Source organism: Orcinus orca, chromosome 7 (genome assembly GCF_937001465.1).
Source record: "Orcinus orca chromosome 7, mOrcOrc1.1, whole genome shotgun sequence".
Lineage (NCBI taxonomy): Eukaryota > Metazoa > Chordata > Mammalia > Artiodactyla > Delphinidae > Orcinus > Orcinus orca.
The window spans coordinates 63,902,748-64,046,926 of NC_064565.1; the positions used below are offsets into that span (position 1 = coordinate 63,902,748).

The 144,179-nt window shown below is 36.4% G+C and overlaps 1 protein-coding gene and 1 long non-coding RNA gene across 5 annotated transcripts; both read left to right on the forward strand.

Annotated features, from left to right (window-relative positions):
* Positions 1-13,190: 13,190 nt before the first annotated feature.
* Positions 13,191-76,800, forward strand: MTX2 (metaxin 2). 4 transcript variants are annotated; one of them, XM_004267352.3, is made up of 10 exons: positions 13,191-13,441; positions 36,579-36,626; positions 37,674-37,720; positions 59,691-59,763; positions 64,775-64,851; positions 66,118-66,210; positions 66,718-66,756; positions 67,140-67,265; positions 68,484-68,560; positions 76,336-76,800. In XM_004267352.3, the coding sequence occupies exons 1-10, from the start codon at positions 13,402-13,404 to the stop codon at positions 76,508-76,510; spliced, it is 795 nt and encodes a 264-aa protein (XP_004267400.1). In that variant the 5' UTR covers positions 13,191-13,401; the 3' UTR covers positions 76,511-76,800. The 4 variants fall into 4 exon arrangements, with proteins under 4 accessions (XP_004267400.1, XP_033279520.1, XP_033279519.1 ...); XM_033423629.2 differs by lacking the exon at positions 13,191-13,441 and adding an exon at positions 51,354-51,500; XM_033423628.2 differs by lacking the exon at positions 13,191-13,441 and adding an exon at positions 57,594-57,672.
* An 8,427-nt stretch (positions 76,801-85,227) lies between these two features.
* LOC125964953 (uncharacterized) lies at positions 85,228-103,447 on the forward strand. Its single transcript, XR_007478300.1, has 2 exons — positions 85,228-91,716; positions 93,918-103,447. It is a non-coding gene; the product is annotated as an uncharacterized LOC125964953 (long non-coding RNA).
* Positions 103,448-144,179: the final 40,732 nt, after the last annotated feature.

The following is a 144,179-nucleotide window of genomic DNA, read 5'->3' on the forward strand; positions in this document are numbered from 1 at the left end:
CTGAAGAAGATAAGTTACTTCATGTAAAAAGGAAGGAGGTTTTAAGAAAAGAAACATTTATCTGCTAACTTCTACAAAAGAAATGCAGGAACAATAAACCAGAAATAATGAGATTGGTTACTTATAGAGAGTGGATGAGAATGGGTAGAAAGAATGTGTACTATGAATGAGGGAGACTGACATTTCTCTGTGACCGTCTTTTTATATTGCTTTGACTCTTAGAACCATGGTAGTGTTTCACTTGCTCCCCCCTCCCCAAAACAAATGATTGAAATAAGCCAGGACTTGGGGGTAACCTCAACTAGAACATGAAGAGCCATAAATGAACCTAAATATATTAAATGAATAACATAGTCACACTGAAATGTGTGGGGAAGAAAAGAACTAACTTAACTAACCTTGGAAAAATAGTTTTTTAGCTATAAACTATAAGGCTAAAGCCAAAAATCCTGCACAGAAATATTGTACTCTACTTAGTAAATTTGTTTCCCATGGGGATATGGCTTTGCAATTCTGAAACTACTTTATGTGTACACTATGATTGAACAAATAAGAAAATATATTGTGGATAATGCGAGCCAGGCTTCTCACTGTCAGAGAAAGAAGTTACAAATAAGGAAAGGGGGGAAGGCTAAAATGAATTTTGTGGTGTTGGATTAAAATTGAAGGTATCAGTATGAACTCATGGTTTTATATATTTATAATGTATATTTTATATAATGTATAATATATGTATTGTGAAAATAAAGGAAACCTCATTTGAACTGGAGTGGGGAAGTCCTGAAGGAGGAGCTCTCATATACTACCCCTCGCCACTCCTTGCAGACTCCAGCAGGAAGAAGCTTGCTTTATACCTCTGCAGAAGGTGGAAAGATTTTTCTCCTTCCCTAGCCAATGAGAAACCACTACACTCAGCCAACCAGAAGCTACCACCACCCTGAACTCCTGCTCCCCTCCAATAAACTTTTGTGGCAGACAGCCCCTCCTAACCTCCTCCTTTTCTCCGTAAAAGAAGATGGCTTCTCCTCTGTTCTCTAGATTTGTCTATGTATGGTTCACCATGGTTTGCATGTCCCGAACTGCAATTCCTCTGCTATTCCTGAATAAACTTAATTTTGCTAGCTAAACCACTTACCCTTTTGTTTTATGTATGTTGATATATATATATATACATACATACATATATATGTGTTGATATATTCACACACACGGATGAATAGTTTTAGAAATAAATATAGGTGTGTGCGTGCATGCGTTACCATACACACATTTATTTCCTACCTTTGTTCACTGAGTGGGTCTGAAAGCAATAAAAACCCAGTAGCATTGGGCATACCTAGCAACCAGATCTTGGTTTCTAACTACCACTCCACTAAAAGAAATCAGGCTTCCTTCGAAAATGATTGATTCCATGGCTGGAGCAGGGAAAATACAAAATGAGCCTGGAACATCTTCTAGTGCTAGAAAATAAGGAAATGCTCAAAAAATGATAGAGCCATTTTGAAAAGACACAGGAATCAACTTGAAAGATCTACCAATAGCCAAATCTGGGGAAATTTGAGCAACAAAATAAACTATGATAGCTTTGGTTTATAACCAATAGAATAAAATTAATATTCATGAATCCATACTGCTATAAATGAAAAATCAAATGAATAAATAAATAAATTTAAAAAAGAGGAGAAAGTACAGCCCTTTCTCGAAGTAGGATTCTATTTATAAATGTGAGAGGAAAGACAAAAGTAGAAAATCACCATTAGGCAAACATCAAAGTAGTAATTGTTGCAGGCAAGAACCATCAATGGATATCAAAATTAGTGGACAGAAGTATGATCAGAGACAGGATTTTGTGTAGTCTCAAAGTATCTTCCACAATGTACTTATCAATTACAAAATAAAATGTAACTGTGCAATGGAGAAAACTCAGTATCTTAACCAATGATCAGATTGAACATGACCAGTAATAAGATGTATTGATGTCTACCCCTCATATGATGTATTGAAAAAGACACAACATCACTTCTGGGGGACTCTTGCCAAAAACTCATAACCTCAATTTATCATGGAAATATCAGAGAAATTTAAATTGAGAGACATTCTACAAGATAACTGAGCAGTATTTTTCAAAAGTGTCAATGTCATGGAAAACAAAGAAAAAGAAAACCGGAGAAACTGTCGCATATTGGAGGAGACTAGAGACATGACAACTAAATGCATGTGAGAGCCTGGACCAGAAAAAGTAAGTTAGTAGGAAAACTGGAGAAATTAGTATAGGTCTGTAGATTCGCTAATGGTATTATATCACCGTTAATTTCCTGGTTTCAGTAATTTTATCATGTTTTATTTTACATTTACAAATGCACATACATTTTACAAATACATTACATTTACAAATACAATTTTGTATTTACATAAAATATAAAATTATATTTTTCTCTAAGATATTAACATTAGATAGAGCTGAATAAAGTTTATATGGGAACTCTGTACAATTTTTGTCACTTTTCTATAAGTCTAAAATTATTCAAGACAATAGTTAAAAACAATTAGATAAAAGGACTTAACTACAGCTACTAGGAAGATATACTTCAATACTCAGGAATGGAAATTTTAAAAAATACTGGGAAGGCTATGATACTAATTTTAATTTTAGGCTTGTTATTGTGTGTTTTAATCCAACTTACACTTTCCTTAATATGCTTTCTTACCACAAAATGATCAGGCAGTGCTGGTAAGCTTAAAGTGTTTTCCAGTGTGCCATTCTTTTTCTAAAAGCCTTATATCTTGCTGTTAACATACACTTCAACATGATGGACATTAAAGAAAAGTTGAAAGATATATTTTTAGCTTATCATAGGAATATATTGGCTACTTATATGACCTTTAAGTTGTTAGATACCAAAGTAAATTTATTATTATTAAAAAAATTTCTCTTAGGTATCATCTTTTTTCATTCTGTCTTCATCGCATCTTAAGATACTGAGATTCGTTGTTTTTCACACTTGTGTTTATGTATGTGTGAAACTACATCTTTCTAGATACATTATATATGCAGGTTCTCTTTCTCAGATATGGGGGAGTTTAGCTACAAATCCTCTGGAGAAAACTGGATGAGGGAGTCCTGTGCAAAGAAACAAAATTCTCTTATCCCTCCTTAGTTAGTGAAAGGCCTTCCTATTTGAGTTTTTAATACTTCAGCTTTAGATTACAGTTGAGATGCAACTAATGTGCTTTGAGTGCTCCTCATACAGTACTTTTTCTCATGATTTTGGAGTAGTAGCCTAACAACACTGCTGGTGTTATAAATACGACTTTAAACAAAGCAAAGGCAGTTATTCTTTGTGATTTTATAGTTGGAATTAGGTTCTTTACTGACAGTAATATACAGACAAAACTAAATAGAAGATCTCAGTAAAGTTCATGTGGGCTCATGCGAATGACCGGGTTCAACAGCAAAGAGAGGAATAGTCAGTCACTTATTAAAAACTTTCCAGGAAGAAAATGGGAAACATTGCTGTGATTGGTGAGAAGTGCTGCTTTCCAATATTAGTTGCTTCTATTCCTTTTGAGTTCCTGTGTTTTATTTCTGGGATACTGTTTTAAAAAAAGGGAAGCTGTTAAGATACCAAATGTTTCATGCTGAAATTTGAGCTGACCAACAGCTTAAAATCGTTGCTTTTAATTTTGAGGAGTATATGGTGAGATGTTTTCATTTTATCTAGAAAGGAAAAAAATAATGAATTGCCATGAACAGAAGCATGTTGTGCCCCTGAGAGACTGTGAGGTTCACACATGTGCCAAAATAAGGTTGCTCATTACCCCTGTGAAGGCTAAGATATTTGATGAGTTTTCAGGTTACTGAAGGTGCACTACGTACCAGCCTAAGGAGTTAATTTTCAGGCATCTAATTTCAGAAAGGCATTTGGTGTCCTGGCAAGGGCATTTCACTTACCCTGAAGAGTTTTGGTAGCTATGGCAACACAGCAACTTAAAATATTTCTTACGTCACATTGCCTGTGACTTTGAATGGGTTTGGACACTCATAACGCTTGTTACACTGTTGAAATGGCTTGTTTGCTTGTGCATCTTCTCAACTGGGTCCATCTCAATTAGATGGTAATTCAGAGCAGACACTGAATTTTGTTCACCATAGTATCTCCATGATCATGTTAAGGGCCTAGCATTACAAAAGGGGGTCCAATAATTACCTGATGAATGAATGAATGAGTGAATAAATCTCATGCTCTAATACAGATTCTGATTTGAAAAAAGGGCAAAGGAAAACAGTGGTGGCCATGTTGATGGACATAATCTTATAGATGCCAACTTTATATCAGAGGTGACCTATTTTTCCATAATGAGAACCTTTTCCTCCACGTGTCTCCAAGTGTTCAGGGGTCCTTTCAAATTTCTGCTGTCTTAGCCCCATTCTTTACCAGTTGTTGGTGACACACATGTTGTAGACACTCTTGCTTCAGGTTCCTTAACCACTTTCCTCTTCAGCTTTGTTTAAGGTTTATAAGGTAAAATATGAAAACTCAGACAAAGTTTAAAGTCAATGCCAAACCATCATCAAAAGCAAGAGTCTCTATAGCTAGTCTACAAAGTTTGCTAGTTTCTCCCTATTCAATGCACCAATCAGTATTTGACGATAGGAGTCACGCTTTGAGATATATCTCGTCCAGGTGTGTGCAGCATTGACTAAGGACATGCAATCAAGCAGTAATGTATTTTGGATGTTGTTCTGTCTGCACGTGTTCTTCTCTCGTTACCGTAGCAGTGAATTTCTGCTATGGAACATGCAACTTGTTAAGGCAGGTTCTCAAGAGTATAATTAAGGCCGTGGAGACCTGTACTGTGAGGCCTGCATGTAGACAGGCCAGCGTGCTTGTCCTCCTAGTCACCTTCTAAAAAGTTCTACTCAGTGTGATAAAAACACTTTTTTCCTAAGTTGTAAAAGTGGTAGAAAATATGACAGAAAGTTTAGAAGACAGCCAAAAGAAAAAAGATCAAAATCCCATCCCTATGTTGCGACAGTTTTACCACATATGAGAAATCCCACCCAGTTTTTTTTGTGCATATTTTTACATCCTGGTATTCACAATAAAATACATTTCACATTCTGCTCTTATTACTTAACATTGCATCATTCATATTTTCCATGTTTCCATGTTGTTATATTCACACATATTATTTATAGCTTCAGAAAGCGTATATCCTTGTTAGCCCGCTCTGGAAGGATAATATATACACCAAGGGATGAGACAATTGTGTGTGGGTTTTTCGTTTTGTTTTGCAAACCTGTAAGTTTACTGCTCTAGTGATTTAGGACTGAGTTAACTTATTACATTTATGTAAAAGTAATTACTTTTCCGTAAGTATAATAATGTCATAATAAATATATATAAAAATAAATATAACTTGTTGAAGGTATCCTCAGCTCTTCCTTTTAGTTAACACAATCATCAGAATCTCTCTCTCTTTCCCCCACCTCGGAGACTGTAGTTAAGACGTCATTGCATTTTATTATCCCCTTTGTAGAAATAAAAAATACCAAAGAGCTTAAATGGCTTTTCTAGTTTTAAAACAAGTGGCAGCCACAGTGTAGCACTCTTGAGTCTTACTTAGACTGTGGTACTATGGTTTTGGCTCCTAGCATCTTTTCTTCCATTTTTACTTCTTATAACACGTCCCATTTCTCCCTGGCCTGGTTGATCACTGAACCCATTCACTTGGACAAAATATTAATCCAGAGGTGAGAACATCCAAGCAATTATCATTCTTCCCTGGGATTGATTTAAGGAAGTTGGGGTTGCCCAACTAGGAAGGTGTTAAGTCGGTGCTGCTGGCAGCTATCTTTCCTGCCATCTGGGAGAAGGTGTGCCTTCAATTTAAAAAAAAAAAAAAGCTGAACAGAGATGAGAGGTGGTGAGACAGAGAGCTGAAGCACTAAGGTCCTGGTTCCTAGAGCTCTTCATTCAGTTCTGGGAATTACTCTCGTGTCTTTTCTGCCACTATGAGGCAAAAAACTTAAACTTTCTTATGTTAGGTTTAATTGTGTTTATAACTTGCAACCAGAGAAGTCCTAACTCATTCAGTTCCTGTAACTGTAGATAAGACATTTATCCACCACCAGTGAAGAGCACCCTCAGTAGATACGGTTAAGAGACTCAGCTCCCAATAATAATGTAAAGCTGTGAAAATGAGGTAACATACATATTCTGCAGAATATTTTGGAAATTAAGCATTTTCACTTCTTTTGATAACCAGTTAATGTTTGAAGAATCTAGGCCCACTAGAATCGATAATGTAGATAGTTCCCAAAGTGTAGGCCAATAGACTTGCAGTTCATATGAGGGTGCGCTAACCTAAAATGCAGGAGGGTGGGATCAGAAAGTGAGAAAGAGGTAAGAACCTAATAGTCCTGGATTGACCATGATTTCTTAGGAATTAAACAAAATGCGGGAAAGAGGGGTTGAGAGAGATAAGAACCAACGGCTGTCACATTTCTGTACCCTTTAAAAAGAAAATCTCTGTAATATATTAGATTACTTATAGTTGCCTACAGTTCCATTGTTTTTAAAGAAGTAAAAACTGTTAACAGATGAACAGAAAAGCTCTGGTGCATAACATGGTTACCTTAGTGTTTTAAACTATATTAGCACTCTATTTGGATTGATTGAATTAATCATAGTTAATTCTGTTGATGGGAGTTGGGGGGGAACTAATTTGACAAAAAAGACCTGAATTTATTATATCATTGTTAAGTAAATAGTATAATTTTGAAGAAATCTCAGCCTCAAATTTTCTCTTGCAGGCATTTTTGAAAAAAGAAAATATTTACATTTAAAATATTAACATTCTGCTACAGAAAAACGAAATGAAGATAAAATGCCTTAGTACTTTAAGCTTAATAAAGCACATATTCATCATGATCACTATATATTTTTAATTTAACATAGTAATATAAAATCCAGATTAAGACTTGAAAATGACATTGACAGAACAGTTTTGCAAGAAAAGTGATTTTGTTAGGGCAAACAGTAAGGCTGTTAGCGTCATGCATTAATATTTTATTTTAAATAATTGTGTGATTATCCTTTTAGTAACATATGAATTCCCTAGCACTTTTGTTTTATGACCTCATTCTTAGAAATTCCAGTGGCTTGTTTTCTTGTATGTTCCCTAATTGTGGTGATCTTAAACAGATCTTCAGTTTTAAATCTGCCAGTTGTTCTAATACAGATGCATAAATATATTTTCTCCAGTTGGCTATTTATTACAAAGACAGCTTGTTTGTGGGCACTGTCAGGACATCTGCATTTTATTGGATTTAATTTTTAGTAATAAAGACCTCCCACATTTATAGATTCTTTCCAGCACAAATTAGCCTGTGTGGGAAGCAAAGAACTATCAGTCAGGGAGAAAAAGTGAATCCATATGGTGCCAATGATTGTTTCCCTGGCTACAATGAAGAAAGAGTTGAGCGTAGACGGTTTCCCCTAGCAGATCTTTGTTTTTTTCTCAAAAGCTTGCTAGAACAGGATTGGTGTCAGTCCCAACGCAGTACCTTTCAGCCAGCCCAGCTCATCCATGTACCACGCATCAAGTCATAGACGCTCAACTGAAATATCGAGGGTGAATTCTCCTTTTCTTCTAATCTTGTTCTGTTTCTCTTACATGTGTGCCCAGTCCCTGGCTCTTGCCATTCTCTTCCATTTTGGGGCTCACCTCTGCCCTTTGGACTTGTTTTGTTTTTGCCAGTCCAAATCCTCAGCACTTTCTCAGGGCTTTGGTTCAGGTTCCCACACAGGGTCTATGATATGGAAAAATCTTTAAAAAAAACCTGCTTGTGTCAAAAAGCAGTCAAAACATTCTATCTTCAGCTTTTTAAAGGTGACAAACTATACTTGGTAATAGAACTTGAACAGATGATGGCTATTCTTCACTTTTAAAAGTTATATATAATTCCCTGTTGTGAGAGAACAGACAGGAACTGAAAGTTTTTCTTTCAGTTGACACCAAAGTACCAGGAACAGTTCATTTCCCTTGGTCAATGTCATCCATGGGATGAAGAGGAAACTGGGCATAGCATGCATACACTTTACTATCAGTGTTAAGTCCTTCAGCACAAGAAAAAACCTATTATCTCTGCCTCTCGGCAACTCTTAATCTCAGCCAGAGAGAAGATGCTGCTTTTTTTTTTTTTCTGGTGCGCGGGCCTCTCACTGTCGTGGCCTCTCCCATTGCGGAGCACAGGCTCCGGACGCGCAGGCTCAGCGGCCATGGCTCACGGGCCCAGCCGCTCCGTGGCATGTGGGATCTTCCCGGACCGGGGCAGGAACCCGTTTCCCCTGCCTCGGCAGGCGGACTCTCAACCACTGCGCCACCAGGGAAGCCCGATGCTGCTTCTTAAACACTACTATGTTTATGTCTCCGTGAGATTTTGGTAAATTTAAATTTAGTTTAACAAGTTTCCTAGCTGTAGAAGGTGATACAAATATTGATGACTTATCCTTAAAAATTTATTATCTAGTACAGTGGGTAGAACTGTGTTCCCTACCCCCCACCCCCAATAAGATATGTACACATTTCTAAATGCTGGTACCTGTGCATGTGACCTTAGTTGGAAATAGGGTCATTGCAGATGAAACCAGTTTAAGATGAGGTCATACTGAATTAGGGTGGGCCCTAAGCCAATGACTGGTGCCTTATAAGAAGAGGGAAATGTGCCCACATAGACACAGAGGGAGAACACCGTGTGATGACGGAGGCAGAGATTTGAGTGATGTGTCTATAAGCCAAAGAAGGCCAAGGACCGATTGCTGGCAACCCCCAAAAGCTACAAAGAGGAATTCCCCAAGAATTCTTCCCTGCAGCTTGGAGAGAAAGCATGGCTCTGTTGACACCTTGATTTCAGACTTTTAGCTTCCACATTTTTGAGAGAATAAATTTCTACTGTTTTTAGCCACTCAGTTTGTGGTTATCTGTTATGAAACTACTGCACTAGTTAAGGAGGCAGAAATGTGAACAATAAACTGTCACACAGTTTTAGAGACCTATGGAAGCATAAAGAAAGGAGACATTGCTTTCTAAATGTCATGGGCAATAATTTTTGGAACATCAGGTTTCTTTGCAGAAACTTAGTAAGCTATCTGACTTTTAAATGTACTGTGTGATTCTTTTTTTATTGAGGTATGATTGACATACAACATTGTATGAGTTTCAGATGTACAGCTAAATGATTCCATGTTTGTATGTACAGTTGCAAAATGATCACCACAATAAGTCTAGTTAACAGTCTGTCACTATACATAGTTACAGAAGTTTTTTCTTGTGATGAGAACTTTTAAGATTTAGCAATTTTTAAATATGCAATACATTATTGTTAACTATGGTCACCACGATGTACATTATATCCCCTTGACGTATTTTATAACTGGAAGTTTGTACCTTTTGACTCCCTTCAGCCATTTCACCCAATACTTACACGCCACCTCTGGCAACCACCAATCTGTTCTCTGTATCTATAAGCTTTTTTTCTTTTCTTTCTTTCTTTTTTTGAGATTTCACTTATAAATGAGATCATATGTTGTCTTTCTCTGACTTATTTCAGTTAGCATAATGCCCTCAAGGTCCATCCATGTTGTTGCAAATGGCAAGATTTCATTATTTTGTATGGCTGAATAATACCCCATTGCATGTATAAACGAATACCACATTTTCTTTATCCATTCATCTGTTGATGGACACAGGTTGCTTCCAAATCTTGGCTATTGTAAATAATGCTGTGAACATGGGGGTGCATATATCTTTTCGAGTTAGCATTTTCCTTTCTTCAAATGAACATCCAGGATTGGAATTGCTGGTTTGTATGGTAGTTCGATTTTTAATTATTTTGAGGAAACTTTATACTGTTTTCCATAGTGGCTACACTAACTTACATTCTTATCTACAGTGCACAAGTTTCCCTTTTCTCCATATCCTCACCAACAATGTTATTTCTTGACTTTTTGATGATAGCTGTTCCAACAGGTGTGAGGTGTATCTCATTGTGATTTCGAATTGCATTGCCCTGATGATTTGTGATGTTGAACATCTTTTCATGTTGGCCATCTGTATGTCTTCTTTGGAAAAAAGCCTGTTCAAGTTGTCTGACCATTTCTATTTTACTTTATTTTATTTTATTTTGGCTGCACTGCACAACCTGTGGGATCTTAGTTCCCTGACCAGGGATTGAGGCCGGGCCCTGAGCAGTGAAAGCACAGAGCCCTAAACACTGGACTGCCAGGGAATTCCCTCTGCCCATTTTTAAATCATATTTTAAAAAATATTGAGTTGTATGAGTTCTTTATGTATTATAGATATTAACCCCTTAACAGCTATATGATTTGCAAATATTTTATCCCATTCAATAGGTTGCCTTTTCATTTTGTTGATTGTTTCCTTTGCTGTGCAGAGCTTCTTAGTTTGATGTAGTCTCACTTGTTTATTTTCACTTTTTTTTTTTTTTTTTTTTTTGTGGTATGGAGGCCTCTCACTGTTGTGGCCTCTCCCGTTGCGGAGCACAGGCTCCGGACGCGCAGGCTCAGCGGCCATGGCTCACGGGCCCAGCCGCTTCGCGGCATGTGGGATCTTCCCCGACCGGGGCACGAACCCACATTCTCTGCATCAGCAGGCGGACTCTCAACCACTGCGCCACCAGGGAAGCCCTATTTTCACTTTTGTTGCCTTTGCTTTTGGTATCAAATCCAAAAAAATCATCACCAAGATCGATGTCAAGTTGCTTACTGCCCATGTTTTCTTCTAGGAGATTTATGGTTTTAGGTCTTATATTCAAGTCTTTAATCCATTTTGAGTTAATTTTGGTGTATGGTGTAAGGTAGCGGTCCAGTTTTATCCTTTGCATGCAGCTGTCCAATTTTCCCAGTATCATTTATTGAAGAGATTGTCCTTTCCCCACTGTATATCCTTGGCTCCTTTGTCATAAATTAACTGACATATACATTGGTTTATTTCTGAGCTTTCTATTCTGTTTTATTAATCCTTGTGCCTGTTTTTATGCTAATACCATTCTCTTTAGATTACTACTGCTTTGTAATATAAATAGTTTGAAACCAGGAAGCATGATGCCTCCAGCTTTTTCTTTCTCAAGATTACTTTTGCTATTTGGAGTTTTTTGTGGTTCCATACAAATTTTAGAATTGTTTCTTCTATTTCTGTGAAAAATGCCATTGGAATTTTTATAGGGATTGCATTGAGTCTGTATATTGCTTTGGGCATTATGGACATTTTAAAAATATTAATTCTTCCAGTCCATAGCACAGAATATTTTCCATTTATTTGTGTCTTCTTCAATTTTTTAAAATCAATTATTATTATTTTTTATAAGTTTATTTATTTATTTTTGGCTGCGTTGGGTCTTCGTTGCTGCGCACGGGCTTTCTCTAGTTGTGGCGAGTGGGGGCTACTCTTCGTTGTGGTGCGTGCGCTTTTCATTGCGGTGGCTTCTCTTGTTGCGGAGCATGGGCTCTAGATGAGTGGGCTTCAGTAGCTGTGGCATGCGGGCTTAGTTGCTCCGCAGCAGGTGGGATCTTCCTGGTCCAGGGCTCGAACCTGTGTCTCTTGCATTGGCAGGCCGATTCTTAACTACTGTGCCACCAGGGAAGTCCCTATTGTATTATTTTTGATGGAATTGTAAATGGGATTGTTTTCTTAATTTTTCTTTATGACATTTTGTTGTTAATGTATGGAAACAACAGATTTCTATGTATTTATTTTGTATCCTGAAACTTCACTGAATTCATTTATTAGTTTAAAATGTTTTTGGTGGTCTTTAGGGTTTTCTACATTTAATATCATAGCATCTGCAAATAGTGACAGTTTTTCTTCTTCATTTCCAAACTGAATTTCTATTATTTCCTTTTCTTGCCTAATTGCTATGGCTTGGATTTCCAATTACTGTGTGATTTAAAATGAGTCACCTCATCACTCTGAACCTGTTTATCATCAGTTAAAGAGGGGCTTTGGCCCTCCAGATGATCTCTGAAGTCTGTTTCACTTGTAATATTTCATTCCTCTAAATCTGTAATATAGTCTGAGTTTTCTTGAATTGTTTATGTATAATTTAAAAAGTTATTAGGTTAAGGGGTAAAAAGTCATCTATGGGATTTAGGTGTCTCCACTTCCTGCCCCTTTTACCCCTGAAAGGGATGAACTGAAGTGTGTGACTAGAGTATTTTATTCTCCAAGATGAGCTTCATTTCAGGTGCACAGAGCTTCATTTCAGGTGCACAGAGATGAAGGGCAAACTTTTAGCTTAGGTGCTGCTCAAGCCGCCTTCTCTCTGGCAAGCATGTTTGAATAAAGAAATAAACACTAACGTCTGTCCATGGACTAATCAACCTAACAGTATAGTTGAACAGAGGAAATTAATGTGGGTTTGAATCTGGGCTTGAGTGGACTCCCTGCGCAGGCAGTTTAAAATCCCTAAGCCTGTTTCTTTATCTGTAAAATGGCAATAACATCATCTTATTGGTCATCTAGAGGATGACATGAAATAGAATACTGTACATATTTTTTAAGTGCCTAGTATCCAGTGGACACTTAAAACTGTTACTTGCCTTGATGATACCCCTTATTTGTGGAATCTAAAAAATACAACAAATATTGTATTTGTGAATATAACAAAAAGGAAACAGACTCACGGATATAGAGAACAAATTAATGGTTACCAGTGGCGGGGGGTAGAGGCAATACAGGGGTGGCGGAGTGGGAGGTACAAACTACGGGGTGTAAGATTAGCTACAGGGATGTACTGTATCAATACAACACGGGGAATATAGCCAATATTTCGTAATAACTGTAAATAGAGTTTAACCTTTAAAACTTATATAAAAAATAGAATTAAAAAAATCACCAACCTATACAAATAAGAGCAAACAAATGCTTGTTGTTTGAAACGACTTTAAAAAAAAGTTACTTGCTTACAAAATCCTCGCTTAGAAAGGAAACTGAAAACCTCTGGGGTACCCCCGCCTTCCGGGTAGGCTGGAGTCGGGAATCACACACCCTTCTCCCCTCTCCCTCCCCTCCCCCCGCCCACCGGCGGCCCCCAGCGGCCGTGAGCCCGGAACAGCACCGCCGGGAGGAGTCAGAGGCGGGGCCGGCGGAAGTGCTTGCTCGCCGCTGTCAGCTGCGCCGGAAGTTCCTGGCCTGGCCTGGAGGTAACCTTAGGGTCTTCGCCGCACGAGCAGGCACGGCCGCCGCGGGGGTGGGCTTTGCTAGTCCGAGCCTCAGCCGGTGCCAGGTCTGTTAGGTGCCAGGAATCGCCGGGGTGCGCAGGAGTTCGCTGAGGTTCCCGGGGAGTAGGAACCGCGGGCGCAGGGCCGCCCAGCCGACATGTCTCTAGTGGCAGAAGCCTTCGTCTCGCAGATTGCAGGTAGCGTGCATGGCCGCGGACCCGGACGGAGGCGGGGACCGGCGTGGGGCAGTCGTGGGGAGCACTGTGGGCTTTAGGACTGCAGGTTTCCTCCAGCCTTGCAGCATTGGACGCTGAACCCAGGCCTGGGGATGGAGGTGGGCACTGACTACCAGCCTCATCTCATAGATGAGAAAACGGAGGGGGAGAAATTTGGCCAAGGTCACCCGGTAGGACTGGGAGTTCCATCTATCTTTCCTGGGCACTGCTTTGTCCAGCTGCCCACTGGGTCTGGACGTGTTGGGGTGCGTGGAGAACGCCGTGGGTTGGAATTAAGGTAGGGGCGTGGCCACAGGGGCAGGGCTTCCGAAGGCTTCAGTGATTAAGTATGGGGGCAACCTCGGTGTGGGACCTGAAGTTTAAGGTGATTGTCACTAGTGAGTCGCCATTGTCATTTGAGTGGCCACCGAAGTTTCCTCTCCGAGCAGCACAGTATTATCATTTGCTCCGTCTCTAGGATTCGTTGACACATTTTAAGTCTACATGAATTTTTTGAAACACCTTTGGCTTGACGGACTGAACATGACTGATGTAAATAGATTTATAATGTATTTCTGTTATCGAGGTTCTTATTTACTGTAGTGAAAGAAATTACATATTGTTGAGAAAGTGAGGAGACTATTGTAGGTGTAGGTTGATGGGTCATAGTTAATCTTTAAATGGAGTTAATCTTAAACAGCCTAGCAGTATTCTCACGGTGAGTATGGTAAATATTCAGTCATGAGGATAAATAGGTACATTTACAATAAGGTAGTATTTTTGAAATGGAAAGTACTGAATGTGTTACAGAATTTGCCAAAATGTTTTTCATTGCATTTGTGTGAACATACACTTCTTTTTTTCCTTTTTTCACTTAAAGACTGTTTTCTAAAAGAGAGGGAAGCTCCCACTAGATTGCAAGCTTCATGAAAGCTGGGATAATACTTACTTTGTCTCTAGTTTCCTTTTTTCTTTTTAAAATTTATTTATTTATTTTTGGCTGCCTTGGGTCTTCATTGCTGCGTGAGGGCTTCTCTCTAGTTGCGGTGAGCAGGGCCTACTCTTTGTAGCGGTGCGCAGGCTTCTCATTGCAGTGGCTTCTCTTGTTGCAGAGCACGGGCTCTAGGCATGTGAGCTTCAGTAGTTGTGGTACGTGGGCTCAGTAGTTGTGGCTCGTGGGCTCTAGAGCGCAGGCTCAGTAGTTGTGGCGCACGGGCTTCGTTGCTCTGCAGCATGTGGCATCTTCCCGGACCAGGGCTAGAACCCCTGTCCCCTGCATTGGCAGGTGGATTCTTAACCACTGCACCACCAGGAAAGTCCCTGTCTGTAGTATCTTGAGGACCTGTCAGTTGGTGCTCAGTAAATATTCGTGACCTGAATCAATGAATAATCTTGAGATTTCAAACAACGATTATTTCTATTTATACCATTTATGTTTAAAACAAATTAGATCATTAATTTAATTTAGATTGCTGCTATGTTAAAATATTTCAGTGTATGCTGATATTAGTATACTGTATTCCCTAATGTGTGATTTCTTTTTTTTTTTTTGTGTGTGTGTGATTTCTTTTAAAGAAAAAATGATGAATATCTTTTAGTATGCTTTTAATAAGTTTGGAACTTTGCTTCCATTAGTGAAATTTAAGAATTTCTAGGAATTTTATCAGTCTGTCATCTTAGCTTTTTGGAGTGGTCACTCTAGGAGGAGGCGTTTATAGATGGATAATTCAATACATGGTGTTGGGACAACTCGTAAGTCATAACATTGCTAGAATAAATTTCAGATGAATTAAAGATTTAAGTGTAAAATAAGAACAAAAACCAAATTGTAATAAAATAATTAGGAAAAAATATAGGCGATATAGCGTAGGAGGCCCAAGCAAGACACAGAATTCAGAGTTCATGGAAGAAAAAAATTATGGATTTTATTGCACATAAATTTAAAAACCTTTGTACAGTGAGAGACATAAGTTTCTACAAATTAAGAAAAAGACAGTCCAACAGAATCAAAGATAAAGGACAGGAACAGGCAGTTCACAAAAGGGGAAGTGCAAATCAGCAGTGAAGGTATGAAAAGATGCTCTCCACTAATTTCCACTCAGTTGGACCCTCAAAGTATTGGTGAGTCTGTAAGAAATCACTGCCTTTTGGGAACTTAACATAGCAATATTTATTTAAATGCTGTTACTTGACCCAGAAATTCTTCTTAATGAGATTTATCTGATAGAAATAGAAGGACCAGTATTTAAAGAAATATACAACAGTAATAATTGTAGTATTATTTGTAATAGCAAAAACCCAGAAATGTCCTAAGTTACGGCATGCCCACATTATTACAGATACTAAAAATGAAGAGGTATATCTGTTAAATGTATTGGCTTGAAAACTCTGATTATCTTAAGTAAAAACAAGTTATAGAATAGTGTATGTGTGTATATGTATATAGTATGAACCCACTGTTGTTAAATAAATGAACCCTGTATAAACATGTATATGTAAGCAAATAAAAATGTAGAAGGATATTCAACTAATTTTAACTAGTAATGTCAGGGTAATAAGGTTAGGATGTTGGTGGAGTGAGAATATTTTACTTTTGAATTTAAATGGTTCTAATTTAAAAAATTTGAAAGATTATATTTTGGCAACAGCGAAAAAAGGGTGGCTATACCAATAATTTATATGAAACCTTGTATTTGACTTGTAAGTGTGACTCAAATCTAACAACTAATCACAGCAGTCTGCTTCTGGCAGTAATAACGGTTTTCTTGGAAGAGATCAACCTCAAGAGATTAGAGATATATATCTACATAGTCCCGTTATAACTTAATAAGTAAATGTGAATCTGTTTTTGTAGTTGAGAGCTCTGTTTTTTAATGTGTTTAACACTTTGCTTATTATTCTTTCTTTCAGTGGGCCAACAAACTGGTATTTCTTTTGGAAACATTTAACGACATCTTACATCTATCTGTGCTATTCATGAAGGCCTTCCTTGAGAACCTCATTCATAAGGACATCTTTTTGAAAGCCTTCTCTGAACTCCCCCATTTAAATGAACCTTCTGTCTCTTTACCACTAGTGTATCCCTCACCGAGTCCTCTCAGTTCTTACTCCTTATTATGACTCAGTAGCTATTCTCTCCATCTCCACTGCTATATTATTACCTTAGTTTACAGCTTTGTTATTTCTTGCTTGGATTACTGTAGTAGTGTCTGAATAGGTTTTCCTGCTTTCAGTCTGTTCTTTTTCTAGTACAGCCTCTACACTGCAAAGCCTCTGTGGGTTTTTGTCTGTTTGTGTTGTTTTATTTTTATTTTCCTAAAATGCAGATTTAACTCCTCTCGTTTTAACACCTCATTGGTTCCCCACTGTCAGTAGACTGGAGTGAGGCATACAAGAGCCTCCGTGAGTTATTCCAAGTCTGTCTCTCCAGCCTCATCTCTCATCACCCCTTTCCTTGAACTCTTGCCTTTCTAAACTATTAGTAAATAAATAAACTATTAGTAGTGTCCATTTTTGGCAAATGTTGCCTTTTCCCTGAACTGTCCACTTTGCTTGGATAACTCCTGTCTGTCCTTTAAGACTCTGAGCACATTTTAGCCTGTAAGTCTACCTGACATTTTTTTCCTATGTAATAAGAAAGGTTTATTATTTTTTTTCTTTTTTTCTCATAATAAAAATGATACATTACTACTGTAGAAAATGAAAACAATCCAAAAGAATACAAAGTAAAAATCACCTAAAATCATAAATTTAAAATCTCATCCTCATCATTAAAACTTTGGTGAACAAAGCTACCTCATTTACTCTCCCTACAAATAAAAAAAATGAACATAAATAATATATAATATGATTACTTTTTTGTAATCTATTTAGTCATGTAGCATATCGAGATCTCCTTCCATGTCTATGAATGGACTGACATATATATCATCATTGTTAAATGGTTGCATTAGTATTTCATGGTAATGAAGAAATCATAATTAGCTTGAGAAGCAGAAGTGGTAGGAGCTCTAGCGCTACTTCTAGCTCTGTACACACACACACACACACACACACACACACACACACACACACACACACACACACACACACACACACACACACACACGTCCGAAGGCAGACAACCCTGACGGGGGTCCAGGAAGAGGAGGGAGCACCTGCCGCAGGTGCTGCTTGCAGGGCCCGAGCTCAGGGAGGACTTAGGTCCTCTGTTGGTAAGTTGGGCCCACCCAGGATAATCTCCCTTTTGATTAACACAAGGTCAGCTGATCCTGGACTTTAATTATATCAGCAAAATCCCTTCACAGCAACGCCTAGATTAGTATTTGAATAACTGGGAGGTGTTTGCTACAAAATGGCTGTTGCCTCCCTTCTGTCTTCCCAACACCTGCTGGAGGATAGCCCTTGTAGCTCACCCTAATAAACAGTAGAAAGGGTATTCTGGCAGATGTAGTTCAGTCTAGCCAGTTTCATGTACCTCAAAACCATCACAGGTGTATATGACTTTGTAAACAGTGCTTATAAATACATATTTGTGTATCTGAGTAGTTTCTTTGGATAAATTTCTTAAAGTGGGAGAGAATTTTGAATTTTTCTTTTAACTCAGTGACATGGAAATAAATGGTAACTTATGATTTTGAATTAATAGCTTGGATCTCTAGATAATGATATGCTAGATTAAGAACTTTAAAAAGAGGATGAAAATAGTCCTGGATATTGAGTGGTTTTCAAAATCTTTTGTAATAGCCTATGTATTTTAAATTTTAACTTGTTTTTTTGACTGGCAAAATTTTCCAATACATTAGTTGAGTTTCAGGTTAAAAAAAATTATTTTTTTCAGATAGTTGGGTAGGCACATATCCCAGGGAAGGATTGAGTATTCCCATTTGGGTTGTATGACCATATTTGGAGTAGTCACTGTAGCCGAAAGGACAGAGTACTGTGATGGACAGGCCTGACTCACTTGCCCATCTCTTTACCAGGAGTGACTCCAGTTTTTAGGGCCCCACAGTGCCACCAGATACACGCAAAAAGCTAGAGAGGTGCTGAGCGCTAAACTGCAGGAATCTCCTACAGTGTTGATCACTTCCTTCACCTTGCTTTCTTCCTGTGGACTTGGAAGTGAGAGTCAGACCTGGGTTCTTACTCAGCTACTTGCTATATGTGTGACCTTGGGCAAATTACTTGCCTTTTTAAGCCTCAGGTTTCTTATTTGCAAAGTGGTAAAGGTAATTATAGATTATTTAAGGAATAGATGACAAGGGATAGAAAATGCTTGGCATTGTGTCTGGGACATAGTAAGCACTCAATAAGTGTTCATTAATATTATTTTTAGCTCATTTACCTATCAGTTTTTCTCTTTTACTGGACTTTGCTTCTGTCTTCCTGTGTGAAGATATAAGTTTGGTAAAGCTTTTAAAATTACCTATAAATAGAATACATAATTTATTTCAATAATATAAAACATCTGTAAACAGTTACTTTTATTAAAATTACTCCTGTAATAAATTATTCTAAGATATTTGTTTCAAGATTATACCTTTGATAAGTTCCAGCCATATTTATCTTCATTATATAATGGATCTTCAGTATAGGTCATAGGTATAAATACTCTGAGACTTTTTCAGTGGTGATTTGTTTGTTAGCATTGCCAAAAGGTTTTAGCCTTAAAAACTTAGCTGCTAAGTATCTGGTTGATGATAAGAGTAAGCGTCCTTTTTTTTTTTCCTTTTCTGCGGTACGCAGGCCTCTCACTGCTGTGGCCTCTCCAGTTGCGGAGCCCAGGCTCCGGACGCGCAGGCCCAGCGGCCATGGCTCCCGGGCCCAGCCACTCTGCGGCATGTGGGATCCTCCTAGACCGGGGCACGAATTCGTGCCCCCTGCATCGGCAGGCGGACTCTCAACCACTGCGCCGCCACCAGGGAAGCCCCTAAGCGTCCATTTTTGACCCACTGTGCTAGATGATATATTGATACATAGTTGCTAGTATTAACAATTTGATCATGTTAGGCATTTTTCTTGTTTTATGGATGAGGAAATTGAAACTCTGTTAGGTAATAGAGTATAAAGGTTAGGAACAAGGCCATTGGAGTGAGACAACTGAATTCTAAGCTCAGTTCTGCTTTCTGTTTTATGATCTTGGGCAGAGCTTTCTAGGCCACAGTTTCCTTATTTGTGAAAAGGGGATAGTATATTTTATAATGTATTCTAATCACCTAGGGTAGTACATGGTATGTTCAGTATGTGGTAGTTTGTTACTGCTTTTGTTCCCTAGGTGCCTCTGAGGATGTTACCTTTGTACTGTTATCCCTTTACCATTTTGGTCAGCAAAATATCCAAAGTGTCTTTATTTTTATTAATTTCTATACCATCGTTTCTGAATGATCTTATTACTTCACTAATGTGTTGATATAGTTTAAGCATATTAGTTAATTTCATCATACTATGATAATCTTTTGAAATCAGGACAATATCTGTTCTGTTCTTTATTTAGAAGCTCTGTAAACTATGTAAAGGATGAAAAAGACTTGGAATATTTCATTTATCTCACTGTGGGCATGCAGGTGCTTAATTATTTAAATTTATTATTAATTTCATTCTCGCAGTTGCATTAATTTATGGTATGATCTAGGAAAGTAGTTTTATAGGTTCCATGGCACCGATATGTAAGCATTTTGAAAGTAAGTATAATCAATATAGGCATGTTTAAAAAATTTTGTTTTTATATCAATAATAAAGTGCTTTTTATTCCATCTTTCTTCCACATGAATACTGGGAAATTTGGACTTTGAAAGCATCTCAGAAGCGTCTTAGAGGCCCAAAGTGGAAACTATGGGTTAAAGGTCCTTTGTAAGATAGAAGTGATGCTATTGCTCACAAGATTTATTAAGAGTGAAGAAAATGATAGTCAAGGCTCTTACATCTGTATATCTAATATCTAATAATTGCAACAGATATTTGAAAAAATACAATGCATTCAATTCTTTTGCTCTTGAAAATAAAGATATTTTGTTAGTTATTTGTAGTCCACATTCTGAGGATTCTCCAGTATTGAGGGAGGCACGGAGGAATTATTGAGAAGTTATTGAAGTGGCCATTACATTTCAGAGAATCTTTTTTCATTTGTATTAGTTGTATGAATAGACTCATACCGTAGTGCTTATCACCTTGGCACATGTAAAGTTGATATTGAAGGGGCAGATGGAGAAGCAAAACAAAGACAAAATAGGTTATACTTTAGATTAGAGGCAAAATACAGTTTATTGACAGCAGTGTGACCTATTTTCTTTTATCATATGAACAGGTTGAAAACCAAATTCTTAAAGACAATGTTTATTTCCTTTTAGAAAACTTTGGTATGCTGTTAAGATCACTTGGAAAGCTTGTTTTTGATCTCGTATAATAGTCCATATTAAGTATAATGTGAGTTTTGATTTTCTTGTGTGCTTCATTAACATTCTGTACTCTGAAATTACATGATTTTTCATTTTTAACTTAAAAGATTTTGGTGATGTATGCCCCATAAAATTTGTCAGTCTTTCTTCCGTGAAGACTTTTTTTTTTTTTTTTTTGCGGTACGCAGGCCTCTCACTGCTGTGGCCTCTCCCATTGCGGAGCACAGGCTCCGGACGCGTAGGTTCAGCGGCCATGGCTCACGGGCCCAGCCGCTACGCAGCATGTGGGCTCTTCCCCGACCGGGGCACGAACCCATGTCCCCTGAATCGGCAGGCGGACTCTCAACCACTGCGCCACCAGGGAAGCCCCTTCTGTGAAGACTTCTGAGTTATTAATGTTAGCTCAAGCCTTTCATATATGAGTGAAAATTGAAAGAAAACATCAAACTTCTTAACATTTTTCAAACATTTTTGATATTTCTTGATAAGCAGTTTTCAGATGGGCTGAAGATGTCACATGAAGATGAGATATTAAATTCAGGCTTCTCATTTTTTGTTCAAAGACAGAAGTTATAATATTCAGCAAATCCAGCCACAGACATTTATGTGTAGAAGTTTCTGCCTTGCCAGTAAGAGAAATGCACATTTTAATTTTTTATTGCTTTGTAAATGATCCTGTACTCTATTCTTGAACACTTCTTATTTTTGTACGCTCTATAAATGAATCATGATTTTGAACTTTCCTACATCAGTAATAAAAATGAAATTTGATTGGTTAGTAATAAAGAAGGTTCTTTTCATAAAAACAATCATTTTGTCATGGCAATTCCCATTAACTGTAACTGCATTAGCAAAATAGAAACCATAAAAAGCATTTCATTATGCTTGTACACTTAGCTATGTTTTTGTACTGATTATATATATATATATATATTTTAAACATCTTTATTGGGGTATAATTGCTTTACAATGGTGTGTTAGTTTCTGCTTTATAACAAAGTGAATCAGTTATACATATACATTGATTATATATTTTTATCTCTAAGAACTTTTATAAACCAGAGAAGTTTCTTCATGGCTTAACCTGAGATGTTATCATTCCTAATTTGGTTAGATGGTTTTATTTCCAGACTTACAGCAATTTTTTGCTGTCAGATGTCTTTTAGGCTTTAGATAGCAAAAGACCTGCTTGTATTTTCCACAGAATATGTTTTTAGGTTGCGTATCTAATTTGCATTAGGTGCTCTGCTAAGTGCTGGAGTACAAAAATGAGTAACAGTTGTTGCCTTTGGTGAACTTATATTCTTGTGTTGGTCAGATCCATTGAAACAAATACAAAGTGGTGTATCCTGTAATAGAAATGCTAATTTACTGAGCCTTTTACCTCTCTTCTCTCAAACTGAATTAGGGGTGTTAGATATTTAGTGAACATCTCAACTCCTCTCCCTGCCCCTCACCTTCTATCTAGCGCACTTGTGATTATTTTTTTTTACCCTGTTCATATTTCGTCTTCTCTTGTGAATTCTTTCCTGTCTTCCTCAAGCTGATTGTTATTTCTTCAAGAGGATTCCTGTAGTGCTTTATACATCCCTCTGGTCTGATGCTTATATTAATAACTGTTACTGAGTACATTCTGTGAGCTTAGAGACTGTATATGGCATTTACGTAGTTTATCTAATTTTATTCTTCCAAGAACCTTACAAGGTAGATGATATTTCTGGTTTTTACAGATGAAGTAAATGAGGCAAGAAGAGGCTATGCAACTTGGCTAAGGTCACTTAGGCAATAAGTTGTAGAGTTGGGAGGGGAACCTGGGCATGTCTCACTTCAAGACTTATGTTTTTTCCCTACACCACCTGTATTCATTTATTGTATTGTAAATGGTTATGTGCATCTCAGTCACCTCTTCTCACTCCCTCTGCTCTGTGCCCCCCACCCGCTCAACAAAATTAGATCTTAGAGAGCAATGGCAGTTTTATATTCATCTTTGTCCATTTATCATAGTCCCTGGTACATTTTCCAAGTTTAATAACCTATGGTTGTTTAGTTAAGTGCTTTAATATATTTTTTTCAGCCTCTCTGAGGATTTTCTATCCCTGTGCTTCTGTTCATGAAGGGATTCTGTGATGGTTAGTCTATGTTATCTTATTTCTTGTTTGTTTTCCTTTCCTTGTTTTCCTTTTTTTTATTGTTGTTGTTCTTGGGGAATCTGGCAATTCTGCCAAGACTTCTGCAGGTATAACAACAGATCAAATCCTCTGTAGGGAGTCATCTGTTTCACGGCTAGCTGAGAGGAGTGAGGGAGGAGGAATAGAGAGTTCTTTGGTTACCTAGCTTGATATGAGAGAGTGAGTACATGTCACGTACTACAAAAGGGCAGATACTTAAAATAATAGGTACTATTGTTACAGTGATTGTAATTGGTTTAGAGTAGTGGAGAGGATTGTTTCTTAGTTGGAGGGACATTTATTTTCCATTTTCTAGGATTAGATTTAGAGAACCATTAAATCTTGAAGGTTAACACTGTTAACAATGTTGAGGTCTGATACTTGTGTGGGACTCTTTGTCTTCTCTCTGTTTTTTGGCCAGATACTGCACTTTTAATCTTAACCAGCTGTTTTTGCATAGTTCTGCTATCGATCTCATATTCATCTCTATTTCTGAGAAAAGTTCAGACACAGTGTCAGTGTTTCCTCTTTTATGAATTACAGATTACCATTTTTAAAAAGAGAATTCAAATTTTGAGCCCTAGCTACAAGGTTCATATCTGTTCATAGTCACCTGGAGTTGGCCTGCTGTTTATTGGAAATTAATGAAAAATGGTGGATCTTTTTTCTAATGGGGTGAAGTCTAAATATAACCATTTGAGAGGATGACACATGAATCCTTACTAAGAATGGAAGGTTTTCAGTTTAACTTGTATTCATTTTAGCCTGAGTTATTGGCTTGCTGATGCTGTGAATTTGTTTTCTTCACCCTTGTTAACCTCCAGAAGTTTGTCAGTTTTATGAAATTGATCCTTGAATACCATTTTGAAATTGATCTCTAGTGTCACATAGATAGGTTCAGATGGCTCACGTTCAAGTCTCATAACTACTAACTTAATTTTACTTTCCTTATTGATTACATCTAATGGAAAAACTATCATTTAACCACTTTTTGGTTCCAAAGCAAGTGCAGCCTCAGTTCATTAGTCTTAAAAGCTTATTCTGGAACACTATTAAATTGCAACATGTTACTGAAGCATGTTTTAAAACATGGCTTTAAGCCATATCCACAAATACTTAAGTAGAATAAGATGGGTAAAAATCTTCTTGAATAAAATTAATCTACATAGATCCTTACTGCCACATTCTATGAGGCAAATGAATAAAAGGGGTGAAAAGAACTTAATCTTATTTGAAGTGTACTCCATGTCCTGTGGACAGTACTTTTTTTTTTTTGTGATGGTGGTCGCAGACGATCTGCATCAGATTTACTGGGAGTGTGTGTGGCAAGTTTGGATTCTTGGCCCTCATTTCTACAGTATCAGAATATCTGAGTTTAGGGTTTGGTGGAAATATGCAATTTTACAGAGTTCCTTAGTGGATTCATATACATTAATGGTTGAGAACCATTGTTGTAGGATGATTGTAATTTCTTTAATTATAATTAATTAATTATTATAATTATTACCTAAGAACGTTTATTTGTGGGCTTTGTAAGAAGTTAGCTAATATAGTTCTGTGTTTATTGAATCTGGAGCCAGACTACCTGGGTTCAAACCCTGGCTCTTGTCACTTATTAGTCACTGTGACTTTGGCAAATTACTTATGGTTGTTCCTTAATTTTCTTATTGTAAAATAGGGATAATAATAGTAGTGTCTACCTCATAAAGTTGTTGTGAGGTAGTTACTATGTCAGGCACTTAAGTGCACAATAAATGCAATAAGTCTTTTAAAATCTATTTCAGTTTTACTGAGGTATAATTTATATACCCTTTTAAAGTGTACAATTAATTTTTAAAATATATTTGCAGAGTTGTGATTATTACCACAATCCAGTTGTAGAAGAAACATTTTCATCACCCCCAAAAGAAATTTCTTGCCTGTTTACAGTCATTCCCATTCCCATCCCAGCCTGAATCAACCACTAACCTACTTTCTGTTTCTGTAGATTTGCCTATTCTGAACATTTCATATAAATGGAATCATACAATGTGTTTTCTTTAGTGACTGGCTTTTTTCACTGGGAATAATGCTTTTGAAGTTAATCTGTGTTGTAACAGGTATTAATGCTTGGCTCTTTTTTTATTGCCAAATAGTATTCTATGGTATGGATATACCGCATTTAGTTTATCGACTCATCAGTTGATGGTCATTTAGGTTGTTTCCACCTTTTGTTTACTGTGAATAACACTGCTGTGAACGTTCTTGTAAAATCTTTGTGTGGATATGTTTTTCCATTTCTCCTGGGTGAATACCTAGGAGTGGAATTGCTGAGTCATAATGGCAATTCTGTGTTTAACATTTTGCGAAACCTCCAAACATTTTATACTCCCACCAGCAATGTGTGAGAGTTCCAAATGCTGTACATCCTGTAAACATTTGTTATTGTCTGTCTTGTTGATTAAAGCCATTCTAGTGGGTGTGAGGTGGTGGCATCTCATTGTGGTTTTGATTTGCATTTCTCTAACGACTCATGATACTGAGTATCTTTTCATGTGCTTTTTTGGCCATTCATGTATCTCCTTTGGAGAAATATCTATTCATATCCTATGCCCACTGAAAGGATTGAGTTATTTGTCATCTTTGTTGTTGAGTTGTAAGTTTTTTATATATTCTAGATACTAGCTATAAGGGTCTTAAGGGACTCTTAACTGCTGTCACCATCCCCCTCGCCCCCCACCATTATCATCTGCCTCAGTAGCAGTCTAGTAGTTTTTGACCAGAAAGAGGTAGATTCTCATTATTCTCTGGTTTCATTTGGGCACAGGCTTTGGTTGTAAGAGAGAAGTTCTGCCCTTTACAAGTTTTCCTAAATTTTCAATCTGTTTTGCTTTCCTCCTTCTGCCTCCTGAATGGCAGGATATTAGAACCCATTTGCCTTCGATATTAATTCTAATGTATCATTCATTCATGTGCCCTCACTTTGAATCATTTTAGTCCTTTGTTTACCACGTTGTTACAAATGAATAGGTGGTTGGAGATATTGATGAGGGATTTGTGGGGTTGATTTGTCTGCCATGGGCTCAGTAAATTGGCATTCATTTGGCATTCTGGAGATTGTGTGCTGTTTTATGTAATTTTTTTTCTTAGCTCTGTGTAACATGTAGACAGAATTAAGCCTTGTTATGGGTGTATCAGATGATCTTTATTGTTATTTTCAGATAGGCTCCAGTATTCGTCAGAGTTTTAAACTTGAAACATTATAAAGATAACAGATAGGGAGATGGGCCATGTGGTACCACTAAAGTCTAAGTGCCTTAAAGGCAGTTACTTGATTTTCTTTATAATTTTATCCCTAGTGCTTAGAATGGTACCTGGCACATTATATTCAGGGTGTGTGTGTGTGTGTGTTCTGTGAATATTTATTGAACGACTGATAAAACGGATTTGTAGAATGTGGCTTAATTTACTTTCTAAAATGAGAGCTATGTACAGTTTACTACACATACTTATATGCAACAAGCAATAAAGAATATGCAGTGGATTCTGATGTCAATCAACAAGTTTTTAAGGACTGATGATAACTTGTAGCCAAGGGAATGGTTCTAGTGTGAATCGTCTTCCAAAGTTTGGCAATCCCTTTGTATTTTTGTCTTATACTTCTCTAGTCTGTCTTAGAATGTCTGCTCCTTGCTTCAGGACCCTTATTTCAATCTAAGGTGTTTTTTTTTTCTTTTTGGTGGTACGCGGGCCTCTCACTGTTGCGGCCTCTCCCATTGCGGAGCACAGGCTCCGGACGTGCAGGCTCAGCGGCCATGGCTCACGGGCCCAGCTGCTCCGCGGCATGTGGGATCTTTCTGGACCAGGGCACGAACCCATGTCCCCTGCATTGGCAGGCAGATTCCTAACCACTGCGCCACCAGGGAAGCCCTAAGGTATTCTTTAATCTTTCTATCTGCACTTCCTTGCAGTATATATTTTAAGTGGCTCCTGTGATCTGAATGTTTGTGTCCCCTCCAAATTTATGCATTGAAACCCTAATCCCAAGGTGATGGTATTAGAAGGTGGGGACCGTTGGGAGGTGATTGGGTAATGAGGGCAGAACCCTCATGATTGGAATTAGTGCCAAGAGATCCCAGAGAGCTCCCTAGCCCCTTCCACCATGTGAGGACCCAGCAAGAAGTCGCAGTCAGTGACCTGGAAGAGGTCTCCTACCAGAACCCAACCATGCTGGCACCCTGATGTTGGACTTTGAGCTTCCAGAACTGTGAGAAACAAATTTCTGTTGTTTATAAGCCACCCAATCTGTGGTATTTCGTTATAGTAGCCCAAGTGGACTAAGACAGAGAGTAGCCTTACCACTGTGTTACAAAATACTACCTGTCAGTATTTTAAATATTGGAACTATTTTAAGTTTATGGAAATGACAGCATGGCACTACACCTCTCCATTCTCTAACATGAGCCACTTTCTTTAAAATTTTTAAAAATTGAAGTATAGTTGATGTACAATATTGTATAAGTTATGAGTGTACAATATAGTGATTCACAATTTTTAAAGGTTATATTCCATTTATAGTTATTATGAAATATTGGGTATATTCCCTGGGTTGTACGATACATGAGCCACTTTCTGACGTGAACATTGATCTCCAACTGTTGAGGTGATGGGAGAATGTTTTTGTTTTTTTTTAAAATAAATTTATTTATTTATTTTTGGCTGAGTTGGGTCTTCGTTGCTGTGCACGATCTTTCTCTAGTTGCAGCCAGCAGGGGCTACTCTTCGATGCGTTGCTCGGGCTTCTCACTGTGTTGGCTTCTCTTTGTTGCAGAGCACGGACTTTAGGTGTGTGGGCTTCAGTAGTTGTGTCACGTGGGCTCAGTTGTTGTGGCTCACGGGCTCTAGAGCGCAGGCTCAGTAGTTGTGGAGCACGGGCTTAGTTGCTCCGCGGCATGTGGGATCTTCCCGGACCAGGGCTCGAACCCATGTTCCCTGCATTGGCAGGTGGATTCTTAATCACTGCACCACCAGGGAAGTCTGAGAATGATTTTAAACTCTTATTGTGTGAAGAGTCATGTCCTGCTTACACATCTTTGAATTGTACTATAGTTTGCAGGCTGAATTGTTGAATCTAATATATAGCTCTTAAAATTCTAGCTTTGATAAAGTCACATGTCATCATATTTTAACTCTGAACATCTTAAAAATCTACTTTAAATGAAGGCTTCATATCATAACTGCCTAAAACTTGACAGGTGTTGAACTTAGTGTCTATGTTGATATCACTGAGATCATCAGTATAGTATTTATGTCAAACAGTAAATTTATTTCCTTCCTTTCTCTGTGTGTCTTGCAGTAACTTGTCCATGTTTAAGAGCTGTCAAATGTTCTTTGAGCATTTTGTTATATTAGTCGTATTTGCATTTACACCTTTGGCAGAACGACATCCAAATTTGGAGATAGGTTGCATGCATTTCTTATTCCTTTAGACTGTCTAAATAGTCTTTGGAAGCGGAAGAGATGACATCAATGAGCTTTTGGAATCTAGTTGCCTAAGGATAAACTGGGTTTGACTTCATTAGTGCACAAATGATAGTTTTGTGTACAGTTATTATAGCATTAATCTACTTGATGGATTGGAAATATGACAGTACTGAAGCAGCATGTAATATTAGTGCCTATTATCCTACAAATTATGTCTTCACCTACATTCATATGCCAGAGGAGTCATGTTGTACATTAAGAATGAAGAATTAAAAAAAAAAAACCCCGACAACAGAGGGCATCTCTTTTTATGACCCTTCTCTTGTCCTTTTAGATTAGATCATCAGGAGGTGGACTTTAGAATTAGACTTGTTTATTAGGTCATAGCACTTTCATACTGTGAAATACCCTGAATTGAATGGAATAGATAGATCATTTGCCACCAGAATGACTTATCACCCAACTTGGTACTATAGAGAATACTGCAGGTAAAATGAAGTCTTTAAGAAACCTAGGTATATACATATGTGAATTTGTTGGCCAGTAGTCATTTCTTTAAAAATTGTAATGGATTTGTAGTAAAGAATATTGATGTTTTTGTTATATTGGTTGATAAAGCTTAAAAATAATAGGTACCTGGGGCTTCCCTGGTGGAGCAGTGGTTGAGAGTCTGCCTGTTGATGCAGGGGACATGGATTCGTGCCCCGGTCCGGGAAGATACCACATGCCACGGAGCGGCTGGGCCCGTGGGCCATGGCCGCTGAGCCTGTGCGTCCGGAGCCTGTGCTCCACAACAGGAGAGGCCGCAACAGTGAGAGGCCCGCGTACCACAAAAAAAAAAAAAAAAAATAGGTACCTTAAAGATAATTAAATGAGAATCAAGTATGTATTTCTGGGGGCTGTGGGTTTTGCTTTATCATGTGTGTATTTCTAGCACAAATTCATTTATTTATGTATTGTTTATTTTATTTATTTATTTATTTATTTTTTGCGGTACGCGGGCCTCTCACCGCTGTGGCCTCTCCCGCTGCGGAGCAACAGGCTCCGGACGCGCAGGCTCAGCGGCCATGGCCCATGGGCCCAGCCGCTGCGCGGCATGTGGGACCCTCCCGGACCGGGGCACGAACCCGTGTCCCCTGCATCGGCAGGCGGACTCTCAACCACTGCGCCACCAGGGAAGCCCTGTATTGTTTGTTTTATATTAGGGCTTTCAAAAGTCCAAAAGTATGTGTTCTCTCTCTTTCTAAGCTTTTTCCTCCTCCAACATAAATACTTGTGGGAGGTAGAAAATATCTTTGAAAAATTTAAAAACATTCCTTTGCATAAAAAAAGCTATCACTAAAGGCTGAGACTTTAAGAGGAATCACCTTTGCTCCTGGTAAAAGAGACACTAGTGTAAAATACTCAGGGCAGTTTTACCTGGGCAAAATTGGAAAGAAAGTAAAGGATAAAGGGGTTAAAAGACCTTTAATAATGTTATTTGGATAGAAAGTTATGCGGTGTTCTGATATTTGCTTTATTTCTAGATGTTTTTTATTTATACCTGTAAAATAGGAATATATTTCTTCTTTATAAAAATGATAAACGCTTTCATGGACCTTTTGCTAGGGAATAAGAAGTCATTCTAATTTTCAAGAATGAATGTAGGTCACTAAGAGTATCTTGGAGTAAGTTATTGCTTCGGTATGAAAATGATATAGTAGTTTCTGATTGTGAAAGAATTAATTTCTGAAAGGTGGGTAGTTTTACTTTGGAACTCTTGTGGTAAAGATTAGTTTTAAATGATACTTAGACCAAAAAAATTTAAATATTGCTTAATTTGAATTTCATATTTTGGCATGTATTGTACATATTATTATAAATGCCATATTCAAGTTTGGAGCAATTGAGAAGCCTAGTCTTTAATAAATAATCTCAGGACCATAGGAATTTTCACATTCTAGGAACTTAACTGCCTAGAAACGGAGATAAGATATTGACATAATAATAGAATAGAGAAGAAAGCAATATATGATATAAGACAAGTACAAACTGCTATGAGCAGTATAGATAAAGGAGAAATTAGATTTGTTTAGTTACAAAAGCCTTCTTGATAGAGGTAGCATTTTAAGCTTGGTCTTGAAAAAGGTGTAGGATTTGGGTATGTGGTAGGGAAGGAATATTCTGGACAGAGGGGAACAATTTGAGCAAAGTCACTAAGGTGAGGAAGTATGAAGTATATGGGGGAAATTTTAAGTACTCTGGTAGGATACAAGGGTACTATTATTAGGTAGATGGGTAGGCAGGTATTCTCCCCCCCCCCCACCCCGCCATTAATTTGTGTGTGTTTGTTCCAAGCTTTTCTCGTGGTCAAAAAAGGTGATTTCACTAGAATAGAGGAGGACTCTTCTTTGTTCAAGGGTACGTGAATGGCTGGGTTCCCTGTTGAAACTTCAAATAAGTAGTTATTTAATTAGAACAATGTTTTCCAAGGTGGGGTGAGGTATATATACACCCTGTTTTATGCAGAACAATCCTTTGAAGTACAGGAAGAAAATATTGGAACTTAGGTTTCAGTTTATTTTTAACTGTTTTTTTTTTTAGTGTATGTTTTATAATGTGCATGATTTATTAGCTTAGGAATACCAGCCATATGATTTCCAAATCTATTTGGGTCTGCATACTCAAGTATTTCTTTTTTTTTTTTGGCTGCGTTGGGTCTTCCTTGCTGCGCATGGGCCCTCTCTAGCGCAGCGAGCTGGTGCTACCCGTTGTGGTGGTGGGCGGGCTTCTCATTGGGTGGCCTCTCCCGTTGTCAAGCACAGGCTCCAGCAGCCGCAGCACGCAGGCTCAGTAGTTGTGGCTTGCGGGCTCCAGAGTGCAGGCTCAGCAGCTGTGGCACATGGGCCCAGCTGCTCCGCAGCATGTGGGATCCGCCCCGACCAGGGCTTGAACCCGTGTCCCCTGCATCGGCAGGCAGATTCCCAAACACTGCGCCACCGGAGAAGCCCCCTCAAGTATTTTATTGATGGGGACATGAGATTTTAAAAAGTGATATGTTTAGAGTTAAAGAATATGGAAAGGGGAATAGTGAGATGACTTGTCAGATGGTTGAGGGCCTTGTGTTGGTCTTAGGAGCATTTCAACAGTAATATCCAGTGAAAATTGTATATTTGGTATAAAACATAGAAACAGATTTCCAGTTTTAGGGTCAGTGCATAGGTAAGTTTATAGGATTAGATTCTGCCAACTATTTCAGGCAGCTGTTTAATATTTTCATAGTTGTGCGATTGGTTGTAGTATTGGAGTTCTCTGGGTAAAAGTTTCCCTTTTTTTGGCCAGGTTGTGTAGTTTTCTTATCTTCCCTGATTCATTCTTAGCCTAAACAGTACAGAATCATAATAATGATAGTAGTAATAGTAAACACAAACATTTATTCAACCAGCATTTACTGATTGCCTGTTTGGTGCTAGGTTCTAGGAATTAGGTGGTAAGCAAAAATCAGACATGAACACTGGATTCATGTGCTTATTTTCTAGTGGGGGAGGTAAACAAGTAGTCCTCAAATCCCTGTAAAAATGTTGACTGTGATAAGTGGTTCAAAGAAGTGTGCATCTTATTCAAGCTTGAAACAGAGAGGGTTTGAACTATTCCGGAGGTCACTGAAGTCTTCCCTGAGGATAGGGCCAGCTACATAATTTGTAGGGCCCAGTGCAAAATGAAAATATGAGGCCCCTGTTTAAAAGAACAGGGGCCTCAAGACTGGCACAGCAGAACATAAAAGCACCCGTGGAGCCCTTCTAAGTACGGGCTCTGTGCAGCTGTTCAGGTTGTAAGTCCATGAAGCTGGCCCAACCTGAGGAAGTGATGTTTTTGCTAAGATGTAAGGACACTAAAGGAGGGGAAGATAGCTCCAGGGTAGAGGAAACAGCTTAAATGAATCTCTGGGGCAGGAAGGAACGTGATGCATTCAGAAACTGGGTGAAGGCCATTGTGGCTGGTGTATAGAGTGGGTGGAGAGGAATGATGAGGCCAGAGAGGGAGAGAGGGTGATGTGTAAGGCGAAGCTGATCTTTATTCCAAGAGCCACACAAGCTACTGATGTGTATGAAGCATAAAAATTACTTTTGATATGCAAATAATACCAGTAATTGACACCTTGACAGTGTTGGACAACGTTGTCTCTCAGTCCTCATTTTCTATCAGTCTCCTTTTCAGAAACATTTATCCTCACCTTCTACATTTATTCTAAGCCTGGCCCTTCCCTAAGGCAGGTTTAAAAAGGCTCTTCACATCAGGGAGAGATTTTGGTGGTAGAAATTGAAAATAGGATAGGTGAGTCATGAAATTTTATTCACTATTGAATTAGTCTGTGGTCTAAAACATTTTAGGTTGGCTAAAGTAAAACTAGTAAGAGATGAAAATGTTTTATTATTTATTTTTAAAGATTTTTCTTTTTAAATGAGGCAGATTTTTAAGGTCTGTTGTCAGTACTATTATTTTGAATTCTTGATCTCCCTCTCTTTCACACGTGATCAGGGACAAGGGTGGATATTAACTTCCCTAACCTTGGGAAAGAGGAGTGGGGAAGAAATTGTATTTTTGGACTTTGTCTTTCACATAACAGGCATTCTCAGTGAAAAGGCTTTAATTAATATTACCCAAACCAAGAAATAGGCTTTGTACTTTGTTATGTGTAGATAATGTTCATGATTCATGGACTTACTTATGAAAGCTCATTTCCTAGAAAGAAACCTACATGGTTGATTTGTAGATCCATTGCCATGCCACACAACTTAGTATTTTCACTATTGTCTCTCTGTTGAATAACACACCAGCCATTTCTTCTCCCATGTCATTCATTCCCTGATCATTCCCTGCATACTCTGCTATTTCTTGCCTCCTGGACTATGGATATACTGGAATTCCAAGCTGCTAAAATAGCATGGTTATATAGGTTTATATCCGCCTACTTGCCTTCTCTTTTTAAATGATAGGTTCTGTTTGTGAAGATAACATCAAATGTTTTGGCAGAGTTACTTTCTGAGAATTTACTTTCAATAATAATTCCTGAGTTGGAACATAGTCTGTATATTGGAGCAAGGAAAATATACTCCGTCATCCCCATTTCCAGCTTTAGGTTCTTAATAACAGAGCTTTTAGTATTTGTAGATAACTCCTTTGTTCTTACTTGCAGTCGGGTAATATGTTGCAAGATTTCTGTTACTTTTACATATGTCGGTTGTATTATATCAGGAGAAAGGGGGTGATGATAAATGAACTTTTAACTGGAATTACTGAACACAGAAGTTCCTATTCATATGAGAACTCTGATACTGCAGAGTAGTGATGTAGCTTCTGATTTATCAAAGAACACTTAAATTATATTCAGCATATATTTAATGCTAAATGTATGTTTTTCCATTGTTTTGAAAATTTGTAATTCATGTCTAATATGTACACAAAATAGCTAACCGAAAGTTAAAATTACCAGAATATTTAATTAGAGCACCCTATTACTTTAACATAGTTGATAATTAAGTTCAGTAAAACTTTGATTAGCCAGAATGTTTAGGAGATTGACTGGTAGGTTTCTTTCCATGCACAATTAATGATCACCAACTGTACGCAAAACATGGCACAGTGTGGCATACACAGATGCATATGACATATTTGTGTCCTCAAGGAACTTAATTTCAATGTCTTTGGAACTTCTGTAAATTTTATTCCTCTGCCTTAGTGCTTTCTTTAATAAGATTAATATAATGCATATAATTGAGTCTTTGATGATGTAGACTCTTATAATGAATGAACCTCATTGTATTGTTTCTTATATAGATGTAAACAGTGTAGGTGTGCTGATCATACAGTTTATCCTAAAAGGTTATTTTTTAGTAAATTGCTGATGTCAGCTTGTTTTTGTTTCCCTGACTTTTATTTTTAAAACTGTTACACAGGTTAATTGGGTTCTTATTGAAATTTTACTTTGTTAAAAAGTTTACAGTAACATATAGTAATATTTAGTTGCACTGCCTTTTTGGTATGTGAGTTGAAATTCAGTAGCCTTTACGTATATGTATACAGACAGTCCCTAACTTACAATGGTTTGACTTACGATTTTTCGACTTTACGATAGAGCAAAAGCAATACGCATTCAGTAGAAACTGTATTTCAAGTTGTGAATTTTGATCTTTGCTTGGGCTAGCGATATGTAACTAGATACTCTTGATGCTGGGCAGCAGCAGGGAGTCACAGCTCCCAGTCAGCCACGAAATCACAAAATCAAACGCGTGAACAACTGATATGCTTACCACCATTCTGTACCCATAAAACCATCCTGTTTTTCACTTTCAGTACAGTATTCCATAAATTACATGGGGTATTCAACACTTTATTATAAAACAGGCTTTGTGTTAGATGATTTTGCCCAACTGTAAGCTAATGTAAGTGTTTTGAGCACGTTTAATGTGGGCTAGGCTAGGCTATGATGTTTGGTAGGTGAGGTATATTAAATGCATTTTCAACTTACAGTGGGTTTATCGGGATGTAAACCCATGGTAGGTCAAGGAAGGTTTGTAATACTGTGGATAACAGTGTGTAAAACTGTGTATGGTCCATTATTTGCTTGGTGACTTCATGTATTATCCCTAAGTATGAGTTTAATTTTGTGTAGCCCAGACCAAACCAAAATTTATAATTTACAATAATACAATGTTTTTCTTTTCATTCTAAAGTGGAAGTAAAAGGAAATTAAGGTGTCCACCCCTCCCTCCCACTCCTAAGACTGTTTTAGTGCATCTTTTTTTTTTTTTTTTTTTTTTTTTGCCGTACGTGGGCCTCTCACTGTTGTGGCCTCTCCCGTTGCGGAGCACAGGCTCCGGAAGCACAGGCTCAGCGGCCATGGCTCACGGGCCCAGCCGCTCCGCGGCATGTGGGATCTTCCCGGACCGGGGCACGAACCCGTGTCCCCTGCATTGGCAGGTGGACTCTCAACCACTGCGCCACGAGGGAAGCCCGTTTTAGTGCATCTTAAATGATCAGTCTTAAGAAAAAAATGCTTCATGTGTATAAATTTCTTTTTTAAAAAACCAGCTGGAAGTATATATTAAAAAAAATAATTTGTTACTGTGTCACAGAGATTGTATTAATTTAAACACAGTAAGAAAAATACCAATTATTATCAAATTTCATATCTGACTTTCTTGCTGACAGCAAATATAGTTAGAATGTTAGAATTGGTGATTCTGATGTTTTATGGCTTTTACAAAGAAGAATTCAACAAATGATATACTGTATATTCTGTCAGTAGAGGCATTGCTTCTTAAGTGCAGTTGATTAGACAAATTCAATCCTAGTGCTTTTTCCAAGCACTGGTAGGTTGCTAATAGTCTCTTTGTAGTTGGAGTCTTCTCTGGATGAGAGATTGAGTCAAGGTCAAGCCTGGCTTCAGGCCTAAAATTAGCTTTACTAGCTCTATTTCACATTGTAGGTACTTAACTGCTTCATCATGTTACTTCCCTTTGTTTTTGTGAGATTGTATTGGTGAGGTCAAGGCAATGAAATGTAGACAACAACAGGATTCCTCTGTCTGTTTAAATACTACCAGCTTATGAGGAAAGATGCACAGCCTGATACAGATGTATTTGATTCTTTCATACAGTGTTGTCTTTTGAAAATTTACTTTGTTAAAAGTTTACAGTAAAATATTATAAATATTGCTTCACTACTTTTCTTTTTGATAGTGAACTGAAATTCAGTATCTTTTTATATGCATGAGTAACATTTTGGATATGTCTGTGTTTCAAGGAGGCTAAAGGAATAGTAGCATTTAGGCTGTTTTATTTTTTTAATTTTCCCTTTTGATTGGGCAAGATGTCTTCCACCTCCTCCCCATAAAAAATGAAACTGCCACCAAACATTCACTTAAAAGAAATTATCTAACCTGCTTATATAGGTTCCCATAGAATCTAAATTAGTGTGACTAGTTGCCATATTTAAGGTGTCCTTGGCAATTGACTTTAAATGCTCTAGGCAAATGTATGTGATTATTAATTTGGTTGGTCATTGATATGTTTTTACCCTATGTGCCTAATTATCACTGCTGTGTTTCCACAGCTGCAGAACCTTGGCCTGAAAATGCTACATTATATCAGCAGCTGAAAGGTAGGTACTTGTTCTCAGTTAAAAATGGCTTTGTATCAAAATATATTTATTACCAAAAACACCCTTCAATAATAGAATCCTTTGCAAAGAGAACATGAAATATAAAGAAGGGATTCCCTTGTATAATTTGTCTAGGAGATTTTACCTAAATTTATATCTGCCAGTGTAAACCAACTATTCATGGCCTATAAGGTCCTTAGTTTATTATTGACTCATTATATTGGCTGCTGTAGGCAGTGTAAAATGATGTGGTTGCAGGAGCAGTTGGCAGATTTACTGTGCCAATAGCTGACACAGCAGATTTTTGAAGTCCTGTGGTAAAGTGGACTCTCAGTAAAAAGGAACTGTTAAAATGTATAGGCTAGGATGGTTCAGGCTCCCTTTAGCAGCTCTTCATATATCATCAGGTCACATTATGGACCCCATTTGGGGCTCAGCAGCCTGCTACAGTTGTCAGAAGACTGCAAAGTAATGAAGACTAATAGGCAGCAGCCCTAGTCTTCTAAGCATGGAATTTTTATTGCAGCGAACTTGTCATCTTTCTTTTGTGTGACAGACCTAGACACACTGTGTAATATTAACTGTAAGCTGGTTTTATATGATTTTGAATGCTTTTACTTTTAACTAGAGAGGTTTGAGTAGAGATACTATTTTACTTAATTTTAATGAAAAGAAGAGGAGTTTCTTGAAAACTTGGAAAATGAATTTGTTTTTAAGTGAGCGATTTTCATTATATATTGTTGATAAAATACAGTAAGTGATCAATTAGTTTTAGAGGAAATTGTTGATAATATACAATAAGTGATCAAATAGTTTCAGAGTAAATAGTTTTGTTTCATTGTTATTTACATACTATGATAATTTAATCAAAATTATAACCACACATTGATATAGACATATAGACACAACAGCATTGATATAGAACTTCATGATTACATTTTCTTTTTAGAAATAGGAATAGTTTTTAAAAATAAAAACACTTATAAATGTATTTTACTTGTTTAGCAGTTATGCTTTTGACTCAGACCTTTCATTGTATTTCCACAGGGGAGCAAATTTTGCTTTCTGACAATGCAGCTTCTCTTGCTGTGCAGGTAAGTATGTAAATAATGTAATTTTTTAAATTTTGAGTTGCAAATTTTTTTCCTCTCCAGTCTGATACTGTATGTTTACAATTTTTTATGATTTATCATTATCAATATAACATCTCTTTGTGAAGTATAATTTTATTATGTAATATTATTCAGGTAATTGTTGCCAGTATGTAAAGTGAACATGAAAATCTTCATTATTCATTCTTTTTATAAACATCACTTATGTTGTGGGTGCATTTTCTTTATTTGCTGTTTTGCTTTTGGCTAGATATGATGGTATTGATTAGTTGGGGTGATATGTTCATTTATAGGCACAAAACTATTTTCTAACTTATTTGTAAAGTTTTATTCACTACATATTTTTAAGCATCATTCTCTCATTCTAGCCTTAATCCATTTGGTAATCATGAAGCAAACATATTCTTCTCCAGCCATTCCTTATATATTTATCGATTACATTAGTGTCTGTTATCCCCAGACCACTTACTGAATATAATAACTCTTCAAGTTGTATATCACAGTTGTGTAATCCAAAAGATTAGTGGCCCTGTAAACTTTAAACTGCACTATAGGAAGAATAGGATACTTGGGAATTGTTTGCCTTAAAAAAAAAGAGAAATGTTTATGTAGATTATGGAATTATAATTATTGAAACATTTTACATATTTAGTTGCTGTTTGGTTAGCTTACATAGTTTGAATCACAAAGAGGATTTTATTGTGTAGCACTTAAAAGAGAAGTCTAAGACGTGACATTTGTTGGAGATGAGACTGTGAGCTTCTTGAGGACAGAAAGAAAAGGAAGAAGAGGGACTGCTTTTGCTGCGTTCTAGGCATGATGCTAGGCACTTGGTCATCTTGTTTTTTTTAAATTCAACTTGATAATCATCTGGGCTTAATAACTATGTCTGATACATAGTTTGTCATTCAGTACATTTTAGTTTTGTTTAAGGCAGGGAAAGAAAGAAAAGACAGAAAGAAATGTGTTTGGACAATAATTTATTTGTATGAGTATGAGCTTTTTTAAGTTTCTTTCTTTTAGAAGATTTATATATTTTTACCAAGAATATAAATTTTGTTTATTTTATTTACTTACCTTTATTTTATCTTTAGGCACTAGTACTATAACTAGTGTATTTTCTTTCTTACGGTAATCTTTGAGAGGCAGAACTTCTTAGTTGGTTATATTTAATAAATATGGACTTTATACTGCCTTTTTGGCAGGGGGGATAAAGAAGTTGAAATTTAAGTTTAGTTTTCAAATACTAATGACACAGTGTCTAGCTTATAAAATGTACTCAATAAATATTTGTTGAATGAAGGGTTTATAAGTGTGGTAGAAGCAATCTTGCTTGATAACTGATAGCACAAGTAAATTATTTGCTGTGTGTGAAATAGTGTCTTCAATCTTTATGCTTTTGAAAAGATAGCTTCAGGGCACAGTGAAATTTTTTTTTTTAACATCTTTATTGGAGTATAATTGCTTTACAGTGGTGTGTTAGTTTCTGCTTTATAACAAAGTGAATCAGCTATACATATACATATATCCCCATATCTCTTCCCTCTTGTGTCTCCCTCTCTCCCACCCTCCCTATCCCACCACTCTAGGTGGTCACAAAGTACCGAACTGATCTCCCTGTGCTATGCGGCTGCTTCCCACCAGCTATCGATTTTACATTTGGTAGTGTATATATGTCCATGCCACTCTCTCACTTTGTCCTAGCTTACCTTTCCCCCTCCCTGTGTCCTCAAGTCCATTCTCTAGTAGGTCTGCATCTTTATTCCCGTCCTGCTTCTAGGTTCTTCATGACCATTTCTTTTTTTTTTAGATTCCATATATATGTGTTAGCATACTGTATTTGTTTTTCTCTTTCTGACTTACTTCACTCTGTATGACAGACTCTAGGTCCATCCACCTCATTACAAATAACTCAATTTCGTTTCTTTTTATGGCTGAGTAATATTCCATTGTATATATGTGCCACATCTTCTTTATCCATTCATCTGTCGATGGACACTTAGGTTGCTTCCATGTCCTGGCTATTGTAAATAGAGCTGCAATGAACATTGTGGTACATGACTCTTTTTGAATTATGGTTTTCTCAGAGTATATGCCCAGTAGTGGGATTGCTGGGTCGTATGGTAATTCCATTTTTAGTTTTTTAAGGAACCTCCATCCTGTTCTCCATAGTGGCTGTATCAATTTACATTCCCACCAACAGTGCAGGAGGGTTCCCTTTTCTCCACACCCTCTCCAGCATTTATGGTTTGTAGATTTTTTGATGATGGCCATTCTGACTGGTGTCAGGTGATACCTCATTGTAGTATTGATTTGCATTTTTCTAATGATTAGTGATGTTGAGCATCCTTTCATGTGTTTGTTGGCAATCTGTATATCTTCTTTGGAGAAATGTCTGTTTAGGTCTTCTGCCCATTTTTGGATTGGGTTGTTTGTTTTTTTGATATTGAGCTGCATGAGCTGCTTGTAAATTTTGGAGATGAATCTTTTGTCAGTTGCTTCATTTGCAAATATTTTCTCCCATTCTGAGGGTTGTCTTTTCGTCTTGTTTATGGTTTCCTTTGCTGCACAAAAGCTTTTGAGTTTCATTAGGTCCCATTTGTTTATTTTTGTTTTTATTTCCATTTCTTTAGGAAGTGGGTCAAAAAGGATCTTGCTGTGATTTATGTCATAGAGTGTTCTGCCTATGTTTTCCTCTAAGTTTTATAGTTTCTGGCCTTACATTTAGGTCTTTAATCCATTTTGAGTTTATTTTTGTGTATGGTGTTAGGGAGTGTTCTAATTTCATTCTTTTACATGTAGCTGTCCAGTTTTCTCAGCACCACTTATTGAAGAGGCTGTCTTTTCTCCATTGTATATTCTTGCCTCCTTTATCAAAAATCAGGTGACCATATGAGGGCACAGTGAATATTTTAGCTCAAGCACTAATTCTTAACCCTTTTTTAAAAAAAATATTTATTTATTTATTTTTGGCTGTGTTGAGTCTTCGTTTCTGTGCGAGGGCTTTCTCTAGTTGTGGCAAGCGGGGGCCACTCTTCATCACGGTGCGTAGGCCTCTCACTATTGCGGCCTCTCTTGTTGCAGAGCACAGGCTCCAGACGTGCAGGCTCAGTAGTTGTGGCTCACGGGCCAAGTTGCTCCGCGGCATGTGGGATCTTCCCAGACCAGGGCTCGAACCCGTGTCCCCTGCATTAGCAGGCAGATTCTCAACCACTGCGCCACCAGGAAAGCCCCCTCTTAACCCTTTTTTAGTTGCCATTTTTGGGATAACTCTTTCAGGATCTCATGAAAGCTACTATGGAATGTTTCTCTAGGAAACATTCCAGTGCGTATAGAAGTATAAACATACCCAGGCAATTCTGCATGTGGTTTCAGGAGGCTTACTGATATCCCTGCTGAAGGTATCTGGGGGTCCCTTGTTAAGAGCCTCTAAAACTAAAGAATAGTAGTTTAGGAAGTACTGAAGTAATTTTCACCAATAGGAAGGTTATTTTGGGTAGGAATAGACCAGTAGTTCTTAACTGAGGGAGGATTACTACCCCACAGAGGACATTTGACAGTGTTTAGACATTTATTTTTTTTTTTAACATCTTTATTGGAGTATAATTGCTTTACAAACTTGTGTTAGTTTCTGCTGTATAACAAAGTGAATCAGCTATATGCATACATATATCCCCATATCCCCTCCCTCTTGCATCTCCCTCCCACCCTCCCTATCCCACCCCTCTAGGTGGTCACAAAGCACCAAGCTGATCTCCCTGTGCTATGCGGCTGCTTCCCACTAGCCATCCATTTTACATTTGGTACTGTATATGTCAATGTTACTCTCTCACTTCATCCCAGTTTACCCTTCCCCGTCCCCGTGTACTCAAGTCCATTCTCTACATCTGCATCTTTATTCCTGTCCTGCCCCTAGTTTCATGAGAACCATGCTTTTTTTTTCTTTTTTTAGATTCCATATATATGTGTTAGCATACAGTATTTGTTTTTCTCTTTCTGACTTACTTCACCCTGTATGACAGATTCTAGGTCCATCCACCTCACTACAAATAACTCAATTTCGTTTCTTTATGGCCAAGTAATATTCCATTGTATATACGTGCCACATCTTCTTTATCCATTCATCTGTCAGTGGACACTTAGGTTACTTCCGTGTCCTGGCTATTGTAAATAGAGCTGCAATGAACATTGTGGTACATGACTCTTTTTTGATTATGATTTTCTCAGGGTATATGCCCAGTAGTGGGATCGCTGGGTCATATGGTAGTTCTGTATCAATTTACATTCCCACCAACAGTGCAAGAGGGTTCCCTTTTCCCCACACCCTCTCTAGCATTTATGGTTTGTAGATTTTTTGATGATGGCCATTCTGACTGGTGTGAGGTGATACCTCATTGTAGTTTTTTTTTTTTTCTCATTGTAGTTTTGGTTTGCATTTCTCTAATGATTAGCGATGCTGAGCATCTTTTCATGTATTTGTTGGCAATCTGTATGCCTTCTCTGGAGAAATGTCTATTTAGGTCTTCTGCCCATCATTGGTTTGGGTTGTTTGTTTTTTTGATCTGGAGCTGCATGAGCTGTTTGCGTATTTTGGAGATTAATCCTTTGTCTGTTGCTTCATTTGCATATATTTTCTCCCATTCTGAGGGTTGTCTTTCCGTCTTGTTTATGGTTTCCTTTGCTGTGCAAAAGTTTTTAAGTTTCATTAGGTCCCATTTGTATTTTGGGTAGGAATAGACCAGTAGTTCTTAACTGAGGGAGGATTACTACCCCAAAGAGGACACTTGACAGTGTTTAGACATTTTTGATTTTCACAACTGCTAGGGAGGCTGCTTTTGGCATCTATTGGGTAGACACCAGGGATGCTGTGAAACAGTGCATGAGATAGTCCCTCCACAGAAAGAATTATCCAGCCCCAAATGTAAATGGTGTCAATGTTGAGAAACCCTAGAATAGATGGTTTAACTAGTTTTCAGCCCAAACCAAGATATCGTTATATTACTGTTAAAAAAAATTAACATTTTAAATAATCGGGGGAAGGAAAGAATAAAGAAATCTTAGTGTGTACCTTATCTAGTAATTCTGTTTTTATGGTTCTTATTAATTTCCTTTCTCACCATGGCATCTCAAATCACAGTTGCAATTAAAACCAGAAAATAAGAACCTTTTAAAATGCAGAATTTTGCATAACTGTTTTAATTTTTTTTGTTATCCTACGTATGTCACTTAGATGATAAATTAACCAGCATATATTAAAAATTCTTGGTTTTCTTCAATATTCTTTGACTTGACAGCTGATAGTAGCCATGACTATAAATGTGACTTTTCCAGATATCTGATGTAAACTTTATGGAGTAATTTTCTTCTATATAGTGGACCAGTATCCGTTTAGAAGAATCAGTTAAATGTATAAAATTGATCAAAACAATGTGATGGGTATCCATAAACTGGTTATTTTCTAGAAGATATCAGATATCAAGCATCGGATATTTTAGTAGTCTGCCAGTTAAGCCATCAGGAAATTTAAATTTTACTTACCACATAGAATTGGCATTTATTATATTCTTGGAACTAAGTGGTTAGAATTTTTTTTTTTTTTGTTAAAGGAACTTTTATGATTTCAGTTTAAAAGAAAATAAATTTTTTTCCCCCCATGGCTGTTATTTCCTCTTAGATTTGCTTTCCTTCTTTCATCCACAAAGTATTGGTATTACCTGAAGTGTTTGCCTAGTCGTAAAATAATCTTGTATGTTGAATATTTTGAAGTATTAGAGTAGCGTGTTCCTCTGGTTCTCATGAGCAGTGTGTGTGTGTATAAATATATATACACACACACATATATATGGCAAGGTGCACATACACAGTATTACATACACAAACATGGGGGAGAGAAATCTTCTATTTCATAATATTACTTCCACTTTGAAGCTTGTAATGGTTGGTAAAAGAATTTTGATAACAATTCTCTGTTGCTATTCTCTCATCCCCTAAACCTAAATCAACTGTCCAGTAAATATATAATGTATATAATGTTGCCCATATATGTAATTTAAAATTTTGAAGTAGCCCCACTAAAAGAAGTAAAAAGAAACAGGTGAAATTAATTTTAATAATATATTTTATTTAATATTATCAAATATTATCATTTTAACATGTAATCAGTACATAATTTATTAACGTGATGTTTTTTGGTTTTTTTATATTAAGTTCAAAATCTGTTGTGTATTTCACACTTACAGCACATCTCAATTTCTGCCAACCACATTTCAAGTACTCTGTATGTAGCTGGTGGCTCTTGTATTGGGCAGTACGTGTCCAGAAATACTGTATGAGCAAATGCATATGGACTTCAAAGTTTTCTGCAGAAAATGTTTCATTTGATTTTTCTTCAAGAAGTTTATGTCTTTACTGATTCAGTATATGTTGTTTTTTATAGCAGATTCCACAAATGAAAATGGGTGGTTGGTCTCTGTTGCAAATACCTTAAACATTACTCTTTGTTTCAAGTTTCCTCATCTGTAAAATGGAGATATAATAGAAGCTATCCTACTGGGTGTCATGAAGACTGAATGTGTTAAAAAATATGTAAAATGTATATAAAAATTAAAGCATTTAGAAAAGCACCTGGCATATTGTAAACATGCAATGAATATTGGTTATTATTTCCTTCTTTCCTGATTCTTTGACAGAAATATACATAATCAGTGTCAGCATCAGGAATGGAAGCTTGCAGGCTTTGTAATGCCTAAAGTAATTAAAATAAATGTTAGGTGTAAGAATTATTTTTGGACATATTTAAAGCTGTATGAACATTAATAATTTTTATATTCATTGTTTCATTCCGTAACTAAAAGTTGTTAATATAGAGTGCTTGAATTCAAACAAACCATTATTTTAATAATACTAAATAAGGTTTGTTTTACAGTTGAGTATTTATTGAATGCTTTTATTGTCTAAGGCACCTTATTGAGAGCTTTTATGTGCGTTATCTCATTCAATCTTTACCATAACCCTAGTGTAGGGCACTATTATTAAGCTCATTTTAAAGATGTGGAAATTGAAGCTCAGGAAAGCTCTGACCAAGGTCATAGAGCCCACAAATTGAGGAGGTAAACAGACACCAACAGCATTGGTGGAGTGCCTACTATGTACTCATCACTGTGCTGAGCACTTAATTCTTATGAACTCATTTAATCCTTATAATAACTCTATGAGGTCAGTGCTGTTATAATCCCCATTCTGCAGATAATATTAATAAGAACAACAGTAATAACTGAACCTAAAATTTACACAGCACTTACTCCATGCGCCAGGTCTTGTTCTGTGTACTTTAGGTATCATAGATAATGTTTACACACAGGCACCATATGAGGTAGGTAGCATTGTTATTTCCATTTTGCAGATTAGGAAGTTGAGGCAGAGAGGTTAAGCAATTGGCCCAAACTTATATAATTAGTAGTTGACAGAGTTGGAATGCAAATCCAGGGAGTCTGGGTCTAGAGTCCACCCTTGTAACACTTTGCTGCATACCAGTCCAGTCCAGTGATACAGACCTTTGGAGTTTTATCCAAAAATAAGTAGACACTTAATTCAAAAATCATTTCTGACATTTCCTAGCAAATTATATCTTACAATTTATGGATTACATTAAGATGTGAGAGATAGATATGTTGCAGCTTTTGGATCTCTGAGATGTGATAAAGGTAGTATTACCTATGTTATGGGTTATTAGGAAGTTCAAGCTAGGTAATAAATGGGAAATTTCTTTTGAAAAAAGTGAAAGCAATAGAACTACAAGATGATGTTGAATGCTGAGTTAGTGCCTATTTTTGCTTCAAAGATTTATATACATATTTTGTGAATGTCTTTATATAATAAAATGTTACTTCTAGTAAGTTTTAGAAAGGATTTTTGTTTATTATATATGAAGCCAATTTAAAAAGAAACCTGTTTTCCTTTTTTGTATGGCTTAATCTAAATATTGTAAAAGTTTAGTTATTGAATTTATTTTTTAGAGAGTGTCTCAAACTGATGATTATTAGAATGCTGAATGAAAAAGTAGTCTTACTTTTTACTTCTTCATTTTTTAGTTACTTCAAGTAAGAATAACATTAAAGCTCAGGTTAAGGGAAATAATATTCTTATTTTTTCCTATCCTTTGTGAATAAATACTTAATCTCTAAAAATGAAAGGGAACACACAGAAAAAAACTATATTCTTTCTGTTGAATATGTTGTTTTTTTTCCTTCAGGTTTTATGGTTTTTATTAACACAGGCTGTTACAAAAAAAAATTTGTTTTGCTTTTTTAAAATTATATCTAGTCATATAGATAGACTAGAAAGAATTATTTACTGTTGGTACAAAAGGAAATAAATTGGGAGACCGAAGTCCTATTTTAACAGTAGGAAAATATAGTTTAAGCTATTCCATGGAGAGCCTGCCTCTCTGTATGCTCCCCCAAGTTTAATCATGAAAAATGTCAGCATTTTTATAGGCCCCATTAATACTGGGCCATGAACACTAACATGTCAGATCTGCTGATAAGCAGTTAGCTGACCCTTGCTTTTTCCTTCTCACAATTGATGCTTTTTAGGTGGACGTATTAATTTGAAGTTAAATGATAACATCCTAATGTAGTGATTGGGGAAGAACAGGAAATAGGAGTATCTCTCTTTCCTTCAGGACTGCAGGTCAATTGTTGCATTGGAGAAAGAACTGTGATTATGAAATTACAGCTGTTGTAAACTTGTTGTGTCATTCAGATGGTCACAGTGGACAACTTACCTATAGAACTTTAGAGGAAATGATTTTGAATTTTCAGTTTGGTTTAATACATTTTCTACTTTAAACAGCTTGTTTATGGTTGTATGTAGTTTCTAAGTGTCAGTTTAAACCTGATATAAATACAATAGGTGGGAATGCAGTGATACATTCATTTTAATAGAGAATTAATAGAATACTATTTTATGTAAAACATTTTTAAATTGATATAACTTTCTTAAAGTTTTATAAAGTATAAAATTTTAGTTTTTTAAAGTATGTTTATCCCTTCCACTTGATCATTTTCTGCAAGATGAGGCTTCTGTGTTCACTTTCAGGATTTGGAGAAGGAAAGCTAAGGGATAGAGAGAATTTAGTGGATCCTTTTCAGTGTTCTAAAATGAGCAAAATAAAGGCTGCAGATGTTTCCTTGATATCAGTGAATTTAAATTCTTCAGATTGAATGTGTTACATTACATTACCTTTTTTATATCAGAAGTATTATAAAGCATTTTGGTGATATATGCATATAACACCTGGAATGATTTAAATGTATAAAATGTGACCTTTAGGAGGGATGATTGTGAACTTAAAGTGCAAATAGAATTTAGCAGATTAAAAAAATTCTGTGTTAATATTAATCCCTCAACACATAAATGGTATGGTGTATATAAAACATTTAAATTAATCTTACAGATTTGTGAAAGTGAAGTATATTCAAAATAGAATTAGGTGGCTATTAGAGTTGTCATTTTTAGTAATTAGTGAAATAATGTAAAATGGTTATACAGGATAATGGTTTGCTAATATAAATATCTATTTAACTTAGCAGAAATTTACATTTCTGTAGTTCTGAGAGTTTGCAAGTTAGAGTATCAACCGTATACTTTTCTGTTTAAAAAGTAAATAGCAAGCAGGATTTTAAAATTTGTTGCTGTTAAACAGAACAATAAAGACATAGCAGTAAGATGAAAAAAATGACAGTCTATTTTTTAAACAGAAAAAGGCTAGAATTCTTCATGATTAGATATACAGTATCAACGTAATCGATCTAGCAGCATTATATTTGAGCTGAAAATGCACTTAAATTTGAGACCATACACTACCCCGTGTGAGTGAAACATCTTTCATATAGTTCTAAGATGAAATTACCCTTGAATGAATAGCATCTTCATTTATCTTCACACCTCTTCTGTGCTTTTAGTGAATCTACTCTTTCAACATTCTACAACAAGAATTACATTACACCATTATACCAGAGTATTTCTGCAGTGTGAAATAGATTGGTTTGGAAAATGAACCTGGCTTTGATATAAATTACATTGCCAGGTACAAAGGAATTTGTTATTTTGTTTAAAATAGTCACAAATATAATTAAGGTCTTAATTTATGTTAAACTACAAATATGGCTATTACTTTGGATTAGGAACTTAATCTGTCACTTCAAGAACGATACCTAACACTCTTCATTTGTAACCTTAGATACATTATTTCAATTACAGGGTCTGCAGCTGTTTGATATAAAAAGTGAATTATTTTGTAGATAGATTTGTTCATGGTTTTTAATTTTAAAACATGTCTCTTCAGTAAGGTGGAAAATAATCCTTCAGTTGTTGTCACAGATTTTCCTTTGTGTTTGGTAAAACAAGATATGAATTAAAATTCAGAACCATTTTTATTTTGTGCCCTGAAAATGGTATTGCGTGCTTTAGAATAGTTCTTAGTGAGTTCTTACCTAAAATATTTCAAATTTAATTATGAAATGAATAGAAGCTTTGTCCTAAAGAAGAAAACCTGAGGCCTGCTGTCTAAGGATAACTGGTAATGGTTGGACTGAAAATGGATTTTTTTCTATTTAGAATTTGGATAATTTTGTTAATGTTAAGTTTACATACATTTAGAAACTATGTTTATAATCCCTTAAATTCTACAGTGTTAATCAATTTAAAGCACTCAATCTTTTAAAAGGTTATTGAGGACAATTCTTTAAAATTTTGAGTTCTTTTAATATTTTTATTGGCAAGCAATGTTGATTTTATTGCTTAAGTGCAATTAAAGAGTATTGTTATGTATTTAACTTATAAGATAAATGTTCATTTTATTTTTGGAATAAAGAAAAGAAGTTAATTGGTGTTGTTCATTGGTAAATGATTCAGTATCGAGTTACCATTAGGTTATTAAAATGAAATGAATACATTTTATATTGCTGCCATCTACTATTTAACTTATACTAAGAATTTTAAATTTAGTGGGTTTTGTTGTTGTTATTGTTATTTTTCTCAGTTGGGAATATTTAATCTGTAAATCACAAAACTTTACAACATTCATTATAGGAACTCAGAAAAAAAGTAGTTTCCTGTCATTACTCCCAAATTGTTCATTGAGTGCCAGCTCTGTGACTGGTACTATATTAGGTTCTTGGGTTACAAGAATTATTCTTTCTGTCTCTTTGACTATTTTGTAACTCTTTTACTTAATTTTGACCCTATGATTTACTTTTATTTATATTCAATTCTAACAGGGAAAGCTTATATCTTTTCCTATTCTGGTTATCTTTTTTGTTGCTTTCTTTCTGCACTTGATTTTTTTCTACAGCTGTCAGATATTGATATATTTAAACTTGAGTCATATATTCCAAGAGTGGTTTTCAGGTGAGAGTTGTGTTAATTAGGAAGGTCCTATTTTCTGATGTGATGTTTCGTATGTGCTCCCAATAGCATTTCATGTTTTTGGTAACAAACTTGCTCTATTTAGAGCTTTTTGTGAATATTGAATTGTGGTTTCTGATGATTTCTGCATAGCTAATTTTTTAAGAAGTTGAATTCCTGTTATTGTTTTTCTAAAACATACCTACTTAAAAAAAAAAAAAAACATACCTACTTAAATACCTCTGAATTTAACAGGAGTTACATTGATCTTTTTAATGCAGTGAGCTTTGGTAACATAAAATAACGAAATGCTAATCTTTGTTGTAGCTTACTTGTTTTCTATGAACTTAGGTATGTTTGTATTTATTATTGTGAATATCTGTGTCTTATTCATTAAGCAATTGTTGAGAACCTGTGGTGTGCTGAGGATAAAGTAGTGAACAAGATAGGCGTGGTCACCATGTACTAATGGAACTTATGTTCTGTAGGGGGAGGCCTTTTATCAGTTTCATCAGTGTGTATGACTTTGAAAAATTATTTGTAAAGTAAAAGTTTATGTCAATATCAAAATGTCTTCAGTTGTTTTTGCCTTGTTGAGAAGATTTTATATTGTATAAGCTTTTGGTTATGTTCCCTTATTCTTTTAATATCTACTTAGAGATTTCTGTCTTAGTGCACAATTTTTCTATTTTGATTATAAATAAATATAACTAAGTTACAGTATATAATTATTATTTGCCCTTTTCTCTTAAGGAGGTGTTTAATAGGTAATAAAATAAGTGAAGTTTTCTTGTGAAATCACCAAGGTTAAATAGTCTTTCTTCTTTTGCAGATAGCTTTATGAGTATTTATTATTACTAATATTATTACTACTAATTTTAATAACAATACCTTATATTTATTGAAATACTATGTGCCAGACAGTATGTAAAGTGTTTTACATACAACACTTCAGTTAATTTGCATAATAAGGTGTCTTCATTTTAGAAATGGGAAAGCTTACAAGGTAAAGAAACTTTCTCAGATTAACACAGTCATCACCAAGATTCCACCCAGAGCTGTCTTACTGCTCTATTAACTTTTTTTGTTCTATATTGACTTTTAAGACTGATGCAGGGGATTCCCATTTTTCAAAAGACACTATAGTCTCCCACTTAAACAGTTTGCTTCTTAAATCTCTACTCTGTTAGGATCCATTAGGTTCTGCTAGGGCACTTAACCAGTGACAAATAAGGAGTGAGAGTGTGCTAATAGTAGCCCAGTCATAAGAGTGGTATGGCTTATGAGTCAGCAACAGAAAGTCAAATTACTCTAAATGATGGTAAGGACAGCATCTCAATGAGGCAGCATCTTCCATGTGCAAATGCAGTGACCAGGGTGGGCCTGTTGTTGGCTGGCTGTGTTTCCATTTAACCAGGGTTGAGCCCTTTACACCATTTCATGAACTGAATATTTTTAATTACCTTTTTGGTTGTTGTTAACATAATGCAATTAAAACAAAGGATATTTGATATTTTAAGGTTTTTAAGGTTGTAGATTCTATTTCCTTACTTCTGTCAGGGACCATCATAATTATTGTTTTCTGTAAAAGAAATTGATGACTTTTTGGCTTAAATTTAATTCCACTGATTTCCCTCTAGATTTTTTCTGGAACACTATTTGAGATGTTTTGTTTTGTTTGATTTGCTCATTAATGTTATTCTGCTTACCTGCTTATATTAATTGTGAGACTTGCATGCTTATTTTAAATTTTCTGACAACTGGGACATAGTTGCTGAGATTTTAAAGGACTCCGGCTGACAGTGGCTCCTTCATGTGTTACTTCTCAGTAAATTTTCAGAAGATAATACTATTCTTATCAGATGGTTTCTTAGCTTCTTAAAGCTTCTTGTTTAACCAGGTGTTAAATTGACTTTTCAGTTTTTAAGCGTGGTGGGCTATAGATGCAGAAAAGATCAAAGATTAAAGCTGTCCTTGATTGTGTGTTTATTCTGCATAATATCTGTAGCTCTACCCATTTCTTAACACCTTGATATTACCATACTTGCAGGAAAGTGTTGACAAAGATGATACTGATTTGTAGGTATTTCTGTCACCTTTGTTCATAAAAGAGATGGGGTGGCCTTTGAGATTGGGCTTCTTGATGTTTCATTAGAATCTGTTTATCTGGTTTCAAAGCATATAACTGTGCCATTTGCAACTCCAGGCCTTTGAAAAGAGAGCAGAGTTTTCTGCTGTTCATTGCCTGTCAGAAGTCTAACGGAGAAGCGGTAATTAGAGAAGACCACCTAAAGACCCCTGAATCCTCCTCCTCCCACTAAAACCTGCTCATCCCACAGTTTTTCCTATTTTGGTAAATGGCAATTCCGTCTTTCTTATTGTTTATGTGAGAAACTTTGAGTCATCTTTGGAGTCCTCTCTTTTTTTGCTATGTCCACATCCAGTTACCAGCAAATCTTTTTGGCCCTACCTTGAAAACATAGCCAGAATCTGACTTCTTACCACCTCCAGCTCTCCTATCCTGGCCTGGGCTGCCATCATTTCTTGCCTGGATTAGTGCAAAATTTTCTTAACTAGTTCTTGTGTTTCCACCCTTCTACTCTTTACAATCTAATCTCTGTATAGTGGTTTGTAATCCTTTAAAATGTCAGTCAGATTCCAGCAATCCTCAGCTCAAGCCCCTGTAATGATTGTTCGTCTCACTCAGATTAAAAGCCACAATCCTTACAATTATCTATATGTCCTACATGATCTCCTGGTTGTCTCTCTGAGCTCGTCTCTTACCACTCACTTCCTTAGTTTGCATTGTCACACAGGTCTTGTTGCTGTTCCTCAAACACTCCAGTTGAATCACAGAACTGCTTTGAACTTGGACTGCTCTTCTCCTAGAAACCTACATGGCTTGCTCCCTAACTTTCTTCAGGTTTATGCTCAGATGTTATGTTACCGGTGAACCCTTATCTGACCATCCTACATATAGTGGCAATACCCTCACACTGCTTTGTATTTCTAAGTAGCAGGAATCACAGTGGATCTATTCTTGTTTATTTGCTTATCATCCGTCTCCATTAGAATGTAAACTCCATGAGGTCTGGGACCACTCTATTCCCAGTGTCAAGAACAGTTTCTGATATTATAGCACGTGCTCAATAATATTGAGTGAGTGAGTGAATGAGTGAATAATTGCTTTCCATTCATTCTTCTAGATATTCAAAATTATATCCTCCTACCAAGTTAGTTCCCAGGAAGCTATGCAATGGACCAAATAAATTAGCTTTTTGCAGGCCTTATTAAGCTATGGTTTAAGTGATTTGCTCCAGGCCTTTAGAAGAAAAATAATACAAAAAGGAATTCTGCATTTGGTGTATACTGTCTTATGTCATTCAGTAGCCCAGATGAGAAATGTCTTTGGAGTTTAGTGTGAGAAGTTCAGTTGAGGGGCAACCTCATTCTCCTTTGAAGGCTACAAATATTCCATTAATAGATTCACCACAGTTTATTGAACCAGTCTCTTATTGATGGATATTAGGCTATTGTTATAATTATTACTTTGCTACTATAAATAGGGCTTAGGTGTGAATATCCTTATATATATCTTATATAATCTTATGTAAATATGCCCATATGATATATTTCTAGCAATACAATTACTGGGTCAAAGGCTATGTGTATTTAGAATTTTGGTAGATGTTACCAATGTGCCCTTTAAAAAGATTACATTGATTTATACCCCGACCAGTGGTTGAGTATAAATTTTGTTTTGAATTTTGACAAAAGCAGCCTATTTTTCCCCCTGTGTTTTTATTATCAGAAGTTTCTGTTGTTTCATTTAGAAAAGTTCATGTATGACTAGAACTAGGTGTACTGAGTTTTGGATTCTCTACTCTTTGTTTATTTTGTGGTTTACGTATTGTTCAGATTTTTGTGTGTTTGTTCATTTATTCATTGAGCTGATAATTATTATCTGTTATGTACCAGGCACGTAACTGGGAATTACAGCAGTAAAAGCTAGTTTTAGAAGACAGAGGGTTCTGAAATGAGAAGAAAGAGGAATCAGAAGCCTTGCCACTGTGTTACTGAAGGATTGCTGTTACAGGATCCCTGTCTATATTTCTGACATTCTTTTTTTAAAAATTTATTTTATTGACATATAGTTGATTGACAATGTTGTGTTAATTTCTACTATACAGGAAAGTGATTCAGTTATACATATATATACATTCTTTCTCATATTCTTTCCCATTCTGGTCTATCACAGGATACCGAATGTAGTTCCCTGTGCTCTACAGTAGGACCTTGTTGTTTATCCATCCTATATATAGTAGTTTGTTTCTGCTAACCCCGCACTCCCAGTTCATTCATCCCTCCCACTGCTGCCACCCCCACCCCACCTGACCCCAGCAATCACAAGACGTTCCTTTATCTGCAACATGTGTTAGGTTTTCCCCCAACATTTAAGATGCTAGTTTTATGATCTAATAAAAGGAGTGGCACTGTTATCTAAAATAACTTTAGCATATAGGATTTAAAGTATTTGTAAGGGTCAAATTGATTGGTAACAGATTGTTCTTATTTCTTTAGACTCCTGGCCTTAGTTTCAATTATATGTAAATGAAATATATTCTGTTTCTCAAAACTAGTTTTTACAAAATATTTGAGCTGTAGTTCCCAGAAGATATGATTCAGAAGTAATTACTGAAGAAATAGAATTTAGAATCTTCATGGATTATCATAGGTGTTACCTTCTGGGATTGTTTCTAGAATTTCTCTGATTTAAAAGTTGTCCAAGTATGCTATTTCTAAAGAATTTAGAGTTAAGAAAAATGTGTAATCTTTTTATATTTTTTGCTTTTTTATAATAGCAATTGGTAACATTATATATCCTTTTTAGCTTGGAATTAGGAATTTTAGAGTTGCTGCTCATGTTAACGGACATTTGAGTTCCTTTATTTGATTATATGGACGAAGTTGCTAGGAGCATTCTTGTATGTTAGTGGCTATATGCCTCGTTTCTTTTTGGTGTATTTCTGGGAGCGGAATTGTTGGCTGACAGAGTAGGCATCTGCTTAATAGTCAATATTACCAAACAGTTCAAAGTGGTTGGCTCGTTTACCACTCCCACCATCAATATATGGGAGTCTTATCACACACAGAAAACAGTCGACTGTCCCACCCTTACCTCACCCCAAATCCTGATACCCAGAAACAACCACTTTCTGTTCTTTCAGCTGTATTTTTTTTCCCTTGGTATTTACCTCTATATTTCTAAGTAAGATGCTTGTGTTGCCATTTCATTTTTTAATTTAAATATATCTATTGAATTCCACTATGAAATTTACCATTTGCAGCTCTCTTCCGCTTCTCCTTCTCCATCTTCCCAATAGTTCTTTAACTTTGTTAAATTAATATTCAGTGTTTATCTTATAATTAGAATGTAAATATTGACCCCAGCTGAGTGGCTTAGTGTACAATGAACATATTCTTTCTATATGATTTTTTTTCCATTGAGTAAATAATTGCTTTATTTAATTCATTTGGGTAGTTTTCTCTCCTAAACTCTTTGACTGAACTGTAAAACTCCCCCTCACAATGGTCAAATGCGTCAGGTTCTTTATTTATTTATTTATTTCTTGGAACTATTACCTTTGAAAGCCCTGTTCCTTCTACTTTAATTGGGACAGTTTCTTACTTGGTTGGCGTCATAGCTCGTTGTTAAGACTGCTGTTCATCATCATTCAGGGAATTCTTCTTGCCTTCCTTTTATGTTGGATTCCCTAATTTTCTGCATCCTATGTTCTTTTTTTCTTGGTTTATTATTTTTATTTTAGGCTTTTAAAAAAGACCTTGCTTGTGTTATGTTTTTTTAAAATTCTATCTTCACACCTGATTGATTCCTTGGCCACATGTAGAATTTTAGGTTGGCAAGATTTTTCGTTAGAATTTTGAAAGCCTTTTGTCATCCTTTAGCTTTTGGAGCTTCTTTTGAGACATTCAGTGTCATCTCAGTCCTTTGTATGCTTTGCTTCTTTTCATTTTCCTTTTTTCCCTTTTTCTTTCTTTCTTTTTTTCCTTTCTTTCCCTTTTTCTCTCCTTTCTTCCCTCCCTCCTTTCCTTTCTTCCTATATGCCTTGAATAGATTCCTTGACCTCCCTGTACTTCTGTTTTCTCATCTTAAAATAGGGATTTTTTTTTGTACCTACCTCATAGAGTTAAGCTCTTATGCAAGTACCTGGCACATAGTAAGTGCTCAATGAATATTAGCCATTATAATTTTTCTTTGAAGTTGCTGTCTGCATTTTCTGTTTCCTCTCAACTACTTTTTTTTGTAGTTTGTTTTGGCTCTGTATGTTTGAGGCTTTCCTCAAATATCTGTTGACCTCTGCTAACAATTTATATTTAAGATTGAGGCACTAAAAAGCTGATGGGGCATTGAGGAACTTTTTGACATGCGGGCTTCACTATAGACTGATTGCACAGTGGCCATTTTTTGGCCACTGTCCCTACCCCTCACTAAAATCATCAGTATTGGTAGATGTTTTCTATGGAGGGGTACTCTGGAGGACTTACTGTGGCTGCCAGTGTTTGGGAGCTGAGAGGGAGAGGGTGCTGTGGCTCTCTACAGTGTACATACTTTCCCTTAACCTTCCTTCCAGTGTGACCCTCTACCCAGGGCCCTCTGCTGTGCTTGGGTCCTGAGTCAGGAGCCTCTCTGGTTGGGTTTCTCCAGAGAATGAACCCCTGTCTCCTGCCAGATTGGGGGCGGGCTAGTTGTCTGATGCTTTTACAGACTTTCATCCAATTCTCCTATTTTTAGTCCTTTACCTCACCTCTGCCTTCTGTGGTACTTGGTGCCTCCAGTTTCGGAATCTTCCCAGTTTCTGTGTTGCAAATGTATTGATTTTCTCCTCTGCATGCCCTTAGGTTTCAGCTTGCTCTGCCCTGCTAAGTCTGCTTTTTATCTTTAAAAATGGGTTGACATCTCTGGTCTGCTTTGGTCTCCTCTTCCATTCTTTGTGTTTTTCTGGGTTTACACATTTTCTGCTTCTTCACTGTTACTTCATTGGATTTTTTGAAAGGTTGCAGAGGTAAATGTGTAAGTTCAATCCTTCAAGTTTAACTGGTTCTAGATGATCTAGTATTACTTTTTTCCTTTGAATTTTTTTGTGGAAATAAAAAAATATACAGACATACCCTTCAATGAATTTTTTTGACGCTGTGAACTCAATTAATTCACTCAATATGTTGAAACTACATGAAGCTGATTAAATTTCAGGGTCTTAGACTTTAGGTACTGGGTATTATGTTCTGTGTGCATGTGTGTGTGTGTGTGTTTAAAAAAGTCCTACTATGTCATATGTTTAGGTACTCAGTAAATTTATATTCAAAGAATATATTGATTGGCTGTGCTTTAATTTATTCATTCTAAAGTTCTTAGTTTTCACATTTTAATAAACTTACCTGACCCATTTTGTCAATTGGGGTTGCTCAGCAAATGAGTAAACCCTATATTAGTTCTTTCTGAAAATTGAAAATATTATGGTGTTTAATGTCTCACAGTCATCACTGTAATACTATGCAGGTTGTTTTTATAATATTTAGCCTAATCTCTTTCAGATGATGTCAGCCTGTTTTGCTGAGGTATCTTTTATGCACTGATTACCATTGCTATTGCTATTGCTATTACCATTGCTATTGCAATAGACCCACAGTGTCCAGTAGAACTTTCTGTGATGATGGAAATGTTCTGTTATTTGTACTGGCCAATAAATATGGTAGCCACTAGCCACATATGGCTATTGAGCATGTGAAATGGCTAGTGTGACTGGGGAACTGAATTAAAAATTTTATTCAAATTTAATCAATTTAAATTTAAGTTAAATAGCCACAGGTGACTGGTGGCTACCATACTAGACAGCACAGTTATAAATCATTGTTCTCATAGGATGTGCTAAATTTTTTATTTAAATTATTTTATGTTGTCAATCACTTGAATTAGTTTGGAATAATGTATCCAACAGAGGAATAGGAGTTGGCTGAATTTTCCTAACTTTCCTTATGATGATTAGAACTACATTTTTGTTTGTATTTACATAAGAATAAAAGTATGCAGATTGCTATTCAGAATTGAAAATAAAATGTGTTTTAGGTTGGTGTATCATACCTGTTTTAATTAGAGTATTTGAGGTGCTGATAAGAGATTGAAAATGCAAGTGAAAGGTGAAAGTCCTATTCTGGAGCCTCAGAGATTTTTCTCCTGTGCTACAAGAGAAAGGAGAAATACTGTTGAATCAAAGTCTGTTTTGGATTTGGAATTTTTATATTCTTGAAGACATAATGGTAATGTTTTGGTTTGCATTTTTAATGTTTGGATGAAAATACTGTGTTTGTGACATCAGACTTCTTTGTGATTAATTCAGATTAATTCAGAAAATTTCTTTTGAATCAGGGATGAAGAATAATTGCAGTAAATGCCATAAAATTAATCTTTTGGCTAAGTAGAATTGTGCCATCAATTGAGGTCTGTGGTAAGTTGAATGTTGTTAAATTGGTTAAAATTAAGCCAGTTATTTTTTAGTAAAGAAGTAAAAAATTCACAGGACTGGAAACACGGCTTCAATTGTAGAACGTTTCAATTTTGCTTAATCTCTTTTAGTGAAACACAGCTTTTTGGAACAATGATTAGTACAGTTACCAATATACATGGAGGTTAGCAAAATATACCATATTTGCTATTTTATATAGTACTATGATTGTTAACTAACAACTGAGTATTATTCTGACCTTTGAGAAGATGCATTAAGCAGTTCTTTCAAATTCTTTTTGTTCTTCTGAAGGCCTAAACCCCCTCTTGGTCCTACATTCTCGGCAGACGGTTTTTTCTCCCATTTCACAGAATATGAGCACTCCCTCATTTTCTTGTCCTTCTCACTTATCAGCTTGCAGTCATCATCACTGATGCTGACCACCCCTTGCAAGTACAGTGGAAAAAGTGTCCTGTTTCCTGAAAAAAACAGATGCTTCCACCTGTGCTCTTATTTCATTCCTTTTTATCTTCTCATGGATCTTGTATGTCAGTTATTCTGCCTGGTTCTTGTCATTTCAGCCTATTTCCTATATATGTTTTAACGAGCTCAACCTTTTTCCATCATTGGGTACAGATACATATATAATAGAAGGGAGCTGACCCTTCTTAATTCACTTCTTCCTTCTCAGTCTTCTTGAAAGGTCTCTTTATACTTATGCTAATTCTTCCCTTCTTAGCAATCCGTGTTTTAACAAGCCTTCCACATGACTTTGATGGTACGCTGAAGCTTGAGAACCACTACCTGGAGTCCATACTTGTGGGCCAACCAAGAAGCTCACTATTATTGTTATAAATTGGGAGCATAGGTTATAGTATTTAGAGGACTGTTAGTTATACTTACATAGACATAGAGGAGTCAACTTTTGTTTGGGTGAGGTGCTGTTTAAACTTAGAAACAGTAATTGTTGGTAAATTAGTCAGGATTAGGTTTGGCTGTGAGTTATGGAAAACCCAAAATAGCAGTGGCTTAAAAGGATAGAAGTTTCTTTCTTTCTTTTTTTTAATACAAGTAATCCAGGTTTGGGACTGAATGATTATCAAAAACTTAGGCTTCCTGCCTCTTCTTGTTGCTCTACCATCTTCAACACTCAGCTTTTACTGTGATTCAGTTTGGCTACGGTGGCTGTAAGTCATCTTTTTCACATTCTAGTCAGCAAGAAGGAAAAAGAGAGGTCATATCTCTTCTTTTTAAAGAAACTTCCCGAGCAGTTGCCCGGAACTTTGAGTCCCGTTGGCCAGAATTTAGACATTGGTCACACCCAGTTGGAAGGAAGCTTTGGAAATAAAGTTCTTATTTCAGGCAGTCATGTGTGAAGATATAATTAATGATTTTAAAAAATTGTTGTATAAAATTATATGGTTTGCATTTACCATAAATAATTTAACAGTTCCCTATTGTTAGACAATTAAGTCACTTATAAAATTTTTGTTGCTCTAAACAAAGTAAAAATAAACAATTCTATATCTTTAAAAAGTGAGTTAATAAGCATGAAAGCTACACATTAGGATGTTGAGTATTATTGGAGAGAACTTTGAAGTAGTAAAATTAACATTTTGAGAGTTTTCCCCTAAGACAGGAAAGATAAGGATTCTGTAAAGAGTAGTGGAAGTTAGTAATAGCTTATAAAGTTTGGACTTTAGTCATCTGTTAAAGAAAATTAAATAAATACACAGTATTGCTGACTTACATAAACTAATGCAGTAAAATAAGTGGATAATTTACATTTTTGTGTATAAATGCTTTAAGTTTTATACATTTACTGGTGTCTAAGTCATATTGATTTTTAGTATTGAAATGACATTTTATTTTTGTTTTAGAGTACAAATCTTTCACTTTAAGTTGATTCATTCTTTTTCTTTTCCTGAGCTATTAAGTTTGGAAAAGAAATAAATAAAAAGTTGTGTTCGAATATGCATATACTTTCACTAGACTTACTGTAGACTTCTCTTGGTTGACAGGCCTTTTTGCAGATGTGTAATCTGCCCGTCAAAGTGGTTTGCAGGGCAAATGCAGAATATATGTCTCCATCTGGTAAGTGTTTTTTAGTTTTGTTTTTCTTCTCTGTTAATATCCTGCATTGATAAAATTGCAGTGATAGTCCAGTTTGTACCTAGATTTTTTAAATGCCTATATTTTTTGTTTACCCTTTGAAGAATTTTCCCATTCTATAAAGTAACAGTTGCAAACTTGACAGTCTTGGGGTGACATGTCTACTCATTTCAACTCTGTGGTCAGAGATGATTACTGGAAAGTTAGGGGAATTGTTTCAAATAGTAAATGTTAAGAAAATGCATAATCTCAGATTTCCCCCAGTCTTATTTACATAAGACTGTTCCTTCTTCAGAAAACAAATTTTAATATGTGAATCCATTTATTATTAAATACACTTCTTTAAATTGTATTCTCCCATTATGCCAATGGAAGAAGAGAGATTGTGGAATAATTAAATTAACATGTCATAGATCTGTCTTTGAATGTCTTTGGTCTTTGGTTTCTGATTCTTTTTGTTTCATTTTAAGTTTTTAAGTTACTTTTTCTTACTAAGGTTTTAGCCTTTCTGTTATTTTTTATAATCAGTATTGCCTTTTCTGTGTATCATGTATTAGTAGATTAAGGTACAGTTTTAAATAAATATGATTCAGGTAATTTTTAATATAAAAATATAGTGCCACCAAATCTGATAAATAAATAGAATTGGTATGGGTTATTATACTTATGGTTTTGCTGGAGCAATAATAACACATAGAACCACTGCTTTATGAATAAATTCGTTGAATATAACCGATTGGTACAAGTGTATTACGTTGCTTTTTAGGGAGACATTTATCGATCTTTTTATTGTGGTGATAATTTAGGAATGACTTGGATCGTTAGGAATGACATTTTTTTCATCATAAACTCTTAAGGGTGGTAATAATTGTCAACAGTTGTGAAGACACCCTCTCTATACACACTGAAAATTCTATATGAATATCTCTACATTTATAGGTTTATGAATATACATTTTAAAAACGTTTCAATAGAAGAATTTTTAGACTTATAAACATATACATCTTTTAGATTCTTGAAGGCTATTAATTGAATCATTTTGTTTTAAGTTTATACATAGGTTTTATAAACTTTATTGAATTCTGGTGAAATGAATTATATTGGGTTCTGTCCATCTTTTTCCTCTGTGTAGTCATACAAAGAGTGTAGATATACATATAAAAAGGTTAGTAATCTAATACTAAAGTTAATATCTTTGACAAATCAAGGAGAAGCCATATAGCTTATCCACCTATTTCCTAAAATGACTGTACTATATGTAGTATTACCTAGGTAGTTATCCATCTTTATAGATTCTAGGAAAGACAAACATAAATAGTATAGAGACTACAATACATGCATATATACATATATGCATAGGAGAAGTCTCCTATAGGTAGATGAAAATGACACTTTCTATTAAGGTATTTAAATTTCATCATCTCTAGTGTTTCTTTCATCATACGATTTGGGTGACCATGGGAATGTGTTATATTTTATTTGCTTGTTTGATCTGGTTGTTGGTAGATTTTTAGAGCAGAGAACACCATGGAATAGTCAGAAGACCACTTGGCTAAGAGTTAGGAAATTTTTAGTCTAACCCTTCTGTGACTTTGTCACATGTTAACAGTTTTCTTGGGAAGTTTCACTTCTTTTCTTTGAGTCTCAGTGGCTTCATCTGTAATATGAGGTGGTTGCATTAGATGACATCCAAGGTCCTTTCTATTTCTAATATTCTCTGAATAAATAAACTTGCTTGGCAACATCTTGCTTTCTTTAAATATAAAAGTTCCAAAAATGATTATTCTGCCTAAAATGAGAAGCAGGGCCTTTGGGGTTTTTTTTATGACCTTTGATTGGTGCCAGAGAATAACTGTCTCACTCTGCTTTTGCCTGATCACCTCCAATAATAAGGATATAACACTGGCTCCACCTTAAGTCAGGCTAGTGACAGAAAACATTATTTACTTCTAACTTGTTGCCTTGATTTTTTTAAAAAAATTAATTAATTAATTTTTTGGCTGCGTGGGTCTTCGTTGCTGTGCATGGGCTTTCTCTAGTTGTGGCGAGCAGGGGCTACTCTTCATTGTGGTGCGCGGGCTTCTCATTGTGGTGGCTTCTCTTGTTGCGGAGCATGGGCTTTAGGCGCCTGAGCTTCAGTAGTTGTGGCACGTGGGCTCAGTATTTGTGGTTCGCGGGCTCTAGAGCGCAAGCTCAGTAGTTGTGGAATGCGGGCTTAGTTGCTCCATGGTATGTGAGATCTTCCTGGACCAGGGCTCAAACCCGTGTCCCCTGCATTGGCAGGTGGATTCTTATCCACTGCACCACCAGGTAAGTCCCTTGTTGCCTTGATTTTTATTTATTGCTTTGTATTTAGAGATATATGAGTATTCAGTTGGCTACCCACACTGCTTCCCTGCTTCAGAATCTACAATGCTCGGAGTATTTTTAAGAAAAGAAACAAAATACAGGCATACCTTGAGATACTGTGGGGTTTGGTTCCAGACCACCACAGTAAAGCGAATATCGCAATAAAGTGAGTCACATGGATATTTTTGGTTTCCCGATGCATATAAAAGTTATGTTTACACTGTACTGTAGTCTGTTAAGTGTGAAATAACATTGTGGCTAAAAAAACACTATACATATCTCCATTAGGAATATTTTATTGCTAAAAAATGCTAACCATCATCTGAGCCTTCAGTGAGTCAAAACCTTTTTGCTGGCGGAGGGTCTTACCTCCATATTGATGGCTGCTGGCTGATCAGGGTGGTGGTTGCTGAAGGTTGGGATGGCTCTGGCCATTTCTTATTGTTTCTTTCATTCATTAATTCATTCACTCATTGATTGATTGATTGCTGCGTTGGGTCTTCGTTGCTGTGCGCGGGCCCCCTCCAGTTGCGGTCAGTGGGGGCCACTCTTCGTTGTGGTGTGTGGGCTTCTCATTGCAGTGGCTTCCCTTGTTGCGGAGCACGGGCTCTAGGTGCGTGGGCTTCAGTAGTTGTGGCACATGGCATCAGTAGTTGTGGCTCGCGGGCTGTAGAGTGTAGGCTCAGTAGCTGTGGCGCACGGGCTCAGTTGCTCCGCAGTACGTGGGATCTTCCCGGACCAGGTCTCGAACCTGTGTCCCGTGCATTGGCAGGCGGATTCTCAACCACTGTGCCACCAGGGAAGTCCCTGGACATTTCTTAAAATAAGACAACATTGAAGTTTGCCTTTTCGATTGACTCTTCCTTTCACAAATGATTTCTCTGTAGCATGGAATGCTGTTTGATAGCATTTTACCCACAGTAGAACGTCTTTCAGAATTGCAGTCAATCCTCTCAAGCCCTGGTGCTGTTTTATAAACTAAGTTTATGTAATATTCTAAATCCTTTGTTGTCATTTCAACAGTCTTCACAGCATCTTCACTAAGAGTAGATTTTATTTCAAGAAACCACTTTCTTTGCTCATCCATAAGAAGCAACTCCTCATCCTTTAAAGTTTTATATTTATAACAAATATAATAATAATGAAAATGTTTGAAGTATTGTGAAAATTACCAAAATGTGATACAGAGACATAAAGTAAGCAAATGCTGTTGGAAAAATGGCACCAATACACTTACTCAATTCGGGGTTGCCACATAACCTTCAGTTTGTAAAAACACGCAATATCTGCAAAGCACAATAAAGCAAAGTACAATAAGACAAGGTATGCCAGTATAAACTCTGTCTTCCAAGAACTCCAAACTGGATAATGAAAATGAGAAATATACTTTGATCTCAAAATGTACCACCACAAAATACTCTTCAGTCTAGACATTCATTCACAAATCGTTTTCATTCTCTGGTCATATTATCTCAGAGGACCTGCACTATTTCTATCAGTATAGTAGTTACAAAGATATTATCCCAAGTTTAAAAAGAGTATGATCTAATTCTTAATGCAGATAAGAAATTTTTTTCTCTTTTGAAAGATTTATAAAGCGGTAGAAAAAAGGAATGCAGAATTCAGTGTTTTTATATTGGTAAATGGAAATGTCTTCTAAATACCTCTGTTGAGTTGTATTCCAAAAGGCCTGCCTTTCCTTTGTAATGTCCTGTGGACGCAGATGAAGCTTTTGTTGGTGCTGTGCACCTCATCCATTACCCTCAGGCTGTCTAAGCCAGAGAGGAGTGAATCTCTTGAAAAGGACCGCGAAGAAGCCAGCTGTTAGTGTGAACTCTATTTGAACTAGGTCTGACAAAGTTTCATCCTCTAGCATTTGAGGTAGACTTTATTGCTATTTGGAGATCATCATCTCTGATAATTTCATCTATTATTAGTATTTAAAAAAATGAAGTATTACTTTTTTAATGTGGCATTTATTTAGGGAAACCAGTTTTTGTAAGCATACTAATTCTTTTTTCCCCACATGTGTTGGGAGCATACTTTGTATTATAATTCATAAGCTAGCATACCTTCAAAGATTGTTATTGTCTTAATTCCTGAAATTTTTGAGTCAGATAACATTTATTAATGCACCATTATGTGCTTAAACAATTGATCTGAATGGGTACCTGAGATTTGAAAGTAGTAGATGTAAAAAAAAAGAAAAATAAGCTTCATAAATGTAACTTAAATATAGATTGATTCATTGTACTCTGAAGAGAAGGCCCAGTTTAATTTTTTCGGATCTATCAGTGGTCATGAACCAATGACTAGGCTTGGTTCATATAATTTGAATAATTAGTATTTACTGCTATATAGTGATTTATTAGTGTTAGCTCTGAAAAGGGAATATTTTGATCTGTTATTACATATAAGAACTCTAGAAATGAATCTCCTTTTTTTTCTTTTGTTTTAAAATTAGTAATTAATGTTTAAAAATTTTTAGAATTTAACATACGCATTTAACTATAATTTTCAAAAGTCATAGTGTTAGGAAACTGTGTGTATTAATAAAACATATCCCAGTTTTGTGTTGATTTCCTTTTTAGCACAAACTTTAATTTATGAAGAGTGTTTTCACATTTTTTTTCCCCCTCAACAGGTAAAGTACCTTTTATTCACGTAGGAAATCAAGTAGTATCGGAACTTGGTCCAATAGTCCAATTCGTTAAAGCCAAGGTAATAAAAAAGATACTAAATATATTAAATACATTTGATCACAGTTACTTTTAAATAAGTCATTCATCATTCTTTAGGGTGTTGTAACATTTACGTTGATTTTAACCTAGTTTTACAAAATGCTGATATAAACTACCAGAGAAATATTTCTAAAGAGTAAGTTTTTTTCCCCCCATAATGTAAGTCAGTGGCAGAAGAGGCCATTTGACCTTTACAAAGTGATAGATAATTTTCTAACTCATGCTTAAGAGAATTTTGGTCACAAATGAAAACTCTTCATTGTTGTAAAATATCAGGTTACCTTTGAGAAGGGAGTTATAGAATATGTTTAAAAGTTGAATGTATCAATGCTAATTTACCCATTTGAATTATTATTCAGTTTAGATTTTAATAGTTATCAAAGAACAACCTCCATTAACATTTTGGGGAACATGCTTCCAGAATTTTTTTTTGCATATGTAGAAAAATACAGGTCATACTATTATGTATTATTTTGCAACCTGCCTTTTAAAATCATCAGTGTGTTTTGAAATTCTTCCATTTAATGACTATAGATATATGTTATCCTTTTAAATTGTTGTATAATATTCTATCATATGGATGTATTATGATTTATTTAAGTCTTTATTGATGGACACTGAAGTTGTTGCCAATTTTCTGCTGTTATTGAGTGCTAATACAAATATTCTTGTACGTACACCTTTGTACACTTGTTAAGTTATCTCCTTAGGATAAATTCCTAAGAGTGATAATACAGTGTTATAGGGTATGCATTTTAAAAATCTTACAACTAAAGCTTATACTATTTTATGCATCTACTCATTACTATACTGTATTAGAATTTAAAAATTAGTGTCTATTTCCCTATCCTTTACTAATAACATTTAAGAAAATCTTTGACCACTTTATAAGTAACACATGTCAATCTTTGGAATTTATTTTATTACTAAAAAGGTTAGTCTCTTAAAAAAAACAAGGTTTACTGACCATCGCTCTTTTCTTCTTTTGTGAAATAATAATGTAATTTTGTCTCTTGAAAGATACATTTTTATAATGACAAGTAAATACTTCTTATTAATATTTTGTAGTGATAGCAAAGTATTATTTTTTCACATAAAATAATTATGTTTTAGGGGGCATTTTGGAAATGAATCCATTGGACATTTACAGTAAAACATTGATGTTGTATTACTTGGTAGTAAGATAACTGAAAGTTTTTGTATATTTAATATGATGCTCTTTTAAAGTTTTTTAAATTCCCTTTAGGGCCATTCTCTTAGTGATGGGCTGGATGAAGTCCAGAAAGCAGAAATGAAAGCCTACATGGAATTAGTCAACAACATGCTGTTGACTGCAGAGGTATAATAGAAGATAATAGGCCTTGAAAATAAGCTTTTTCTCTCATAAAAGATCATCTTTCTTATGGGTTATGTTAAAGTTACTGAAAAATAGGAAAACAGTCAAGCCACTTCTAGGGCTAGTGTCGTTACCCAAATTATTTGATCATTATCATTGAACAAGTTGCCTGATATTATCATTTCTAGTTTTTCTGTTTGTAAACAGGAGTGACTCTTGCCCACTCATTATTTTATTTTGGTCTTGTGAAATTCACTTAAATGGTATCTGTAAAATACTTTAATGGCATTTAGAGATGTATTCTATGAATAAGAAATATTTTTATAGGTACCACCATTAAGTTTAATAATTCTATGTAGCAACATTAGCCAAGAAAAAACAAAAACAACCCTCACATATGTGACTTTTATGACATTGGCTTATAAAAAATTACCCTGGCAAGAAGTAACTTTCTTTATCCATTTTCTCTTTGATACTTTAAAGTTTTGGTGACTGTTTTTTTTTTCCTAGTTGTATCTTCAGTGGTGTGATGAAGCTACTGTAGGGGAGGTGAGTGGTTCTGCAACATTTATCTTAATTAAAATTTAATGAAAAAACACTTTTGCTCAGAATCATAAGTCCCTGCTCATAAATGAAACATTGTGGTTTATACCATTAGTGATATAGTTTTTCACTTTAATTTTGCTTGCACATACATTTTAGGGAAGCTGTGTGTCATTGTTTGATATAACTGGTTGCAGAGTATGTGAAAGTTTATATATTTTTAAAGAGAATGGTTTAAAATTTTAATTTTTAGATTGCAAGCTATGTTTTGTTTTATTTTTTCAGATTGCTGTTTGTGGTCTCTGGAAATATATTTCCCTTAGAATTTTATTTGTGAAAACAGGCTATGTCTTTAGAATCACGTTTTTAACATAATCTTTTTGCTTTAGATCACTCATGCTAGGTATGGATCTCCTTACCCTTGGCCTCTGAATCATATTTTGGCCTATCAGAAACAGTGGGAAGTCAAACGTAAGATGAAAGCTATTGGATGGGGTAACAAGACTCTGGACCAGGTCAGTTCAGATTGAAGTTGGTAAAACCCTCAACTTTAATACATAAAGAAAAAAGATTTTTAATTGTTGGTCCTTTAAAAAAAATCCCAGGGGACTTCCTGGCGGTCCAGTGGTTAAGACTCTGCACTTCCAATGCAGGGGGTGCCAGTTCCATCCCAGGTCGGGGAGCTAAGATCCCACATGCTGCGCGGCGCAGCCAAAAAAACACACAAACTCCCAACATAATAAAAAAAATTAACAAAACATTTGCTCTTATTTTCTCTGACATGAAGTACTTTTTTGTTTTATAAAAATCACACATGCTTATTGTAAAACAAATTATGTAATACCGAAAACTTCAAAAACGGAATAAAAGTTGGCTGGAATCCTACCATCTAGAAATTGCCACTGTTAACTATATGGAGAACACTCTTCTAGGTGTCTCTTAATAACATTTTCTTTAAATGGGGTCATAGTATAACTGCCACTCTATAACCTAATTTTTTTTATCCATTCAGCAATACATTGTGGACATTTTTTTATGCCAATAAATATAGATCTGCAGCATCAGGGCTTAAAAAGAAAAACCCAACCCTGTTAGATGCAGTGCTTAATATACCTGCTTTTCTTTGGTCTTAAATTTACTGAAGTAGCAAAATTATAAAAATATGTATCTTGTCAAGGTCATGCGTTTGAGCATCATTAAGCTAATTAATGTCTCATTTTCAAGGATACCCCTAGTCCTAGTCAGCCAACTCATTGATGTGTGCCATTGGCCACAAGGGGGATTGGGTAAATGAATAGGGATGGAGTAAATAAAATCTGTTTCCACTAGTGGGAAAACAATTCAAATGATTTTTACTCATGGTAGGTCAGCAGTGTCATCTTTATGAAGCAGATTTTTTAATATATGTGAAGTCATTTGATTATATGGATTCAGGAAAACATTTTTGTAGGGAGTAGAGTTTTGAGATAAAAACTTTCTTGATCATAATCCTTATAAGTAACTTAAATGTACTTGTATTTAAAGGAAATTTGCTCTCAAATTTTCTTCCGGTTTCTTGTATAGAAATTATTACGTATGTTCTCTATGTGGTCTATAGTCTGATTTAAATATACTAAAAATGGTTACCTAAATTTATATTTTTATTATAAACTATGATACATATTAAGTTTTAGACACATTTTATTGCTTTGCTAATTTAAATATTTTTCTCTGGGGTCTGTTGCTTGTGTTAGGTCTTAGAAGATGTAGACCAGTGCTGTCAAGCTCTTTCTCAAAGACTGGGAACACAACCGTATTTCTTCAATAAGCAGTAAGAATTTATTCTTTTTAGTTAGTTTCTTTTCTGTATTATTATTTTATCATACATGTCGTATCAAACATTTTATCATAGAGGAATTGTTTTATCAAGAAATATTTACGAAAAGATTTAGTTATATTAAAGTTCATTTTTGCATTCATTAACCATTTAATTTCTTGGGTGTCAGGCATAGCACTAGCTTCTGGGAGACCAAGATTTCTAAAATGCAGTGCTAGCTATTAAGAATTTTCTCCTGAGGGTAGACAATGTAAACCAGTCATTATTGTATGATATGATAGAGGTTCTACTAGAGGTAGTTCAAGGTGCTTTGTATGGAACTATGACATGTTAACAAAATCTGAGCTTGCAAACTACTATTAAAACGTGAAGTGTAGCCATACTTGTCTGTAAAGGATGATACCCTGAGGACTAGAAAAGTGAATAAAACTAAACTGTAAACAATATTGTTGGATGGACAAGCATTATGATGAACTTTTCTTTTAAAATTTAATGAAAATATTTGTAAAGCATAGAAATAATTGTGAAGGATATAGATTAAATATATGTATGTATATATATGTAAATTGAGTAATTCATGTTTTATTAAGACAGAATTTTTTTGTAATTTGGAAAATAATATCTAACATAGGCAAAGAATGAATTTTCCTTTTTTTTTTAAAGTTACAATTTTAGTATATCAGAATCAGCTATCCTGTGATCCAGTTTAAGATGGGTTTAAATTAGCATTTTAACCTCATTGGTTTGCTTAGAATTCTAATCTTTTCTTGGCTTTTTAATAAAAATCTCTTGACTTTTAGATTGATAATTTTTTTTTAATTTTTTTAATTTTTTATTTTTTGGGGTACACGGGCCTCTCACTGCTGTGGCCTCTCCCGTTGCGGAGCACAGGCTCTGGACGCGCAGACTCAGCGGCCATGGCTCACGGGCCCAGCCGCTCCGCGGCATGTGGGATCTTCCCGGACCGGGGCACGAACCCGTGTCCCCTGCATCGGCAGGTGGACTCTCAACCACTGCGCCACCAGGGAAGCCCTAGATTGATAATTTTTAAAAAGGTTTATTTGTTATTATTTACATCTTCATAGGCATTCATCTATAGCTATATCAAACATCTTTTGGTAGAGATGTTAATATTTGTAGCAAAAATGGCTATGGTGATAGCTTGGAAATATTAAAGTTATATTAATGTATGTGCTATACAACTGATATTAAAATAAAATTGGGCTCTGTTGATCTTTGAAGCAGAAAGGTCATAGAGTTCAAACCATGAAATCCTGGTAGGTAAAGTTTCTACAGCTATGTTCTTATTTCTAGTGATGTTTGCTATGCTGATTCTAGTTGTTTCGTCTCTAATACAAAAGAAAGGTATCAAAATGTTAGTATTATGTAGTCCCCTTTCTTTCTGATATAGGAATTCTTAGGAGCTGAAAAGCTCAGAAGGGGTGCATTTTATTGTTTGAAGTGCATCACTCTGTTTTAGGAGATAGTTTTGTTATGCACCCTGTCTCCATGGGAAGCCAGGATAATAGATCTAACTTATTTTTCTCCTCATTGAAACTCAGTGTCAAAGAGTTAGTAACCAGGTATCATTTGGCATGTGATTCAGTGGAAATATCAAAAAATATTTTTCTTCATAAGGGTATAATTATTATTATTTTTAACAACCTTATTGGAGTATAATTGCTTTACAATGGTGTGTTAGTTTCTGCTTTATAACAAAGTGAATCAGCTATACATATATCCCCATATCTCCTCGCTATTGCATCTCCCTCGCATCTTCCCTATCCCACCCCTCTAGGTGGTCACAAAGCACCGAGCTATTTTACACTACCAAATGTAAAATAGATAGCTAGTAGGAAGCAGCTGCATAGCCCAGGGAGATCAGCTCGGGTATAATTATTTTTAAACTTGTAATGAAAAATTCAAAATTTAGAATAGGTACAAAAACAATTGAGAAACTGTTTAACTGGTATTAAGATGTAGGTTTTTGAAATAATTTTACCTTATATGAGACTTAGATAAACATTTTTATGATTGAAGTATAGAATAGTTTTAATTTTTAGTTTTAATTTTTAGTTTTAATTGTTTAATATTAAAATTTATTTCCCTGTGTATCCTCTCCTTACCCTCTAAAATTAGAATCAGTTTTTTTTCTAGCTTACCTACTAGACATGTTGAGAGGCCTCATGAAAGAAACTCAGTAGCTTTACTTGATGTGAGAAAGGGAAAGATAGTTGAGGGAGATCTTGCAGCAAGAATAGTAATTGGGAAAAGAGGACAAAGAAGCTAAATGGTGGAAAGGAAAAAGGAAAGCGAATTTGAAAAACATTAGAAATAATACAAAGTAGATACTAACAATTGTCCTTTTTATCTTTCATAATATATAGTTGGTAGCTTTTAAATATTTAAATCATATTTCTAAAATGCAGCTCAAACAAAATCTGTGTTATCTGTTGAATCTGTGATCTTGCTGATGTGATATCTGTTAACACACCTACACAAAGACTGGGTAATTTATTCCCTTTCACCTGGTGAGTGCATTTGGAATAAAAAACCAGAACTGTTCTTGAAGTGATATTTTCATGTTACCTTTTTAATAAAGGGGAAGAAGAAGAAAAAAATAATTTTTCTAAATGTAATCAGAATAGAAAGAGTTAATACTACTCCAAAGCATTTATGAGCTCCTTGAGGGTTTTTGTTTTCCAAACAAAACCTATTAGAGGAAGCTCAGTAAATGTTGGTTAAGACTAGATTAAATTGAATGAGAAATTGGAAAAGGAGTTAGGTTTGAAAAAGAAAAAGTACTGCTATTAACCATTAAGTAAATGGTAAAATTTGAAAATATACCTTCATATACTGATAGGAAGGTATTTTGAAGAAATGATGCAAAAATTATACTTGGGAACCTTAAGAAAAATTTCAGGGGGTAATGGGATTTCATTGAAGTTTATTCAACTGAGAAATCACTAGTTAAGAAAATTAAGGGGAAATTGCTCAAAAATATCCAAAAGCAAAATATAGCAAAGTTGATGGCAAGGGGCTTGATTTACAAATTTGAATGATAGTCCTAAAGATCAGTGATTGATACATAAAGAAAGGATATGTAGATTATTTCTGTTAGTATGAAGAAATGACAAGTTAATAGTATAATGGGAAAGAAAAATTGGGGAACATTCAGACAAAATTAATGTTTTTGAAACTAGACTGTGAAACGTATCAGAAAGAGAGAAAGAAATATGGAACCATAATAATTGAAGAAAAAGATAAGTACAAAAAAATTTTTAGTGGGAAAGGTTAGGAAAACATTCGCATTTTATGGTACTGTTTTTATTTTGATATTCAAATGAAAGAATAGTAGATAATCGGTGGATGTTAGCTGAACCTGTTGTGGCAGCGATTTTACAATATATTTATGTAAATCAAACCATCATGTTGTACACCTTAAACTTATACAGTGATGTATGTTAATTATTTGCCAATAAAACTGGGAAAAAAAAGAATAGTAGGTAACCAACAGAAATGTGGAAAGAATGATAATGCAAGATGAGAAGGCAACAATGTGAAAGTTGTTGAAGGTCTTAGGAGGAGAGTTGCTATCTATATCCAAATTACAATCTACAAACTACTTAGTAAGCAGAAGGGTGGAAATGTTATGTTTTCTCTCCATATTGTATAGAAAAGGTAATTAAAACTGGAGGTACATGAAATCTTGGCTTGATTAAACAATTCAGTGGAAGTATTGGCTAAAGTGTAATTTTTTGTCCTTGTCTCTCATAGGAGTTGCAAATATTTTTCTGAGCTTATTGCTTTTTTTAAAAGTCAGGTTTATCGTGGCATAATTTACAAAAAGTAAAATTGACGCTTTTATGTGTATAGTTCTGTGAGTTTTAGCAGTGGTATACAGTTGTGTCCCCATTACCACAGTGTACTTTTTTTTTTTTTTTAAAATATATTTTTGGCTGTGATGGGTCTTTGTTGCTGCGCACAGGCTTTCTCTAGTTGGGGCGATCAGGGGGCTACTCTTTGTTGCGGTGTGTGGGCTTCTCATTGCAGTGGTTTCTCGTTGTGGAGCACGGGCTCTAGGCGCGTGGGCTTCAGTAGTTGTGGCACGCGGGCTCAGTAGTTGTGCCTCATGGGCTCTAGAGCGCAGGCTCAGTAGTTCTGGCTCATGGGCTTAGTTGCTTTGCGGCATGTGGGATCCTCCCGGACCAGGGCTCGAACCCGTGTCCCCTGCATTGGCAGGCGGATTCTTAACCACTGTGCCACCAGGGAAGCCCACAGTGTACTTTTTAAAAAGAAAGAATTGTGGGAATTGATAACATATATGTCAGAGTCAACTAATATAAGTAGTTGCTGAAATTTGTAAGGATTACAAAAAATATGCATTAAGTTATGTGTGTGTTTTGTTTGATTTAGTATGGTGTATTCTACTTCCTGTTAGATGTTCTAAAAGTAATTTGTCACGAAGTTACTATCTTTAGGTAACATCAGATCAGTTTTTGTATGCTCATTACCCTACATAATTCAGCACCTTTTGAGTTATGTGGATGTATATTTGAAGCAAATAATATTTTGACCACTTCAGGGGTACTTCTAGACTACTCTGGTTTGAACATACCTTCATTCCTGAGCTCATTCAGAGCCTTCCCTTATTGATAAAAGATGCCCATCTACCCTACTGGAAGTTGCATCAGAGAATATATTCACCTTTTCTTAGGCTCTTGTACAAGAAGCAGAGGGTAGTTAATCCTAAATAAGGATTAGGAAAATAAATCCTAAATTGGTAAGATACACGTTTTAAGAAATATGTTTAGGGATCTGGAAGAGTTGGTGTTTATATTACTTCTCACAAAGTGCCTCAGCTCAATATTTATCCACCTTCTACATCCTTGGTTTTTCTCAGGTATCCATTTGTTATTGATTCTTCATCTGTAATGCTAGGATCATGGTGCTATTAAGTCCCAGGACACTTGTGAGTTTTTAAAACTATCCTATTGACTACCCTCTTAAACATGGCCATAAATTGCACATTTGACTTTGATTAATACTTCATGAATGTGTCAAAAGAGGGAAGGCTTTGGAAGAATGTGAATAACTACTATTGAAAAATTAAATATCCTATACAACTTAGGCAGGATGCTTTCTTTCTCTTTCGTGTATTCATTCAGCAAATAACCATTCAGTTCCTTAGATACTTTGCTAAGAACTGGGGTTATAAAGATATATGCAGTGTTATCTTTAGAGAACTTAGAGTATAATGGGGGAAACATTAAGTAAACAGTTATAGTATGGTATGAGAAGTACTTCACCTTTTTATCGATTCATTAAACAAATATTTATTGAGAACCTACTTTGGGCCAGGCATTGTTGCAGGTGTTGGGGACACAGCAGGAAACAAGTAGACTATGTCCTGGTAGAAAGAGATAGACAGTTAATTAAAAACAAATATTAGATAGTTTTAAGTGCCATATAGAGAATTAAAATAGAATCACATCACAATAAGCGGCTATATGTCCACTTTAGTTTGAGTGGTCAGGGGACGCTGACCACTCAAACTAAGATGTGATATTTAAGTTGTATTCTGAAAAACAAGGAGGAGCCAGCAGTATGAAGTCAAGGGCAGGGTGTTCCAGGCAGCAGGAATAGTTGGGTCAAGGCCCTAAGATTGGCTAGAGTTTATGTTCAAATGGAAGAAGCAAAACCATTTATGGTTGTGTGTAGAGAATGGTAGGAGATGAGGCTGAAGAGGTAAACAGGAGCCAGATCTTCTAAGATTTGTATGTTTTGGATAAGGAGTTTGGCATGTTAGTGTAAGTGGAGTGGAAATTCATTCCAATGTTTTATGCTTGGAGGAGATATAGATAAGTGGTGGCATTCAGGACATATTTTGGTGGTTGTGTCTCACCAGGCTTGCTAATGGATATGGGAGGGTAAGAGAAAGAGAGGACTGAAGAGTAACTCAGATTTTTGGCTTGAACAGGTGGTGGGTAGTGGTGACTTTTATTTTGGGAAGATGAGGGGACAAGCAGGTTTGAGATGCTTATTCAGCATTCAAGTGGAATTGTTATATAGGCCTTTGAATGTATGATTCTGGACTTCAGGGGAGAGATTCAGATTGGAGATAAATATTTTAGGAATTAGTGGCATGAAGAGATACAAAGCCATGCAACTATTAAAAGAAGTCATTCATCAGTGGCGATCAAGGCCACATAGCTAGTAAGTGACAGAATTAGGATTTGACGGACCCCCAAATCTGTTTTGCCAAACCAGATTACTGCAACATATTTTTACAGTTTAGGTCGACTAATATGTTTTCTCAGTAACTTTTTCACTGTAGGGCTGACAGCAATAATTAGTTCATAATAATGATGATATTTTCTCCTTTTAGTAATATTGTACTAGTACAGTACAATGAGGGGGCTCAGGGTGCTGACCCTTTGCTGCAGCTGAAAATCCATGTATAACTTTACAGTCAGACCTCTGCATCTGTGGTTCTACATCTGCAGATTCAGTCAACCCTGGATTGTGTAGTATTGTAGTACGTATTTATTGAAAAAAAACCTGCGTGTAAGTGGACCTTCACAGTTCAAACCAGTATTTTTTTAAAATTAATTAATTAATTAATTATTGGCTGCGTTGGGTCTTTGTCGCTACGCACGGGCTTTCTCTAGTTGCAGCGAGTGGGGGCTACTCTTTGTTGCAGTGCACGGGCTTCTCATTGCAGTGGCTTCTCTTGCTGCGGAGCACGGGCTCAGTAGTTGTGGCTCAGGGCTCTAGAGCACAGGCTCAGAGAGGTGTGGTACATGGGCTTAGTTGTGGCGCACGGGCTTAGTTGCTCCGCGGCATGTGAGATCCTCCCAGACAAGGGCTCGAACCCTTGTCCCCTGCATTGGCAGGTGGATTCTTAACCGCTGCGCCACCAGGGAAGCCCTCAAACCAGTGTTGTTCAAGGGTCTACTGTAATTATTTTAATGTAATATAGATTGGTGATGTCCCATTTATAGACCGTTAGTAGCAAGGTAGATAAATTTCATCTTTTTGTTAGTAATATATAATTAAAGGGAAAGAAAACATAGAAAAAATTTTGTTGAAGCCATTCTTACATCTCCTTCAGAAATCTAAGTTTACTTTTAAAATGGTAAAATTAAAATTAAATCATGTTGTAATATGATGATCAGGTAATCAGGTATCATTCTGTTTTCCTAGCACCACAGTGAAATTCTCTGCTTTGACAGCATTTTGGTTATGCATCTACAAAAGCACTTACTAAATTGTGTTGTGGTAATTTATGTTTTGTGTCCATGTCTTAGAATATCTTTCTTGCTTTTATATATTTAGCATCTGGCATAGTTCCTGGCACACTGGAGACCTGTTGTATATATTTAGTGAATAAATTAATGAATAAAATGAATATGATCATTTACACCAATATTATTATTATTTTAAGGTTACACACTATATAATTCCATTTGTGTGACATTCTTTTTTCTTTTACACCAATATTATTTTAACACATTTAAATGATGCTATTTAAAAAAGCAAGTCACACAACTAGCAAATCGTAGTTTAAAAGATCTTTTTTTCTTTCATATCTTATAACAGAAACTCCAATAAAATAGAATAAATTCTATCAAGTTGGGGTAGGATTTATTGCTTACATGACTTCTTTTCTTTTAAATAGATGAATAAAGTGTTTAAAAAAATAGTATATAGTCTACCATACAAGTTAAACGCTGTTCATGTTACTCTCATTTCTGCTTTTGTCTTAGGCCTACTGAACTAGATGCACTGGTATTTGGCCATCTGTACACCATTCTTACCACACAGTTGACCAATGATGAACTTTCTGAGAAGGTGAAAAACTATAGCAACCTCCTTGCTTTCTGTAGAAGAATCGAACAACACTATTTTGGTAAAGTCAGCTCATCCATCAGATTGTCTTAGAGTTATGTGTTAATTTAGTTATTATTTTTAAAAAGTTTGACTTTTGAAATATATGTTACTTGAATGATGTAATAGATAATAGTATCAGAATTTTACAACCAAAAATACTGCTTTTCACAACCTCAAAACAAATTACGTAATGTATCGTATACGTGTACCTTATACTGCTATTTGTGTATACATTAAAATAATTTTGAATGATTTCATTTGATATGTTGTACTCTATATCTTGAAATTTTTGGTTTCTTTGACACATGTATGCATATAAAAATAAAGCTCAAACAACTGTGTGGCCGGTGTATTTACTTTCTTTCCATCTTTCTGAAAGCTACTCTCTGAGCTTTATACATGGAATAAACAGTGTCTTTTCTAAGGCAATAATTTGTATTCCATACTCCCAAGATTACTTTGTAGATGTAATGCATGGTAAACCTGGTCACGGGAAGAATGTTCTTAACGGTGAGCACTTAGAAAATGCACATGATTACAAAGTGATTAAATCCTGGAACAGATTACCATTTAAGAGCATTTTTCTTATCTAAACTTTATTGAACTTAAAAACATTTTATCAGAGCAGCTATTATTTACATTTGATAAAGGGATAAGTTTCAAGGACCTTATTTTTTTGAAACTTCTTTTTGGAGAAAATAATATTTTAATAATGCTGTTTTATTCCTTTTGTGGGAAAGGGAGGATAGATTTCACAGAAGTATCAATTTATACGTAAGCATAAAAGATAATATGCTGTATTTCTTTCAGTTTTTCTAATATTTTATGTAAAGCCAGAGATGCTATAAAAGAGTCAGATGTACAAATAATTTCTTGAAAATGTCTAGAATAGTAGTACTTCTATATTCCTTTTTATGTACCAGACATTTTAACTCATTTAATCCTTACAAAAACTATGAAGGTTATTATTCCCAGTTCACAGAAGAGGAAATGGAGACACAAAATGGGTAATACCTTGCCCAAGGTCATAGAGTTAGTAAGTGGTAGAGTTGGAATTCAAACCTAGGCGTCTGGCATCTGTTTGGCTTTTAAAGAAAACTACATTTTTTTTTTTAAGATTATAGATTTATACCTTATAAGGGATGTATTAGGTTCTCCTTAGCCCAAGTCCCACATAAACTTTGGGTGCTCCCTTTTGACTATGGTGCTATTTATTATTTTCCTGAACTAATTTTGTAATTTGTTTTATTATTAAAATAAAAATTTCCAAGTTATCTGTGCTTTTGTACAATTTTTATGACAGTTTTTTTTGGTATGTATTTTTGTATGCTTGTTTTATACTGAATGATGCTCTTTTAATAATGCCATAGGGCTTCCCTGGTGGCACAGTGGTTGAGAGTCCACCTGCCGGTGCAGGGGACGCGGGTTCGTGTCCCGGTCCGGGAAGATCCCACATGCTGCGGAGTGGCTGGGCCCGTGAGCCATGGCCGCTGAGCCTGCGCGTCTGGAGCCTGTGCTCCGCAATGGGAGAGGTCACGACAGTGAGAGGCCCGCGTACCGCAAAAGAAAAAAAAAAATAATAATGCCATAACGTTCATTTCATAGAACAAGTACCTTCTGTACTCAGTATATAAAATCTAGACTTTTTTCTTCGAGCTTTTTGGATATAAAGATATTACAACAACATGGGCTCTGATATTTTAATCTTAATCATTACAACTGGCTGGCTGTATTATCTTAATATGAGAAACTTTGGCAGACAATGGTTGTTTATTCCAAGTTGAGATATTTACTCTTATTTAAGACTTACTGACTATGGATCACTTTGATAGAGGTCTTGTTTTTCTCTAGTGTTGAGTGAATCACCCTCAAAACAGAATGTCTTAAAAAGTAGAAAACTTGACATTCAGTTATGGTTATTTAATACCTGCTTTTATCTTTTAAATTTGGGTCCATCAAACCAAGTCACAGTAGCTAAAAATTACCACTGAAAAGCTAGTTTGCTGACCAAAGAGTTAAAGGTTTTGCTGCCAAAACACTTAGGTGTGTACTGAATTTTAAAGTAAGTAGCATGATTCCTTATTTAAATTAAAATTTAAGTCATAAGTAGTGAGAAACTTTAAATCAAGATGGGTATAGTCTACCCTGTCATTTGATGACTTCTGAATGATGTACATTGTTGGGTTTAAAATAACTACAGTCATCCAGGACCTCCCACAAATATCAAGATCTTTGGATGCTTAAGTCCCTCATATAAAATGGTACAGTATTTGCAATAACCTACACACATTCTCCCATATACTTTAAATCATCTCTAGATGACTTGTAAATGCCATGTAAATTGTTGTAAACACAATGTAAATAGTTGCTGGTGCGAGGCAAATTCAAGTTTTGCTTTTTTGGAACTTCCTGGTTTTTTTTTTTTTTTAATATTTTAGGTACGCAGTTGGTTGAATCTGCTGATGTGGAAATTGCAGATATGGAGGGCCAACTGTATCTTCTATCAAACCCTTTAGAAGCCCAACTTGTTACTTTTTTAATTGATTTGAATGTTGGATGAGTAGATATTGTATTAATTCATTTGGAACCCTAAATCCAGGAAAAGGAGAAATTATAAAATATGTCAATCTAAGAGACTAATATATTTTGATACTTTTTTGATGAATAGATAACAAGTAGTTTTCTTACTGTTGTTTATGATTGTCGTTTAGTGAGAATGGGTAAAAAGCAGTTGTACATTGAGATATTTCAAGATACTACATTCTAAAGTAAAATTTAAGATACAAATTTTTGCACTTATTTTACTTTCTTGTTTTAAAGTATTACAACCAGTTGCTTCTTATGAGATAATTTGTAAATTTCATTGAGTCAAAAGGAAATATTGAAAAGTTTGATTATATCTAGATCGATAGAAATATTTTCCTAATCTATTTTTAAGTTCCTAAGAATTGGGATCGGATTTCTATTTTTCATTTTTTTTTACATTTTTATCAAATTATGGTAATTGAAATTTGTCATAAGACTGTAGTAGAATCTCTGGGTATTTCTCCGTTTTTTTGGCCATGCTGGCTTGTGAGATCTTAGTTCCCTGACCAGAGATTGAACCTGGGCCCTCAGCAGTGAAAGCACAGAGTCCTAACCACTGACCGCCAGGGAATTCCCAGTCTGAGTATTTCTACTTAGTCTTGTTTTCTGTGAATAGAAATAATTTTATTTAATACTTTATAATCGGTATGCCTTTTGCTTGTTTTGCCATATTGCAGTAGGACTTCCAGTACAGTGTTGAACAGGAGTAGTGAGAATGGACGTCTTTGCCTTATTTATGATCTTAGGAGGAAAGTATTCAGTCTTTCACCATTAAGTATAATTGTAGGTTTTTGTAGTTAGCTGCCCTTTATCAGGTTGAGAAAATTTCTGTTTCTAGTTTGCTCAGAGTTTGTGTGTGTGTGTGTTTCAATCATGAATGAATGGTGTATTTTATCAGAAGCTTTTTCCATATCTGTTGAGGTGATTATATATATTTTTTCCTTTAGACTATAGAAATGGTGAGTTATGTAATTGATTTTCAAATGTTGAATCAACATTAGTTTCCTGGGATAAACCCCATATGGTCAAGATGTATTACTCTTTTTATATATTGTTGGATTTGATTTCCTAGTATTTTGTTAACGAGTTTTGTTTCCATATTCATGTGGCATGTTGGTCTCTGGCTGTCTTGTAATGCTTTTTTCTGGGTTTGGTATCAGGTTATTGCTGGTCTCATTAAATGAGTTAGGAAGTATTCCTTCCTCTTCTATACTTTGGAGTTTAGATTTCGGTACTACTTTTTCCTTGAATGTTTGGTAGAATTTACCAGTGCAGCTAACTAGGCCTGAAGGTTTCTTTGTTGGAAGATTTTAAGCTTAACATTTTTATTTACTTAATAAATTTAGGACTACTCAGATCATCTGTTTCTTCTTGAGTGAGCTTTGGCATGTGCCTTTCAAAGAATTTATTTTCTCTAAGTTGTTGAATTTATGGGCATAGAGTTGTTCTTGGTATTCCATTTTTATCCTTTCTGTGGTACCTGTAGTGATGTCCTTTCTTTTATTCTTCATATTTGTAATTTTTATCTTCTCTTTTTCTTGGTCAGTCTGTGCTAGGTTTATCAATTTTTATTGATCAGCCCCCTCCCCAATCCAGCTTGTGGTTTCATTGATTTTTCTCTGTAGTTTTGTTATTCTCATTTTCTTGTCTACCCTTATTATTATTTCCTTCCTTCTTGCTTTGAGTTTAACTTGCTCTACATTTTATAGTTTTTAAATATAGAAGCATAGACTGATTCAAAGCCTTCCTTTCTAATGTAAGCATCAATGCTAAAAATTTCCCTCAAAGCACTGCTTGGAAGGAATTTTGAAATGCCATGGTTTTATTTTCATTTGGTTCAAAATATTTTCTAATTCCCTTGTGATTTCTTCTTTGACCCATGGGCTATTTGTAAGTGTATTCTTTAATTTGAAAATACTTGAGGATTTCCCAGGTATCTATTATTGATTTCTAGTTTAATTCTGTTGTATTTCTAGAACATATTTTATATTTCAGTTCGTTTAAATTTGTTAATATTTGCATTATGGTCCAGTGTATGGTTTATCTTGATGAATGTTCCATGTGTAATTGAAAAGAGTGTGCATTTTTCTGTTATAGTATGGAGAATTCTATATGTGTTAAGCTCATCTAATTGGTAGTGTTGCTCAGGTCTTTTATATCCTTATTAATTTTCTGCCTACTTGTTCTACATTGCTGAGAGAGGAGTGTTGAATTATGGCTTTTTTCCCCCTCCTTTTATTTCTATCAGTTTGCTTCATGCATTTTGAAGATCTTTTGTTAGGTATATATATATTTGGGATTATTATTTCTTCTTGAAAAATTGATCCCTTCATTGATATTTACTGTCCTTCTTTATTCCTGGTAATATTTCTTGCTCTGAAGTTATTTGTCTGATATTAATTTAGTTATTTCAGTTAATTTAGTTATTTGATATAGCTACTCAGTTTTTCTTTAAAGTTTGCAAGGTCTATATATATCTTATCATTTTTCTTTTAGCCTTCTTACATACTTAAAAAAATTTTTTTTTATAAACAGCTTAGAATTGGATCTTGGATTACCTGACAATTTCTCTTTTAATTGTTTAAGGTGTTAACATTTAATGTAATTATTGATGAAAATGGGTTAAAATATATCGTCATGCCAGATATTTTCTATTTGCTTTTATTCTATGTTTCTTTTAATGATTTCTTCTTTCTTTTGGATTGATTGAGGTATTTTTTAAAATGAGGCCATTTTATCCCCACTATTGGCTTATTATTTATACCTTAATTTTTTTTTTGTAGTGATTACCCATGGTTTACAATATATATCTTTAATCAGAGCCTGTGTTCAAATAGTATATACTGCTTTACTCCCAGTCTGTGGCTTGTCTTTTCGTTTTCTCAATGGTGTCTTTGGGAGAGCAGAAATTTTTAATTTTGATGAAGTCGGTTTATCAAGTCTTTCTGGATTATGCGTTTGTTATTATATCTAAGAAATCTTTGCCTAATCCAAAGTCCTAAAGATTTTCTTCCATGTTTTCTTTTAGAAGTTATATTGTTTTAGCTCTTATATCATTTAAGTCTATGATCCATATTGAGTTAATTTTAATGAGGTGAGGTAAGAGTCTTAAGTGTTTTCTGGAGGTTTTTTGCATGTGGATATACAACTGATTTGTTGATATATTTGTTTCATGTGAGAAATAGGGAAGAAGGATCTAGGTGGGGGTTTTGTGCCTTTCCTGTAATTGCTGCTATTCTCCTCTCCAGGGAACCACACGGGACACTTTCTCAGATTCCCACCATGTCTCCCGTTTGGGGTTTTTTTTTTTTTTTTTTGGTGAACTTCCTGTGAGTTCCTTCGAGAAGACCCTGTGAGTAAATGTGAGTTCCTCTTTTCGTTTGTGGCCTCCAGGGTTTTGATAGGCTTTTGTTAGCTCACACTCAGCCTTTAGCCATTAGTTTAAAATATTAGCTAAGTTCTTGCTGTTGTCCAGTAGTGTCTGTCTCAGGTAAGCAAGTGCTTATGTCCCTTTTCTCCTTAGATTTTGGGTTAGTTGGCCCTGCAACCTCAGCTCTCTGCTGCTGGGTTCAAGAACCAGGGTGAATTTGCAGATTGTATGGTGTTCGTCATTACTGTAAGGGGGGGGAGCAATGCTCTTTTTAGCGTTCTACATTCTAAAATGGGAAATCTGAGTTGCTTTTTATTTTTTGAATTTTATTTATTTTTTATATAGCAGATGCTTATTATCTATTTTATACATATTAGTGTATATATGTCAATCCCAATCTCCCAATTCATCCCACCACCCCTCCCCCTGCTTTCCCCCCTTCCTGTCCATACGTTTGTTCTCTACATCTGTGTCTCTATTTCTGCTTTGCAAATGGGTTCTGCATCTGTACCATTTTTCTAGATTCCACATATATGCGTTAATATATGATATTTGTATTTCTCTTTCTGACTTCACTCCCTATGAGTCTCTAGGTCCATCCATGTCTCTACAAATGACCCAGTTTTGTTCTTATTTATGGCTGAGTAATATTCCATTTTATATATGTGCCACATCTTCTTTATCCATTCGTCTGTCGATGGGTATTTAGGTTGCTTCCATGTCCTGGCTGTTGTAAATAGTGCTGCAATGAACATTGGGGTGCATGTGTCTTTTTGAATTATGGTTTTCTCTGGGTATATGCCCAGTAGTGGGATTGCTGGGTCATATGGTAATTTTATTTTTAGTTTTTTAAGGAACCTTCATCCTGTTCTCCATAGTGGCTGTATCAATTTACATTCCCACCAACAGTGCAAGAGGGTTCCCTTTTCTCCACACCCTCTCCAGCATTTGTTGTTTGTAGATTTTCTGATGATGCCCATTCTAACTGGTGTGAGGTGATACCTCATTGTAGTTTTGATTTGCATTTCTCTAATAATTAGTGATGTTGAGCAGCTTTTCATGTGCCTCTTGACCATCTGTATCTCTTTTTTGGATAGATGTCTATTTAGGTCTTCTGACCATTTTTTGATTGGGTTGTTTGTTTTTTTTTAATATTGAGCTGCGTCAGCCATTTATATATTTTGGAGATTAATCCTTTGTCCATTGATTTGTTTGCGAATATTTTCTCCCATTCTGAGGGTTGTCTTTTCGTCTTGGTTATAGTTTCCTTTGCTGTGCAAAAGCTTTTAAGTTTCATTAGGTCCCATTTGTTTATTTTTGTTTTTATTTCCATTACTCTAGGAGGTGGGTCAAAAAAGATCTTGCTGTGATTTATGTCGAAGAGTGTTCTTCCTATGTTTTCCACTAAGAGTTTTATGGTGTCCGGTCTTACATTTAGGTCTTTATAATCCATTTTGAGTTTATTTTTGTGTTATGGTGTTAGGGAGTGTTCTAATTTTATTCTTTTTTATGTAGCTGTCCAGTTTTCCCAGTTATTGAAGGGGCTGTCTTCATTGTATATCCTTGCCTCCTTTGTCATACATTAGTTGACTGTGCGTATGTGGGTTTATCTCTGGGCTTTCTATCCTGTTCCATTTATCTGTATTTCTGTTTTTGTGCCAGTACCATATTGTCTTGATTACTGTAGCTTTGTAGTAAGTCTGAAGTCAGGGAGTCTGATTCATCCAGTTCCGTTTTTTTCCCCTCAAGATTGCTTTGGATATTCAGGGTCTTTTGTGTCTCCATACAAATTTTAAGATTTTTTGTTCTAGTTCTGTAAAAAATGCCATTGGTAATTTGATAGGGATTGCATTGAATCTGTAGATTGCTTTGGGTAGTATAGTCATTTTCAGAATATTGATTCTTCCAATCCGTGAACATGGTATATCTCTCCATCTGTTCATGTCATCTTTGATTTCTTTCATCAGTGTCTTATAGTTTTCTGAGTATAGGTCTTTTACCTCCTTAGGTAGGTCTATTCCTAGGTTTTTTATTCTTTTTGTTGCAATGGCGAATGGGATTGTTTCCTTAATTTCTCTTTTCGATCTTTCGTTGTTAGTGTATAGGAATGCAAGAGATTTCTGTGCATTAATTTTGTATCCTGCAACTTTACCAAATTCATTGATTAGCTCTAGTAGTTTTCTGGTGGCATCTTTAGGATTATCTATGTATAGTATCATGTCATCTGCACAAGTGACAGTTTTACTTCTTCTTTTCCAGTTTGTATTCCTTTTATTTCTGTTTCTTCTCTGATTGCCGTGGCTAGGACTTCCAAAACTATGTTGAATAATAGTGGTGAGAGTGGACAACCTTATCTTGTTCCTGATCTTAGAGGAAATGATTTCAGTTTTTAACCATTGAGAATGATGTTTTCGTGGGTTTGTCATATATGGCCTTTATTATGTTGAGGTAGCTTCCCTCTCTGCCCACTTTCTGGAGAGTTTTTATCATAAATGGGTGTTGAATTTTGTCAAAAGCTTTTTCTGCATCTGTTGAGATGATCATATGGTTTTTATTCTTCAATTAGTTAATATGGTATATCACATTGATTGATTTGCATATATTGAAGAATCCTTGCATCCCGGGGATAAATCCCACTTGATCATGGTCAACGATCCTTTTAATGTGTTGTTGGATTCTGTTTGCTAGTATTTTGTTGAGGATTTTTGCATCTATATTCATCAGTGATATTGGTCTGTAATTTTTTTTGTAGTATCTCTGTCTGGTTTTGGTATCAGGGTGATGGTGGCCTTGTAGAATGAGTTTGGGAGTGTTCCTTCCTCTGCAGTTTTTGGAAGAGTTTGAGAAGGATGGGTGTTAGCTCTTCTCTAAATGTTTGATAGAATTCACCTGTGAAGCCATCTGGTCCTGGACTTTTGTTTGTTGGAAGATTTTAAATCACAGTTTCATTATGTGTGATTAGTCTGTTCATATTTTCTGTTTCTTCCTGGTTCAGTCTTGGAAGGTTAAACCTTTCTAAGAATTTGTCCATTTCTTCCAGGTTGTCCATTTTATTGGCATAGAGTTGCTTGTAGTAGTCTCTTAGGATGCTTTGTATTTCTGCGGTGTCCATTGTTACTCCTCCTTTTTCTTTTCTAATTTTATTCATTTGAGTCCTCTCCCTCTTTTTCTTGATGTGTCTGGCTAAAGGTTTATCAATTTTGTTTATCTTCTCAAAGAACCAGCTTTTAGTTTTATTGATCTTTGCTATTGTTTTGTTTTTATTTCATTTATTTCTGCTCTGATCTTTATGATTTCTTTCCTTCTACTAACTTTGGGTTTTGTTTGTTCTTCTTTCTCTAGTTCCTTTAGGTGTAAGGTTAGATTGTTTATTTGAGATTTTTCTTGTTTCTTGAGGTAGGATTGTATTGCTATAAACTTTCCTCATAGAAATGCTTTTGCTGCATCCCATAGGTTTTGGATTGTCATGTTTCATTGCCATTTGTCTCTAGGTATTTTTTAATTTCCTCTTTGATTTCTTCAGTGATCTCTTGGTTATTTAGTAACGTATAGTTTAGCCTCCATGTGTTTGTGTTTTTTACGTTTTTTCCCCTGTAATTGATTTCTAATCTCATAGCATTGTGGTAGGAAAAGATGCTTGATTCGTTCAATTTTTTTAAATTTACTGAGGCTTGATTTGTGATCCAAGATGTGATCTATCCTGGAGAATGTTCCATGTGCCCTTGAGAAGAAAGTGTAATCTGCTGTTTTCAGATGCAGTGTCCTGTAAATATCAATTAAATCTATTTGGTCTATTGTGACATTTAAAACATGTGTTTTCTTATTAATTTTCTGTCTGGATGATCTGTCTGTTGATGTAAGTGAGGTGTTAAAGTCCCCCACTATTATTGTGTTACTGGCAATTTCCTCTTTTAGAGCTGTTAGCATTTGCCTTATGGATTGAGGTACTCCTATGTTGGGTGCATATGTATATATAATTGTTATATCTTCTTCTTGGATTGATCCCTTGATCATTATGTAGTGTCCTTCCTTGTCTCTTGTAACATTATTTTAAAGTCTGTTTTATCTCTTAAGAGTATTGCTACTCCAGCTTTCTTTTGATTTCCATTTGCATTGAATATCTTTCTCCCTCCCCTACAGTTTCAGTCTGTATCTGTCTCTAGGTCTGAAGTGGGTCTCTTGTAAACAGCATATATATGGGTATTGTTTCTGTTTCTTTTTTTTTATTTGCAGTACGCAGGCCTCTCACTGTTGTGGCCTCTCCCGTTGCAGAGTACAGGCTCCGGACACGCAGGCTCAGCAGCCGTGGCTCACAGGCCTAGCTGCTCCGCGGCATGTGGGATCTTCCTGGACTGGGGCACGAACCCATGTCCCCTGCATCAGCAGGCGGACTGTCAACCACTGCGCCACCAGGGAAGCCCTGGGTCTTGTTTTTGTATCCATTCAGTGAGCCTGTGTCTTTTGGTTGGAGCATTTAATCCATTCACATATAAGGTACTTATCGATATGTATATTCCTGTTACCATTTTCTTAATTGTTTTGTGTTCATTTTTGTAGATCCTTTTCTTCTCTTGTGTTTCCCACTTAGAGAAGTTCCTTTAGCATTTGTTGTAGAGCTGGTTTGGTGGTGGTGAATTCTCTTAGCTTTTGCTTGTCTGTAAAGCTTTTGATTTCTCTGTCACATCTGAATGAGATCCTTGCTGGGTAGAGTAATCTTGGTTTTCGGTTCTTCCCTTTCATCACTTTAAATATATCATGCCACTCCCTTCTTGCTTGTAGAGTTCCTGCTGAGAAATCAGCTGTTAACCTTATGGGAGTTTCCTTGTATGTTACTTGTCGTTTTCCCTTATTGTTTTTAATAATTTTTCTTTGTCTTTAATTTTTGTCAGTTTGATTACTGTGTGTCTCAGCATGTTTCTCCTTGGGTTTATCCTGCCTGGGACTCTGTAATTCCTGGACTTGGTGGCTATTTCCTTCCCCCAGTTAGGGAAGTTTTCGACTATAATCTGTTCATATATTTTCTCAGGTCCTTTCTCTCTCTTCTCCTTCTGGGACCCTTATAATGTAAATGTTGGTGCTTTTAACGTTATCCCAGAGGTCTCATAGGCTGTCTTCATTTATTTTCATTCTTTTTTCTTTATTCTGTTCTGTGGCAGTGAATTCCACTATTCTGTCTTTCAGGTCACTTATCCGTTCTTCTGCTATTGGTTCTTTCTAGTGTATTTTTCATTTCAGTTATTGTATTGTTCATCTCTGTTTGTTTGTTCTTTAATTATTCTAGGTGTTTGTTCTTTAATTCTTCTAGGGCTTTGTTAACATTTCTTGCATCTTCTCGATCTTTGCCTCTATTATATTTTCCGAGGTCTTGGATCATCTCACTATCATTATTCTGAATTGTTTTTCTGGAAGGTTGCCTATCTCCACTTCATTTAGTTGTTTTTCTGGGGTTTTATCTTGTTCCTACATCTGGTACATAGTCCTTTGCCTTTTCATTTTGTCTTTCTGTGAATGTGGTTTTTGTTCCACAGGCTGCAGGATTGTAGTTCTTCTTACTTCTGCTGTCTGCCATCTGGTGGATGAGGCTATCTAAGATGCTCTGCAAGCTTCCTGTTGGGAGGGACTGGTGGTGGGTAGAGCTGGGTGTTGCTCTGGTGGGCAGAGCTCAGTAAAACTTTAATCAGCTTGTCTGATGAGAGGTGGAGCTGAGTTCCCTCCCTGTTGGTTGTTTGGCCTGAGGCTACCCAGCACTGGAACCTACAGGCCTTTTGGTGGGGCTAATGGCTGACTCTGGGAGCGCTTATACCAAGGAGTACTTCCCAGAATTTCTGCTGCCAGTATCCTTGTCCCCATGGTGAGCACAGCCATCCCCCGCCTCTGCAGGAGACCCTCCAACCCTAGCAGGTAGGTCTGGTTCAGTCTCCTATGGGGTCATTGCTCCTTCCCCCTGGGTCCTGTTGCACACACTTACCTTGTGTGTGCCCTCCAAGAGTGGAGTCTCTGTTTCCCCCAGACTTGTCAAAGTCCTGCAATCAAATCCTGCTAGCCTTCAAAATCTGATTCTCTTGGAATTCCTCCTCCTATCGCCAGACCCCCAGGTTGGGAAGCCTGACATGGGGCTCAGAACCTTTATTCCAGTGGGTGGACTTCTGTGGTATAAGTGTTCTCCAGTTTGTGAGTCACCCACCCGGTGGTTATGGGATTTGATTTTATTGTGATTGCGCCTCTCCTACCGTCTTATTGCGGCTTCTCCTTTGTCTTTGGATGTGGGGTATTTTTTTGGTGAGTTTCAGTGTCTTCCTGTCGATGATTGTTCAGCAGTTAGTTGTGATTCCAGTGCTCTCACAAGAGGGAGTGAGCACACCTCCTTCTACTCCGCCATCTGTTTTTTACTCTTGAGGCAAGAAATGCTCATTAAGAATTTTAAGTGCTGACTATTCAAAGCATTTTTATTATGGAAAATTTCAAACATACAAAAAGAAGAGAAAATAAAAAGAACTCCCATGTACGTATGAACCACTACCTCACTTCAACAGTTACCAAGTCAGGGCGGTCTGTACTCCCATTCTTTTTTATATGCTTTATTTACTTTATAATATATGTTGCCCAAAAGTTCATGTAAGTCTGCTTTTGAAGATGTAATATATAAACATGTTCTTAAAAATATTTTGTTGTTATGTAGATTATATCCACACCTAGGTTAAAAAATAGAACATTACTGGTATCTTAAAACCTCTATTTGACACTATTTTCATCTAATCCCAACTCCTTGCTCTACCACTGGAGGTTCCCGCTATCCTGAATTTTGTGTTAATCATTCCCGTGATTTAATTTTTTACTTTTGATATTTCTATAAATGGAATCATACTATATGCATTCTGCTGTGTTTTTCTTCTTTCACACAATATTACGTTTAAAATTTTCATTCATTTTGTTGCACCTAGCAGTGGTTAATTACATAGTATTCTTTTATATGCAAATACAACACTTTATTTCTCTGTTCTGTTGTCAGTGGGCATTTTGGCTGTGTACGGAATTTTGCTGTTAAAAAAATGCTGCTTATGAACAGTTCTGTACGTATGTTCTGATATAAATGTGTAAGAATTTTTCCAGGGTATATACTTAGGAGTGTAATTGCTGGGTTGTCAGGTATGTGTCTTTCACTAGGTAATTCCAAATTGCTTTCCTAAATGTTTGTGCCAGTTTACACACTTACACTTATCTACCACTTTGCAGATATTTGGAATTATTGGACATTTTTTTTTCCATTTGGGCTTTAGTTAGTATTTTCCAGATTACCAATGAACTGAGTACATATTTATATTTATTGGCCATTTTCTTCTTCCATTTTTTTTTTTTGAAATGACTCTTCCTAGTGGCTTTGCCTATTTTTCTGTTGGGTTGTTTGCCTATTCTTATGATTTATGGGAGTCCTATTTGTATTATAGATATTAATGCCTACTTGGTTATAAGGGTTACAAATATCTCCTAGCTTGTTGTTTGTCTTTTCACTCCCTTTATGGTGTATTCTAATGTACAGAAGTTCTCAATTTTTATATAGTCAGTGATGATCAATCTTTTCCTTCATGATTTGAGATTTTTGTGCCTAGTTTATACAGGACATCCTTCCCAATCCTTATGTATAAGTCAGGCTTCAGTCTTACAGTCCTCTCATTCATGGGACTCCAAAATAAGGCCTTACTTTTTTTTCCATGGGAAGTGACTCCTAAAGCCTTGTGGCTAGTTTACTTTCTGTATTTTAATCAGTCCAGTGCACACAGGCTTGTGAACCAGTATGGTTATGGTAGGTCTCAGTGTCATAGAGCGGGTAACTGGAAACTATACCCATTGTATGATGTTAAAATATTTCCATGTATTTATTTTAGTGTTCCCCTTGTAAGTTCTTGCCTACTTTACCAACTGAGTGGAGACCTTAAATGAGATGTTAAAGGTAATACCACAAAGAACACTTTATGAAATTCCTAAGCACATTCAGTTTACTTTTTGTTGAAATTTGTGGAGAAAGACAATGGGAAACTGACAGCAGATATGTTGAGAAAGGTATAATTTTCAACTGCATAGCACTCCTATATAAAACTTAAGGAAAAGAAAAAAAGTCAAGTTCTTCAAGAACTGGTTAGCTTGAAGAATTGTTCTACAAAAAACTAAACTCTGTCTACCTGGCTTCTGTGTTCTATACAGAGTTTTTTGGAGATAATTTATGATGACTCTATTATATTGGTCTATTCCATGTATGGCTATCCTACTTTGCATCAAAATCAAGTTCTCTTAATTACTATAGTTTATATAAAATTTTGATATGTGATAATGCAAATCCCCCATTTTATTCTTTATCTTCATAAATTGAAGTTGGACCTTTGCCCTTCAATGTCAGTTTTAGGATCAACTTTTAAAATTCCATCAAAAACAAGAAGAATTTTGATTGTGTTTACATTGAATCTCTGGATCATTTTGGGAAGAATCACTACGTTTACAAAATTGAGTCTTTATATTCATGAATGTGTCATGCTTCCACATATCTCTTTAATGTCCTTCAGTAAGGTTTTTCTCCATAGAGGTTTTGAACATCTTTGGTTGATTTTGTTTCTATTTTTTCACTCTATTTTTAGCCATTATAAATAACAATTAAAAATTTAAGTTGTTGATATAAAAAATGTTCATGACTTTTGTATGAAATCTATCCAGTAATCTTTTGAATGTTTTTATTCTAATGATCTTTCTAAGGATCCTTTTGGGTTTCCTATAGATAAAATAATATAATGCCTAGATAATGGCAATTTTGTTTCTTTTAAACTTTCGTTTCTTTTACTTGTCACATTGTGGTAACTAGCACCTCTACGTTAATGTTAAATAAAAATGGAAGATCCTTTTCTTGTAGATTAATTAGATGGGAATTGACAGTTTAAAAATATTGAGTTTCTGCTCTTAAAACATGGTAAATATCTCCATTCATTTAGATTTTCTTTTGAGTACTTCTTGAAAGTTTTATATTGTGTTGCATATAAACTGATTTTTTTCCCCCTTGTTACAAGTTGTATTTTCCTGCTTCTTTGCATACCTGGTAACTTTTTTTTTTTTTTTTTTCGGTACGCGGGCCTCTCACTGTTGTGGCCTCTCCCGTTGCGGAGCACAGGCTCCGGACGCGCAGGCTCAGCGGCCATGGCTCACGGGCGCAGCCGCTCCGCGGCATGTGGGATTTTCCCGGACCAGGGCACGAACCCGTGTCCCCTGCATCGGCAGGCAGACTCTCAACCACTGCGCCACCAGGGAAGCCCCATACTTGGTAACTTTTGATGTCAGATATTGGTAATTTTGTCTTTTGGGGGTGTGCATATTTTTGTATTCCTATGAATATTCTTTTTTTTTTTTTTTTGGCGGTACACGGGCCTCTCACTGTTGTGGCCTCTCCCGTTGCGGAGCACAGGCTCCGGACGCGCAGGCTCAGCGGCCATGGCTCACGGGCCCAGCCGCTCCGCGGCATGTGGGATCTTCCTGGACCGGGGCAGGAACCCGTGTCCCCTGCATCGGCAGGCAGACTCTCAACCACTGCGCCAGCAGGGAAACCCCCTATGAATATTCTTGAGCTTTGTTCTGGGATGCAGTTTTCAGTTGAATTTGGGTGTTTTTCTCTCATGGAATTGGTTTTCTTTATATGTTTGCCAATTCTTCATTGTCTGCTCGTCTTTCTTTGTTTTTGAGAATTGCTACACATTTCTTTGTGGGTGCTAGTTATATTACCTTGTCTGGTTCTTCTCATTTTCCATGATGTGCTTCTAAATAGAGTTTGGTGGCAGTTTGTGAGTGTGTTGTTCCTCATTCTTGGGATTAGTTGTTACTTGTGTGCTTCACTGTCTCTCTAATCTCAGATCTATGTTCACTACATCATTCTGAGAGCAAATACTATATTGCTGTTGAGCACCTCTTTCTTAGCCAAAGCTGGAGATGGAGGAGAGCCCCATTAGCCAAGGTGCTCTGAATTAATTTTCCTAATTAATCACTTGAATACCTAAAATCCCTTCCTGCAATTTGTATAATACGGTGGTACCTACCAGCGGAGTTTCCTTGGACTGTTGCCATTTTTTGTGATAACCTTCTGCTTCTACTTGGAGCTTTGGTTTCCTCCAAACTTATTTCTGTGTAAATCTTATGCCATCTGCATTATTATTATTATTATTATTATTTTGCGGCAAGCGGGCCTCATACTGTTGGGGCCTCTCCCATTGCGGAGCACAGGCTCCGGACGCGCAGCCTCAGCGGCCATGGCTCACGGGCCCAGCCGCTCCGCGGTATGTGGGATCTTCCTGGACCGGGGCAGGAACCCATGTCCCCTGCATCGGCAGGCGGACTCTCAACCACTGCGCCACCAGGGAAGCCCCTGCATTATATTTTAAAGCACAATTTCTTCAGAATTTCTGCCTCTCTGGTAGCCCTTTTTGTTTGTTTGTTTTCCACTGTTGCTATAGATATATTCTTTTAAAATACTTATCTTTTCTGACAGTTTATGGGCTATAGGGTAGAATATTGTGGACACGTGTTCAGTGGTTACATGTTTCATTATATGAAGGTGTACCATAAGTAGTTTATCACCCTTATTAATAAGAGATTTAGGTGGTTTACAGTGTACATATGTTATATTGTAGTAAACATTCTTGAACATATATCTTAAAATATGTAAATATTTCTGAAGGGGAAATTTTTTAATGGAAATTTTTTGTGAAAGCATATATGTTTCTTGCTTTTGATAAATTTTAAGAGTATACGTTGTCAAATTATCCTTCTAAAAATGTGTATTTACATTTGTTCAAACCCAAAGAATGTATAATACCAAGAATGAACTGCAAACAGTGGACTTTGAGTGACTATGATGTGTCATTGTAGGTTCATCAGTGGTAACAGTTGTACCACTCTGGTGAGGGATGCTGATAATGGTGGAGAAGCTCTGCATACTTGGGGGCAGGGAATATATGGGAAATCTCTGTACTTTCCCTTTAATTTTGCTGTGAACCTAAAATTGCTCTAAAAAACAAAGTCTTAATTTTTAAAAGTGTATTTATTTAGTAAAGACTTATAGTAGTTGCAGATGTGAGTCATTATTCTAAGCTCTTTACAGATATTAAATAATGTGTTCTTCTCAATAACCCTATGATGTAATATTATCCCCATTTTAGAGATGAGAAAACTAAGGGGGCACAGAGAGATTAAGAAATTTGTTCACGGTCATATAGCTAAATTATATCAGTTCACATCACACAAAACTGTGTTTCACCATGAAACATTTAAATATTTGCCAATCTAACTGAAAAGTAGTATTTCATTACTCTTTCATTTTGTATTTCTGTATAAGTGAGATTAAACATATTTTCATATCTTTATTAGTTATTTGTAATGTCTAATTTTGCTCATTGTCAATTAGATTGTTTCTTTTCCTTATTGATTTACATGTGATCTTTGTATCATGCATAAATTAACCCATTGTTTTCATAGGTATTGTGGATCTTTGTCCTCAGCTTGCCATTTGCTTTTGACTTCATTTTTTCCAGAAGTAAGTTAAACTTTTTTAAATGTATTGTCATATATTCTTTTTTATTATGGCTTGATTTGTATGCTTATTTTGGTCTAACTGGAAGTTATCTTGAGGCAAGAATTGAGAGAGTTAAGGATTTGGCTTTATTATTTGTATGTTCATTTATTTACCTATTCATACAAATGGCTAGCCAGTTGGTCCAACAGAATTTTATGAATTCGCTGATTAGAAATGCCATACTTATCATACTAAATTCCAATTTGAAATTTTGTCCAGAAATGTTACACTAACTTTTGTTATTATGGTAAATTACAGTATTGCTTGTTACATGGATTTTCAGTTTTCAAATCATTAAAATGCAGTAGGATGTAATTAATAGTGAAATAGCATCAGGCATAACTTAATTACTCAGAATGAAGCAGAAGGTATTCTAGGATATTATAATGCTTCAGGTTATTTTTATGAAAATCAGTTATAATTAGAATGAAGAATTTTAGTGCCAATTGATTATATCTATTGCTAGAATGCTAGATACATCATAATTATTAATATTTATAAAGTTCTAAAACATAGCTTATTTGATTTGCTCGCATTCTATTTAAACACTAAAGGTATAAAGTATTCATTTTATCCTCACCTGCCTACTTGATGAGATCGTATTGGAGGAAAAAATATTGATTCTAATTTGAAAAACAATGTTTCTCCCTCCTGAGTCCTAACTTCCTCCATTAGTGAGAGAGAGTAAAAGGCTACACCTTAAAAAACAATCATACCCTTTGTATTTACTAAGTATTTTGAAAACTTTACCAAATTACAAATATTACCTAATATCTTAGGTGATGGATTGTTAATTTATACTGAGTATTAGATCAATGTCCCAAGTTTGGTGTGTTAGATATTATTCAATATGTTTGTGCATTTCACACCCAAATATTTAATATGTGAACTTTCAGTGATTATTTAGTTGAAACTGGGGAGGGAAGAGCATACTTAAATCTCTCTGTGCCCACATAACATGTGTATTTTGTTAATGTTGAACATGTAATTATTTCATTTTGGTTTAATCATACATTCAAAAGAAATACCATTTATAGGCACAAAGTTGTTTCTGGGGGATTAGCTCCTTATTGTTTTTCATTGCCTAGGTTTTAAAACTAAACAAAAGTTATTTTAAAAATAATGTATAAAAGACTATAATATAGCTTAGACCAGAAAAATGACTAATTTTATGGGATTTTAATCAGAAATGTTGGCTTACCGAGTTTAATACAATGTACTTTCATCAGTGTAATGTTTCACTCCTATAAAACCAGAGAGCATTAAAAATAAAACAGTAAGGATATTGCTGTTTTTAGCTTTTTATTGTAAATATTTAGTTTGAATTCCCAGTTCTCTTTACTTTTTTCTGTTGGAATAAGCAAGATATGTACTTAAGGATATCATTGAGAATTTGTATCACAAACAGGGAAACTGAAAGACAAGAAGAAAGTGCATGAGAAAAAAAAAAGAGAGTCTCATTATTGACCATACATGGAGTTTCAAAATGAAAAGACAAAGCTAATTAATTAAATTAAGTCAATTGAATTTTTAAAAATTTCTAGGCTTTTAAATAGGAAAGATCTTTCTCCAACTAGCTAGTTGTTTATTATGATAGTTGACTATTTATTTACTTATTTATGTATTTATTTGGCTGCATTGGGTCTTCATTGCTGCGTGTGGGCTTTCTCTAGTTGTGGAGAGCAGGGGCTACTCTTCGTTGCGGTGAGCGGGCTTCTCATTGCGGTGGCTTCTCTTGTTGCGGAGCACGGGCTCTAGGTGTGCGGGCTTCAGTAGTTTCGGTGCACAAGCTCTAGGGCACGCAGGCTTCAGTAGTTGTGGCTCAGGGGCTCTAGAGTACAGGCTCAGTAGCTGTGGTGCACGGGCTTACTTGCTCTGTGGCATGTGGGATCTTCCCAGACCGGGGATCGAATCCCTGTCCCCTGCATTGGCAGGTGGATTCTTAACCACTGTGCCACCAGGGAAGTCCCTGATTTTTTAAATAGACTGGAAAGTTAGTTAACAGTCTATGATGTGTTCCTGCATATAAGGCTATAATTGTGTAAACAAGAATTTAACACATTATTCATACGGGGTAGATCTACTGTATCATTTATTGGCAGTCATTTGACTATGTGATGTTAAAAGTTTTTTCCAACTAAAAGCAGTATCAGATTAGGCATCCATTATCTGTTCCCTTGGAGAATTTAGAAGTGCTGAATTTCTCATTAGCACAAGAAGCATTATTTTGGCAAGTTCTTGAATACCCATGTAGTCTTTGTCCCTTGGTATCAATCATATTCTTCATCACTAGATTAATACTCTTGAGAGTTAAGTTCTAATCACATTTCATTTGTACATTCCCCCAAAGTGCTTATATTCATTCATTCAGTAAACACCTTTAATTTGCCAGGGACTGTGCAAGGTTAAGTAGTCAGGATGAAGATCTGCTATTTTCCTGTCCCGTATCTCCAGAAACTTACTAACTTGTTGAGCATATGGCAGGTGCTCAACAAATAGTTTCCGAGTAAATTTAGGTCATGGATAACCCCCTAACATTTGGAAATTAAACAAAACACTTCAAAACAACCCATGGTCAAGGAAGAAATCACAAAGGATATTAGAAAATGTTTTGAATTTAGGAATAATGAAAATATATCCAAGCTCATGTGATTTAATTTAAGCAGTGCCTAGTTGGAAAATTATAGCTGTACATGCTTATATTAGAAAAGGAAAAAAGTTTACAATCAACTATCTCAGCTTCCATCTCTAGAATCCAGAAAAAGATGAGCAATTAACCCCCAATAAGTACTATGAAGGAAATAACAAAGAATGAAAATCAATAAAATCGGAAATGGACAAACAATAGAGAAAGTAAACCCAAAATGACATAGAAAACAGAGACAAGATAGAGAAAACCAATAAAACCCTAGATAATTCAAAGGGGAGAATAGATAGGTTTTTAGATAAATGATTCTGGAACAACTCAATATCATATGGAAAAAAAACCCCAATATTACCTCAAGCATAAGAAACAACTCAAAATGTATTATAGATCTAAATGTAAAAGTTAAAACTCTAAAACTTCTAGAAGAAAACACTGGGGAAAAATCTTTGTGTCCTTGGGTAGGCAAAGGTTTTATAGATAGGACACAGAAAGCACTTACGAAAAAAAAATATTGAAAAATTGGACTTCATTTAGAACTCTGCGCTTCCAAAGACACTTTATAAAATGAAAAGGCTTGCCACAGATGGAGAAAATATTTTGTAATAATATATCTGATAAAAGTCTTGTTATCCAGAACAGATAAATAACTCTTAGAAATTAATAAAAAGACAACCCAGGTTAAGAAGTGAGCAAAAGACATAACACAGACATTATACAAAAGAAAAGATATAAATGGCCAATAAATACATGAAAACAAGCTTAATGTCATTAGCCATCAGGTAAAAGTAAATTAAGCCACAAGATATCACTACACACCTATTAAAATAGCTAAAATTGGAAAGTTTGACATTACCACGTGTTGACAAAGATGTAGAAAAATTGGAATTCTCACACACTGTTAGTGGGAGTATAAATTGGTACAAGCATTTTGGAAAACTGTGTTTCTTAAATATGCATTTACTGTATGATTGAGCAAATCCACTTCTAAGTATTTGCCCTAGAGGAATGAAACCACGTCCATATAAAGATTTGTACCTGAATGTTCATAGCAGTTGAATTCATAATAGCCTGGAGTTTGAAAAAAAAAAACAAATTCCATCCACAGATGAATCGACAAATTATGGTTTATTCAAACAATGGAATACTACTCATAGTAAAAGGGACAGAGTACTATGACTTACAGCACCCTGGATGAATCTTAGAACCATTACGTAGGCTGAAGGTAAGAGGCCAGAAGTGAACATACATACTCTATGTATGGATATATGAAATTCTAGAATAGGGAAAGTTAACCTATATTGACAGCACATCAGTGGTTGCCTGGGGTGAGGTATTTTGGGTTTGGGGGGTTTTTGTTTTTGCTGGAATACAGAGGGGCACAAGGGAGATTTGGGGGGGGGATGAAAAAATTCTATATATTTTGATTTTGTTTATAAGTTGTATACATTTGTCAAAACTCATCAAACTGCATTTTATTCTATGCAAATTGTACCTATATAAAGTTGATATAAAGTTATGAATTAGATGACACTCTGTTCTCTGAAACTTATAGGGATTGTCATTCTTAAAGGTTATTGGATTTGGGGGAGGAGTAGATTTTTGACTACCAATTCAATTTATATTATTTGTATTTAATTTATTTAGATTTTATATTTTCATTTAAAGAGAAAATCAGTGATGAATCAATAGTCTAGAATTTCAATTTAAGGTACTTTTCTTCACTTCTTTTTTTTATTATTATTTATTTTTTTTTTTTGCGGTACGCGGGCCTCTCACTGTTGTGACCTCTCCCGTTGTGGAGCACAGGCTCCGGACGCGCAGGCTCAGCGGCCATGGCTCACGGGACCAGCCGCTCTGCGGCATGTGGGATCTTCCCGGACTGGGGCACGAACCCGTGTCCCCTGCATCGGCAGGCAGACTTTCAACCACTGTGCCACAAGGGAAGCCCTCTTCACTTCTTATTAAGCGTTATGAGATGTTTGGTTACTGAGGGAAGAGGGTTCTTGTTTCATTCTGTTTCTTTCTCCATTTATTTCAAACCTTGGCTAAACTATTCTTAAGAGTTATCCTGAGATCTAGGCTGGGTTACATTCTGCTCTTCTGTGTTTCCATATCACTTATAACATTGTGCAATTTTCAAGAGATCTTGATACCATGCCAGGCATTGCTTGTTTAGGTAGGGCAGAGGTAAAATATTTCTTAACTGAAGAAATTGATGCTTAGATAATTTGTGATTCTTGAAAAATCTCTGGATATATTTAGCCACATATCTTGATCCAGGTTACTTTCTCAGTTTTTTTTTTTCCCTTGGTTGTTGTTATTTATATCTTTCCATTTAGCTAGGGATCATAAACTCAGTTTGGAAGTCAGAATGAGTGAGCTGGACAGGATATTAAGACAATAGAGAATGGTGGAGGCTGTGCAAAACTGGAGAACGCATCCCTCTGACTAAGGCATTTAAATAGCATAAAGAAATTAAAACAACTTGCCTGCCAAGCAAATATGTCTTTAGGCCACGTTCAACTAACTGGTTGACACCATTATGAATCCATTGACTTGTGACTTAAAATATATAGTACCATTGAAAGAAGTTTCTCAATTAAGAGGCAAGGAATATCCTGGGAAGCTTTTCAAACAATACATATTCCCCTTACCATCTGCCTAACTGAGGATGACGGGTATACTACCTTGGTATCCGGTGCTAAATGATCATAATCGAGTTGATGGCACCATGTGGCTTTAGTTACTGGCCATTGCTAACAGTTTTCTTTTTGCCAGCAGAGAATGTTAATTTTGCTGTGGGTTTTAGCAAAACTACATTTGTGCACAATTGCATTATTAGAGAAATGACAAGAGATAACCATATGTAGTTCTCAAATGACCCATATTACAATGTCGAGTACTTGGGCAAGAATTCTCTTTTCTCATGTATTATTCATCTATCCATTTATTCATCCATTCAATAAATATTTAAATGTATGCAAAAATGAGTTAGTGGTTTCTTTTCTCTGAAGATACTTAAAACTTAGTGTTGGGTGGGAGAATATCTAGCACTGGTATTCAAATGGTGAATGTCACTGAGATGGGCTTAATGAAGCCTCTTAGGATCAGCTGGACTGCTAGCAAATGCTTCATTTCCTGTGGCTTTCTTTCCTCACAAGCTGAGCAGAGCTTCAACAGTTCTCACAACAATTATCACCCTCTTGTTCTGTAGGTCTCAAGTTTTTTGCATTAGTCAGGTTGAAGGATTCATGGTATTAATCAGGACTGAAGTTGTTATTTATCACCTGCTGGGTGAGAAATAATAATTTTGGCACTAGTGGGGCAGCAGGCCAGAGGTATCAAATTAAGTAAAACATCCGAACACTAGCAAGGATCATTTCTCTGATTAATGAATTGTTACAAAGAAAAAGTGCTACTCATTATCTGGTCTTACCCATACAAAGTGGGGCATGTAAGAAAAAAAGTACCAGCTTGCTCAGACCAATTTTTCTGTTTATTTCATTCCTTCCTTTTCTTGCCCTTTCTCCATTCTCCCTCACTTTTTTCTTTTTTTACTATGAACAGACTTGTGTAGCCAGTCACATTATTTTTTGCTTTTTGCTACCAAATAACACAAATGGACCAATACTTTATATTTTAATAGTACATTAGGAAATATTTCTGGCTATCAAAGCAATGATTTTTGTGACCATTAAGAAATTAAACTGAGTTCAAAAGAGGTTAGGTAAATAACCTTTTAAATGTTGAATTATCTCCTCATACATGTATAAATTAAAGACTTTACTATAAACATCAATGTATTTTACTTTTTCTACTTTGAACTAAATACCATTTCTGAAGGGCTTATTTTAGAAAGGGTAAAGTTTCATTTCTGTTCGTTAGGTTTTGTTTTGTTTTGTTTTTTCACAACTCCAAATAAGAAAAACTCATTTTTACTCTGACTTCTAGAGTAATCTTTACTTTTCATTAATGCCATCTAAGAGCTTCCACTTCCAGTCATTATGGGAGTAACAGGGACTGGATTTATTTTCCTGCCTTAAACAGCTAAAGAAAACAGACAAAATAGATGAAACAATGGTTTTCAGACGTGAAACAATAGTCAGTTCAGGACAGTGATCCTTGCATGAAAGGGAAACACAGGGTGAACCTTCACTTACCCCCGCTTCTGCCTAGACAGCAACTCCACGCTGCAGCAAAGGAGAGAGGAACCCTAACAGAGCTCAGTAGATTCCCTGAGTTGAGAAGACAAGAGTTGAGAGTTCACGAAGGCCAAGGTGGTTAGAATTCACAAAGCAGAGTACTGGTGATAAGCCAACTGCACAGAGAGAGAACTCTGGAGAGCTGTAGAGGGTTCCACTTCTAGTGTTCAACTGAGTGTTGATCATCACAAGGGTATGAAGAAACTACCAAGACTCAGAAAAAAACTATTGGAAAACAACAAGCAGAACAATCTTTAGAGCTCATGGAGGGCTGCAAAGAACTTGTGGTCCCACCAGTTCAGACTGGAAAGATTACCTGGTAAACATGGGGATCAAATGGAGTCCTCAGAAGGGCATTGCCTCAGAAGGGGATTAGGGCCAAATTAGACTTAGACTGAAGACTGTTTGGACCTGCCTACTATAGCTTCAAAGCAAGTCTCAAAAGAACGGAATTAATTCCAAATAACTAACTGCATCCCAGAACAAAACCTTAACATAAATATCTCCCACACCCAATAATGTAAAGTTCACAACGTCTGGCCTGCAAGAAAAAATTACCAGGCATGCAAAGAAACATGAGGAGAAAAATTAGTCAGTAGAAGTAGACCCAGAAATGACAGAGGTGACAGAATTAGTACATAAGGATGTTACAACAGCTGTTATACTCCCTATGTACAAGAAGGTAGATGAGAGAATGTTATGTAAAATAAGTGTTATTCTAGGTAGACAATTGATGTTAGAGCTTTAAAAGTGTGCTAAGGACTGAATCAATGCAAATAAGCCAGGATTAAAATGATTGACTTTTCAGAAGATGCATTTTAGTAAGTAGAGAAAGCCTTGAGAAATTTGTCATTTATATTTTCAAACAATAGGAAAATTATCCTGAATGGCAAATTGAAATTCTGAACTTTATTATATTTATGCTTGTGTTAAAACTATCCTAAAATGATTAAAAATATACAAAGGAATAAACAAAATGTAGGTTTATGTTCTTTTCATTTGGTATGCCATCAGAGCTTTACAATATATTTGATAATTACCACTGATTAATGACACATTTCTCCTAGTGAAGTTGTTTCAAGTGGTTTTCTAATAGGAGTCAGTGAACACCATCTCTGTGTAAACCTAATCAGAAAATAATGTGTCACATGAAAACTTGATTTCCAGAAGAGGCCAAGAAAAAGGTTACTTTATTTTAAACTCCTCATTTAATGATGATTAATAATATAGTATTTAAAATAAAATTTAAAAGAATATATCAAATTAGATTGAAAGTATCTAAAAGAGGGTAGTCAGGATATCTGTATATGGAATCCTATTATAATGCCAGAATGGAAATTCCAAGACTAAAAACCATCTACTAACAAAACTCAATCAAAATGAATTCAATTCAATTAAACATATTTGTTGAACATTTTAATATTGCATTTGTTAGGTTCTGAAGGAGGTACAAAGATAGACATAGTGCCTGCTGTCAAAAAGGTTATAATCTATATGGGTAGATGAGACAAAGATGTGTGAAAAGTTAAATGAGAGTACAAAAAAGCAACAATTTAAGAAGGGACATGGTAATACATAGTTAAGTATTCAAGAAATGACACTGAGTTTAAACATGTGAAAAATTATAAACATTTAATAGAATGATTGTGGAAAGATTCATGGAGAAGGTCAACTAAATTACATTTTTAAATGTAGGTAGGTAGATTTTGAATAGGGGAAAACTTTTGTTAGAAGGTCACAGTATGAGTAAAAAGGGCCCAGCAAGTTCATGGACAGTAGGTAAATCAATGTGGTTGGATCAGAAGGTTTCTCTAGGATAGCCATGAAAGATGAAGTTATAAATGTAAATTTGTACTAGATTACAAAATACTTTGAGTGCACTTAAGAAATTTTGACATTTAGGCAATGTGCAGTCATCCTACACAGAATGGTATAATGGAAATTGCTCCAGGCTTGGAGTCAAAAAGACTTGAGTTGGACGCTTGGCTGCAGTTGGTAGCTTTGTACATGGTTTCAGTCAAGTCACTCCCCTTCCAAGTTTTAGCTTCCTGGTCTACAAAACAGAAATGTGAATACCCGTTCCGCCAACCTCACAGGCTTGTTGTGACGATCAAACAAATTAATTAATGTGAAAGTGCTTTGTGGATTATGAAGCATTCCACAAATCCAAAGTGTTATTGTAATTGGAGAGAAAAATAAGATATGATTAAATTGGCTGTTGAGCCAGCTTGATCAGGAAGTGAGGTGTTGGATGCTTCCTGTAGCTAGGAGGCAAAAATGAAAGGCCGTTTCATTAATTTAAATTGAGGTAAGAGACCTGGATTAGGAAGGTCACCAAGTAAAAGGAAATAGAGGGCAGATCTGAGAAAAGTGTGGAAGGAAAAGCTTACAGGGCTGATAGCTAATCAGATGTGGAGAAAGAAAAAGTAGCGTCAGCGGACTTCCCTGGTGGTGCAGTGGTTGAGAGTCCGTCTGCCGATGCAGGCGACATCGGTTCGTGCCCCGGTCCGGGAAGATCCCACGTGCCGTGGAGCGGCTAGGCCCGTGAGCCATGGCCGCTGAGCCTGTGTGTCCGGAGCCTGTGCTCCGCAACAGGAGAGGCCACAACAGTGAGAGGCCTGCGTACTGCAAAAAAAAAAAAAAAAAAAAAAAATCAAACAAAGTTTTGAGGGATTATTTTCTTAAATTAAAATTAGGTACTTTTGGTCGAAGTTTCAATGTTCATGTTAGAAAACTTTTTTATGTCCAAATCTGATAAATGGTGGAGGACAAGAGCTAAATATCATGTCTGATTTTAGTGCTTCTCCCCCTCCCTGCTGCCCACCCATCACTGAAAGAGGGAGGTTGGGGAGATATTTTATGTCCACGTGAATTTTATAGGAAAGTAAATCCATTTGTTTCTGATGAACTTACACTTCACTCATCAAAATGTGTGGTTTTGTAAAAGCTATTTGATGTCTAAACGGATCCCTTTGGGACAATCTTTAAACTTCTTAGTTCTCTTCCTCTGTGGTTCCCTCTCCCTCCCTGATAAAAACAGAGGCAAATGCTGTATTCTGCCTTGAATCGAGTGTCTGGATTCTGCAGAGCTCTTAAAAGAAAAGATATCTGAATAGTTTAGAAATTATGTTTTACGATCTCACTCTTACCGTGTGTCTGTGTGTGTGAGAGAGCCTGCAGGGATGACGATTCCCTCTACTTCCTGTCTGTAGCAAATCCCTAAAACTAATCACACCTTCTGGTTGTAGGTGTAGCCAGTTTGGTTTACCACCGGGGATTTCAAGTATACCTTACACCTTGTTCTCTTCCAAAGGAACAAAACAAAGGCCATTCCCGAGGCATTTGACACAGTAGTTAACCAGGGGATAGCAAGAGTGCCCTTTGCTTTCCCCTTTATCAAAATATATTCATTCCAGTTTTTAAATCGCTGTTTTTGAGTCCTAAATCCCTACCCACACTAATTTCTGCGGGTCAGACTTTGACCCTGATTGGAACAAAATCCGGAGTCGGGTATTCACACCAGAGCGCCTCCACCCCGCGCGTGTCAGAAGCCATATTGCGGCAAATGCCTCACGCACCTTGGAGCGCAGCTTGTGGAACTGATGAGGTGAGAGCGCGGCGCAGCGGCGCGGGCCCGGTAATCACAGGACTGAGGAAACACATACATCATCTGCCACACAGGTTGGCATTTCAAGTAAAAAACCTTCACACTGTGTAAGATGTTGGACAAATGATGACCACGTGCATGTTTGTCTGGGTGCAGATGGCTCTGCGTTCTCACAGAGGAGAGAGCTGAGCTCGGCTCTTTCTGCAGACAGTTTAATACTGGTGACACAGTTTGTGTCCTCTGCAAAAACAATAATGGAGGGGAAGGTGACATAAATTATTTGCAAATCGTTTGACATATGCAGGGCATTGTCCTTGCAATAATCACCATCAGTCTGTCAGTTTAAGATATGAACCGTGCCACTGCCGTTTTATATCACTGTGTTAAGCTTTCACATGTTGTAATTTCACAGATTTGTTCTTTGGAGAACCACGGCAACACAAATCAAATTGGATTATGTTTAGTCATGGACTGTATCGTGCTTAGATAAAAATAAAAACGCGCATTGTATGGGATAGGGATCTTGAGGCAGTCTTCCGTTCCATATCTAGGTGAGGTTGTAGTTAAATAAACTTTTCCATCCACACCATTACTCAACTTTACTTCATTTTTCAAATTGGCAGGGCTATTTTTTAGAATATTGACTTCTGTTTCTCACTATAAAGATATATAGAATGTGTGTAAGATGAAAATGGCTCATCGTAAGGACTTTTCTTATGTTTTCTAATAAATTTAAGAAAAAGTGCAAATGTTCAATGATACGTCATAGTCACCTTTAATTTTATATATGGTGTTATTGGATTTCTTTTTCAACCCAAGAAAATGACTGTAAATGGTGATTAAAATGAGGCAGCACTGTCCCTGTTTCTACCAAATGACTGTAATACCATATGGCACTTTTTACTATTGAGTTCTTGATGCCAATTGTTATTGAAAACTGTGTTTTTCAGTGTAAACATTCACAGCAAATGTTATAAACACTCCTGAGTCATTGCTCCATTGCAGGTATTTGGATCACTGATAAATGAACTTTAGAGACAGTTTCTCAATTTCCCAGAGTTTCCAAGAAAACTATAAATTCTAATTTATAGGAAATTATAAATTCTAAAACAGGGCATTCAGAAATCGAGTACAAAAATTTCTAAAGAGAAATATGATTTGTTTTCATTTGGAAAAGTTACTTCCATTCAGTTATATCAGCTGAGCTGCATCTGCCTTCTCTCATTATATAACCTTTAAAACAAAGATTTATTACATTTCCATCTTTGAAATAACATTTTTTCTCATTGAAGGTAGCCATTATCACTATGCTATTTTATATCTGTACTGATAAGTACAGTGAGGCAAGCATTTATAAATAAATTGTTTTAATCTCTCTTAAATGATGCACTTAAATGTTACATCAGGGAATTTGACATTAAGGTTTAGGTGATTTCAGGAATTCTTTATTGTAACATTAAATTAGAATATTCTTAGCATTCAGGAAAGATTTAAATAAATAAATAATTAGACATGATGAAGATGCTGATAGTAGCAAATATTTTACTCATAGGACCAAAGTATAAAGGTGGCAACTGTCTTCCAACAAACTTAACTATTTATTTTGAAAGTCATTGCCGTTATGCTGATGTATGACCTCTGTGTCTCATCTCTATTGAACCTATTCAACAGAATGTCCCATAAGCACCTAAAAAAAAATACAGTCCTTTCTAAACTACTGTTCCTCCAGTATTTTCTCCATTTTGGTTAATATCAATATTTACTCAGTTGTTCCTTCATCTCTGTTCTCCTACAACTTTTATGCTAATTTCTGTTATAAAACATTTGTATATGTTATAGTTTGAATTATTTATCGCTTGAAGAAGACTGTTAGCTCTTCGAGATCTTGAAAGGCACGCAGATACTTGGTAAATATTTGTTGAATCGAATTGAATCAGCTCCTCTCTCTTCCTCGTTGCAATATTAAGTACTGTCAATTGTCCTTATGAATAGTCTCTAGAGTTCACCCATCATCTTCATTCCACTGCTTTGTTCCTGGTTTCAGATCCTCACTGTTCTCTTATTTTTTGCTAACTATTCCCTCCAGACTGAGGTGCCCCCTTTCTGTCTCTGCTCTAGTTGGGCACCTGTTTCCTCATGGTACATATGCTGCTTTTCCCTTCCTGCTCCCCCAGGGACCTCATGGCCTTAATTAATTATTTGATTAATTAATCAAACAGGACTTATCAAATATTATCTGATTGTTAACTTTTTGCATTGATTGAGTTTTGGAACTAATTCTTTACATTTTATTATAGCTTTCACCAGGTCTGATCTCTCCTGTACGTGACATCTATTTTTAGCTCACATGTCCAGTTCTTGATTTCCCTTTTTCTTTCAACTGTTAACATTGGGCACTTAAAAAATCTTTTTTATTATGACAAATTTTAAACATACAAAAATCTAGAGAGACTAATGTAATAAACTCCCTGTACCCATTGTCCAGCTTCTACAGTAATGAACTCGTGGACAGTCTTGTTTCATCTATACCTCTCTTCCCATTTTTTCTGTAAGTCATTGTGTTGAATCAGATCCTAGATGATATATATCATCTTTAAACATAGTATATATTTCTAAATGGTAAGGGCTCTCTTGAAACCTTATTAAGTACCATTATAACACTTAGCAAAATTGACAATAATACCTATCATCTAATATGCAGTCAATGTTCATATTCCTTTGTTGTCTCATAAATTTTTTTTTTTTTTTTTTTTTTTTTGCGGTACGCGGATCTCTCACTGTTGTGGCCTCTCCCGTTGCGGAGCACAGGCTCCGGACGCGCAGGCTCAGTGGCCATGGCTCACGGGCCTAGCCGCTGCACAGCATGTGGGATCTTCCCGGACTGGGGCACGAACCCGTGTCCCCTGCATCGGCAGGCGGACTCTCAACCACTGCACTACCAGGGAAGCCCTCATAAAGGTATTTTGAAAATTATGTTTGTTTGAATAAAGATCTAAATAAAGTCCACACATTGCTGTCAGGTTGATGCATCACTTACTCTTGATTAAGCTATAAAGAACTCCTCCATCTCTTTATTTTTTCTTGGCATTTAGTTGTGGCAAAAACTAGGTGTTTGTCCTGTAGCCTTTTCTGCAGTCTGAATTTGCTGATGGCATCTTCTTTCCCTTTATTTACCAGTTTCCAAATAAATGAATTTGTTCCCTAACGCTCTTCAATGACCAATGAGTGTATTTGCTGTTGTTGTTTTAGAATCATTATGAACAAATGGATTTTTAAAAGTTTGTTTGTTTAATCCACGCATTTGTCATCTTTATTGATGCCAGATGGTCCCATCTTTGGCCAGTGGGAGGTTTTTCAGCTTGACCTCTGAGTCCTTTTGACTGGGGTAGTATTTGGCAGCTTCCTTGGTTTTTATTGTGATCCATTTATACATTTTCTTTCTCAGACCTGGGATCAGCTGTATCTCTTAAAAACTCTGGTTCATTTTGGTGGTTAGTGGTATTTAGTGATACTCATGGCTCCTGGGGCTGGTCATCATTTTAGGCATTTTCGGTGAACAGAGCTAGGAACTATAATTATAAGTATATTCATATATGTAAATGATACACAAGACATGTTCAGAGAAGTCTAGCTTGTATCTCTGTCCTGAATATACCATATTCTCTAGGTATCTAGGTGTTTTCCCATTGTTCTGCATTCTACTGCAGAACAAACTGTGCTTTAATAAAAATTTGTGTGCGTATTTTTCCATATTTTTGCTAATATACCTTTGTAATAGAGTCCTAGAAGTGAGATATGCGGGTTAAAGGTAAATGCATATGTTGTTTGGTAACTATTGGCAAGTTTCCTATGGATAATCCAATTCTGTATTGTCCATAGTAATGTATGAGAGTTACTTTTCCCCTCACAGCCTCATCAACAAAATATGTTTTCTAACTCTTTGATTTTTACTAATCTGATAGGTAAGAAATAGTATCTCAGTCTAGTTTTTAAAATCAATTTTATTGAGGTATAATTTACATATAGTAAATGTAAATTTTAGGTGTACAGTATTCAGGTTTAGAAAAGTACACATCTGGGTGACTATCATCAAAATCAACCTATGGAATATTTCCATCATCCTCCAAAGTTCTTCATGACCCTTTGCAGGCAATCCTCACTCCCTACCCAACTCCTGATCTTAGACCACCAATAATTTGCTTTCTATCACTATAGATTAACTTTACCTATTCTAGAATTTCATATAAATGGAATCATATTATATGTACTCTTTTGTGTCTGACTTCTTTCAATCAACACTATGTGAGATTCATCCCTGTTGTCCCATGTATCAGTTGTTCATTTTTAAAAATCCATTTTATAAATCATATGGATATACTACAGTTTGTTTATACATTTGCCTGTTGATGGACATTTGTGTTAAGTTTTTGACTATTTTGCACAAAGTTGTTATAAACATTCACATTTGTGTATAAGTTTTTGTGTGGATATGTTTTCATTTGGGTAAACATCTAGGAGTTGAATTGCTGAGTCATATGACACATGTATATTTAACTTATTAATAACTACAGAATATTTTCCAAAGTGGTTGTACTATGTGGCGTTCCTACCAGCAATATTTAAAAGTTTCAGTTGCTCCTCATCCTTGCTATCTCTTGGTGTTGGCAGTCATTTAAATTTTAGCCATTCTAGTGCATGAGTAGTGGTATTTCACTGTGATTTTATTTTACATTTTCCTGATGACAGTGATATTGGGCATCTTTTGTAGGCTCACTGGCCAGTCATGTGTCGCCTTTTGTGAAGTGTCTGTTTAAACCTTTTGTCCAATTTCAATTGGGTTCTAAGAGTTTATTTTTAAAAATATCCTGGGTATAAGCCTTTTGTCATCGTTATGAATATATTCTCCCAGGACGTGGATTGCCTTTTCATTTTATAAAGAATGTTTTTGGAAGAACAAAAGTTGTAAGTTTTGATAAAGTACAATTATTATTATTTTCTTTCTACGTTTGTACTTTCTGTGTCCCATTTAAAAACAATTTTCCTCACCCCAAAGCCACAAAGATTTTCTATTATTTTATTCTGTAAATTTTCTAGTATTTTATTCTGGAAATTTTAGAGTCTTAGTTTTTACATTTATTTCTGTGTATGGTGTGAAGGTCATAGACCTTTTTTTTTTTTTTTCATGTGGTCATTCAGCTGTTGTAGCACCATTTGTTGAAAAGACAGTTCTTTCCATATTGAATTACTCTGGTACCTTTATTGTGAATCAGTTGACCACATATGTAACAGTTTGTTTCTAGACACTTTACTCTGTTTCATCAATCTATATGTCTGTTCTTATGCCAACACCACACTGTTTTGATTACTGTAGTTCTATAATAAGTCTTAAAATCAGGCAGAGTAAGTCCTCCTATGTTATTCTTCTTTAACAAAATAGTTTAGGTGATTCTAGGTCCTTTGCATTTCTATATAAGTTTTAGAATCCATTAATCAAGTTTTACCAAAAACAAAAACTTTCTGAGATTTTTACTGGGATTTCCTTAAATTTAGGGAGATTGACATCTAAATAATATTGTTTCCTCCATCTAATTATTGTAGTATATATTTAGGTCTTCTTTAATTTTTCTTAGCAATGTTTTATAGTTTTTAGTGTACAGTTCTTAACACTTTTTAAAAAATTTTATCACTAAGTAATCCATGTTATTATTCAATATTAGAATCTCATATGTTCACCATTACATGACATTTTTTGTAATTTTTTTCATAGATTCCCTTTATCAGGTTGAGAAAGTTCCCTTCTAGTTGTATTGGGTTGGCCAAAAAGTTCGTTTGGGTTTTTCTGTAACATCTTATGGAAAAGCCCAAATGAACTTTTTGGCCAACCCAATATTTTGTTGTGGGGTTCTTCTTTCTGTTTAATTTCTAGTGAAACGAAATTTTCTCTTTTGTTCTGTTACCATAATGAATTACATTGGTTGGCTTAAAGTATCAATCCACCCTTGAATTGCTGAGATAAACCCATTTGGTCATGGTATAGTATGTTATATTTAGATATTGCTGAATTCAAATTGCATATGTTTTATTAAGGAATTTTACACCTGTGTTCTTAAGGGATTTGTAGTGTCTTTGTCTTATTTTGGTATCAACGTGATTAATGTTGGCCTCATAAAATGATTTTTAAAAAATGCCCTCTCTCCTATTTTCTATAGACATTATTTCTTCCTTAAACGTTTGATAGAATTCACTAGTGAAACCATCAGGTCCCGAACTTTTCTTTCTGGGAGTTTTGTTAATGATTTCAATATATTTAGTAGATATAGGAATATTGAGAATTTCTGTTTCGTCTTATGTTTCTTTAGTGATTGTGTCTTTAAAAGAAGTTGTCCACTTCATCTAAGTTATCAAATATGTTGGTTTAAACTTGTTCATAAAATTCCCTTCTTATCCTCTTAATATTTGTATGATATGTAGTGATGTCCCCTATTTTATACATAGTATTATTAATTTCTGTTTTCTCTGCTTTTTCTTGATCAGTCTGGCCAAAGGTTTATAATTTTATTCATGTTATTAAAGAACCTGTTTTTGGATTCATTGATTTTCACTGTACTTTGTCCATTTTCTATTTCAATTAGCTCCATACTCAGCTTTATGATTTCCTTCTCTCTACTCACTTTGGGTTTGATTTATTCTTCTTTTTTACCTTCCTTAGGTGGAAGCATAGTTTATTTTAGACATTTTTTTCTTTGCTAATATAAGAATTTGAAGCTATAAAGTCTCTCTTGCCACTGCTTAGATTTATGATGACTGTTTAGTATCCTCCAGTTCAAAATAGCATATCATTTCCCTTGTGATTTCTTCTTCAATCCATATATGTATTATTTAAAAATATTTGAGGATTTTCCAAGTATCTTTTTATTATTGATTTCTAACTTAATTCCATTATGGTCAGAAAACATGCTCCATATGGTTTCAGTCCTTTTACATTTATTGTTTTATGGTCCACCGTAAGGTCTATGTTGGTGAATTTTCCATATGCACTTGAAAAAAATTTACGTTTTGTTGTTTTTGTCTATAGTGTTCTATAAATGTCAATTTGACCAAATTGGTTATAGTGTTGTTTGTCTTCTATATTCTTACTGATTTTACGTATACTTGTTCTATCAATTACTAGAACAGGAGCATTGAAGTCTTCAGCTATACTCGTGGATTGTAAATTCTCCATTCAGGTCTGTTAGTTCTTGCTTTCTTATATTTTGAAGCTCTCTTATTAAGTGAATACACATTTAATATTGTTATATCTTCTTGATACATTTACTGTCTTATCATTATGAAATGTTCCTCTTTGTTCTTTGTTCTGATATCTACTATGTCTGATATTTCTGTGGCTACTCCAGTTTTCTTATAGTTAGTGCTTGTATGGTATATTTTCCCCACACTTTTACTTTTTAGCTTATAAAGTACATTTCTTTAGACAGCATACAGTTGGATATTGCTTTAAAAAAAATCCAGTATGACAATCTCTGACTTCTAATTAGAATATTTATTCCATTAATATTTAATGTAATCATCAATGTATTTGGCTTTAAGTCTACCATAGTCCTCTTTGTTTTCTATTTATCCTATCTCTTCTTCATTCCTTCTTTTTTCCTCTTCTCTTTTTTTATTTGAGAGTGAGTAATTTTTTTGTATTCCATTTGAATTTTACTATTGGCTTTTTATTGCTCCCTCTCTCTCATTATTTATTTATTTATTTTTGTGGTTGCTGTAGCCTTTGGAATAAGCATCTTTAACTTGTTACAGTCTAGATTCAAATAATAATGTACCACTTCCTGTATAACGTAAGGCCTTTACAATGATATACTTCCATTTCCCCCTCCCATCCTTTGATTATTATTGTCATTTATTTTATTGATACATATGTTATACACCCCAAAATATATTTTTATTATTTTTGCCCTTAGTCAATTGTCTTTTAATGAAATTAATAAATGAGAAAAAAAGTCTTTCACATAAATCCTCATATTTGCCATTGCTAAGTGTTTTTCATTCTTTTTTGTGCTTTTAGTCTGAGAACCTTCCTTGCAGTGCAGGTCTGCTGATGACAGATTCTCTCAGCTTTTATTTGTCTCTAAAACTGTCTATTTGCCTGCACTTTGAAGGATTTTTTTAGGCATAGAATTTTAAATTGGCAATAATTTCTTTAAACATTTTAAAGATATTATCTTTTTGTTACATTCTTTTGGATGTGAATCTGTGGTCATTCTTTTTATGTTTCTCTTTATGTAATGCATCTTTTTTCCTCTGTCTATATTTAAGATTTCCTCTGTCTATATATATTTATATTTCTGTCTATATATATTTATATTTCCTCTGTCTATATTTAAGATTTTCTAATTTTTCCTAGTTTTCAGCAATTTGATACCTTGGTGTGGTGGGGTGTGTGTGTGTGTGTGTGTGTGTGCATGCATGCATGTACACTTATTCTTACTGAGGTTTATTGAAATTCTGGGATCTCTGGATTTATATCATTCTCAGGTTTAGAAAACTTACATATAGCTCTCAAGTTCATCCAATGCTACTTATTAAAAAATCCATTTTCCCCTACTGATTTGAGATGCCGCCTTTATCATATACTAAATTTCCATATGCAGCTGGATCTACTTCTGGATTTTCATTCTGTTTTATTGTTCTGTTTATTAGTGTACCAAAATGATACTGTTTTAATATTTGAGCCTTGATAGTATGTGCTATATTCGGTAGACCCAGCTACCTCAACTTGTTTAACTCCAAAAGTGAGTGGAAGATGAGAGGGAAGTGCTTATTTTTTAGGGGATACAGATCTATAGAGAATGTTCCATTTCAGGAGCACTTTGAAGGTTAATTTTTCTGAAGTAGGTGTTGCATCAAAGGGTAATTGGGATAAAGGTCATTTGGGAAGTTGGAACCTGACTGAGACATTAACCTTGATATTTCAGCAAGCTAGCATGAAAAATACAGAGAACAGAAATCCAAAAATAACAGTGAAAGAAATAATAATGTATCTCATTCTTTTTGTGCTAATCTGATTTTATGTGCCCCTCTGCAGTTCTTAGTGAAAGCTGATTTGTCCTAACTTTGGCATTTCTCACCCCATAAAAGAACAGAATTGTCTGCTGCCCTTTCAGATAGGAAAAGACACCCCTGATCCAGTCTTAATCAGATATGTGTACCAAAGTAACTAGCCAGTAGCAATGATGGCCCGCCGTAAGCCATCTGCCCTTGGTATAATGGGGGGCATCCTGATGCTTTAGCAAAAGCAATGCTTTTGGAATCAATCAGACCTGGGTTCAAATCTTAGCACTTCTTTCTGGTTATGACCTTGGGCAGTCAGTTTCTTTGTTTGTACGATGAGTATGTAATGCTTACCTTATAGGTGCTGAGCTAGTTAAATGTAAAGTGTGTAGTAGTCTCTTTTATTAAGGCATCATGAATGCAGGTGTGAGTAGAGAGGGCTATGGTTTATTTTCATGCCCTGGTTTTTCTCTGTAGTATGCCAGTGGACACATCTGGGAGTTAAAACTGTGATCTTGGCTTTATTATCACTGTGTTGGTGAAGAAACTCACATTTAATTTTTATTTCATTTTATTTGGAGTTAGAATGTTATAGAAGAAAAAGAATGTCTTTTTGCTAGAATGGTATTCGAAACAAGAGCTGGCAAATTAGAAAGTGGTAGGTAAACTTCCTCCTTTCATGAGGGAGTCTCCTTGAAGATATGAATAGATCCAGGAATGTCTGCTGCTCTCCTCCACAGACGCAGATGGAGTCCTTCCCCAATGTAGAGAAAACCAATACACCATTTTGGCTTAGAGCTCAAGCTTGACTTCAAGCTTGTTTTTTAGATTCCCCAATTATATAGATTAAAAAAAAAAAAACTCATTTCAAATCTTATCTGATGAAACCCATGCCAAAAGGCATTCGACACTTCTTAATATTGTATATAATATCTGAATTATTTTCCAAACAAATCTTGCTGGAATCATTGATTCAGCCATTTAACACAACTTACTGAGTGCCTATGGTGAGTAAGGCACTGCCAGGTTTCAGAAACATAAAAAACAATTAAGGTGAATTTCTTTTGCTTAAGTGATTTCTAGATAAAAAGAGGGAAACTAATGTGTGTAATAAAGTGCAATCTCAGTTTTATTTTGAAATCAGTTTCTGATTTCCAGGTGCATAACGGGAAATAATAGGATTCTATGTATACTAAAAAAAAAATCCAAATACCCAAGAAATACAGTAGCTGGCTGAATAATTTCTTCAGTCTCAAAGATATCTCATATAATTGGAAATGAATGATATATGGTAATCTTTGATCTTGAGTCACCTTGGTATTTTTACTACAAATTAATTTCTTAAATCAAATAAATGTTTAATTAGAGGTATTCTGTGCCCTTTACAGTTACCTTTTTATAACAAGAGATAAACATATTCTGCATTGCCCAAAATATTTATACTTTTATTTTTTATTGCCAACTTAAAAAAATAATTTGTTCATATCAGTGCAATAGTCGCTGCTTTTCTTTTCTTTTTTTTTTTTGGCTGCGTTGGGTCACTTGCTGCACGTGGGCTTTCTCTAGTTGCGGCGAGCAGGGGCTACTCTTCGTTGCGGTGTGTGTGGGCTTCTCATTGTGGTGGCTTCTCTTGTTGTGGAACACGTGCTCTAGGCATGCAGGCTTCAGTAGTTGTGGCTTGCGGGCTCTAGAGTGCAGGCTCAGGAGTCGTGGTGCATGGGCTTAGTTGCTCCGCGGCATGTGGGATCCTCCTGGACCAGGGCTCTAACCTGTGTCCCCTGCATTGGCAGTTGGATTCTTAACCACTGTGCCACCAGTGGAGTCCTGTCAGTGCTTTTCTGAGATTTATTTTGTTGTAAGGGGGAACCCTGAAACACACGCATATACACAAACCTTAAACCCAAACAAGTCAACCCCCCCCAGATTTGCCCATCTATAAGTGTTAAGGGTCATATCAACAACCCCTTCCTTCCCTATGTTAAATATAATTCAGGTGTGTACTTAGTCCCTTGTCACTGTAGTCTCGTGAGAAATGTGCATAAACTCTTGTAGAGACGACATTCCTCACACAGGCTACTATAAAATGCAAAGTATTACGTTTTTGTATTATGTTAACTCCAGGGAATTTAACAAAAATAAAAGCATTACATTAACATGCAATGTCCTTCTACTTTAGGAAAGGACAAGATTATCACTGAGGTTTTCCTTTGCACCAAATCTACTGCTCTTGGCCTAAGCACTCGTGGTCTTCAGCTAATATTGAACCAGGCAAATTAGTTTAAATTTAGTTTCTTATAGTAGACTCAAGTGTGGTCTCCCTTTGTGGCAGTGAGCTGGTAGAATTACCAGATAAAATGTAGGATGCCTAGTTAAATTTGAATTTCAGATAAAGAACAAATATATTTTTGTATGTTCCAAGTATTGTGTGGGACCTACTTCAATAATAAAAATTTATTTATCATTTATCTGAAATTCAAATTTAACTAGTGTTCAGTATATTTCTTTGCTAAATTTGGCAACCATATTCATGGTAAAAATATGGTAAGAATTTACTATCTATAAAGTTTAATACAGAACTGTGGCTAAAATAAGCCCAAACCTATGTGTTTATTTTGTCTTTATAGACATCTGTCTGTAATCCTTGTCCAGAGGCCCTGGTACAACTTACCTGTCCGGCATTTAGAACCTTTAGAATGATTAAATAGTAAGGTACAATGTTCTGAGAATGAAAACACCCCCCTTCCGTAGGGAGTTAAGTCTCTCTGAGCTGGCTCACACAGCCACTTTCTGCTTTCTGGCTTGCTGTGAGACTGGGTGTTTCCACTTCACCTCCAACAGGTCAAAATAGGAACAAAGTCTTCCTTCCCCAGTCCAAGTTCCATATTTGGCTTTTGTTAAATATTTCACAACTATGGATTTTGCATGCCCAGTGTTCCTTTTATTGGATTTTGATTTTTCGATTCTGTCTCCTTCATAGACATTGAATCCACTCACACAAAGATATAATTTGAAACTTGTTATAAGGGACCCCTACCCGCTTACATCTGGATATCCAGGGACACCAGCAGTGGTATTGTTCTCCTGTGTTACCCCCATCACAATGAGTTTACAATCCTGAATCTTTAGATCTACTGCAAGCTTAATTGAAAGAAACATTTCAGCGCTAAGATCTATCATCCAGTGAACTGAAGGGGAAATAAGAAAATAACATTGATGTGTGTCTGGGGTCCACAAATATACCAGATGAACAAGTATATTGGCTCATAATTTATTTTGAAAAGGGTCTTGTAATACAAAGTGCTAAGTAATGAAAGATAGTTGATAGGTACCTATGACTAGGGTTGACATTTTTAGAGAATTATCTCCTTTTCTAAATAATGGTCCACATCACAAGTGGCCAGTCTTTAATTATATGGAGAAACAGAAGTGATAGAATGAACACAACCCATTCCTGGGAAAGCATCTGAATAGGTGAATTACCATTATCAAATGGCCTACACACTCATCACGTGAGGGCAATACGTGTTTTAAAAATAACAGGTGCCTTCTTTTGGCGATAGTGTCTTTTCCCTATTATACAAGAAATTCACATACTTCTCTTAAGAAGTTATTTGGCTGTAGTAGGGTGATCCTGATCTTGGCTGGTACCTTTATTAAGTTGTAAACCTAGTTTGTACAGTTGTTGCACTTGTTTAGCATATGAGAACTTTTGCCCAGAAGAAACTTCTCTTGGTCTCCTATATTATTCAGGAAAAGGTCTTTCTGGACTTTTCAGACTGTGGATGTCCCTATATAGTGAATCAGCATCTGTCCTTGGTTGATTTGTGACGTTTCCCCTGCCATTTGTTGAAGGCTTTAGCAAGCAGTGAAATGACCAAAAAACAAGGGATCAAATTTGACTCAGACTAATTAAGCTCTTACCCTTGTTCCAACCATTTGGAGTTTGGGATTTGGGCTGTGAAACAGTTGTATTTGTGATTCTAGTTACAAATTCTAGTTACAAAGTAAGAGCCGAACTCCTACTTAGAACACATTCATTTATTACAAACTATTGAAACGTAAGTATGTTTTAGAAGCACCTACATACCATATTCATTAAGCTGTATAAGGCTTGCCTAAGTGTAAGAAGCATCTGAGACATTTGTTAAAATATAAATTTCAAGGCCCATCTTTTGGAGATTCTGCAAGTTTAGGAGACATTGACTTAGATAGGGTTAATGTATGAAATACTCTGGTTGGCTGGATTTTGTCTAGAATTTGATCTGTGGGATTTAATGAGTAAGTACATCATGTTACCCTACTAATTGTTTATCTTAATTTCATAGATTTTGGTACATTTTCCCCTTTAGTCTTTATGAGGTAGGGAATCTTAATTTATTAAGACTCTCTTTCTATGAAAACTGCTTCATGAACATGATCATTTTACTCGCCTTTTACCTAAGCTTCTGGCCATGTGTGGATGTTAAGTACAAGGACCAGAATTGCATGCACTTTTCCAGATACAGATGTACCGTTGTACTCAGGAGGATAAGAACAAGTATTTACCTCTCACCCCTCATCACTCTCAGACCCCATCTCTCCACTTCCATTCCACCCACTCAGAAGAGCTTCATCAACACCTCCTAGGTTCCCTGTGGGCCTTTTCTCTTCTAGTTTTTTTCATTCTGGGACACCAAATCCTTTCAACCCATCTGCATCCAGCTAACTCCCACCACTTCTTTTACCTTCCTTGCCCCTGACCATCTAGGCTCTGTGTTCTTCTTCCATGTGGCATCATGTGATGTCATCCAGGAAAGAATTCATCACATTCCATCAATTTGTCATGCTGTGAGACTCTAAGCTTTGTATTTCCAACAGCAAACACAGTGCACATAGTCTGTGTTCAGTACGTATTTATTTGAAAGAATGTTTATTGGTTACATTTTCTGATGCCATCCTACGTTTATTCACTTCTTTGTACCCATGGCAGGGGGGCAGTATCTGTAGAGAAAGCCCCTGAATTCTTTGCTAAAACTGAAAGCCCAGATCCTGGAGTTTCATAGGGACATTTTGCATGACTTCTAAATGCTGACACTCATCACTCATTTCATTTACATGAAATCACAGAATTTTGAGAGATCCTTCTAGTATTTTGTTTCTATGGGCATTTCACATGTTAGCTATCTTAGTATCATTTATAATCCAGGAGCTTTTTCTTGTGCTGTCTTGCAGGATACTTATAAAACATCAGATGGTCCCAATTCTGATCTCTATGGAAACTCATTTTTTGTACAGGAAAATGTTGACTTCTACTTGCCTTTTGTTTTTAGCCTTTATACTTCTCTCTCCTTGACAAAATCACAAAGCTTTTAAGAACAGAGCTCTTAAACTCATGAATAGCCATTTGGATAAGAATGATTTTAATAGGACTTATATTAGGTTATTAGAATGGGAAGAAGGTCTATAAAAATGCATCAATGAGAATGCATACCAGATAGTGTTATTTGGAGTGTAACGACTTTAGAAAGAATTGGATACTTTCAGAATGTGTATGAAAGCATCTATTAAGAACTCATGTCTACCAACTCAACTCCAAGTCCTTACAAAGTTGTTTTAAGCCCAACACGATCTGGCCACTCCTACTTCTCTGAACACACCTTTACCACATCCTCCTTCACCTACCAGGCTCCAGTCAAACGGACCCCCATGCTGTTTCTTGTTCACTAAGCCTGGACCACTTTCTCACCTCTCTTTCTTCAATCACTGCTCAAATATCACCTTCTTACTGAATTATTCCTTGGCTACTCTAGAAAAAAATAGCACCTCCCCCATCCTGTCAGGCACTACCTGTGTCCCTCTCAAGCTTTTTCTCAAGTACCATCACCTTCTGATGTAAATACTTTATGTTTATTTGTGCGTTTGTTTTTCTGTCTCCTCTGCTGGCAGGTAAACTCCATGAAGGCTGAAGCTGGTCTGTTTTGTTCACTGCTGTATCTTCAGCACTTAAATCAATGCCTGGAAATAGCCTAGGAAGTCAATCAACATTCATTGTTCAATATCGAATTTATTTTCTATCTTACAGTATCTGTAAAGTCTGCATTGTTTTAAAAAATGTAATAGGGCTTCCCTGGTGGCGCAGTGGTTGAGAGTCCGCCTGCCGATGCAGGGGACAGGGGTTTGTGCCCCGGTCCGGGAAGATCCCACATGCCGCGGAGCGGCTGGGCCCGTGAGGCATGGCCGCTGAGCCTGTGCGTCCGGAGCCTGTGCTCCACCACGGGAGAGGCCACAACAGTGAGAGGCCCGCGTACCAAAAAAAAAAAAAAAAAAAAGGAATAGAACATCACCAAGGAAGAATGAAAAAGTTATGGAATAATTACCTCCTAAACTATTGGGTTTTAACAATTTTATTGAGATTTTTAAATCTTTCATGGAATATTTCAACCCAATACTGTTAAACTCTTTTAGAAGATAGGAAAAAATATGCATCACAATTTACCATAGTGAAAAATGGAAACAGTGTAAATGTCCAACAATAGGGAGTTGCTTGATAAGTTAATGGGTATTTATACAGTGTATTCTTATAAGGCATGAGAAATAATATTAACATGAAATAATGCTTCTGATGTATTCTTTAGTGTATAAAATATGTAAATATGCAAAAATATGATTTCAACTTTGTTGTATGTATATGTGTATATATACATTAGGTACAGACACAGAAGACTGGAAGGAAATACATCAAAATAGTAATGAAACAGATAACAGATGTTTTAAGTAAACTGCACCCTAAATGGAGGAGCTGGGAGTCAAATCTAGGCAGACTGGCTCTAGCCTGTGTCTTAGCATCTTCGGTACTGTACACTGCTGGTTTTACGTGTGTCATGAGCTTCTGCAGTGCAAGGCTGGGTATCTGTAATCCAGCACCTAGCACACGCACCAGCTCACCACATTGTAGAGTTGAATTACAGCGCAATATAACTTTGGGTCCTATGTCTTCTCTTCCGGATAACAGGGTTAGATTACAGCAGGCATAAATCAGTCCTTTAGTTTTACCTGGAAAATACTGTTGAATAGTAGTATTCAATACTCTGCAGGCTAATATGTAGTGCTTTCTGTAATGGCAATGAATGAGCCCACGAGTGTTGAGTTTTTTTCTTTTTCAGGACTGAGACTACTGCTGTTTGACCAACGTGGAAAGGATTTAGCTCAAAAGCAGATCCCATCGCTCAGTTGTGAGAATGCGAGTTAACACCTTGGGCAACTCTTAGGTTATGACATCAGTTTGAGAGCAAGCTCAGACAAAACATCTTCTAAAGTATCATCATTGGTAAAGTCTATTTGGATATTTAATCAAAACACAGTGTCATGGGCTTCCCTGGTGGCGCAGTGGTTAAGAATCCGCCTGCCAATGCAGGAGACACGGGTTCGAGCCCTGGTCCAGGAAGATCCCACGTGCCGTGGAGCAACTAAGCCCGTGCGCCACAACTGCTGAGCCTGTGCCCTAGAGCCTTTGAGCCACAGCTACTGAAGCCCATGCACCTAGAGCCTGTGCTCCGCAACAACAGAAGCCACTGCAATGAGAAGCCCATGCACAGCAATGAAGACCTAACACAGCCATAAATAAATAAATTTATATAAAAAAACCCCACAGTGTCAGTAAATACAGCCCTAGACTAGAGTTTATAGTCTTAGGCAAGTAGCTTACAAGATGGTCACCATTTGTTCTTCTGTTTCCTTAAGCAGTTATCTTGATATCCAAGATGTCCTGTTTATAAACTGTCATCTACGAGGCCAGGGAGCAAAGTGAGCCCTGTGATGGATCACCCTCAGCAGACTGACTCCGCCTGTCGTTCTTGCTGCTCTAATTAAAAGAAGGCGAAGTCAGGGGTCTAAGGCAGGGATGACAATAGGGCGGCAGTCCCCAAAATAGCAGCAAAGGAAAATGGATGCCTTTGAGTGATTGCATGATGTCTGAATTAATGGCCAGGAAATGAGCGATTATTGCATACTTAAAGCTGGGCTGTTTTATAAAGCTTGTGGTATGCTCAAAGCCTTGTACTTGAACTTGGGGAAATTTAAGAGGGGAATTTGTTCAGTTATTGCTTGGCTGGATATAATGCATATCCAAGCAGTGCTTAAACTAAGGGCAAAAACTGTTACTGTTGTTTTAGTATTGATGTTTCTAAAATAAGCACGATCTTATGAAACTCGTTTTGTAGGCACATGTAGTCTCTAGCCAGTTGTTGACTTAGAGAAACCGCTTTTATTGCCACTGCCTCTGTTCCTGACTTAAAATAATATTAGTTGGTGTTTAAATAGATGTTTTACTGTGGAAGCAAAGCTTCTAAGATCACCCTTCTTTCTTTCTTTCTTTTTTAAAAAGAATATATTTTCGAACACTGCTATTTGGCAAGTCAGTGATAAGCATCCTTATTTTTCCATGGCTGATTAGTTCTGTAGGTTAAGGCATCACACAAAAGAGGCCAAGGTCCAGGGTTTGATTCCCCCATGGGGGTGAGCTCCCCTAGGCTGCACTCCTAACCCCAGACGCCATCTTGTAATGGTGTCCATTCATCATGGGCAGAAACAGGAGAGGGTGAGGGTGGATCACAGCAAATCCATCACCACTGCTGGAAGCCCAGCTGATCATGCTGGCCTCACAGACTGGGGGCTGGGAGGGGTCGGGGCAGTTGTTTTATGCAAACAACAGTGAGGCGTGCAATTGGGGAAATTGAGGTACAGCCACATTATACTGCTGAATTTTAAAAACCTGATCATTTTAATAAACTTCAAATCCACATCATTTTTTCCTACTTTTCAGTCAGTTTGAATTTTTTAGACATAATCTTAAAAACACTTGCCGCTATCTGGCCTGTATCACCTATGGGCATCTAATTATTTCTTAAACTATCTTTTGTTCTAAAAATAACCAACGCACATTTAATAGCTGGAAAACAGATGTCAAATGAAACCTCCCTCACATATATCTTTTCACAGAGAATGGCCTACCTTAGAAGAACCCATAGGGAATAAAGGAGAAAAAAAATACAGAAACATAACACTGACTTCAAAAGGCAGATGATTGGGGCTGAGGTAGGGGATGTTATATTTGCCTTGGTTTTGTGTTTGCAGGACAGTTATTCTTAGAGTGACTGACCTTCCTATTGTGGATTTCTTTTATCTTGACGAACGTTGGCTCCTCTGTTTTTTCCCCATTTATTTATTTATTTTCCCTCCAACTGGTGGTGCTTCCAAGAAGCTCAGCTGCTCTCAGCCCCGCAGACTGTGCTGTCAGATGCGCTCAAGTGCCCTTGGCAGCTGAGGTCTCCACTCACGCATACCAAGCCCACAATCAAGACTTCACTGAGACGAGAAAAATCTGGGCCGTGTTCCTTACTCCATTCTGTCGTATGTCGTGCTTTCCTCATAGTAGGCCTTTTCTGAGAGTTCACAGAATTAAATGGGCACAGAAGCCAAGGTCTGTAAATGCTATTTATATGCTTCTCTGATGAGAGTGGTTTGGCTTCATTTTTCAATGTGCTCCATCCACAGAGAGCCAGAGCATCCTCTTCTCAGTTCAGGCAGACGTTAACCTCCACTTCTGGTTTCTTTTTTTTTTCTTTAATTAATTTTTAAATTTATATTTGTTTTTGACTGCGTTGGGTCTTCGTTGCTGCACGCGGGCTTTCTCTAGTTGCTGCGAGGAGAGGGGGCTACTCTTCGTTGTGGTGCGTGGGCTTCTCACTGTGGTGGCTTCTCTTGTTGCGGAGCACGGGCTCTAGGCGCACGGGCTTCAGTAGTTGTGGCTCGCGGGCTGTAGATCGCAGCCTCAGTAGTTGTGACGCTTAGTTGCTCTGCAGCATGTGGGATCGTCCCCGACCATGGCTCGAACCCGTGTCCCCTGCATTGGCAAGTGGATTCTTGTGGTTTATTTTCTATCTGTGAGTGACCTCCATACCTGGCATCAACTCTCCCTCCCTTGGCCACTAGGATTATCCACTGCATGTGTGTCTGGTCAGGAAGACCCGATTCTCAGTGTCTAAAGCACCTGTTCCCTGGCCCTCCTTCCCTCACTCCCCATTGTAGCTTCTGCCCCTCTGCTTGGCTGGAAAGGTAGCTTCTGGGTTTATGCTAAGCACTCTCTTTGTTTTTATAGAAAAATCAGCTCATTAGTGATTCCAGGAATTAGAAGGGTAGAGAGAAGGCTTCCTATCTCAGGCTGAAGGAGGTTGCACAGAATCCTAATTAAGAGCACAGATTCTGGAGCCAGACTGCTTGGATCAAATCCATCGCTTTGTAGCTGTGTGACCTTAGACAGGTTACTTACTTTCTCTGGCCTCCATCTTTTAATGTGTATAACAGTGTCTATCTCACAGGTTAATAGTTTTTGTAAAGCACTTGGACCTGGCAAAGAGCAAATGCTATGGAAGCGTTGCTCAAATCATGAGAACTTTTTCCTCCTAAACCTTTCTGCTAACTACCTTGCCTATTATTTTCCTATAGCTTTGGGAGGCAGGCAGACAAGGCTGTGTGTCTTGGGACCAGGAATCAGGCATCACCTGCCTACAGGCCCAGCCCCCAGCAAAGGTGTAACTGCAGGGTTAGTACATTTTCTCTGAATGAGCCCATGTGGAGCCTTGGCCTTGATGTATGACCTGACCTCCAGGGTTCTGCAGGCTGTGGAGCAGCCAGCAGGTATATGTGAGGTGAGTGTGTGTAGTCTGTGAGGTGTGTGGAATACGGTGTCAAACCAGAATCTCTCTGGGTTAAAGCCTGTTTCGTACTCGAGACTCTCAGAGACATTTTTAGAATGAGAGAAGGAAACTCAAGAGAACTAGAGAGAAACTATGGAAGGAGAATATGCTTAAAAGAGAGGAAGAATCAAGAAATAATGGGAAAATTTGCTTTTTGTAGAGAATTTAGAGACTTTAGTTACTTTCACGGTATTAACATGTACTAACTATACCTAAATATGTCCCTGATCTTGACTGATGAGCTTAAAGCAGCACTCAAGGACGTATGTGTCAAGGGAGAGGGAAGGACCAGCACCATCAGCAACTATAGGCCTCGAAAGGGCCCTGGTATCTCTTCAGATCCTGCTTGGATCTTCTTGGAACTCTCCATATTCCTAATCAAATCTGCTTTCACAGTCCCAACACTCAAGATAAAAATATACTTTTCCTAACGTATTTTACAGTTGTGTTTCTTTTTCTTTTTTGGATGACTAGTCATGGGATACATAAGGGAACTACTACGTGTATGTTTTAAAGACCTTTGAAATGGTCCATATATTTACATATAATTTATGAATTCTGAAAGATAAAGATGATTCTCCAATACGCCCAGCCCTGGGGCCGTGTCTCTATGGATTACCATAACCATAGGACTTGCTCAGTGTGTTATCCCTGAGGATATGTTTAATAAATATTTATTTCAGGGCTTCCCTGGTGGCGCAGTGGTTGAGAATCTGCCTGCCAATGCAGGGGATGTGGGTTCGAGCCCTGGTCTGGGAGGATCCCACATGCCACGGAGCAACTAGGCCCATGCGCCACAACTACTGAGCCTGCGTGTCTGGAACCTGTGCTCCGCAACAAGAGAGGCTGCGACAGTGAGAGGCCCGTGCACCGCGATGAAGAGTGGTCCCCGCTCGCCGCAACTAGAGAAAGCCCTCACACAGAAAGGAAGACCCAACACAGCCAAAAATAAATAAATAAATAAAAATTAAAAAGAAAATTATTTCAGGTAATTGCTGATTATATAGGTAAATGTGCCATCTATTATATTATCAGCTAAACAGGATCCTGGGATAATATGTTTTTGTCTCCACTGGGCTTCAGGTATGTAGAAATGGGTTGATAATTTTTGGTTCATGACACATTCTTATCATTGGTCCTGCTTTTATTGTTTACTTGTTTATTAATATAATTTTATAAGGTAATAAGTATCCGTGAACCCACCATCCAACACAAAAGCTCAGTCTTAACAATAACCTACATCTTACTTATGGTCATCCCCCCTTCCCCCCATCCATTTCCCTGCTCCTAAATCCAAGGAAGCCACCATCCAGAATCCTGTGATGAATAATCATCTAAAATATGTCTCCTGGGATAGGGATGAGGAAGAAAAAACATTCCCAAGTTCCAAACAACTGGCCTGGGGATTTCTGAAACAAATCCATGTGTAAGTTGGAGACGGTATTTTATTCAGGCCAGCAGAGGACTGTCTAGTCTGATTCAGTTCATCTTGGCATGGAGGGCTTGGCAGGCCTGTGATGAAAGGGGTAGGATGGGAGGAATTTCTTTGCCTTTTGATAGTAAGTGTTTACAGGGACATGATAATCTACGTTTTAAAGTGTAGAACTAGGGACTTCCTTGGTGGCGCAGTGGTTAAGATTCCGTGGTCCCAATGCAGGGGGCTGGGGTTCGATCCCTGGTCAGGGAACTAGATCCCGCATGCATGTCGCAATTAAGAGCCCTCATACCACAACTAAGGAGCCCTCAACCACAACTAAGGAGCCCGCATGCCACAACTAAGACCTAGCGCAACCCAAATAAATAATAAATAAAGTGTAGAGCTAAGGCACTTCGTAGTAGTATATCAGAACTGATGTTCATCGTTAGGTAAAAGCTATAAAAGTCTTCCGTGAAGAGTAATTGTCTTATTCACTACATGATAAAGCTCTCCCTCTCATCCTCTGACTACTTTCAGCTCTTTTAGTTGTTTCTCTTGGAATGACTTCCATATTTCTCAATAAGTGTATGATCCTTCCCCTTGAGTCATCAGTTTTACTCACTATCTGTGGAATATCTCCTCTGGTAGAGAGAACTTAGCTCTCTTACACAACCCTCCAGTCTTTCTCCATGATTTTTGGTTCAATCAGTATTTCAGAGTTTAAAAAATTATGACTATAAATATTGTTGCCTGAGCCATGTAGTGTACTGTGATTACATTTCTTCTCTCATGTATGTTTTCCTTTCTCTGGAGTTACTAACTCCCTTGATTTTCACTGGACTTGTTTTCTTTGTACCCGTTAGTATGTCTTTCTATACTCTCTTCTGGTCTCCCAGTACAATTCCCCTCGGGGTTAATCTGTCAGATTCTCTCTCACATTCTCCCTGTACCCTCCCTCCTGACTTTTTCTCCCTGGAAACATCTCTCCTGGATCCTGTGTCCTCTTGCCCTGATCTGAACCAGTAGCTCTGGAGGGCTGTGGTCCCGGGATTTTCCTTTGCCTTTTTCCTTCATTGAATTTTCTGTTTTCTTGAAGCGCATATTTTCCTCTTTCTTCTTTTGCTCACTTGTTTTGAGAGAAAAAAGAGTTCCTGAGAAAAAAAATTGTTTCATTGTCCTCTGTGTTCCAATATAGCTTTTGACAAGTCTGATGCCATTCTTATTCCTGACCCTTTGTGTGTCTCGGGTTTACTACTCTCTCGTTTGGAAGTTATTAGGATCTTCTCTTTATCTCTAGTGTCCTAAGATTTCTTGACGTGGATATTTTCATCAGTTATACCAGACTCTCACAAGGACTTTCATTTTTCAGATTTGTAAACTTTAGTTCTGGTAATGTTTCTTATATTATTTATTTGATAATTTTCCCCCAACCACTTTCACTTTCCTTTCTGTCAGTTCTGTTCGTCAGCTGTTCAACAACAGTCTACATTGATACTCAAATTCTCTTATGTTTTTCTTTCATTGTGGATTTCCTTGGCAGATTTTTTTTTTTTTTAAACTTAATCTTCCAGTTCTTGTACTGGACTTTTTCTTTTCGCTGTCATATTTTTCTTTTCTAAAAGCTCTTCGTTTTTATTTGTTCCCTTTTTATACCTTCTTCTTATTTCATGGATACAATATTTTCTCTTTTCCCCTTAAGGAGATATATATATATTTAACATTTTATTGGAGTATAATTGCTTTACAATGGTGTGTTAGTTTCTGTTTTATAACAAAGTGAATCAGCTATACATATACATATATCCCCATATCCCCTCCCACTTGTGTCTCCCTCCCACCCTCACTATCCCACCCCTCTAGGTGGACACAAAGCACCGAGCTGATCTCCCTGTGCTATGCAGCTGCTTCCCACTAGCTATCTATTTTACATTTGGTAGTGTATATATGTCCGTGCCACTCTCTCACTTCGTCCCAGCTTACCCTTTCCCCTCACCGTGTCCTCAAGTCCATTCTCTACGTCCTGTCCTGCCCCTAGGTTCTTCAGAACCACTTTTTAAAAAATATTCCATATATATGTGTTAGCATATAGTATTGGTTTTTCTCTTTCTGACTTACTTCACTCTGTATGACAGACTCTAGGTCCATCCACCTCACTACAAATAACTCAATTTCGTTTCTTTTTATGGCTGAGTAATATTCCATTGTATATATGTGCCACATCTTCTCTACGCATTCATCAGTTGATGGATCAGTTGCTTCATCAGTTGATTCATCAGTTGCTTCCATGTCCTGGCTATTGTAAATAGTGCTGCAGTGAACATTGTGGTACATGACTCTTTTTGAATTATGGTTTTCTCAGGGTATATGCCCAGTACTGGAATTGCTGGGTTGTATGATAGTTCTATTTTTAGTTTTTTAAGGAACCTCCATCCTGTTCTCCATAGTGGCTGTATCAATTTACATTCCCACCAACAGTGCAAGAGGGTTCCCTTTTCTCCACACCCTCTCCAGCATTTATGGTTTGTAGATTTTTTGATGATGGCCATTCTGACTGGTGTCAGGTGATACCTCATTGTAGCTTTGATTTGCATTTCTCTAATGATTAGTGATGTTGAGCATCCTTTCATGTGTTTGTTGGTAATCTGTATATTGTCTTTGGAGAAATGTCTGTTTAGGTCTTCTGCCCATTTTTGGATTGGGTTATTTGTTTTTTTGATATTGAGCTGCCTGAGCCGCTTGTAAATTTTGGAGAGTAATCCTTTGTCAGTTGCTTCATTTGCAAATATTTTCTCCCATTCTGAGGGTTGTCTTTTCATCTTGTTTATGGTTTCCTTTGCTGTGCAAAAGCTTTTAAGTTTCATTAGGTCCCATTTGTTTATTTTTGTTTTTATTTCCATTTTTCTAGGAGGTGGGTCAAAAAGGATCTTGCTGTGATTTATGTCATAGAGTGTTCCGCCTATTTTTTCCTCTAAGAGTTTTATAGTGTCTGGCCTTACATTGAGGTCTTTAATCCATTTTGAGTTTATTTTTGTGTATGGTGTTAGGGACTGTTCTAGTTTCATTCTTTTACATGTAGCTGTTCAGTTTTCCCAGCACCACTTATTGAAGAGGCTGTCTTTTCTCCATTGCATACTCTTGCCTCCTTTATCAAAAATAAGGTGACCATATGTGAGTGGGTTTATCTCTGGGCTTTCTATCCTGTTGCATTGATCTATATTTCTGCTCTGTGGTAGTTATTTCCACTATTTTATCTTCCAGGTCACTTATCCATTCTTCTGCCTCAGTTATTCTGCTATTGATTCCTTCTAGAGAATTTTTAATTTCATTTATTGTGTTGTTCATCATTGTTTGTTTGCTCTTTAGTTCTTCTAGGTCCTTGTTAAATGTTTCTTGTATTTTCTCCATTCTATTTCCAAGATTTTGGATCATCTTTACTATCATTATTCTGAATTCTTTTTCAGGTAGACTGCCTGTTTCCTCTTCATTTGTTTGGTCTGGTGGGTTTTTGCCTTGCTCCTTCATCTGCTGTGTGTTTCTCTGTCTTCTCATTTTGTTTAACTTACTGTGTTTGGGGTCTCCTTTTTGCAGGCTGCAGGTTTGTAGTCCCCATTGTTTTTGGTGTCTGTCCCCAGGGGCTAAGTTTGGTTCAGTGGGTTGTGTAGGCTTCCTGGTAGAGGGGACTGGTGCCTGTGTTCTGGTGGATGAGGCTGGATCTTGTCTTTCTGGTGAGCAGGACCGCATCTGGTGGTGTGTTTTGGGGTGCCTGTGACCTTATTATGATTTTAGGCAGCCTGTCTGCTAATGGGTGAAGTTGTGATCCTGTCTTGCTAGTTGTTTGGCATAGGGTGTCCAGCACTGTAGCTTGCTGGTCGTTGAGTGGAGCTGGGTATTGGCGTTGAGATGGAGATCTCTGGGAGATATTTTGCCATTTGTTATTACGTGGAGCTGGGAGGTCTCTGGTGGACCAATGTCCTGAACTCGGCTCTCCCACCTCAGAGGCACAGGCCTGACACCTGGCCAGAGCATCAAGACCCTGTCAGCCACACGGCCTGGTATGTGGGGAGTTTCTTGCCTTTTGGAAAGTCTGAGGTCTTCTGCCAGAGTTCAGTAGGCATTCCCCTTAAGGATATTAATGGTAGTTTTTTTGGATGTTTTCCAACAGTGCTCCCTGCATTGTTTCTCTTACCTCTAAGGTTCTTTCCTTCCTACCAAGTTTATTGATTTAGATTTCTTTCCTCATATTTGAAGATTTCCTCAAATGTCTGCTACTTCTTGGCTCTAAGTTTATAATTAAGAGCAAGGACCATATTTAAAATTATTTGTAACATATTTTATTTTCTGAATAGGAATTCCCTTTGAGTTTCTGATACAAGTTTGATAAAACGTTCATTTACAGAGAAATGAAAAACTTCTCATAGTTCTACCTCTTAGAGATAACCACTATTTAACAAATCTTCATATTTTTATGCATATATAAAGATATATTTATATAAATGGAATTGTAACATACATGTTTGAAACCTGCCTTTTTCACAATCACTAGGCCATTAGTATCTTTCATGTCAATACATGTATTGTACCCTTTTTATTGGCTACAACATTTCTTTAACCAATCATTTATTGTTGAAACATTTAGGTTTCTAATTTGTTACTATTCTAAGTAATGCTGCACTAGGCATTTTTCACGCTTCTTTTAATTAATTAATTAATTTTAAATTGAGGTATAGTTGATTTACAATATTGTATTTACTAGGCACTGTTGTATACACATCTTTGTCCACTTGTCTGATTTTTCCCTTAGGAAAAATTCCTAAAGGGAAGTTGCTGAGAAAGTAGTGAGGTACATATTTAAGACTGGAGGTGCCTGTATGTGAGGAACTTGTTTGAGAGTCAGTATAGAATAATCAGACTATGAACTGCTTTTTTCATTGACAAGCCCCCAAATATAGTATCTGTTGGTCTGTTTCTGGGGCTGCCCATCAGGGGGCTATAATCTCTTGTGAAGAGTGTATAAATCTGATTGTTGCATTCAGAAGGAAGGTGGGAGAAGAGCCTGGTACCTCACTGCTTAACATGAAGATGAGCAGTCAGTGCCATCTCCCCGGTGTTCTCTGCTCTGCCTCATGTCCCTTAGCTCGTGTCACTTCCCACCTCCTGGCCTTGCAGGGTCGAGGTGAGGATCCAGGATAGGGGAGGGGGTGAACAATTGCTCCATATGTGGATTTCGGCTGAACACACTAGTTTCATGGGGCATTTAATCCCCATCTCTCCAGCACCTGGTGCTTCCCATACCTGAGGCTTTCCTGGTTTGGGGATTCTGTTGGCTGGCTTCTCTTCAGTACATCCCTCTGCAGGCACTTAGCTTTAACCTTTCCACTTGGTTAAGTCAGTTACCACCTTCCATCTGCTTTCCATATGTATATAAACATGGCTGAGGATTTCAGATGACTCCTAGGCTCAATAGAGATGGAGCTTGTGTTTTTGTTTCTTGTTTCATTTACTGTTTGGGGGGTGGTTTTCAGAAGTGATGTGGCAGAACAGAAAAGTCAGTCTATAGCATCTTAAAACCAGAAGTGTACAATCATTTAATACAGTCATGAGAGGGTCTCCAAGAGATATGAGGGTTCATAACAGAGGGACCTTTGAGGGAGTGAGGGTTTGGCCATCTGAGCTAAGAGGAAAGGTCCTGAGGAAAGGCTATCGTTGTTACAAAGCAAATTGATCATATTAATTGTTTTTAGTATTCCTTGAGACTTAAACGACTTTGCTGGGTATTTTATCTTTAAAGTAAGATATATTAAGGTACAAACATCTGGTTATAAAAATAATGTCATGGGGATGTAATGTACAGCATGGTGACTATAGTTAACAGTACTGTATTGTATATTTGAAACTTGTTGAGAGAGTAGATCTTAAAAGTTCTTATCATAAGAAGAAAAATTGTAACTATGTGTGCTGATGGATGTTAACTAGACTTGTTGTGCTGATCATTTTGTAATATATACATATATCAAATTATTATGTTGTAAACCTGAAACTAATATAATGTTATATGTCAATTATATCTCAATAAAAGTATGATATATTAAACCTTATGAGAATGTAAATTTTTTAAAAACAAAAACTGTTTAAATTCAATGTCCATTGGCAATGATCATTGGAATACTTTCATGTGATTGCACATTTTTTGGAGGGTGGAGATTCTTCCTTACTTTGAAATGTTAAGTCATGTAGATCTTTAAAAATATGTTTTTCAAATCCTCAAACAGCAGTTTGTGTTACTCTGTCTTCCTTTGAACATTCTGAAGCTCAGAAAAAGAATTTCTCAGAGATTATTCCCTTCTTTTTGCTAAATAACCATTCAGGCAACTGACACTTAAAGAGGAAACACTGACATTTAGTCAACAAAAGAAAGTTGTACTTGATATCCTGTTTGTATGGAGGATGAAAATAGCTCTTCAAAAATAACAGATTGAAGTTGATATTAGAAATGTCCACTTTGATAGTGAGCATTTCTCTGTCTCTGTTCCTGAGATAATCTATGCTCCCATAATAAATAGGGCATCAAATAGAACACGATTGTGTCGGAGTTTCTCTGTTTTGCACAAACACAAGTATACATATCTTACAATGACAGTTGATAATAAAGATTTGCACAGGACTCATCTGTTTGTACCTTTCTTATAACCCCATTATTGGTGATATACTGTAGCACTTTTTTTTTTTTATGAAAGGAAAAAAACAGAATGCAATAACAGAAAACCAGTGGGTAGAGCTCTTGTTGATCTGGTTTTTGGGGTTTTGGGGTCTGTGCCTGCAAAATTCTAGGGATTCCTTTATGGACTAAGGTTGGGAATAATCTCACTGTGCCTCAGGTGTAGTGTCTAGAGGAGTTGTCTCTGGATTTACTTAAGTACCCAGCATAGGTACATTTGTTTATTTAAGGGGATGTTGTTACATGTACTTTGTATATACCAAACGAAAAATTAAAGATGATCTAGGTACTACACCTAAATTTTAAAAAATTTAATTTTCTACCTGTACCCAGTATCTCATTCCTACTTTGGAGCCCGCTGGTCTGGAAACAAGGTCCCCATTTTACCTATAAAATGAAAGCTCCTAGAATTTTCCTCTACAATAAGTGAATCACTTAGTGAGAACAGAATCTGGAGAAGCATATGTAGCTTATTTTTTTCTTCTCAACGCCCATCTGAACCTCTCTATATTAAAGGTCATTCTTCACTAATCGAAAATTCTCTTAACTAGGCACTGGTATAGAAACCCAGCTCCCAGAAGTCATATTCTCCCCTATGTGATTTGAAAGTATTCTGCTGGCTATTTTTATGTCCTCAAAGTCCAGGATCAGAAATGGAATTTTCAGATTAGTTGCAGATGCCCTCCCCTCCCCCTTTGTAACTGGATGTGCTTTAATTCAAAAGGAAACTTTTCAGGCCATTAAGCTTCAATACAGTTTAATGCCTTTGGGCTGTGGGGCTTGAAATCATAGAGAAGCCTGAATAAAAGTTTTAAAATAAAATCTGGAAAGCAAAGTACATTTTTTTCCCTTAACAGCAGATTTGTGTTTAGTTTTGTGATTTTCTGCCTCGTTCAAATCAAAGATCTTGGTCACGTGGAGGCTGTATCAGCCCCTGTGGATGGCCCAGCCCAGCTGAGGAGTGGACAGGCCAAGTCTGAGGAGGTTTGGCTTGTCATAGAGGGAGGAAAGCAGTGACCTCTGCCTCCCTCTGCTCGTAGCTTTAAAATAGTCTCAAGTGACCAGTTTGCATTCTGGGCCATAGTAACTTTTGCAGAATGAATAATATTTTCTTAAGCACTTTTAAGTTCTCATTCACAGCCTATTTTAAAAATGATTTAATGAATGAAAATATGCTGTTTATAAGTCCCTAAGTGCATATTTTTCAGAAAGGCCTAAAAGAGTAGCTTCGTTTACACATTTAATACAATGGCCAAGTGGGATGTTATTGTGGTCAGAACGCCCTCACAATGATTTATGGAGAAAATGGCTATCTGCCTGGTCATCTTTTTTAGAATCAGATTCGATTTTAACACTTGATTCACTTGAACTTGTACAGACCCTCGGGCCCACTTTTCACATGGGGAAACTAAGGCTTGCAGATATATGAATAGCTTGCTCCGGTTTAAGCTGAAGACAGCGGGGTAATCAGGAGCAAAGTAAGATTGTTGGAAAATGTAGCCAGTGTGCTGCCTGTAGACTGTAAGGAAACCTCCTTTAGTCAGAAGAGCTCTGATAATGGAGACAAGAACGGGGCTCTTACCTCTAGGCTGGAGAAAGGATTTGTTAAGCAAATTAATGATCTACAAAGGACAGCCTTTAAGTCTGGGGGAGCAACCAGCCTTGTGCAATTGGCATGATAATTGTGAATCATTTCTCTATTTGTCAATCAGGTCCCTGAAAAATCTCTTATTAGCAACACCTAATTAGAGTTCTTGTGCATAATTTAAAGGAATAAAATGACTTTGATTTAAAATATTCTCTTATTCAGATTAGATTAAGTGTTGCAGTATCATATGCCATCTTTTATGTAGCAAAGCGCTAGCTTTAAGTGTCTTAATTTCTTTTTTTTGCGGTACGTGGGCCTCTCACTGTTGTGACCTCTCCCGTTGTGGAGCACAGGCTCCGGACGCGCAGGCCCAGCGGCCATGGCTCACGGGCCCAGCCGTTCCACAGCATGTGGGATCTTCCCGGACCGGGGCACGAACCCATGTCCCCTGCATCGGCAGGCGGACTCTCAACCACTGTGCCGCCAGGGAAGCCCCTAAGTGTCTTAATTTTTAAAATTAAGTTTTAAAGATTTACTCATAAATTTGCTGTCATCAAATATATGTGGGGTTCCGAATACTTTCTTTATTTAGAATTAAAAATCATTCTAATTTCAAATAAGAAAATGATTTTAAAAACCATTTCCCACCAAGAAGAAAATTTAACTTTATTTTTTAAAACAGTTATCTCTATGAGACAGTCCATAAGGGAGCAGCACAGGCTGAGATGGAATTTAACTGAAAAATAAATTATTGGGTAAGAGTATGTCCTGTCAAATTTTTAAGTATTAACATTCTATTTTCCTTTTTAGGTAGACTTCCTAGGAATAATCCATAACCTTTGAATAAACTTAAATAAATGCATCTTTTGTTGTTTTTGTCAGTGTGGTGCTTTAGGAATTTCAGGAAGCCTATAATTCTGGCAAAATGAAAGAGACTACTTCAGTATTTCTCAGTAAAAAGGAGGATCCAGTGATATCATAATTTATTTTGATACCCCAAATAAGAAGGAAAAATAACCATGGGTTATATATTACTCAGGCCTGCAAATACAAAGTCACTATTTGACTTGAGCTGTTTTAACAAATCTTCTAGCCCAAATCAATTCAAGTTAATCAGATACAGGCCACTGAAAACTACCCAGAGTGATTTAGGAGGTGCACTGCACAGGCCAGTCATGAGAGAATCAGAATTCTTTTGAAGAGCTAAAGCTTTAAATTGTTAAGTGTTTAAAGTGGGAAAATTCATCTTTTTTTTCAATCGGAAAACCCAGGTCAAGCTAGAGTGATACAGTGCAGCTTCTCAACGGAGAATAATATTGAATTGATTTGAGGGTAGGAGTTCTTGGTGATTAGCTTTCAAATAAGGATGCCATTCTCTGGAATTCTGCATTAAACCCAGTTTCATCTTCTTCTTGAGAAGTAGTTATTTTCATCCAGCAAAAAGCATCTCCTGTGCAGTGGTAATAACAAAATGAAATTTTACCAGGTACTTCAGTAATGTATAGTCATCAGTGAATCTAACAAGGACGCATTTTGTAAGAAAATCAATAAGAGAAAGTGATTATATTGTTGACTGGAGCCATCATCCACAAATGAAAAATAGAAAGAAAAATATCACTTTGCATTGGACAGGGTTTCAGTGTATATAATGTGCCGGGATCTTCTCTTCAAAGTTATTAGGCATCTAGAGGAACAACAGGCAGCAATGCGATAAAAAATACTTCAGGCCTTTTTAAACGTCAAAAACAACCTTAAAACCACTATTTCATTCCTAATCTATTGTTTGAATAAAGTGCAGTTTTCTGTCCCATCGAAATGTTTGTGTCTAAGTTGAAATGTGTTGTGAGCCTCTGTTTGGAGGTATTCATATTTAAAAATGGGAAAAACTATTCAAACAGTGAGTTGAAAAAAAAGATCAGTGAAGAATTCTAGCAGATAAACATCTGGAAAACATGGGAAATGAATTTTTTTAAACCTCTGAGGACTGGAGATCTTGTACTTAACCAGTGTTGTTTCTAAATACTCACAAGAATGAACACGTACTTGGCAAAGAGTGATTGATATATGTTATAAAGAAGAATACAACACACTTACGACTTCGAAATATGCTTAATGTAATAGAAACTACCTTAAACACCACTTTTTTAATACAGTAACTATATCATTCCATCACAATCCTCTCAGTTTTCTTCCTTAAAAAGTACATGAACTTGAAATTACAAGACTTGAAAGGTTATTTAGCAAGTTTTTTTCATTAAATTTGAAATATGCATTCACTATCATAAATGCATCTGATTCTAAAATACAAACTTATTTTGATATCTTGAGTCTACTTATTTTGGTCCCTTTATTTTTTAAACTCTTACAAAGGTGTACATAGGTAACAATTTTAAAAGGTGGAGTATTTTAAAGGTTTAAAATTAAGAGCAGCAGCCCCTGACTCAACTTTTCCCTTCTGAGTCCTTTCCAGTGGCAACAGCCTGTAACTCTTCCAATTTGTTCTAGTATTTGTGATCATGTTTCTGAATAACTTCCTTACACGACTATTAAAAAAATTTTTTTCAAAATGAAAACACTAATTTGAAAAGATACATGCACCCCAATGTTCATAGCAGCATTATTTACAGTTGCCAAGATATGGAAGCAACCTGTGTCCATCAGCAAAGGAATGGATAAAGAAGATGTGGTATACAATGGAATACTACTCAGCCATAAAAAAACAACGACATTTTGCCATTTGCAGCAACATGGATGGACTTGGAGGGTATTATGCAGGTGGAATAAGTCAGATAGAGAAAGACAAATACTGTATGATATCACTTAAATGTGGAGTCTAAAAAATAAAACAAACCAGTGAATATAACAAAAAATAAACAGACTCACAGATATAGAGAACAGACTAGTGGTCACCAGCGGGGAGAGGGAAGGAGGGAGGGGCAAGATATGGGTAGGGGATTAAGAAATACAAACTACTATGTATAAAATAAACTGCAAGGATATATGGTACAACACAGGGAATACAGCCAATATTTATAACTATAAATGCAATATAACCTTTAAAATCTGTGAATCATTATGTTGTACAGTTGAAACATATAATATTGTACATCAATTATACCTTAATTAAAAATTTTTTTTTTCAGCTTTAGATATTTTCTGTTAGTTTCCTACATTTAATGATGAGGTTTGGCTTTCATACCCTTCCTGCCTCCAGACACCTTCCCTCATTTTGGTTAGATCAATATTTGAAGTTTATAACTATGTACCTCTTTTTCACAGCTGAGCCATACGTATGACATCATTTCCTTTATTGTCTACTTTGTTGTTTCCCCTGGAATTAATACTCTCTTTCTCTTTTTCATTTGCTTGGTTTTCTGTTTTTGTTCTAGTTTGTCCCCGAATCATGGACAAAGGGGTAAATTTTCTGACTACAATCAAACAAATCAGGTAACCTTTTTCTTAGATACATCCCTCCAGAATCCCCTTTTCACCTTGCCACCGTCTAGACTGCCTCATGGCTGGAGCCCTAGAAGCTCCCTTTACATCATCATGTAGATTCCCTGTGACTTTCTCTGTGCTGGATCCCAAATCTTCCTCTTTCTTGTTTTACCACCCCTTTGGGTAGTAAGCCTCTAGCCTATTGGATTCCTAATAAAAAAAAAAAAAAGCAGAGATCATTTTTTTGGTCTTTGCATTTCCAAAAATGTTTTAATCTCTCTTTACATTTGATCAGTATTTTAGCTGAGAACAGAATTCCTATATGCAAATAACTTTCCTTCAGTCTTTTGGAGGCATTTCTTCAGTCTTCTTGTTTCCAATTTTGCTGTTAAGATTTCCTATGCCATCCTTTTTATGTGGCCCTTTTATCAAAGTTTCTAGATTTCCTTTTTGTTTCCAGAGTTCTGAAATTTCATGATTATGAGCTTTGATATCAACCTTTTTTTCACTTACTATGCTGGATACTTGAAGAGCCCTCATACATGGAACCCCATGTCTTTCTCCTCTGTGTGTTCTTTTCTGGTGTTACTTCAATGATTTCCTCCCCTCCTCTTTTTCCTCCGTTCTTTCTTTGTTAAGCTGCTATAATCAGAAGATAAACTTTCCAAACAGGTCATCTGAATTTTTCATCTTATTTCTTCCACAGTCTTATATTTATTTTAAAATTTTGATTGCTGGGAATTTTTCTCAACTTTATCTTCCAACCATGCTACTGCTTTAAAAAAATGTCAGTGATCATTATTTCCAAAAACTTTTCACTGTTCGTTGAATGTCTTTTAATAACGTATATTTTTGAGGATCTTTCTTATTTTTCAATGTTTCTTCTGTTCCTGCATTGTTTCTGTTTTCCCCAAGTGATCCACCCATCCTGCATTCCTTCCTTATCTCTTTTCTGTCTTTCATGTTAGAAGTGTTTCTTTAATGTCTAATGATCCTTGGCTGTCTGTCCATTTGTAAGAGTGAGTCTCTACCACGCAATGTGGAAGCTGTGTGCACGTGTGCCCAACTCAGGGCTGGATAACCACGAGGCTTTGATATCAGGAGACCTTACAGCATTCCTCCATTAGGGCAGTGACTCAGCTGTTCACATTTACTTGTCTTTTCTTCAGCTTGGTTAGTTTTTTTTTCAGAGAGGATTCCTGCCTGGGAGATAGAAGCCAGGCTCCCAGCATTCTTGGAATTCAGTTGGGGAAGGGTACTGTTCCATATGTAGACTTTCACTTAATCCTTCTGTTTTTAGTAAGGAAATTCTGTGCTTGGTTGTGATTGTAGCCCTGTGTCCAAAGTTATTCTAATTCAACTTTTCTAGAGGCTAGAACTCTAGAATTCTGCCAGGGTATTGTCTAACTGTGGTGGCTGGGGAAGGGGACCTGTTGTATATAACTGCTATAGAATATGTAGAATTTTAACCAATCTTTTTGGTTTTGGTTCACCCACATCCCTGACTCCAGAAATACCAAATGCCTCCAATGCCTGAATCTTTCAGGGTTCTATGGTGCAAATATGTTTGTGGGGCTTTTCCCCGCTGCTGGCTTCAGTTTCTGTTTTCTTGAGTCTGCCTGGACAGTTAAGACTTGTCCACTGCTTTCTAAGCTTCCACAATTTTATTATGGCCACTTGCTCTCCTGTTCTCTTAATCCTTGTGAGTAAATGCTTTTTCAAAAATCATTTAATTACCATTTCAATGGTTATTTGGAAGGGACTAGCAGGAAGAGCACCTATGAAGTCTATCATGTTTAGGTAGAAGCGTCCAATTTCCTAATTTCAATTGTCCTTCCTATGTTAGGCTTGCTTGTTCTTTCTTCTCTGGTTTCCAAAGGGGAGTCTTTAAGGCTCAGCCCTATTTCCTTTCTTCCCTTTGGTGCCTACTTTGAAGACCTCAGGAACATGACAACTGCTCTTGTGCTGCTACCTCCAAGCCTGTATCTCCAATCTTGTTTTTCATCTAAACTCAAGTTCCATATTTCCATCAGCCCAGTAGGGCAGTGACTAGGATGAAGCAGTTGAAATCCCAGGTGCAAAAGTTAAGGAGGCACTCCCTCCCAGGGGTGTGTGACCTGAGACCTGAGCAGCCCTGCTGCCTTGTACCTATTACCCTTTGGGTTATCTTATTATCACCTCCAACTTATTGATGTCCAAAGCCAAGTTCATCATCTCTCTATTCACAATCCTTCTCTCTTCCCCCATCTATACCTCTGGTCTTTGTCATTAGCACTACCAATCTCCCTGTCAGATTCAGTTCTTTCCCTTACCAGCTCCCTGATGGTTGGACTCAAAGTTTCATCTATTTTTCTTTTAAAATATATCTTTTATCTGTTCCTCTCAACGGGGATTTTAACTCTGGAAGCCTTGGATGAAAACTTTCCCTGCTCCCAAATTCCTTTCACACTGTTTTCATCACTTCTTTAAAAATCTTTGGTGTCTCTTTCCTAATCATTCAAATGTAAAATGCCTGCTGTGCTTTCACAACCCCCATCATCTGACTCTACCTTACCTTGAATTGATTCATTTCCCTTTTAAGGCTCAATACAAGTCAGGAAGCTTTGAGTCACTGCTTATTTCTGACTAGTCTGTTTAGCTTCCCCTTTTCAGTTCCTCTAGTACTAATTGTTCATTTTACACTTAATTTTACACTGACATACAGCAATCCATCCCTTGTGGTCATGTCCTACTCATTGGCACAAAGCCAGGTTCATCTTCCCATTCACAATCCACCTATCTTTTCCTCACCTTTCATTCTCGTTTCTGACAGTAACACTTCTAATCTGTCAGCGAGATTAATTTGTCTGCCCCCCACCCCCGATATTCTGATCTAAAGTTCTATCAATTTTTCCTGTAAAATTTATCTCATATTTTTATGTCTGGCTCCTCATCTAGATTGTAGGCTCCTGGAAGGCAAGATACACGTGTGAATGTGGCTTCTTGCAAAGTCCTAAGCAAATAGAAGTCTCACAAATTCTCCTTAGTAAGTAAGAAAAGCTCCTCCAATGTTTTACACAATAGTTATTATCCATGAGAAAGAAGGACAAATTTATCTTCTTATCAAAATAATATCATTTCAAAAGAAAAAGGTATTGCGTGGTTACCCCAATCCAATATCAGATTCATTATTTAGTATACATTAAAAAAAATTTGTGTAATTAGATAAAATGTGTTAAACCGGGTGCTGAAACTGTGCGTAAAACCTAAACTTCAGTCATTCAAAATATATTTATGATTACTATGATTACTACAAAGCTATAGTTTTACATAAACGTTCATATAATGTAAGACAGCAAGAAGTTTTCTAAAACCCTACCAAACTCAACCCTCTACTGATTCCAATAAGATCTCTCTAGACCCTCTCAACTCCCCAGCCTCCCTCCGTGGTGAATGTCTACAGTTTCAGCACTAAGAACAAGAGGTCTGAAAGCAAAGAAAGAACAAGCAACAATTCATAATGATTCTCTGATACATTTTTCAGTCTTTCCAGACTATTTCACCTGGAATTTTATTCAGTTACTCCAAACTTTTCCCAACAAGAAACCTCTGCAAACTGCCCAACTTCTAGTTATTTGGGAAAGAAGAAATTCAGTTAGGAAATGGTAAGTGGGGTTGAATTAGTGCTTCTCTGGGAAGGTGTGAGGTTTGAATTTAGGACTGAGCTTTCTAGCCTTCGGGGGCATTTTAGAAGGGCAAGTAGAGTGTCAAGATTACAGCAGTTTTCCTGATCATTCAACTCTGAACTCCACATTACTTAATTTACCAGTGTCGTCTTGGTCTTGTAGTGTTTGTGGTGGTGACCCCGTCACTCATGAGATCTCTGCTTCTCTATTCCCCCTTTCTCAGCAGCTCCCCCCCGTTGTAATCCACAGGTATATGCTACCTACCAGGGATCACCTGGGATCTTGTTAGCATGCAGATTCTGATGGGTTGGACCTGGGTGGACTCTGCAGAAGCTGCTAAGTGATGCCACTGCTAGCATCTGAGGAACACACTTTGAATAGTAAGGAGTAATTAGATGTAGGAATAGTTAGAAGAATTTGCTCATGCTCCAAACTGTTATTTTTAAGAGTAAAGTACTGCAGACATGCCGAACTTCCTAAATATATTGAATTATCATGATCTCTTATTGATCATTACAGACCCATGATTTTGTACTTTATTTCCATCTGCTGATGTCCTAGTGGGAACCTCGTCCTCACATCACAGAGGGCCAGGTTGCAGACAGGCATGCTTCCCTTGAGCTCCCAGAGTCAGCACTCATCAGGGCTCTTGGGAAACCAACGGAACAATTCACAGCCCCTCAGGGTGCCACTCACTTGGACATTTGGGGGTATTTCTAACGCTCTCTAGCTCTGAGTAGCTGGATCTTCATTTTTAAGAGGGCTGCTCTGAAGTACTTAGCTTTGAAGAATATGTGTGGGTCCCACTACTGGCTGGGAGGCTGCATGTGGACTGCAGGTCTCTGATTTATGGGGCTTCTCCCCCGCCCGCTCAGCAGGGAGTCACTTGCCAGATAGTCAAACAGAAATATGACGCTTAGTGGTGATAAACATTCTGAGAAGAGGGCAGAATATGTGACTGAGAAAAGAACTGAAAAAGAAAATAACATTTTATTCACTGAGCTACCCTCAGCTTCTCTCTCAGGGAGACAGTGGTTGTCCTTCCTTCCTGTGGGAGGTTGATATAAAAATATGAGGCTCTGGATTACCTGGCCGAGCAGGAGATTCTTCACAAAGGCTGTTTTGCCTGACATTTCAGAAGGATTGATTCATTTTAAGATACAGATTAGATGGGGATATCTCCCTTTACAGACTGATTTTATTCTATTTTATTTTTATTAACTTATTTATTTTCCAGGACCGGATTGAGCAGCCATTTGTCTGAGTTGAAAGACATTTGATCTGAACTGATACTTGTCTATATTTGTCTATTTGAGAGGAACGGCCTCTGTGAAATTTGAAATGAGAGCTCAGATTAGTTTCTACAGCTATCTAACCATCAGATTAAGAAGCACTTTTAGATCAGACCGAACAAGCAAGGACTGAAATGATTTCCCACTTCCTTTTATCTGTGATTCTTAAAGTATGGGCTCCAGACCAGCTCACCTTGGAACCAATTAGAAATGCAAATTCTTAAGCTCTACTCCAGACTCACTGAATCAGAAATTCTAGGAGTGCAGCCTATCACTCTGTTTTTTTTTTCTCCTGAGATCTGTATTTTTATGATATGGTCACCTCAACCAATTTTAGAAATGTATAAAGTTAAAGAAAGACCCACCCAACCTCTTCTCCTGAGTGCCTCATCCTTTGTAAAAATAGTTGAGCTTATTTTCTTTAATTTTTAATTTTGAAATAATTATAGATTCACAGGAAGCTGCATAAAAGAAATGTACAGGGAGGTCCTTCTTCCAATTTCTCCCAATGCTAACGTCTTGTATAACTAGAGTACAAAGGCAAAACCGGGAAATTGGCACTGGGGCAAGCCACAGAACTTATGTAGCTTTCACCAGTTTTATATGCACTCAGTTGTGTGTGTGTTTACTTCTATGCAACTTATCACATGCATAGATTCGTGCAACCACCATTACAATCAAGATACACCATTGTTCCATCACCACAAGGCTCCCTTGTGTTCTCTCCTTATAACTACACCCACTCCCCTCCCTTCCACTCCATTCCCATCCTTAACCTCTGGCAACCACAAATCCATTCATCATCTCTATAATTTCATTATTTCAATTTTATTTATTATTTGTAAGTTTATTTTTGTTATATAAATGGAATCATATAGTATGTAACCTCTTGGGATTGGCTTTTATTCTTTTAACTCAACATAATTCTCTGAGATTCATCCAGGTTGTTGAATGAATCAACAGTTCGTTCCTATTTAATGGCTGAGTAATATTCCATGGTAGGGATGTCCCACAGTTTGCTTAACCACTCACTTACTGAAAGACAACTGGGTAGTTTCCTATTTTTGACTGTTATGAATACAGCTGTTGTAAACATTCTTGTACCTGTTTTTGTGTCAACATGTTTTCATTTCTCTGGGATAAACACCCAAGAGTACAATTACTGGGTCATATGGTAGTTGCATATTTAGTTGTCTTTTTTTTTTTTTAACTGCCAAACTGTTTTCCAGAGTGATGGTATTATTTTATGTTTACACCAGCAATGTATGAGTGATCCAGTTTCTGGCCACTGTTTTTAATTTTAGTCATCTATTCTGTTAGTTGTGTATTGATATCTTATTGTAGTTTTACTTTGAGTTTTTCTAATAGGAAATGATTTTGAACATCTTTTCATATGCTTTTTAAAATTATTTTATTTTATTTATTTTTTTGGCTGCGTTGGGTCTTCGTTGTGGTGCGTGGGCTTCTCATTGCGGTGGCTTCTCTTGTTGTGGAGTACGGGCTCTAGGCTGCGGGCTCAGTAGTTGTGTCTCATGGGCTCAAGAGCGCAGGCTCAGTAGTTGTGGCACACAGGCTTAGTTGCTCTGAGGCATGTGGGATCTTCCCGGACCAGGGATGGAACCGTGTTCCCTGCATTGGCAGGCAGATTCTTTAACCACTGTGTCACCAGGGAAGTCCCTTTTCATATGCTTATATGTCATCTGTATATCCGCTTTGATGAAATACTGGTTCATGTCTTCTGCCTCTTTCCTAGTTGAATTGTTTGATTTATACTATTGAGTGTTGAGAGTCCTTCAGATGTGTGATTTGT

Coding starts and splice junctions, on each gene's coding strand:
- MTX2 (XM_004267352.3), top strand. CDS start 13,402: ATGTCTCTAGTGGCAGAAGCCTTCGTCTCGCAGATTGCAG. Junction 13,442..36,578: donor CTTCGTCTCGCAGATTGCAG/GTAGCGTGCATG, acceptor GTGTTTCCACAG/CTGCAGAACCTTGGCCTGAA. Junction 64,852..66,117: donor TCCAATTCGTTAAAGCCAAG/GTAATAAAAAAG, acceptor AATTCCCTTTAG/GGCCATTCTCTTAGTGATGG.